We start from the raw sequence: 135,507 nt of genomic DNA, 5'->3' as shown, positions 1-135,507 counted from the left end.
TTGACTTTTCATAGTTTAATGAAATTATTAGAGAAAGAAGACGTTCCGTTGTACCGTTCCCAACTCTAATCCTTATTTTAATGCAGTTTTCCCCCTCCCGCGCGAAGCGCGTGGAAGCTTTAATTTTTCATTAAATTATAGAGAAAGAAGAGGGTTCGTTGTTCCATTCTCGACTCTTAACTTGTCTGAAGTCAGTTTCCTATCGCCCGCGCAAAGCGCGGAAAGTTTTGACCTTTCATAAATTAGAGAAAGAAGAAGAATCGTTGTACCATTCTCGACTCTTAATCTTTTTCTGAATTCAGTTTTGGCCCCCCCCCCCCCCAAGCAAAGCGCGGAAGCTTTGACATTTCATTTAATTATTAGAGAAAGAAGACGATTCGTTGTACCGTTCTCGACTTGTCAGAATTTTCAAAAATGTTTCTTGTCTGCTCCTTTTATGTCCTCTTACTGCCCCTACTACCCTTGGCTACGCGCCTGCTTTCATGGGTGTCGATCCGGGGGGGGGGGGTGGGGGGGATATATCCCCCCAATATTTCAGGTGTAAAATGTACAAATCATCCCCCCCCCCCCCAATAATTCACCATCAAAAAAAAAAAAAAAATGAAGATAAAAATTAAGGATGAGAGCCCGATGAGAGTAGTTAATGGTTATTACTCGCAAGATGACCATCAATATACACATTTTGCTATCTCATTTTCATAATACATACATGTATACGAAGTAAATAAGACAACCGTATATGAGACAAGAATAAATTGAATTCTCGCTCATACGGCTTCATCAGGAATTGATGAATTTATCCAATTTGTTCAATCAACAGCATCATAGAAATGCAGTGCGCCAAATGCAAAGACGCAGCGTCAAAAAGCAACGAGCTAAATGTTAAGCGCGAAGCGCAAAAATAGCAATCTGCAATGCACATCAGACAATCCTGGACAGTGTAAACATATATGAACTCTGTGACAATTTCGTGATGAGATCGGAGACAAGGAGAAAGATTTTCGGACATTAGTATGACTTATAAAATAGTTCTCTAGTTGTTATGTTGTTTCCGTTCATCCTTTTTAAAATTCACGTCATTGTATCTTTATTTTTGTTTTTTCACTCATTTTATTTCCTGATATTTCCTAAAAGATTTTTCATTTTGGAGAAAGATTATTATGTCACAACTTATTTGTAACACAAATTATTTTCAGTGGGGAAACTGAGTTCAGACAAGGATTAATATATAGAACAGTACAACGAATCGTCTCTTTGTCTAATAATTCAGTGAAAAGGGCAAATCTGTTAGGGGGCAACTGAATTCAGACGTGGATTAAGCGTAATAATCAAATGAAACGTCAAAGTACACGATACAACGAAGCGTCTTCTTTACGAATAATTTAATGAAACGTGAAAGCTTCCACACTAAGCGCGGAATGGCGAAAATGAATACAGACAAGAATTAAGAGTAATAATTTATTGTAACGTTAAAGCTGAGTTCATTAAGGACACGATACAACAAATCGTCTTCTTTCACTAATGTGAAAGCTTCCGCGCTTCGCGCAGGAATGGGCGAAAATGAATTCAGACAAGAATTAAGGGTCGAGAATGGTACATAGGATCGTCTTCTTTCTTTAATCATCTAATGAAACATCAGAGCTTCCGCGCTACGCGCGTGGAAGGGGGAATTTGATTCAAACATTAAGGATTAAGAGTCGAGAATGGTACATCGAATCGTCTTCTTTCTTTAATAATCTGATGAAACGTCAGAGCTTCCGCGCTACGCGCGAAGGAAGGGAACTTGATTCAAACAAGGATTAAGAGTCGAGAATGGTCCAGCGAATCGTCTTCTTTCTCTTATAATTTAGTGAAACGTCAAAGCTCCTGCGCTTCGCGCGGTAGGGGAGAAAACTATATTCATGAAGGACACGATACAACAAATCGTCTTCCTTCTCTAATGTGAAAGCTTCCGCGCTTCGCGCAGGAATGGGCGAAAATGAATTCAGACAAGGATTAAGAGACGAGAATGGTACATAGGATCGTCTTCTTTCTTTAATAATCTAATGAAACGTCAGAAGGGGAAAGGGAACTTGATTCAATCATTATGGATTAAGAGTCGAGAATGGTACATCGAATCGTCTTCTTTCTTTAATAATCTGATGTAACGTCAGAGCTTCCGCACTATGCGCGGAGGAAGGGGAACTGATTCAAGCAAGGATTAAGAGTCGAGAACGGTCCAACGAATCGTCTTCTTTCTCTAATAATTTAGTGAAACGTCAAAGCTTCCGCGCTTCGCGGGGGGGGGGGGACTCCCCTCCCTGCACGCAACCCCTAGGGACCGCGCTTCGCGTGCTCACTACCGCCCCCTAAAATGAAATCCTGGCTACGCGCTTGGGAGGGGTGCAACTGCCACACGCTTCTACCTTTTGATTGCTTTGATCCATTGCCGAAAATATTTTGGCACCTATCATCCCCCCAACCACGGATACAAATCGACACCCTTGCCTGCTTTAAAGGGAAAATGAAATAATCATGATTGTAATAGCACACAATTAGGTCAGTAGAAATGAACGGGAAAAAAGTAAAGATCTATTACACCAACCATGGATAAATCACACCCGGGAGCGTCAGATCATAGTTTTGTGTTATCGGGCGAGGGCGGGGAGTAGCGGCCAAGCGAGATTTGCAATGTTGAATGCTGAAATTATGCATTCTAGAAAATCCCTAAGCCCAATATGTACGTTCTTTCCGCTATATTTTTTTCGAGCTATATTTCTAAATTTCCTGGGGGACGTGTCCCCCTATCGGGCCAGGATTGCCGCCCCTTTCCATGATTACTACGAACATGAGTTCAAATACAAGAACAAGCGAGTCAGTATGAGCTGAATTTAAATGAAGGGCAAAATAAGAGTTGTAGAGCGGCCCTACCGTTAATGTCAAATTATATGAGTATATAGCTCTTATTCAAATTGCTCACTAAAGAGTGATGACCTTTGTAGCGCAGGGGCTGTTTTTAACGTTTAACTTTGAATCCGCGGCTCGAGATTTTATGCGGCCGGCCCGTACCTTCTGGAATGACCCCAAATCTCCCGATTACAGTTTTCCTTATTCGTCGTTACTGTCACTTAGCGCCATTTCCTTTTCTTTCCCCCTTCTCACCCGACTTTTCTCTTCCCCATTTTTGTGTATTACGGGCCGGACTTTGTTGGGAGATTTTGGGAACACAAATTCGGTCCCTCAGACCCCGGAGTGGGAGGGATGGGGGGGGGGGGGGGCGTTCTTCGTGTTATTTTCTACTTCCTTTTCTCTCTCTCTCTCTTGTTCTTTTCTCTTCTTTCTTTTCTTTTTCTCCTTTTTTTTCTTCTCTTCTTCTTTTTTCTTCTCTTCTCCTTTCTTTTTTTCCTCTTCTTTTCTTCCTCTTTTTCCCTTTTTTTTTTGCGCCGCCAATAGGGGGGGGGGGGGCGCGGCCGTTTCGGCCCCCTGGATCCGCCACTGAGTTTGAAGTGTTTTTTGTTTACCGGTAATATATAGTAATTTATAGGGCAGTTTTAATTATTTGTAATGTTATTATTAGAATTATGTATATTATTGCTATATGTTATTTTACGTTGTACCTAATTACTTGTATGTTAAGCGCTTAGAAACATGTATTAAATGTAATTTATTATTATTATTATTATTATTATTATTATTAATATGTGAATATGTTAAAATGTACCATCATTGTAAATATGAATTTAATTGAAAAAGGAAAAATAAATGAATTGAATTGCATTGAATTGAAAAGATCAGGAACCACCCCCACCCCAGGGGCGGATCTAGGGGGTTTCGGCGGTTTAACCCCCTCCCCCCCCCCCTCGGCAATATAGATCCGCCCCCCCCCCCCCCCGGACAGTCTTTCGGATGGTGACGTTTAGTCGGTCCGATTGATACACGTCTGTATAAACCCAATACACACACACACACACACCACACACACACACACACCACCTCGGTAAAAATTACCCCTCCCCACCTGTCCACTCTGATAGTAAGTTGGTTTTTAAAATAGAGAAATTGATCAAAATCCGATTAGATCGAAATAGCGAGGAAAGTTGAGAATTTTCGAAGTTGTCATCATTTCGGTTTTGTGACTCCAGAAAAGCGTTTTCAACCGGGGCACTTCAACATCTATAAAATTATATAGGGTGCCGCAATTAGATATTTTTGATAAATGTTTATTTCATTAAAAAAACAAATATCAAGTAGATGTAATTTCAAATGTAATTTCGAAATAACATGTTTTACCTCGCTCTTTATGGAAACAGGAGGATCTGGGCAGCGAGACACCCAAATATTATTCGTGTATCGAGGTCATGACCGAATATATGTTTTTGTATTCATGTACGTAGATTTGGCGGCGAGGTGCCTACATAGTGCATACACAGTGGCGGGTTCAGGGGCACAGGGGGCACATGCCTCCCCCCCCCCCCCCCCGTGTAAAAAAAAGTGGGAAAGGGGGAAGGGAAACAAGAAAAGGGAGAAAAGGAGAAAAAGGAGGGGAAAAGAAAGAAAAGGGAAGAGAGAAAGAAGAAGAAAAGAGGGAGGAGAGAAAAGGGGAGGGGAGAAAAAGGAAGGGCGGAAAGGAAGAAAGGGGTAGAGAGAGAAGAGAAAAGGGGGGAAAACGAGAATAATGAGAAAGGAAAAGAAAGGAAGGGGGAAGATATTATGAGAAGGTGTTTTTTTTACGGAAAAAGGGGCGGGGGGGGGGGCACGCAATTTTGCAGTGTGCATAATATGGGGTCCCTCTTGCCAGGCGTGTAGCCCCCCCCCCCAAAAAAAAAGCACAAGAAGAGCACGAAAAAAGAGATGGAAAAATGGGGGGAAGAGAGAATTTTCGTGATTTAAAGGAGAAAGGAAAAATATGAAAGAGAATTAAACAACGATAGAAGCGAAAGCATGAGGAATTGCATTTCTTTTAAAAGAATAATGGGATAACAACCAGGGGCGTCACTAAAGGAGGGTGTGGGGTGCGACACCCCCCCCCCCACCGTCAAGGTATTGTCGGTAAAATTGCGTTGCTATCGGGGAAAATGAGAAAAGGGGGTGGGGAAAATGAGAGGGAAAGGGAAAGAAAAGATAAATAGAAAACGTTAAAAAAAAAAGGAAGGAAAGGAAAGAAAAGAGAAAAAGGGAGAAAAGGAAAATAAAAAAGAGAAAAGGGAAACAAAAGAAACAGGGGAGCGAGAGGAGAGAGAGAGAGGGGTAAGAGCCTGAAAAAAGAGGGATGGGAGTAAAAGAGTGAGTGGGATGTTGGGTGGAGTCCTGCCCTCCCCCCCCTCCCTCTCCCCACTCCGAGAACGAACGGACTCCATGTGTGTTACCAAAATGGCCGGTAAAGGGGTATACTTTTTGTGCGACAAAATCCGGCCCGAGAATTGTAAAAAAAAGGGGGTGTATTAACTTTTCACCCGGAGATTTCTTTAAAAGGGGGTGTTTTTTCTTTTTTTTTCTCTCATCACTTTGGACTCCTGAGAAATTATTCCGAATTTAGGGGGGTACATTGAGCATTTTTCCGAATTTAGGGGGGTCTCCAAGGCAGGAAAAGCCCGCAAAAAGCCCGCGAAAGGGGGGTTCGAAAATGTTGGCAGTCCTCAGATATAGGGGGTGCTTTCAAAAAGAGGGAACGAGCATATGCGTACCCTAAATAACACTGAGTGGGGGGGGGGGGGGGCCGGGAGTTAGAGAAAAGGAGAAAAGTGATATGTCACGTCGCGAGACGTTGCATAATAATTATGCTTCTTTGCTGCACAACGCACAAAGACGGTGGTCTGGTACTTCACATCAAATCATCGTTAAACTGCCTTCTTTGGAGCACTTCAAGGTGGCTCTTGAAACAATTTAGTTCCCTTTTCAGGAACTGTACCGCATAGAGATGTACATGTATACAACTCTATGCTTTACCCTCATCTAGATGCTGAACAGGCGTTGACAGGGCGTTGATGAGTATTACCATAGACGTAGAAGTAGACCAGTATATAGACAGATATACCCCCCTAAATTCGGAATAATTTCTCAGGAGTCCAAAGAGATGAGAGAAAAAAAAAAGGAAAAAAAAGACCCCCTTTTTAAAGAAATTTCCGGGTGAAAAGTCAAATACACCCCTTTTTTTACAATTCTCGGGCCGGACTTTGTCGCACGAAAAGTACCCCTTTACCGGACATTTTGGCAACACGCATGCGGTCATTCCGACCCCGACCCCTGAGTAGGGGGGGGGGGGGCGGGCTCTAACTTCTAACCAATCAGAAGGCCTCATTTTTTTCCAGGAGTGTCGTTTTTCACAAAAGTTTCACCCCATGCGAATTTGTGCCCCCCCCCCCCCCGGTAAGAAATTCCTAGATCCGACACTGATACAGTAGTAATATATATCTTTTCTAGTGTGTTAATTAAGTTTTTAACCATTTTGGAAATGTCTTCTTTAATCTTATAGTTATAGACTATTTCAAAAAATGTGCCCATATAAGTAGACCTCTATGCGTGTGTACATATGCAACTTGACGAGTGCAGTGCTAGCATATACACCGATACGGGCGAATTTTCATGGATGTGAGCCCTCTACGTTTATCATTACACGCTGGGGGGCTTCTATCAGCTTGCGCTTTCATCTTGCATGCAACGATCATTGCTTTCTCACAGACAAACCACTTATTATTCCTTGCCGCTTTCGGACATTTCAACTTCATTTTGTCTAAATTTATTTCATTTACGATGGATGAATGGGTAGATGATGTCCGTCATTGGCGAGTTTTGCGTGCGTTTTCGGCAATCGAAGTTTGGGAGACGCCGTTGTAACGGTGCCCCACATATTCATTATCGTGTATGTTAACATGCAGATGATTTTATTGAATTGAAGAGAGTGAGAGACGGAATGATTTAGAGTTAGAATATAAATAATTCAAGGAATTTTAGCTAGCTGGAGCAGAGTTGTGAGTTCGATCTTACGGTACGGAGGCACTATCACCACACCGCCAGTAGATGCGGGCCTAAGTACGAACGAGCTCTCGCTCATTCAACTTTCCCATTCAGGTGCTATCCAGAAGCCCCCCAGCTGCCCCCAACTGTAGCGCCACTTACGGCGGCTTGCGTGGAAGGTCGCCCAAAGTGTATTTGTGGGTAGCATATATTGGCACCAAGATTAACGGCGATATGAATATTCATTATTCCCTACGTCACAGACGTGCGGCGTGCGTACTCTGTCTATGGATCTGTCTTATACACAGGTACATGTACTGTACTAGTACAAGAGTACGTTCGCAAGCATTACTACATACATTGCTCCGGAATGAAGGGAATCATTATAAAGGACGAATTACTCCGTGAAGCCAAGTACAAGCAGGGAATTGAAATAGCAAACGTTCCTCGGAGCGGCTATACAATCCCTAATCTAGCTAGTTTTGTAATGACAGTTTATAGGAAAATGGACATTTAGTAGGCCTACTGTTTAGTTGTTCAATAAAATCACTCAGTTTGATTTGATTCGAGATATATCTCATTAATAAAACAGTATAAAGGCTGTATGAGTCTCGGACGAACCATCGCCACTAATCTTGGTGCCAACACCGTTAATCTATGCTCCAAATTTAGTAATACATTTTGTGTGCCCTATTAAGACCCGGGGTTGGATTATTTAGGAGAATGGAAGATTGATATTGTTAAGATGTTTCATAACATCACTCAGTTTGATTTGATTCGAGATATATCTCATTAATAAAACAGTATAAAGGCTGTATGAGTCTCGGACGAACAATCGCCACTAATCTTGGTGCCAACACCGTTAATCTATGCTCCAAATTTAGTAATACATTTTGTGTTCCCTATAATGACCCGGGGTTGGATTATTTAGGAGAACAGAAGATTGATATTGTTAAGTTGTTTCATAACATCTCTCAGTTTGATTTGATTCGAGATATATTTCATTAATAAAACAGTATAAAGGCTCTATGAGTCTCCAAGAACGATCGCCACTAATCATGGTGCCAACACCGTTAAACTATGCTCCAAATTTAGTACTACCTTTTTTGTGCCTTATATGCTAAAGACCCATGCAGGGTTGGATTCTTTGGGAGAATGGAAGATTGATATTGTTGTTTCATAACATCATTCAGTTTGATTTGATTCGAGATATATCTCATTAATAAAACAGTATAAAGGCTCCATGAGTCTCACACGAACGATCGCCACCAATCTTGGTGCCAACACCGTTAATCTATGCTCCAAATTAGTACTACCTTTTTTGTGCCCTATATGCTAAAGATCCATGCAGGGTTGGATTCTTTAGGAGAATGGAAGATTGATATTGTTGTTTCATAACATCATTCAGTTTGATTTGATTCGAGATATATCTCATTAATAAAACAGTATAAAGGCTGTATGAGTTTTGAACGAACCATCGCCACTAATCTTGGTGCCAATACCGTTAAACCATGCTCCAAATTTAGTATAACATTTTGTGTGCCCTATAAAGACCCGGGGTTGGATTATTTAGGAGAACAGAAGATTGATATTGTTAAGTTGTTTCATAACATCTCTCAGTTTGATTTGATTCGAGATATATTTCATTAATAAAACAGTATAAAGGCTCTATGAGTCTCCAAGAACGATCGCCACTAATCTTGGTGCCAACACCGTTAAACTATGCTCCAATTTAGTAATACATGTTGTGTGCCCTATAAAAACCCGGGGTTGGATTATTTAGGAGAATGGAAGATTGATATTGTTAAGATGTTTCATAACATCACTCAGTTTGATTTGATTCGAGATATATCTCATTAATAAAACAGTATAAAGGCTGTATGAGTCTCGGACGAACAATCGCCACTAATCTTGGTGCCAACACCGTTAATCTATGCTCCAAATTTAGTAATACATTTTGTGTTCCCTATAATGACCCGGGGTGGATTATTTAGGAGAACAGAAGATTGATATTGTCAAGTTGTTTCATAACATCTCTCAGTTTGATTTGATTCGAGATATATTTCATTAATAAAACAGTATAAAGGCTCTATGAGTCTCCAAGAACGATCGCCACTAATCTTGGTGCCAACACCGTTAAACTATATGCTCCAAATTTAGTACTACCTTTTTTGTGCCTATATGCTAAAGACCCATGCAGGGTTGGATTCTTTAGGAGAATGGAAGATTGATATTGTTGTTTCATAACATCATTCAGTTTGATTTGATTCGAGATATATCTCATTAATAAAACAGTATAAAGGCTCTATGAGTCTCACACGAACGATCGCCACTAATCTTGGTGCCAACACCGTTAATCTATGCTCCAAATTAGTATAACATTTTGTGTGCCCTATAAAGACCCGGGGTTGGATTATTTAGGAGAACAGAAGATTGATATTGTTAAGTGTTTCATAACATCTCTCAGTTTGATTTGATTCGAGATATATTTCATTAATAATAAAACAGTATAAAGGCTCTATGAGTCTCCAAGAACGATCGCCACTAATCTTGGTGCCAACACCGTTAAACTATGCTCCAAATTTAGTAATACATGTTGTGTGCCCTATAAAAACCGGGGTTGGATTATTTAGGAGAATGGAAGATTGATATTGTTAAGATGTTTCATAACATCACTCAGTTTGATTTGATTCGAGATATATCTCATTAATAAAACAGTATAAAGGCTGTATGAGTCTCGGACGAACAATCGCCACTAATCTTGGTGCCAACACCGTTAATCTATGCTCCAAATTTAGTAATACATTTTGTGTTCCCTATAATGACCCGGGGTTGGATTATTTAGGAGAACAGAAGATTGATATTGTCAAGTTGTTTCATAACATCTCTCAGTTTGATTTGATTCGAGATATATTTCATTAATAAAACAGTATAAAGGCTCTATGAGTCTCCAAGAACGATCGCCACTAATCTTGGTGCCAACACCGTTAAACTATATGCTCCAAATTTAGTACTACCTTTTTTGTGCCTTATATGCTAAAGACCCATGCAGGGTTGGATTCTTTAGGAGAATGGAAGATTGATATTGTTGTTTCATAACATCATTCAGTTTGATTTGATTCGAGATATATCTCATTAATAAAACAGTATAAAGGCTCTATGAGTCTCACACGAACGATCGCCACTAATCTTGGTGCCAACACCGTTAATCTATGCTCCAAATTTAGTAATACATTTTGTGTGCCCTATAATGACCCGGGGTTGGATTATTTAGGAGAACAGAAGATTGATATTGTTAAGTTGTTTCATAACATCTCTCAGTTTGATTTGATTCGAGATATATCTCATTAATAAAACAGTATAAAGGCTCTATGAGTCTCACACGAACGATCGCCACTAATCTTGGTGCCAACACCGTTAATCTATGCTCCAAATTTAGTACTACCTTTTTTGTGCCTTATATGCTAAAGACCCATGCAGGGTTGGATTCTTTAGGAGAATGGAAGATTGATATTGTTGTTTCATAACATCATTCAGTTTGATTTGATTCGAGATATATCTCATTAATAAAACAGTATAAAGGCTGTATGAGTCTCGAACGAACCATCGCCACCAATCTTGGTGCCAACACCGTTAAACCATGCTCCAAATTTAGTAATACATTTTGTATGCCCTATAAAGACCGGGGCTGGATTGTGTAGGAGAACGGATGATTGATATTGTAAAGTTGTTCCATAACATCACTCAGTTTGATTTGATTCGAGATCTTTCTCATTAATAAAACAGTATAAACGCTGTACAAGTCTCAAACGAACCATCGCCACTAAACTTTGTGCCAACACCATTAAACTATGCTCCAAATTTGGTTATACATTTTGTGTGTCTATAAAGACCGAGGCTTCCCAGGATCATTTAAGAGAATGGAAGATTGATATTGAGAAGTACTGTTATTCGATAACATCACTCAGTTTGATTTGATTGCGCATTATGTCTGTTAATAATGGTGTAAAAGTCTCTAAAGAGAAGAAAATAAAGAGAGAAGAGAGAGAGAGAGAGAGAGAGAGAGAGAGAAGAAAAAGATGTGAAAGGGAAAGAGGAGAGAAAGGAAAAGAAAGAAGAGGAAAAAGAAAAGAAAAAGGGGGAGGGGAAGAAAGAGATCAGGGGGGGGGGGGGGGCCGAAATGGGCCTTGCCTCCCATGATGTTGCTTCCACTTCCCCCTCCCAGCAAAACAAAAAGAGTGAAGAAGGAAAGGGAAAGCAAAAAGGAAAAGAGGAGATAACGGAAAGGAAAAAAAAAAAGAGGAAGAAGATAAGAAAAGAAGGGGAATATCGGTTACTATTTTTTCCGCCAACAAGTTGTGGATCCGGGGGGGGGGGCAAAAGGCCCTTGCCTTCCCCCCCCCCTCCCCCACCGCCAAAAAAGAAGGGGGAAAAGGGGAAGGGAAAGAGGAGAGCTAAAAGGGAACAAAAAAGAGGAAGCGGGGGGGGGGGGGGTAAGAGGACACTTTTTTGGGGGTCTCGAAATTGAAAATTTGACATTTTGTTCCGTAGGGGGGGGGGGGGGGGTGTTGAGGTCACCTTTTTTAGGACAGCCATTGGCATAATTTAAAAAAAATAATTAAAAAGGGGGGGGGTTGCTCCAAGATACACACATAACAAAAAACCGAACAGGGGGAGGTTCAACCCCAAATCCCCCCCCCCCCCTCCGTACGCGCCTGCTCTTCTGATTACAGTTTTCGACTCTTAATCCTCGTTTGTTTTCAGTCCCCCCCCCCCCCCCTCTCCCGCGCGAAGCGCGGAAGCTTGTACATTTCATTGAATCATTAAAGAAAGAAGACGATTCGTTGTACCGTTTTCGACTCTTAATCCTCGTCTGAATTCAGTTCCCCCCCCCTCCTATCCGCGCGCGCGAAGCGCGGAAGCTTTTACGTTTCATTAAATCTTTAGAGAAAGAAGACGATTTGTTGTACTCTTAATCCACACCTCCTGCGCCAAGCGCGGAAGCTTTGACATTTAATTCAATTATTAGAGAAACAAGACGATTTTGATACCTTGTCCGCCCCCGGAAACTCATGGGTTGAAGGCAAATTACGGTCAGATAAGTATTCAGGGGCCCGCCTCAGGGCCCCTGGTGGGGTCGAGGGTGCGGAAACCCTGAATCTCAGGGGTTTCAGAGATTCAGATGAACATATTTTTATACTTTATTTGTGACACTGGCAGGACACTGATTGGCGTGAGGTCCAGCGGGCGGAGCCCCCAGAAGATCAAAGGTTTTAGGCACTAAATTTTGGTCAGATGAGTATCAAGGGGCCTGCCCAAGGGCCCTTGGTTGGGTCCCGGGGACAGAGCCCCCGGAAGCTCAGGGTTTTTGGCGTCTAATTACGGTCAGATGAGCAATTTTTTGATACCTTATTTTGTTGTGACACTGGTAGTTAACTATTTTTTCTTTCTTGCTCTCTTTCTTTCTATTCTCTTTAAAATGCTTTTCCAAAAAAAAAAATTGGGGGGGGGGGGGGGGAGCTGGAGGCTCCCGATCCCCGCCGTTCAGCGGGCCCTGACATGTAGGCATCTCAAGAAGCATATTTCTTGCCTGGCTGTTAATTTACAAACGCATACAAAAGTATAATTTACTAAAGAATGAGGACAAATCTCGGAAAATTATGTCATTTCAGCATTATTTGTAAACCACCGTTATGGAATTAGAAATAAACCACGTTTAAATTTTATTTCCCCCGAGCAAACCCCCGAGCCCCCTCCTCGATCAATACGCCAGTTCCCCCCCCCCCCCGATCTACTCTTTGTTGGCGGAAAAATCGCAACTGATCTCCCTTACCTTTCTTATTTCTCTTTTTTTCTTTCCCTTTCTCTCTTCTTTCCCTTTCCATTCCCTTCCTTCTCTTTCTGTAAGATTCGATGGGGGGGGGGGGGCGAGGGGGAGGTAAGGTCATTTCGGCCCCCACCCTCCTCCACATGTTGTTGGCGGGATTAACTGCAAATCTATTTCCCCTTCTTTTCAGCTTTTTCGGTCCCTTTTAGCTCTCCTTTTTTCCTTTTCCTTCTTTCTCTCTTTTTTTAGCGGGGCAGGGGAGGCAAGGGCATTTTGCCCCATCCCCGCCCCGATCCACAACTTATTGGCGGAAAAAATTGCAACTGATAACCCCTTCTTTCTATTTCCTTCCTTCTCTCTTATTTTTTGATTGGGGGGGGGGGGGAGAGGGGGAGGCGAGGCTCTTTCGCCCCCCCCCCCGATCACTTCTTCCCCCTTTCTTTCTTCTTCCTCTTCTTTCTTTCCCTTTCTCTCCTCTTTCCCTTCTTTACCTTTTCTCTTTCTCTTTCTTTTTTGTCCTCCTTTTTTTTTCCCCTTTTTTTCCTTCTTTTTTTCCCTTCTTTTTTTCTCCTTTTTTTTTCCTTCTTTTGTTTCCCTTCTTTTTTTTCCTTCTTTTTTCCCAGGGGAGGGCGCCCAGGCCCCCTGGATCCGCCAGGCTCAGGGGTTTAAGGCATTAAATTACGGTCAAATGAGCATATTTTTATACCTTATTTGTGACACTGGCAGGGTCACTAATTGCGTGGGGTCCAGGGGGCGGAGCCCCGGAAGCTCAGGGTTTTAGGCGTTTAATTACGGTCAGGCAAGCGCGTAGCTAGGATTTTATTTTAGGGGGGTCGGAGCACGCGATGCGTGCGAATCACTTACAGAGCGCGTTCCCTGGGGGGGGGGGGGATGCAGGGAGGGGCGAGTTTCCCCTCCCTCATACGCGAAGCGCGGAAGCTTTGACGTTTCATTAAATCATTAAAGAAAGAAGACGATTTGTGTACCGTTCTGGACTCTTAATCCTTGTCTGAATTTCAAAATTGTTCTTTGTCTGCTCCTTTTTCTTCCTATGACCTCTTCCCTTTTCTCTCTTTTTTCTTTGGGGGGGGGGGGGGGGACTTATTGTGACACTGGCAGATCACCAATTGTCGTGGAGTTCAGGGGGCGAGGCCCCCGGAAGATCAAGGGTTTTAGGCATTAAATTAAATGAGTATCAAGGGGCCCGCCTTAAGGCCCTTGGTTGGGTCTAGGGGCAGAGCCCTCGGAAGCTCAGGGGTTTTAGGTGTTTAATTACCGTCAGATAAGCATTCAGGGGCCCGCCTTAGGGCCCTTGGTTTGGTTCAGGGGCAGAGCCCCGGAGGCTCAGGGGTTTCAGGCGTTTTATTACGGTCAGGTTAGCAATGTTTGATACCTTATTATTTTGTGACATTTGCAGGACACTATTTGGCTTGGGGTAAAGGGGGCGAAGCCCCAAGAATTCCAGGGGTTTTAGGCATTAAATTACCGTCAGATGAGCATTTAAGGGCCGACCTTTGGGCCCTAGGTGGAATCCAGAGGGTAGAGACCCCGAAAGTTCGGGGGGTTTAGGCATTTAATCACGGTCAGATGAGCATATTTTGATACCTCATTTTTCTGTGACACTGGCAGTTCACTATTCTTTATTTCTTGCTCTCTTTAATATACTTTTTCAAAAAAGAGGGGGAGGGCGAGGGAGCTCGAGGCTCCCGATCCCGACCGTTCCGCGGGCCCCGACATGTAGGCATCTCAATAAGCATATTTTTCTTGCCTGACTGTAAATTTCGGAATATGTCATTTTCCAACAAACGCATAAAAAAGTATAATTTAATAAAAAGTGAGGAACAATCTCGGAAAATGATGTCATTTTAGCAACATTTGTAAGTCACCGTTATGGAATTAGAAATAACCCCCCCCCCCCCTCGAACCACAAGTTATTGGCAGGAAAACTGATATCCTCCTTCTTTTCTTTTCTTCTTCCTCTTTTATTTCCCTTCCCTTTATCTCCTCTTTCCTTTCTTCCCTTCCCTTTCCGTCCTTCGCTCATATTTTTTTTGATTGGGGAGGGGGGGGGGCGGGGAGGCAACAGCCTGGAAGGCAAGGCCATTTCGGTCCCCCCAATCTCCTTCTTCCCCCTTTTCTTGTCTTCTTCCTCTTCTTTCTTTCCCTTTCTCTCCTCTTTCCCTGTCCTTCTTTTCCTTTTCTCTCTCTCTCTCTCTCTCTTTATTTTTGCGGGGGGGGGGGGGGCGCTGCCCCCCTGGAACCGCGCCTGTGTTATAGAGCAACTTAACAATATAGGAATCTTCCGTTCTCCTAAATAATCCAACCCCGGGTCTTTGCAGACACACAAAACGTATTACTAAATTTGGAGCATGGTTTAATGGTGTTGGCACCAAGTTTAATGGTGTACAGGTAAGTTAGTTTGAGACTATAGCTTTTATATATATATATTTATTAATGAGGTATATCTCTAATTAAATCGAACTGAGTGATGTTATGGAACAACTTTACAATATCAATCATCCGTTCTCCTAAATAATCCAAACCCGGGTCTTTATAGGGCACACAAAATGTTATACTAAATTTGGAGCATGGTTTAACGGTGTTGGCACCAAGATTAGTGGCGATGGTTCGTTCGAGACTCATAGAGCCTTTATACTGTTTTATTAATGAAATATATCTCGAATCAAATCAAACTGAGAGATGTTATGAAACAACTTAACAATATCAATCTTCTGTTCTCCTAAATAATCCAACCCCGGGTCATTATAGGGCACACAAAATGTATTACTGAATTTGGAGCATAGATTAACGGTGTTGGCACCAAGATTAGTGGCGATGGTTCGTCCGAGACTCATACAGCCTTTATACTGTTTTATTAATGAGATATATCTCGAATCAAATCAAACTGAGTGGTGTTATGAAACAACTTAACAATATCAATCTTCTGTTCTCCTAAATAATCCAACCCGGGTCATTATAGGGCACACAAAATGTATTACTAAATTTGGAGCATGATTTAACGGTGTTGGCACGAAGATTAGTGGCGATGGTTCGTTCGAGACTCATACAGCCTTTATACTGTTTTATTAATGAAATATATCTCGTATCAAATCAAACTGAGCGATGTTATGAAACAACTTACAATATCAATCTTCTGTTCTCCTAAATAATCCAACCCCGGGTCATTATAGGGAACACAAAATGTATTACTGAATTTGGAGCATAGATTAACGGTGTTGGCACCAAGATTAGTGGCGATGGTTCGTCCGAGACTCATACAGCCTTTATACTGTTTTATTAATGAGATATATCTCGAATCAAATCAAACTGAGTGGTGTTATGAAACAACTTAACAATATCAATCTTCTGTTCTCCTAAATAATCCAACCCGGGTCATTATAGGGCACACAAAATGTATTACTAAATTTGGAGCATGATTTAACGGTGTTGGCACGAAGATTAGTGGCGATGGTTCGTTCGAGACTCATACAGCCTTTATACTGTTTTATTAATGAAATATATCTCGAATCAAATCAAACTGAGCGATGTTATGAAACAACTTACAATATCAATCTTCTGTTCTCCTAAATAATCCAACCCCAGTTCATTATAGGGCACACAAAATGTATTACTAAATTTGGAGCATAGATTAACGGTGTTGGCACCAAGATTAGTGGCGATTGTTCGTTCGAGACTCATAGAGCCTTTATACTGTTTTATTAATGAAATATATCTCGAATCAAATCAAACTGAGAGATGTTATGAAACAACTTAACAATATCAATCTTCTGTTCTCCTAAATAATCCAACCCCGGGTCATTATAGGGCACACAAAATGTATTACTAAATTTGGAGCATAGATATTAACGGTGTTGGCACCAAGATTAGTGGCGATGGTTCGTCCGAGACTCATACAGCCTTTATACTGTTTTATTAATGAGATATATCTCTAATCAAATCAAACTGAGTGATGTTATGAAACAACTTAACAATATCAATCTTCTGTTCTCCTAAATAATCCAACCCGGGTCATTATAGGGCACACAAAATGTATTACTAAATTTGGAGCATGGTTTAACGGTGTTGGCACGAAGATTAGTGGCGATGGTTCGTTCGAGACTCATACAGCCTTTATACTGTTTTATTAATGAGATATATCTCGAATCAAATCAAACTGAGCGATGTTATGAAACAACTTACAATATCAATCTTCTGTTCTCCTAAATAATCCAACCCCGGTTCATTATAGGGCACACAAAATGTATTACTAAATTTGGAGCATAGATTAACGGTGTTGCACCAAGATTAGTGGCGATCGTTCTTGGAGACTCATAGAGCCTTTATACTGTTTTATTAATGAAATATATCTCGAATCAAATCAAACTGAGCGATGTTATGAAACAACTTAACAATATCAATCTTCTGTTCTCCTAAATAATCCAACCCTGGGTCATTATAGGGCACACAAAATGTATTACTAAATTTGGAGCATAGATTAACGGTGTTGGCACCAAGATTAGTGGCGATGGTTCGTCCGAGACTCATACAGCCTTTATACTGTTTTATTAATGAGATATATCTCGAATCAAATCAAACTGAGTGATGTTATGGAACAACTTTACAATATCAATCATCCGTTCTCCTACACAATCCAACCCCGGGTCATTATAGGGCACACAAAATGTATTACTAAATTTGGAGCATAGTTTAACGGTGTTGGCACCAAGATTAGTGGCGATATGGTTCGTTCGAGACTCATACAGCCTTTATACTGTTTTATTAATGAGATATTTCTCGAATCAAATCACACTGAGTGATGTTATGAAACATCTTAACAATATCAATCTTCCATTCTCCTAAATAATCCAACCCCGGGTCATTATAGGGCACACAAAATGTATTACTAAATTTGGAGCATAGATTAACGGTGTTGGCACCAAGATTAGTGGCGATATGGTTCGTTCGAGACTCATACAGCCTTTATACTGTTTTATTAATGAGATATTTCTCGAATCAAATCACACTGAGTGATGTCATTTAACAACTAAACAATAGGCCTACTAAATGTCCATTATCCTAAATAAACTATCATTACAAAACTAGCTAGATTAGGGAGTGTATAGCCGCTCCGAGGAACGTTTGCTATTTCAATTCCCTGCTTGTACTGTACTTGGCTTCACTGAGTAATTCGTCCTTTATAATGATTCTCTTCATTCCGGAGCAATGTATGTAGTAATGCTTGCGAACGTACTCTTGTACTAGTACAGTACATGTACCTGTGTATAAGACAGATCCATAGACAGAGTACGCACGCCGCACGTCTGTGACGTAGGGAATAATGAATATTCATATCGCCGTTAATCTTGGTGCCAATATATGCTACCGTATTTGTGTATAGTTAGAGCCATTTTTTCTGTGATGATTTTTTGGGTGCAGGGTTACGCGCCGGTTACGCGAAACTTTTCATTTCCTAATAAACGGATGAAAAACGTTGCTCCAAAGAAATGTATCTACAGACATTTTCGAGTCGCTTTTACTGGACGGCGCTCGTGTAGTGACCCCGATACGAAGAAGAAGCTTCGAGTTTGACGGAAAAGATCAAAGATCAAGCTGAAGAGCCTCTATTATATCAAGTCCAAGATGGCAGCCTCCATGGTCGTCGATAAGTGTATGAAAGCTTACAACTATGTCTTCAATCCAAGTCTACTAAAGTACGTTTGTATCAACTACTAACGTCTGTACATTCATGTGGGTGATTTATAATTCAGTATAATTATATACGTTGTATAAAAGTACTTTATGATGCTTTACTAAAATGTAAACGAAGCTTATCGCATATCGGCAATGGCATGCGCAAGGCCGAAGACGGCATGCAGCCAGTGCAGTGCAGTATTTTCAAGTCGGCTGATCTCTGAGCATATACTAGCGCCGCCTCTTTCACGAGACCGTGACCGTTGTTGTAATATGTTATATGACTCGGTGAAATGATAGATCTGGCAGACGATGTAGTTACTGATTAGTAGCCAGATATTGTAAGACCATTTATTTATGTATCCTTCCGCATAGCTCGGCGTGGTATTTACATATCATATCTCATGTTAATGTAGTTCCAAGTTGATATACAACATACCAAGAAAAGTTATAACAGTTAATCATAAAAACTCTTGAAACTCCAAACACCTGCAATGATGCAATCAAACATTTTGCAAATATCAACACCTTAAAAATACTTTAACATATGCCCAACTAATTGCCAAGTAACAATTAGGAAATATGTTTATGATTCACGCAAGAACCCAAATTCGCAACCTTACTTTAGTTCCATATAGAGTAGTCCTTTTTTTGAAAAATTAATACGTGGAATACCTAAAACCAGATGATAGAAATAAAACTATGTGGTTATATATACATCAGCAAACACATGCCTATACAGTTTTTTTTTTTTTTTCTTTATTAACATTTCCAACTTCTTATTCGCTTATCCAAACTTGTCCATTTAGAAGTAAATTGTACTTACATATATTTACAACCAAAATACTGTAATACTAGTTTGTAAGCAAAAAACTTTGCTGGGCAGAGCTACTGAACAACTCTATGGAGACTTTAGAACATATATTCAACTTTGTTCTCATATTCTTAAAACATTTATAAAAACTCAACACAAAACACTGTATTCAAGAAAGTTATGTTGCTTGATTATCCAACATAAATATACCCTTGGGCACATTTCTTTACATTAGCATCATTGCATGCCATTCTATTTATTGTATGCTATTTCTCTCTTCTTCTTTTTTTGTTGTTGTTGTTGCTATGAATTAGTTTTTAAAAAAATTAAATCTCGGTTATTATCCAATATAGATGAAGTGTCTTTGTCTTTATGTGAGATTCCAACTATAAACTGGAACCTTTGTTCAATCTATATAGTCTGTCACTTTTTGTGTTTTAATTCTTCTTTCAAATTGTTTTTGGTAGTGTTTAACGATAACGGACAGGTTTATTACTAATGCGTCCAGAACGTGTTCTGTAAGGGTCTGTCTCGGATCCTGTCTGGTGGTCTAGTGCTGGTCATGGTCAAGTCCGTCTGCAATTCTTTTGTTCATTGGGGTAGGTGTGTTAGCTAGGCGCGCATCTTTAGTTGGCTCTGCCAGACGAGGCATCTGTGGGACATCTCTCAAGTGTACCCTATTCCTTCTGAGTCGCGTGCCATTTGGGGTTGTGACTATGTACGACCTGGCTTGCAGATCATTACATAAGTTTGTCACCTCAGCTGGAATCCAAGTGTGGGATTCTTTGTCCAGGAAGCGGACTTTCTGTCCTACTCTGAGTGGCTGGAGCTCTTGCTGGCTTCCAACCGCATCGTAGTCCATCTTCATGCATCCCCTGCGCTGCTCTAAACGTTCCTGGTTCTTTTGTCCTTGATATGTTGTATTCGAATCAAGGTTAGCAGGAAGTAGTGTTCGGACTTAGCGGCTGAACATCATTTCGGCTGGGGATGGAAGATGGGCATCCACTGGAGTACATCGTAGGTTTAGTAGAGCTGCTGCTGTACTTTCTCCAGTTGTCTGTGTTTTCCGTATGATCTCTTTCACTGTTCGGACCGTACGCTCTATTTGTCCGTTTGATTGGGGGTACCTTGGTGAGGAGGTCTGATGCGTAATTCCCCAGTCCTTGCACATTTGCTGAAAAGCGGCACCGATGAATTGTGGGCCATTGTCTGACATAATCTCTGTAGGAGATCCCGGAAGGCCAAATATGCCAGTTACAGCATTCGCCACACTTGCACTCGTTGTGGAAGTCAACCGATGTACGACTGGGAATTTCGAGTGATAATCAACTATAAGAAGATACTGAACCATATTCAACTCAAACAGGTCCATGCCTACTTTAGTCCAAGGTGTGATAGGGATTTCATGAGGAAGGCATCCTTTCCTGGCATTGGTTACACAGTTTGACACTTTCGTCAATCTGGCGATTTATGTTTGGCCAGTAAACCGACGGCGCGCTAGGAGTCTCATCTTCTCGATGCCTGGATGGCCTTTGTGCAGTTGATGAAGGATATCTTGTCTCATAGATTGGGGAATGATCACCTGCCTGCCTTTGAAGAGGACACCTCCAGACATGCCTAGTTCATCATGAAATGGCCAGAATGGGCGCAAATCGTTTGGAAGTTCCTGAATAGTTGCAGGCCATCCAGCATGAGTGAATTCTTTCACTTGCTGTAGAATAGGATCCCTGGTAGTCTCCTTCTGTAGTGCTTCTTGCTTGAGGCTCCCGAAATGGAGCAGATCGATACCCAATGGGTCCTCAACCTCGTCCAGTAGTATGCTTTCTACGTGGACATCCAGCGGAATGTCTTCTGCCTTCGTCGGATTTGGCAGTCTACTGAGCGTGTCAGGAATAATCATCTCTGTTCCTGGTCTGTGTTCAATTGTGAAGTTGTATCCTTGAATCTTCACTAAGAGCCTTTGTAGCCTGGGCGGGGCACTTGTGAGTGGCTTGCTGCATATCGTCACAAGCGGTTTGTGGTCAGTCAGTATCTTGAAATCTCTCCCAAAGAGGTAAGTGTGAAATCGGGTAATCCTGAAGACAAGTGCCAGTGTCTCCCTCTCAATATTTGAGTACTGGGCTTGGCAGGGAGAGAGACTTTTCGAAGCATATGCCACAGGCCTTCCATGCTGTGAGAGGCATGCTCCCAATCCTTTGGATGTCGCGTCTACTTCAAGGGTGACAGGTAGCCCTGGATCATAGTACTTCAGCAAGCTGTCTTGCTGGATAGCTTTCTTCAGCTGGCAGTATGCCTCCTGGTGATCCTCTTGCCACATGAATGGGACATCTTTCTTCATGAGATCACGCAAAATAGCGACTTGGTCTGCGTAGTTCGGGATGTAGGGTGACAGGAAGTTCATCATGCCTAGAAACCTCTGAAGGTCCTCCTTATCCTGTGGGGTAGGCATTGTGTGGATATCTTCCACCTTGCAAGGATCGGGACTGATTCCTTCATCTGAGTAAATCGTCCCGAAAAAGTTGATCGAGCTCGCTTTCACTACACATTTGCTGCTGTTGAAAACGAGTCCCTCCTTTGAGGCCACCTCAAGCAGCTTCGTGAGGTTTTGGTCGTGCTCTTCTTCCGTCCTGCCCATGATGACTATATCGTCTGCTATGCAAACACATCCTTGGGTCTGCCCTATTATGTCATCCATTCGCTGTTGGAATAGATCTTGGCTTGTGGAAAGCCCAAATGGAAGACGAAGAAAACAATACCTCCCGAACGGAGTACGGAATGTGGTCAGCTCTTGTGAATCTTCACTCAGATGCACTGACCAATAGCCAGATTTCGCATCTAACTTAGTGAAGCTAAATCCGTTCCGATTTGGGCCACTCAATTTGGTCCTACTCAGTCTGGGGTCAGATCTCAATTATTATTATCGTCTAACAATAAATACACAAATTGTCACAATATACCTGAATACTTGGACTATTTATTAACTTTTCTGAACCTGAAACCCAACTCATCAACTGATCTTTCTTTTGGTCCAGACTACGTCCTGTTTAGTTATTTTGGGATTTTCTTATAGCTAGGCTAAAATATAGTGGCCTACACTCTGCACTATATTCCTCTATAATCTACGTCTAGTACTGTAGATGTGTACTTAGTCTACCAATTTTTTTTTATTGGTTAATTAACCAGTACGACTTATAAAAGTAATTAATATTCTTTGTGTGTGTGTGTGTGTTTTTTGTTTTGCTTTTTGCTTCTTTTTTTGCTGTGATCTACATTTATTATAAATAATTTTTAAGTTAGTTTTTTTGTTATACCGGTATGCAACGTGATAATGAAGGGATTCCGTTATTGCTGCTCTTATTGTATTGAAATGTAGACTCAACCAAAATACCTTTTCATTTCAGAGGCCAAGTTGCTTTTATTACAGGTGGGGGATCAGGAATATGCTTTACAATTGCTGAAGTACTGATGAGGTAAAAGGACACAACTTTCAAGTTTATTTTCAATTCAATGAAACATGCAGTAAAATGCAACAATGAAATATGGATACATGCATATAAAAAATTAACTGCACATTAATTTATGAATGCATATAAGAAATGTAGAGAAAATGTGTGCGAGGAAGGCTACAGAGAAGGTATATATTTAATATATTTCAATCTATATATTTAAGAAGTAAATCTAATTTGAAAGGAAAAAAATCCTAACGATGAGGCGTAAATATATTCACTCCTGAATGATAAACCTAAACAACAACAGTCTTATCCCCTTCCAGTGGTAGATCTAGTATCCTCTGACAGGGGGTACAAGTCTGATGCCCCCCCCCCCCTTAGATCCACCACTGATTTTAGTTTATATTATTATTTTGTTCTACCTATAGGTCTTATTTACATAGATGAAACTGAATGCTTTCAATAAAACACAACACAGAAGGTTGTGTTACTGTTCATCAATTAACATTAGTAATTTTCTTTTGTTACAGACACCAGTGTTCAACTGTGATAGCCAGCCGTAACATAGAACGTGTGCAACAGGTTAGAACAAGAGATCTTATCTACATACATAAATATGACCCTCTTTACTTAATGATAAGCTTTTCAAATATTGTAGGTGTTAAGCAAAGGTCACAATTTAAAAATCAAAGGAGTTTTGTTACAAAAGGTACATGTGTTTCTGTTAACAAGAGGATTGTTTACAATATTCATCAAAATCAGCATAATTATGCATTCATGATTTTGTGATTTTAAGAAATATTGAACAGGAAATATAGAGCCAAGTGATGAAATTCATATGCTCATGGCACACTTGTAAAAGAAATGAAATCACATGAAAGCATTGGTCTGCAATATAAACAAAAGAAAAGCAGCAGTGAGATAGAACATCTGAAATTAGTGTAGAAAATCATCTTATAAATGATTATGTTGTGTTAAAATGCGTAGCCCTTTCAACACTGAAAGAATACATTCTGTCTATGGGGTACAAATAATTTTGCAATTGTTTTATAGGCAGCGGAAGAACTGAGCCGAGCAACCGGACAAAAATGTCTGCCCATTCAGATGGATGTGAGAAAGGTATGATTCTTAAAACAGACTTCTAATACTTTTCATAATAATAATAATGATGGTGATGGTGATGGTGATGACGATGATGATGACGATGATGATGACGACGATGATGATGTTGTTCATTCTATTACCACATATTATCATATTTACAAATTGTAGTATGTGCTCGGTTGTACAGCCCATGGATGATGATGATGGTGATGATACAGTGTAATGGTAATAATATTAGTAATCACAAGAATGGTGCAGTGTATGAGTAGATTGTTACTGCTTGTTACCATGGCAGTGGTGATGTTGATGCAGTGATGTTCGATTGAGGATAGGCAAATGAGGAGGAAATATGGAGAATGTGAATTGTTACTGAAGGTGTCAGTGATGATGTAGATACAGTGAGTGCACCTATGGAAATAAGATATAGTTACCGATCATTTGTGAGGACATCATAGATCTTCTTTTCACTAAATCTTACATCATATGATCATGAATACGAGGAGGCGCGATAGCTCGGTTGGTAGAGCAGTGGTCTCTTAATCCAGTGACCCCTGTTCGAAACCAAGGCGATGCGCTAGTGCCCTTTGGTAAGGCATTAATCCTCATTACCAGGTCCCTCAGAGAGGACCTATAAAGCCGTCAGCCGTCTGGTTGCTTACTTACAAGCATTTATGCTTTCTTAGCAGTCAGGTAAAATAACTACCACCATTTGATTTGATGATTTATATTTCTCAGCCCAATGAAGTGGTGGCAGGAGTACAGCAGGCTATGCGAGAGTTTGGCAAGATTAATGTCTTAATTAATGGTAAGTGAAGGCCCTTTTCAACCAATTTTAATCTATAAATGCTAGCCAGAGTAATCTCATACTTAGTGTTCACAGTTTGTCTTCAGGAAGTTGCTGATGTTCAATAGTCTTGTCATCCGAGGCAGGCATATGTGTCACTCTTTCAAGAATTTTGAATGAACTTTCAACTAATATGTCTCAGCGTGAATCAAATTCATTTACATTGCATTACAATTGTTTGATTATTCATGCACAGGAAAATATTACCCTGATATCATTTGAGTATTGTATCATGAGCCCACTATCTCTACAAAACAGGTCATTGTTATGCCTCCGCCACAGAAGGTGGTGCCGGAGGCATCATGTTTTCGGGTTGTCCGTCCGTACGTCCGTCCGTCCGTACGTCGTACCGTCCGTACGTCCGTCCCGTTTGACCGTTATCACAATATCTCAAGAACCATTTAAGATTTAAACTTAAGACTCGGGAATAGTATTTATCACCATAGGAAGACGATCTGATTAGATTTTGGAGTACGTAGGTCAAAGGTCACAGGTCACAGAGGTCAACTTATGAAATTCCTTGTATTGAGTTTGTTAGCGCGATATCTCAAGAACCATTTGAGATTAAAACTTCAAACTTAAGGATAGTATGTATCACCATAGGAAGACGATCTGATTAGATTTTGGAGCACGTATGTCAAAGGTCAAGGGTCACAGAGGTCAACTTATGAAATTCCATACATTGAGATTGTTATCATGATATCTCAAGAACCACTGGAGATTTAAACTTCAAACTTAGTGATAGTGTGTATCACTATAGGAAAACAATCTGATTAGATTTTGGAGCACGTATGTCAAAGGTCAAGGGTCACAGAGGTCAACTTATGAAATTCCATACATTGAGATTGTTATCATGATATCTCAAGAACCACTGGAGATTTAAACTTCAAACTTAGTGATAATGTGTATCACTATAGGAAAACAATCTGATTAGATTTTGGAGCACGTAGGTCAAAGGTCAAAGGTCACAGGGCTCATTATGTATGCAAAAACAGCTTGTGATCGCGTTATCTGAACAACCAATTGATGGATTCCTGCCAAACTTTGGTCATGTATGTATCTTGCAGAGCTGATGAACTGATTAGATTTTGGGGTCACGAGGTCAAAGGTCAAAGGTCACAGGGCTCATTATGTATGCAAAAACAGCTTGTGATCTAGTTATCTGAACAACCGATTGATGGATTCCTGCCAAACTTTGGTCATGTATGTATCTTGCAGAGCTGATGAACTGATTAGATTTTGGGGTCACGAGGTCAAAGGTCAAAGGTCAAAGGTCACAGGGCTCATTATGTATGCAAAAACAGCTTGTGATCTAGTTATCTGAAGAACCGATTGATGGATTCCTGCCAAACTTTGGTCATGTATGTATCTTGCAAAGCCAATGAACTGATTAGATTTCGGGGTCACGAGGTCAAAGGTCACAGCGCACATTGTGTATGCAAAAACAGCTCGTGATCGCCTTATCTCAAGAACCGATTGATGGATTCCTGCCAAACTTAGGTCATGTATGTTACTTGCAGAGCTGATGAATTGATTAGATTTTGGGGTCATGAGGTAAAGGTCAAGGTCATGCGGCTCATTATGTATGCAAAAATAGCTTGTGATCGTATTATCATTAGAACAGATTGATGGATTCCTGCCAAACTTAGATCATTTATGTATCTTGCAGAGCCAATGAATGGTTCATAAGATCAAAGGTCATGGGCTCATTATGTATGCAAAAATAGCTTGTGGACGCATTCTCATTAGAACTGACAGATGGATTACTATTTAACTCATGCAGGAAATCTTGCAGAGCCAATGAACTGAGTAGATTTTAGGGTCATGAGGTCAAAGATCAAAGGGTCATATATGTATATGAGAAATTGCTTGTAATCACGATATTCTGAGAACATGTTAATGGATTACAATTGAACTTGAATTTGAAAAATTTCTTCCGTTTCGGTTTGTAAAATTGCTCTATGACGGAGGCATCATTTTCGACTGCACGCAGTCGAATTCCATCTAGTTTATTTTGTATTGATGACTTTTGATCTTTGGTATGTCAGGTGCTGCTGGTAACTTTGTCTGCCCAGCTGCTTCTATGTCTTTCAACGCTTTCAAGACTGTCCTTGATATCGATACTATCGGAACATTCAACACCTCCAAGGCAGTCTTTGATGAATATATGAGGGTATGATCTACACTTACAGTGAAGTTCTAGGCTACGTCTTAAGTACAAGTTCAGCGACATCCCATCTAAACGCATGTTGAATTTATTGATTCATTCTTCATGGAATGTCGGTGAACTTGTACTTATGACGGTTTTGTGCAGCCTGCCCTGATGTACATGTATAACATGAGTTCATGATCATAGGAAGGTTGTTGCAACCTCTTTTTAACCCTATTTTAACTGGGCTATTTCAGACCAGGTTTTTACTGGGGGGGGGGGGGGGGGGGGGGAGGTCAATTTGACCCCCCTAAGATCTCGGCTGTTTCACTGCTGATCGCCGCGAAAATTTGCATACATGTCAAGTGAAGTGTGTAGAATGTTAATTTCAACTTTTTGAAAAATTCACTCATTTGCATATTCATGGTAATTTATGCAAATAAGGTCATAACATTCACATTTTTGCCCATAAATCATACGTTATTCATATTTAAGCATTCTTTTTCACTACATATACTTGTTAGACCATATGGAATAATAACACAACACAAACAATTGGAAGAGCCAGGTTATTCCTTATGTTTTCTCTTGTTTAATAATTTCTTATGTATTTCATTGTTTTTTTAACTTATGTATTTTATTGTTTTTGTTGTTTTATTTCATTTATAACTACAATTCCACTATTTTAACCCCAAGACAAACACCTAAACTTTAAACAAGACTAAATAACCAGTTTTATCTCTTTTTAGGAAAATTGATGTTTCCATTTGTTTTGTACACAAATCACGAAAATGAGCAATTTTCGGGCCGACATGCAAAGACAAAAGGTCATGTGACTTTGTAACTATACGTCCAATTTTCAAAAAAATTGTTTTAAAAGATGCATAAGACTCAAAAGAAAAAAGTCATGAAAGGAAAATTTTATATCTGCCGCGGTTTCGGAGTAGTCACAAAATTTCTACAGGGGGGGGGGGGGGTCAAATTGACACCCCCCCCCCCCCCAGTTAACATAGGGTTAAATGTCTTAGTGTTATGTTTTTAATGATTTTAATTAATGAACTTTGGAACTCTCATAGTTTGGTGTTGAGAAAAACTGAAATGTAAATCAGAGGGATGAAACAAAGATATAAAGCTAATTCTGTTTCTCTCATCCATGCTTTTTTGTTTGCTCCTCTTTCCATTTACATCATGATCACTCTCTACACTCTCTTCTTTTGTTTCTCTGTACTCCATTTCTACCACCTCTCTCTATTTTTTATCATCGCTATTACGCTGTAAATGTAAATGAAATATTCTCCAGACTCAACTCTCCTTTTTCTGTCTGTCTCTCCCTTTCTCTAGGATAATGGTGGTACCATCATCAATATAACAGCTACCTTGCCATATAGAGGCACTGTCTTCCAGTGCCATGCTTCCGCTGCCAAAGCAGCTATTGGTGAGCCCATTTCTCTTATACTCTGATGCCAAAATTGCTTTTTTTGAATAAATTTAATGAGCAGCAATTAAGTTTAAAAAATGTAACATGTAACCGAGGTTCCTAGAAGTAGTTTAGTAAATCTTAATTGCCATGTGAATATTTAAGCATAACAATTGATCATATTGTAAGTCTTAAAGTCACAGTCAAAATAAAATAGGCTTAAAATTAGGCAAAGTTAGACCAGTAAAGTTTTCCTGAAATTAGAGTAAAGGACATTAAGGCCCTTTTCAACTTTAACAATTAAGGCATAGTAATGTTGATTTTAGTTTTCAGAACTGTTTTTGGAGGTGACTTTTCAAACTGAATGCTTTTGCAATTCCTAAACACAAGAGTTATAAAAGATTGAGATACACATTTTCTTTTGAAAGTAAATTTATCAATCATCAAAATGACATGCATTAATGCAAAAGAAATAGGCACAAGTTGTGGAGAACTGTTGGTTCCTTCTTCCTATACTGTGTATTGTAAAGATTTTCAATCAAATGGTATTATACCAACCCTTCCCTAAATGCAGAATTTTGTTGTTGAGGGGTTGATTTGTTTGATACATTTACAAATTCATGTCATTACTGTTTACTTTAGATATATTGAAAACAACATACAATGCGACATTCTCATGTAAAGATGAATATATGTCTACTTCTAGATTCAATGACACGGTCTCTGGCTGTAGAATGGGGAGCACTTGGGATTAGAGTGGTTGGCATTGCACCCGGTCCAATTGATGAAACCGAAGGGATGCGGAAGTTAGGTAAGAAACATGAAAGACAGTCAGGTGTGTCAGGAGGGTAGACTGGACAGCAACATTGTACAGGTGTATAATGAAACTAGCTTTAAAGAGTTCATGATAGATGGCCAATCACAATACGTGCATGTTCTGTAATATTAAGATGACTTATTCACATAATTGCGACTTAATCAATATTTTCCTATTGACATTACTGTTGAACTAGGTTGTTGATATATGCTTATTTTGCAAACAAGTATTATTATTTTAACTGTTCTGTATAAACATTATAAACGATGTAAATATGTTCATGTTTATCCAGGGCCCCATGGAAGACTACTACTTGTTGGTGAATGGGCTACCCTGTCAAAAGATTAGAAATAAATAAATAAATAAATAAAATAAGCTATGCCAATTTATTTGATACAACATTCAGACTAGAGCAGAACCCTGATTCTTCCTGAGTTTTTGTTTGAAATGATGCTCAAATGTTCCTTATTTTACCATGTTTCGTTACATGATGTTCTTTATACAACTAAAAGTAACTATACAAATATTTGATAACCTATCATATAGCTATACGATGTTCATACTGCTATACAGTGCGTCCCAGAAAAAACGAAACCGAGATTGATCGATGTTTTATTATAACTTAATCACATTTATAATTAATAAATGACACATATTTGGAAAGCTTAGATCCTCCTCTTTCATTTGATGCAACTCATATGATGCATCTCATATGATGCATATTTCACGCATGAGTGATTAAAACGAATTTGAAGAGAGGTAACCAAAAAGTCATTTGGCGGACAATATCTGAATTTCAAAGAGAAAATCACATTTCTAGAAAGTTGAGTTTCTGCCCTTTCATATGACACCTCAACCAGGAAAAATGAGCAAGGAATGACAAAGTTCTGTTTGTTTAAAGTAGTGCTTGCATTTCCATAATTTTATCAAACGAATTCGTTTTCACTGACTGCCTGCCGTAGCAATAAGCAGAATTGACAAAAGACTTAACTCCGTTTCGTTGACAATCAGCCATGCATGGAGTCTTTCGTCTATGGCTGATTGTCAACGAAACGGAGTTAAGTCTTTTGTTAATTCCGTTGGTTGCTACAGCAGGCAGCCAGTGAAAACGAATTCGTTAAATGAAATTATGGAAATGCAAGCACTACTTCAAACAAACAGAACTTTGTTATTCCTAGCTCATTTGTGGTTGGACGAGCAAGTGTGTGCTTGTAAAATGGCGACTGGCTGGAATGCTTCCCAGGGAGTGGGAAATGTGCACACATTGTGTGCGGGTAAGCCTGAATCCGATGACCGGGGTAATAATATATTTGTAAAGCGCTTAGGCACATCGTTGGATCGCTATATAAAAAAACAGATTATTATTATTATTTTTCCTAACTAAGGTGTCATATGAAAGGGCAGAAACTCAACTTTCTAGAAATGTGATGTTCTCTTTGAAATTCAAATGAAAGAGGAAGATCTAAGCTTTCCAAATTGTGTCATATATCAATTATAATTGTGATTAAGTTATAATAAAACATCAATAAATCTTGTTTCGTTTTTTCTGGGACGCACTGTACAATTTTTGATAGAGAATTAGAATGGTGTGAATGTTTGAAGTGTTGGAGATCACTGATCAAAATTGCCACACAATGATTTTTCACTTGTGAGCAGCTACTCTCCATTTGTTTATACAGGAGATTATGAAACATATATCCTAATTCCTGAAGAAGGATAAATGCTTACATGTATTCTGTTCTAAGTAATATGATGTTTGCAATAACTCTTGATATTCAATAAAAGAAAAAAAGTTTTAAAAAGTTTTAAAAATCAGTATGAAGCTGTCGTATTTCACATTAAAAGAGAAACCAGTAATCTCTCTCATTTCTTTCTTGTCCCTTGCAGCTGGTCCTTTGATTACTGAGATTCCCAAACGTATTCCCCTGCGTCGCCTCGGAACCAAAGTGGACATCGCTGACTGTGCAGTCTTTGTTGCCTCTCCTGCTGCCTCCTATATCACCGGTCATACCATCGTGGTCGACGGTGGCGACTGGATGACCTCCCCAAACGACGCGGAAATGAGGCTGGAGTCACTGAAGAGCCTTCTTTAATACTTCACGTGGATCAACGAAGCTAAACAACATGTACCTCTACATCAGGTTGCATACAATCCAGAGAGTACTATTCTTATCGTTCATCTGACACAAAAATGCTTCACTTGATGAGAAATTATAGAGGACCAATCACGGACAATTGTGTGTTGCTAGAGAAAGTAGAATGAAAAGAAACCATAAGAGACTTCTAAATGGTTAGGGGATAGGGAGCTAATGGGGAAAATTTTATTTCTAATGAAAGAGTGTATGAACTCACTAAATTGACTTTAACTTTCATTAAGGTGCATTTGTACATGCAATATCTCATTACAAATGAAATACTTACATCATGCAGTAGTATTCCAACATCATGAAACTCCTGTCATATTGAGTAAAACAAATTGTGTGTGATTGGTCCACATCATGTCTGTTAAGCCTGTTGCTTCCATCTTGTGAAACTTCTAAAACGTCATCAGAAAGTCCAGAAGAACTAATCCTTTGGTCTTCTGTACCTTCAGGGAGTTTCAAATTGTATGGTTGTTTTGTTTAATTGATATATGACGACTACCTCAAATACTATAACACCAGAAACTTTCACTGCACGAAACTGTAATTGTAAATGACAGTGATCTTCATGGCAAGAAAGTTTCACAAATTTAGTTGTGATTCTAGTATTTTTGCAGAGTAAAACTTTCATGAGTCTTAACTAAACCCCTAAAAAGTCTGTGAGCATTTTAATTTGCCCAAAATTGCTGTTTTTTTCTTCAGTTATCTGCTAAACTCTATGATGATCACCGGAGCATACTGCCATATGCAGGCGCGTACGCAGGATTTTTTCAAGGGGGGGGTTTTAACATTTATAAATCGGTCCGAAAATTTCGCAACGACTCAGCCAGCCGCTGAATAAGCGGGGGGGGGGGTAAGAGGACACATTTTTTTTTTTTTTTGGTCCCAAAAAAATCGCAACGGCTCAGCCGACCGCTGAATAAGCGGGGGGGGGGGGGGGGGGGGGGGGGGGGGGGGGGGGGGGGGGGGGGGGGGGGGGGGTAAGAGGACACTTTTTTTTTTTTTTTTTTTGGTCTCAAAATTTGGAAATTTGACATTTTGCTCCGTTGGGGGGGGGGTAAGGTCACCTTTTTTAGGTCGGCCATGGGAATAATTTTTTTTTTTTTTTTTTTTTTTAATAATTAAAAAAAACAAAAAAAACAAAAAAAAAACAAAAAATCCAAAAGGGGGGGGTTTTAGGTTTTTTTTAGGGGGTTTACACACAAAAAATTTCCAAAGGGGGGGGTTTAACCCCCCAAACCCCCCCCCCCCTGCGTACGCGCCTGGCCATATGACAATCAATACAAATAATGACAATGAAAATTGTACATGTTACATTTCTCATTGTTCCTTGTGAAGGAGTATGTTTGTTTTTTTATGACAAATTCTATTCCAAAACAAGCCAGGACCTCTTGTGTTTTGTCATGTCACACAAATTATTGCTTGCAGAAATACACCAGTTTACGGTTGTGTGCGCCATTTTAATTGAGGAGTAAACAAATCCAATGACCTCTAGAGGTCAGTGGTTTGTGCATAATTAAGATTGCACCCATGCAAATTATGATAACATCACTGCCTGTGCGCTCACATCATAATTTGCATGGGCGCATTCTTAATTTACGCAAAAACCAAATGACCTCTAGGTCATTGGCTTTGTTTACTCGCCAATTAAAATGGCGCCCATGTCTGTGCATGCGCACTGATGTAACCGTAAACTGGTGTATTCACGTGCATTTTGTCTTGTGCCCCAAATATAATTTCGTTCTTAAGATGAGAGATATGAGAAAAAGTATACTACCCTGTAGTTAAAATTGGTTGAATAAACAATAGTTAGCCTAAAAAGGTAGATAGTGGTGAGTAAAGAGAAGAATTCTGAAATCAAAGCTTTAACATTTTATTTGAATATTGTAACACTTTTCTCTCAAATGGATAATTGTACTGTGGATGATAATTTTCTTGTGATATATCCTAGTGTTTAGTTCTCTAAGGTATTATAGATATTTTTTGTGAAGTAATCACCCTTTTCATACTAATAATTGATGATTTATCATATTTGCTGCAAAATGTTTGCTATTGATGTATATGTGACTATTGCCTCCATCCACCGATGGTGGTGCTGGAATCAGATTTTTAGACCAAATTGATTATTTGAAAAATTATATTATGATGTGCATGTACTATGAAGTATGCAGTATTATATTTTGTATTGAATGACATTATTTGTCTTTGTGATTGCTAAAATGTGATGTTTACATTTACGTGAGAAATTTGATTAAAATGCTATTTCATGAAAGCAAGTGATGAAGCTGTTCTGTGTTGAGTGTGTGTGTGTCAATCTGATCCAATTACATTTTTGAGCTATAAGTAGGTCAATATAGTCGTCAGTTTAAATTTGATTATAGGAATTTTGTTGTCATTGTGATATATGTCACAGTTTATTCCATCCATTTGAATTTAGGAAAGAAGCATATAGGAGACGAGGTCACATTTGTCTTATTAAAAATTATTTTTGTCCCTGACGGATCTATGAAGTGGTGGGGCCCGGCCCTGACAAAACCCAATGTGGTATAGTTGATAGAGAAGATGAAAAGAAATGTGCCCCCCATTGATAAACACAATTTGGCATATTTGTACATATCAAGTATGAAAAGGAAATGTGCCCCTCCCCATGCAACCATCCAATCTCTCCATTGTGACGGCCCTCACAGTGCCCCCCCCCATTTTCAAGTACCCCAAAATTGCCCCTTATTACATACGGAAAATGCCCCCTTTTACTTCGTACAAGTGCCCCTTTTCATTTCGTGTTAGTGCCTCTTCCCTTTCTAATAAGTGCCCTATTTCATGGCTGATGAGTGCCTCTTTTCACTATAAGTGCCCTTTTCATTTTAACACGTTCCCCCTTTTCCTTTCTAATAAAAGCCCCTCCCCTCTTCATAAGTGCCCCTTTTCAGGTCCATGAAGTACAACTTAAAAACCTCATGTAAATGCCTCTTCACCTCTAATAATATTGCCCCTAATCAAATGTTATAACTGCCCCTTTTAACGTCTGATGAATACCCCTTTTATTTTGACACATGCTCCCTTTTCCTGTGTAATAATTGGCACTTCCGTTCTCAGAAGTGCCCCTTTTCACCTGAGATAATTGCCCCTTTTCACTTTGACATAAGCTTCTTTTCTTGAAGTTTGAAGTTTTATTTATTCCACATTTTACATAGAAAAACTGTATATATTCCTTTTTTAATTTTTTAAATTTTTTTATACAGGCGTATATTATTATAAGAGTAGATTTCACACAAGAAAACAAAATTAAAGATTTCAAATCAAATATAATGTACGGAGAGTAAGTACGAAATTTCTAAATATGTATATATAACAGGCTGGGTAGAACAATGTCAAATGTGGGGAGCCTAAATAAAAAGCATAGCTTGTATGTGAATAGGCTCCCGTACTGAGTAACACAATATAGTAGGTCGGATTTTAAAGGTAATATAGGAGGCGTAAACGGAGTAGTATAGTATGAGATTCTAGAGACGTACAAGGAGAGTGAATTTGAGAAGAAAAGAAAAATACAAATAATTTAGAGTAAAGAGAATAATATAATAATGATAAGTAGGAGAAGGTGAAGAAGGGAAGAAAGAGGAAGAAGAGAAATACGAAAAAGAAGTGGAAGAAGAAGAGGCAGAAGAAGAATAAGAGAAAGCAAATTGATGAAATCAATGGCATTGTAAAATAACAAAAACAAAGTCTGTATAACCACTATCTTTTTCTTAAGAGCCCTTTTTTTTTGTCCCGAAATTTGAAAATTTGACCGATCGACATTTCGTTCCGTTGGGGGGGGGGGGGGGGGGGGGGGGGGTAAGGTCACCTTTTTTAGGTCACCCATTAGCATAGTTTTTTTCTTTCTTTCTTTTTCAATAAAAAAAGGAAAAAAAGGAGGGATTTACCTCAAGAACACACACACAAAAAAAATGAGAGGGGGGGGGGGGGGGTTTGACCCCACCCCACCCCCTGCGTACGTGCCTGCAATCATCCATTTTAATGTTAATCACTGTGTATTGGTATATGGAAATGTTCAAAATTATGTTTATTTTCCCTTTGAGGTATCCCTTTGTAGGGGTTAAAGTCCTTTCTACGTAAAGTTATTTACGCATATTATTAACAATTGTTTTCATTAGTTGAAATAGTAATTTGGAAAAAGAAAATATAGCAGATAGTGTATTGTTACGATCAGTGGCGCGGAGAGATGAAGTAAAAAGATGGAAAAACAGTGTGATAACCATGGGGGTCAATTAGGGGGCAGGGGCCACGTCCCCCCCAAAAAAAAAAGTCTTGAATGTTTTACATTTCGTATAATATACTTAATTGGGCCCAATTTCTTAAATTGCGCATTAATTAGATTTCAGACAAAAAAGCACAAAATATGCGCTCTAAATTAGGAATTTGATCAAGGGGCGTCGATCATTTTTTCCAGTTCTCTGTATCTGATTGGCAATGCAAACACACGAACATTTTTGAAATTTTGAAAAGAGGACCTAATATGTTTAGGGATATTTTTGTTAAAAATAAGACCCATGTTTAGGGATTTTTGTGTGAAATAGTGATTTATTAGAGCGACACACCTTATGTCTCAATATGAGAGTAACCCCCCCCCCCCCGGGAGATCATCAACCAATTTTTCGCGCGGATCTCGCTGGTAAGCTAAATGAGAGTTGATATCATCAACAAAACTGGAAAATAAAAATCCTGTTTTGTAAGTAAGGCTGATTTAAGACGAAAAAAAGTTGGATCACTTCCCGGGGACACAAACAACAGTGGTTTAGTGGTTGATTTAGTTGGCAACTACCAGCGGGACAATTTCTGCCCGGAAAATTACCCCCCCCCCCCGGACAAAAAACCACGGAAGACATTCCCCCCCCCCCCCCAAAAAAAAAAAAAAAAAAAAAAAAAAACTTCTTATATTAAAACCAACTTATTATCAGGGTGGTCTTCCCTTTTAATAAAAAACTAAAAACTTTTTAGGGGGCATAAATTATTGTCTTCGGTGTTGGTTGTCCTTAGAAGTCATGGGGTGGGTAATTGTCTTTAATTGGGGGTTATTTTCAGGGATGGGGGTAATTGTCCACGGGGAGGGGGGGGGGGGTATTGTTCACGATTGTAATTTTCCGGGGGTATAGTGTTCCGGGGGTAATTTTGCAGGGGGTTATTGTCCTGATACGCATCAGGGGTGCTGCAAAAATGATTGAACTTAAGATGATTTTAGTATCAAATATAAATTGCTTGAAAACATAATTTCCAAAAATGCTTTATGTCTTTTTATGAATAAGTAGTATCATTCTAAAAACGACCAAGTATAGCTTTTAGTTCGCTCACTTTGCCCGCTCGCGACATTAAGAAATACATGTAGTATTATTTAAGGCAGTCGGAAGTGCCAGAATACTCACATAATTAGGCAAAGAGGTGCCCGAATATGATTCATAATTATGTTGTTATATCGAAATTACTTTTTGTAAAGCTCTCTCGCTTCACTGTATACAGTGCGTATACAAAAAGTGTACTCAACTTTGGTAGCTTCTAATTGAATAGTTATAGCCTGTGTGACCTTGCGTCATATTCCATCGTAAAGAGGAACTGAAACCCTGTCTAATAAAACATTTTTCATAATTATTGTGCTACCAAGGATGACTGAACAGCAGGCTTTTAAAAAGGTATTGTAAAAACCCTTTTGTACCAAGTTTGGGCTGAAGTATGAATTTGGGCCAAAAAAAATGGGTCATTTATTGAAATCAAATATAAGGCAGTTGAAAAAAGGGTGTTAATATCAACTCAAACTCTAGGAAATGCGTAGTACAAACACAAATCTATACTGACTTTTGTCGCTTCCGTTCATTGAGTGATACAAAATGGATAACGTTTACTGATTTGGGATATTTTCTTTTTCCTAAATGAAAGTCTGCTCTCAAATGGCCATATTTCTCATCATAATAAATTATTATAAATCATTATAAATTATGCTCTTTTTGGCATTGAGGTTTAGTAAGCTCAGTGAACAGCTGTCTACGTGTGTCGATTGGATGACTGATAATAAGCTTTCTTTACACTTGGGAAAAACAGAAAGCATTTTATTTTGTTCTAAAAGTAGTTCTAAAAAGTCATTTGAATTCAAAGTGACACACAATAATCAAGCAATCAAGAGAAAAGAGTCTGTGAAGTATTTAGGCATTGAGTTGGCTAGCGCAATTTCATTTTCATCTTTAGTAGAATCAGTTGTAAAAAAAGCAAATTCTCGTCTGAAATTTTTGTACAGATATCAAAGTTGTATGGATTTAAAAGCAAGACGTACACTCTGTTTTGCTCTTATTCAATGTTTATTTGACTATGCTAACCCTGCATTGTATAGTAACATAAACAAGTCAGATCAAAAGAAGTTGAAGATTATACAGAACAAAATGGTGAGATTTATCAACTGTTCTGGTCCAAGAACTCATGTTGGCTACAGCGAACTTTCTAAAGCTGGTTTTCTTGAAGTCGACCAAAGATCAAAACAACTCGTATTGCATCATGACTTTGTGCATAAAATATATCATACTAGGTCGAATCATTATATTCGATCCAACTTCGATCTTGTTACTGACGTACATGATTATAATACAAGAAATAGACGATTCAACAGAATGAGTAGGTAGTATTGGAAATTCGTTTTATTACAATGCCATAAAACATTGGAATTCCCTTCCCAATGGTGTAAAAGAAATAGGAAACTATGATCATTTAAAGAGGAAATTAAAGGAATACCTAATACTTGACAGTCAGAGAAGAGAAGTGAATGACATGTTATATGATTGAAATTTTTATTCTTCTGTCGGTTCATACTTTTTCATGTTGTATATACTTATGTTTTCGTACGTTATAGAAATTCTACAAATTCATCATTATTTTCCTCTTCTTCCTTCTCCTCTTTTTCTTCTTCTCCTTCTTCTTTTTTCTTCTTGTACTTAATATCTTTTCTATCATCAGTTTAATGTTGTTATTATTATTATTATCTTTAATAAGTAGTTCTTTTAATTTTCTTATCTGTCTGTAAATATTACTATTTTAACTTATTAATTTTATACATGTCTGTAAGGGACCCCACTGGAAATAAGCTCTCGAGCTTTCGTGGGTTATCCTGTTCAAGCTGACTTATTTTTGATATGTTATTATTGTTTATTGTTGTATGTTGGAAGCAGTGGCGTACCTGGGGTACTCCGTCAGGGGGGGGGGGGGGAAGCGACCGAAACAAACAAAAAAGGCGATGCTAATTTTCACTTCTGGCGAGCGAGCGAGCGAGCAAAAAAAAATCTTTAAGTAACGTTTGGTATATAAACTGGTATTGTTGCAAGGTGGGGTGGGAACATTCACTTGTTAGCGACGTTAATTTCATTTTTTTGCAAACTAGTGTAGCGAGCAAGAAAAAAATCACTTCTTTTTTAATAATTGCCACTTAAACTTGGTTCAATAAATTGTCCCATGCAGGGCGCGGGAACAATATTGTGTTTAGGGTGATTTTATACCCATTTTAGCTAGCGAGCGAAAATACATCTAACTCTCAATGAATTGCTATATAAAATTTGTTTCATTGTTGCAGGTAGGGGGCGGGCACAATCGTGTTTAAGGCAATGTCAATCCCATTTTGGCGGGCAGGCAACCCCTACATTTCTCTTTTTAATGATATTGTAGCAGGTTAGTGGTGGGCACATAATTCCACGAGCTAGCGAGCGTAGCGAGCGAAAAAAAAAAATCACTTTTCTTTTATAGGGAAAATATGGTACATAAAACTTGGGTTCATTGTTCCATGTCAGGGACGTGATTATTAAAAGCGGTGTTAATTCTATTTTGGCGAGCGAGCGTAGCGAGCGAGCAAAAAAAAATCACTTCTCTTTATAGGGAAAATATAGTATATAAACTTGGTTTAATTGTTCAATGTCAGGGACGTGATTATTAAAAGCGGTGTTATTTCTATTTTGGCGAGCGAGCAAAATTTTTGTAATGATAATTGGTTCATAAATTTCAGATTTTTTTGTTGCAGGGCAGGGCTTACACAATCATGTCTAAGGTGATGTTAATTCCGTTTTGGCGAGCACGAGCACACCAAAACTTCTTTGAATAACGTTTGATACATAATTATTAACTGGTTGTTGCAGGTTGGGGCGGGCACGTTAGCGGTGTCAATTCCATTTTGGTGAGCGAGCATAGCGAGCAAGCAAAAAAAATAAATTCTGTTTTAATAGAAATTAATAAATAAACTTGTTTTTATTGGTGCAGGTCAGGATGGACGCAATCGCGTTTAACGCGATTCAATTCCTTTTTGGCGAGAGGGCGAAAAAACTCTTCCATTTTTAATGATATTGTTGCAGGTCAAGGTGAATTGTTTCCAAAGCAATGTCTATTCATTTTATTCGCGAGCGAGTGTAGCGAGCGAGAAAAATGAATTAGTCTCTTTTAGTAACATTTGGTACATAATTATTGTGTGTTATTGTTGCCATGGTTGCAGGTCGGGGCCCGTCGGGGCAGGCACAATTGTATTCTAGGCAATACTAATCCTTTTCTTTTTTCAGGGGGACGAGGAAGTGAAAATATTTAATACAAAATAGGCTAGCAAGCAGTTCGCGCCAGCGAAGAGTTTCAAATTTGTTATATCACTTATATTTTCCTATTTTCATTTGTTTTAATTTTTCAGGACCGTATGCGGAATATTTTTCTGATGGGGAAGGGGGAAAGATGCGTTAAAAGTTTTCGAAGAATCTCAAAAGCAAAAGGAGTGAAGGGAGTTCGAGCGACCGAACTGGTCATGAGGGTACTTTTGCATGTTCAAAAGTAGAATTGAAGGATTTGGTATAGGCCTACACTACATTTTCAGGAAAAAAACTGTACGATTTCAAAATATCTGAGGTCAACTGCCCCCCCCCCTGGTGCTTACGGCCATGTTCTTTATTTTTTTCCCCCATTTTTATTCCTTTCCTTTTCTTTTCCCTTTTTCTTCCTTTTCTCTTCTTCTTCCTTTTTTCTTTCCTTTTTTTCCTTTTTTCTCTTTCTTTCCTTTTTTCTTTCCTTTTCCTTTTTTCTTTTTCTTTCCTTTCCCTTTCTTTTCTTTTCTTTCCCCCTTTTCTTTTTTTCCCCTGGAGCCCGTCAGGGGGGGGGGGCACTCTGGCCCCCTGCCCCCCCTATAGGTACGCCAGTGGTTGGAAGCTTGTCGAATAAAAATCAATCAATCAATCAACCATTGAGGTTTCATATACGCTATTCGAGATAAACACCTTTAAATTAATATGCTCTTTACGCGTGTGAAATGGCGCAGTGGACAAGACGGCTAATATTGAGCAGAGAGAACTTAGATATCATGAGACAAAAAATTAGTATGCTGTTTAAAACAATTAAAGGTTATATTTTGTGGATTGAAACAAGATTCTGTGAAAGCCTAGATACATTGCATCATTTTAATCAATGAAGCGCTGAAGCACGGGGCATAATTTAACTTTTATTAAGAGGATTTAATACCAAAGAAGCACATGCATATGGATGGACCCACATCACACATTTTAAGCCCAAACTTGCATGGAACACGGCGATTTTGACAACAATTTTAAAAGACCCTGATGACGCTCAGTTTTTATTTTTTTTGCCCTCGAAAATTTGAAAACTTGCCCCCCCCCCCCCCCCCCCCCCCCCCTGGATCGATCCGCCACTGCCTTGTTTTGCGCGAATCGGCATCCTCTGCATGGCTAATGTAGTGCTAGTGAAAGCTTTGGAGCTGCAGTACCGTAAAACGTGTGTAGTAGCACCAGCACCATGTCGAGTACAGATGCACTTCCCCAATTTTCAGCTGTTGAGGATATTCTTACGCAGGCTACATTCCATCTGAAAATTGGGAAACATTCTTTTGATGTTGATGTCTCAATATGTCGCGAAAAGCTTACATATCGGAGCGTAAATGGAGCCAAATTGAAAGGAGAAAGCATAGCATTCACTGACATTGTGGGATGCCGAAGCATCGGGGGAGGTGTCGGCCAGCAGTCGTCGACGGATAGCGGGGACGGTGTGCCCAGAAAAAAGGAACTCAATCATAAATTGAAATTAAGCGAGAAGAGTGCATGCTTGCAGATTTTTGCATACAAGTATAACAAAAATCCCAATGCTGGTGGCGTGAGACGCAGAGTAGAGCTAAATTTTGTGACAGATGAGTTTGAAACACAAAAGGAGAATGCTTCATTGGTGGAGAAATGGCGTTTGATTATTCTGGCTCTTCTTCAGGGAGTTGAGTTTTCCAGTGTAGATGGTGAGTTTTTATCTTCACAGTGAAATTGATATGGTTATGATATGTATATTAAAAAGATGTGGACCTGACTTCTATATGTACCACCTCCTAGGGGTCGGGGGGGGGGGGGGTTCCATCCAACTAAAATTGATTAAAAATTAGGAGTATCACTATGAGTATGAGGAGTCTCTAATGTTTGTCCATGGACTGATGGAGTGCCATGCAGTAATTAAATTTCGTATGAACCCCATTTCATATCATTTCAAAGAGATAGCTAGGGAAAGGAAGTCCACCTTGATCTCTCAAGTTTCTGCTTTGACTTTGATTAAAAGCAAGATAGTATATTAGGTCTATCTTGGTTTTAATAAAAGCAGAAAAATGAGAGAAACAAATTAGCTAAAGTTAGAGCAATATCTGTATTCATTGCAAAAACATATATGTATGAAACAATCTATGTTTTTCATCAATTACCTACATACAGGTGCAATCGACTCAAAATGTTATATTTTGCATCCAAACAAAAAGGGGAAGTCCACACTGCTATTGCCTTGGTTTTAATAAAAGCAGACAAATAAGAGAAAACTTGGTGACAGTTTGAGCTATATACCCAATAAAAATAGGAAACTGATTCATGAATTTTTGAAGTTGTCATCTGTAAAATACAATTGGCAACATTGTGATGTACAGTACATGTATGTTGCCAGCTCTGTTAAATTTGCTCCGTACACTGTACAGAAAATTTCATATACTTTAATTTTCTCAGTTACTGATGACTGCATAGATTTGTTTCATACAGGGGATGTGTAAAAACATAATTGCAAATATTATATTTAGGGTGAATATGTATGATTGAACATTTTCTAAATTTTAGAAAGTTTTTTATAACAGGGTAAATGGTAGGGGAGCTTGCAAGATACTTCACAGAGTTGGCAATTTGTGTTTGATTTGTAATTGCTTTCTTGCTCAAACTACAGTTGTATCACTGACCTGCATGCTCTCATTTGTCTGCTTCTAAAAACCAACTTTATATCAGGGTGGACTTCCCCTTTAAAGGGTTTGTTTTCCCATGTTAATCTACATGTATTCAGTGTGTGTATACATGCCATTGGGGGTAAGATTTTAAATGACTAATTGCACAAAAAATTAAAAGGTTGGAACTGAGGAAGGGTGTCTTTGATCATTCCACATAAATTTCATATTGTTTACTTGTATTATCATAATTCTTACTCTATTGTGTATCTTTTTTATCATGTGAAAGTTTGTCAGTTGTTGTGCATTAAACAGTGTCTGTACAATGAGACCACAATAGGCTCTGTATGTTTGATACAACCGGAAACTTACAGATCTAGGCTCTGCTCAAGGCTTTAGGAATTGTGGTAAAGTGTCGAACTAGAGTCTGTGCATATATAGGTAGCCTGACAATGCTGACATAATTGCTACCACAGCAATCTAAGGCATCGGAGGACATAGACAGAAATAACCGTCTGATATGGGTCATTTCTTTAATAAAACTGACATTTGTTGACATTCCCCATAATCGGAGGTCTAGTGGAGCCAGACGTACATGTAGTCTCAGTGGAACAACCGACGATTAGAGAGACTGAAGCTTTCGGTCTACGGAGGACAATGCCCCTATTTTGCCCCTTTTCCAATTATAATCGTGTTATATATATATATTGTAGTCCCGTCCGTTAATATTTGGGACAAGTGTTTGCACTTGCCAACAAAAACAACCAAAGAAAGTTGATAGTATTATGCTTTTACTTGCTCTTACAAAATGTTTATTGTAATGATCCAATCTTAAAATTGCTTGAAAATTGTGATAAACAACTGTGATTACTGTCGGAAAATGAAGCACGCACACACTAAATCAATGCCATCAGCCAAGCGTAATATACCGGTAGCGACGTTGTCACCAAACAATCCTGAGAGTGCATGAAATGGGGCCTGATGATAACATACAGGTATACCCTGAAAGTACCCTTTCTGTTTGTGCCCCTTCACTTTGAAAGACGCTCCCCCGCCCGAGAATATCAATGAATACTTGTTATTAATTATATTCTCAATATATTGAATCATTTTTTTTTCAAAATCATACCAATTATTTTTCAGATTTTTTAAAGATAACCAACCTGTCCGGACAAATAAAAATTTAAAAATATCACTCATGTTTTCCCCTCTTTTCTTTATTTATTTTTACCTATCAAAATACATGTATGGTCCCTCTCCAAATAAGAGGCCCTACAATTACATTGTTACACATTAACCTCTTGCATATACATGTAAGTTTTAATAATTAACAGATTCCGCTATTAATAAGGTCATTACCACGGTCAATTAAGATATATTTTCAGGACAGTGTCAACATAGCTGTTACCGGTACCTATTTGTACCTTGCCTTGTACAGTGTTCTGTCACGTGCAGCATTGACATGTAGTCCACTGTCTGTTTCAAAAATACTGTGCTGACAGACCCATTGATGGGTGTGGTCCTCTATTTGAGCTCTTAATTGATTAGATAATACTGATGGTGCTTCTAATTAAGTCTATACTATCTGTTCAAAGGTCTGGGTATACAAATGTACATGTGTGCCTTCCAGGTATGTGTTCCGAGGGTCCCTAAAACAAGCTACAATTAAAGAACACTGCTACATATAATCAATATCATAATGAAACAAGTGTTAGTAATGTTACTGGTCCCATTAATTACTATTTTTGTTTTTTATTTTGAAAATAAACAAGGTTAAAACTGTATTTCCCTGGTCCCAAGGAGTTTTTTCAGTCAAATACCTGCAGCAGTGGCCACCGTTTTAGAAAGGCCACTCTTTTTATAGTGTCCATGCATTTTGTCTCCCTGGAGAGAGAAATGTACATGTATGTTGTAGAACCTGTCTAGAAAGGCCACCAGTTTATCCAGTGATCCCTTTATCTGTTCCCTTGGGCCTTGGATGGCCATTAGACAGACACTGTACCTATACTGTACCTACAAGATATTTGCATCAATGATATAGCAGAGTCATATGCTATATTTTGAATTGGTTTGCTCGTTAAGTGCAGGCTACTGAGTGAATTAAAAAGACTTTGTTAAAATCAGGACACAACCCAACCAATACGCCGGGAGGCAAGTCCGACAATATGACATTCATCCCATATTTAATCAATAAATAAAAATCTCTAATGAAAATCAATAAATGTAACTTTGACTACGGTACTGGTAGTTATACCAGAAAGCATCATAATCGAGAGATTCTTCATTTTTGGATTGAGATATATGTGGAAAATACATATAGTGTACATGTACATGCATGCTTGTCGTATGAAACATATTGCATGAAATTGATCCTACAGTGTATAGAGATTTGTCATAGACTTTAATGTTCACAATGTGAATATGATCTTATAAAAGTTTCCCTTTGTCTTCAACAATCGTAAGTGTATGCTCGCTCTGTAATTTTCAATTTTACAAGCTAGAACAGACCAGTAAATGCTGTACATGTTCAAGTTAACACTCAATTCAGTTCAATAAAGAGCTTTTTGAACATGACTGGCAATACATACTGGTAGGTTGAATAACAACTGTTTATTATACAGTTGATGCCAATCGTCAAAATGTGTCAAATTGAATGTAAATATTTATACAATGGAATCACTGATAAGTTTCGTTATGAACTACACAGAAAGGCTGTTATTAAAATGATGATGATAATAATAACAATTGTTAAACAATATTGCTTTGCATTAGTGTAACAGAAAGATTTTCTGTTCATGGGATTTCTTTTAGGATTTGACATTGTATGACTGATTTTCTCAAAGTGACATTGAGGTATTCTATTAGGTTTATTTTACCAGAGCTCTTTTTCTACATACCAGAGCTAAAGCACTCACTGCTCCTGTGTTTTGCATCATGGGACTAACCTTAGGGGTTATGACTCAGTCCAGAAACCATCTGCAACACATCAGGGTCATCAGGGTCATCATGGTCATGAATGAATGATCAGTCAAACAACTTTCAGCACTAGTCACTACAAAGTTTGTTGGCCTCTTATGAGCTTTTATTCATAATTCATGACTGCTTCTGTAAAGCTCAAAATCGAGAGTATAGATTATCACCTACAGTGTATTCTAAATGTTCATGATTTGGCATAGTAAGCTATCACTGTTTTGCAAAGTTGCTTGTTCCAAGAGGCAAGAGCAACTTGAATTATCGAACCACAAAATACTTCCCATTAACTACTAGTTTATTATGTGAGTTTTTTTTCTTTGTCAGAAATCTCCCAGGAGGGGCAAATTACCCCCCCCCCCCTTGCCCCTCCTTCAAGTATGCTAGTTTTCATGGTATAAACAAAATGTCAAGAAATATATGTACATGTAGTTCTAAATAAAAATTTCTAGTATTAGGCTTCATGTGAATTTTCTGTACAGAACAGCTTATTACTGTAGACCCTACTATGAAACTGAATGTTGTTTTGTAGTGGTGGTGGGGAGGGGGGGGGGGGGGGAGGGGGAGAGGGTGTAGGATTCCTGAAGCGTTTTTATACATACAGTATATTTGTTAATTATATTACAGAGCACTTATATTTTTTTTTATTCTCAAGGGGTCTATAAAATACAAGCCATGCTTTATTAATAGACTCCTCTACTCCACTATGTTTTACCACTGTGCCAATCTTAAATGATTTATTTGAATAATTGTATAATCACTTGTCGTATCTTTGGTTAATATGATGTTATTGAATTTGTATTTATTGCATATTCATTTGATTATGTTATATTAGACTATGTGGAGAAAAAAAAGAAACCTTGAACCTTGTTTTGAGAATGGGCATAGTGAGGTGAAAACTTGAGCCCAAAGTGTAAACAGGAGGAATAGAATAGATGAGCAGTTACCCATAAAAAAACAGTAATATCGTCGCTGTTTTCACGAAGTGACGGTAGTGAAAAAAAATTGCATCACTTTGAGTGACGATTTTCCTCACTACCGTCACTTTGTGAAAACAGGGACGATATGTAGAATGCACCAGATATCTGTGATATACAGAATCTCAGTGACTGCCACTACAATGTACATGTACCTAGACTTCCATTCTAAAATTACTAGTGATTCATTCTCTCAAGTACAGCACTTGATTGGAAAACCACAACAGTTTTAAGAACAGTCAGTTGGAACAATGGAAATTACAGAATCAAGATTGAATCATGATAATTGTATCGTTTCACTCACAATTTGCCTGTAAAGTTTGACAAACTTTCCTGAAGATCAGGAAAGTGATGTTTATTTTAGGACTGAAACATGTCAATTGTAAACTTGGGATCTGTTTTCTTTTCTTCTGAGAACATCTAGTATTGCAATCACATGTACACACAGGGAGAGAAATGTACATATATTTAGTGGTGCTTGAGCACTTTGTGTCCTTAAAATAGAATACTTTATGTCATTCTTTATGTCTCTGTTAGTGTTACATATATTGTATGTGTCCAAGTTGAACATTTACATTTTATTATATGGCAAGAATCAATATTTTAAAAGTGGAGAGGAAAGACATTAACTCTATTAATTTTTGTTTTGAAATCAACAGTTGCCAAGGGTTTATAATTTTAAAAAAATGAATGACAAAATTCATTATGCGCACATATCCACCCCAAGGCTCAAGGCGCCTAACAAGGTAAATACATTAAACATATGAAAGTACATGAGAAGTTTCACAGAACGAAAATGATTAAACATAATTAATCATAATTAAACAATGTTAAATAAAAATACATCATATTGTGAAATACATGACGTATTAATAAAAAATTCAGACACTACTAGATAGGTTTTCAAGTTTTTTTGGAACAAATTTTGAACGGCTGACATTTTGATTGAATGGCTAATTTAGACTTCTGTGTTAGTTTTAATTTGCTACAGTATATTGGTAAATATTGTCAAACTTATCTTTTATATCAGCACACAGGGCAGATAAAGTGATCTGATAATAGATAAGAGGTAAATATGGAGATTTTACACATTTGAGAGTATTTTCAAAATTATTTTTTTGTGGGAGGGGGTGGAGGTGGGCTTGATAACTTTTTACTCAGACTGAGACTCTCAGGGGCCAATTAATGTTTTACAGATGCATTCATATAGCAGTAAGAGGAAACATTTCTGTGCATATTGTGTCCATTTCTTTTACTCTGTAATAGGTGTTTGACACTATTAGAATAGTACATGTAAGTCCATTTATTTAATGCAGCTACTATATGACTACCGTATACTCTACTGTGCTTAATTACAAAGTACATGTATCATATTATTACCCCGGTATAGCTGGGCCGCCATAGTAAGGCGCTAAAGAATTCTCTCCTACCAGGTATTCATTTAATTCCTGTAAAGGTGAAGAGTGGCAAATGTAGATCAAAGGACATCGGTGCCGCGGCAGAGTTTCAAACGCAAACCACGTGATCCACAGTCAGGTGACGTATCCACTAGACCATGACATCTTTCTTTTAAAGGAAAATGAGCATGAAGATTATTCAGTTGGCAACATATTGAAAATTTGTAGTCAATGTTTAGATAAGAAAAGCTGATCAATTGGGTCCTTGAATATGTTTATCCTATGCAGACTTGACGGAGTCCCTTATACCACCACCACCGCACTACTTGGTATGCATCAATCCATTCAGTGGAAAAGAGAAAGCAGTTCAACTCTTTAAGGAACAAGCCAAGCCTATATTTGAGGAGGCCGGAATCACATTTAAAGAAATCATAACAGGTGAGTACAATAATCATTTATTCCTGACTCAATGACAAAGGAATACAATGTAGAGCACTATAGTTCTGGAAGTTTCAAAAGAGGTCTCGAATTAAAATTTTTAAATAAAACAAATAAATTAAACATAGGAATCACTGTGTGGAAATTAGCCTAGTGGAAATTCAATGTATTTATCAAAATCCAAAAGGAGCTCTTTGAAGCAAAATTTTTTTTTGTACACTGCTCTATCAAAAGTATAAAAAGTGTCAGATTATGATTTGAAGTTGGTTTTGATAAAAGCTGAAAAATCAGAGAAACATGTAGTGAAATTTTGAGCAATATGCGATTACAAATATGAAATTTATGGATTTTTGAATTTTTCACCAGTGAAACACAAATTGACAGCACTGAGTATGCGAGCTCCTCTACAATTTGCACTGTACAGAAAATTTCATAAACTTTCATATTCTTAGTTATTTTTGATGGAATAGATATGTTTCATACAGGGGTTTTATATAAACATATATATTTGCAATAATTATAATTAGAGCAAATGTATGATTGAAAATTTGCTTAAGGGAAAATATTTATGTTTTTGAAGTTTTCTAGAACAGGGCAAATGAGAGGGGACCTTGCAAGGTATGTCACAGAGTTGCAGATTCATGTTTGATTGATCGCACCTATAATTTTGTTTTTGTTATTGGTTTTTGATTCAAACTTTCACTGACCCGTTTCTCTCATCTTTTTGATCTATTAAAACCAAATTAATATTAGGGTGGACTTCCCCTGACTGTCTGTACATGTTTAAGTATTTCCCCACTTTTTGTAATACTAAACCTTGAGCATTTTCAGCGAAACTGATAAGGATGTTTTTCCTCTGAAATTCTAAAACAAATAGCTATTTTACTAATTTTGCACCGTGTCAAAAAATGTTTAATGGTGCCTGTAAACTGACCGTGTTTTTGTTTCTTCATGACAGAGAGAAGAGGACATGGTACTGAAATAGCTATGAACCTTGACCTGAAGGAGTACAATGGGGTCATCATTGTCTCAGGTGATGGCCTTTTTTATGAGGTGAGAAATAATATGTCAGATGGCTGGATTCCATATTAAAGGGATAGTCTGTTTACCGTAATGACCTGTAACTGAGTGTTGTATGTAGAGTTATCTGCATTTCTTTAAAGAATAGTGTATTCTATCTTCTATGGTTTTGTCAGTATATCCCCCTCCTTTCATTTTTCTTCTAGCATTCCATACATAATTCTTTATTTTTATTCTATCTTTTCTTTTTATCTTTCCTTATGTAACTCTTAGTTTCTATACTTATTTCATCCCTTCTTTTATTTCCTTTGTGTTTCTTTGTTATTTCTATTACTTTTTGTTATCTTTCCATATGTATATGTAATTCTTCATTTTAATCGTTCTACTACCTTCTCTTGGTAGTAGTGGTGGTTATTTTACCAGACTGCTAAGCAACCAGAGGACCGACGGCATTGTGTCGATGTCATGTTGTGTTTTTCCAATTAGCACCGATTTTGAATGTAATCATTTCTTATTTCAATGTCATGCTTTTGATGTCTTTTTATACATGATTTTAATGTAAAACGCAATATGCAAACTCCCTCAATGAATTTCCATGTCACTATTGGACGAAATTTAATTTAATTTTATTGAATAAGGCTTCCAAGCGGTACAATAAATTAGTGTATTCAATATCTTTAGCGCAATACCCGGATGACTGACCAATATTGTTTTCCTATTGCTCAGTCATCCGGGAACTTCAACTATCGATATCACACAAAAACAAAGCCATATTTACTGATGTAAGGCACATTTTGTTATTTTGCTTGTCAGTCTGATATAGATAATAATATCTCTCACTATGACAATATTGGACTTGTCTCGGACTTGTTCAATATTGTCATAGCTCGAGCAATATATTCTTGTATAACACTCAAAGCCATGCAATATTTTGTAACTACTTCTTTCATGTTTTTTGTCATTTCCTATGTACACAGTATTTCTTTGTTTTTTCTGTTCTTCCTCTTTCCTTATGTTTGTCTCTGTTTTCATCCTTCCATCATATTCTCTTTCTATCTTTCCATCCTTTACCGTCATGCTTCCACTGCAAAAAAACTATTTTGGTGTGAGTATGGCTTGAAATAATTCATACCTTGGTTATAATAATTCAGGAAGCTACTAATAGATACCAAGACTATTATAAATTGTGTTTTTATATTAGTAATAATTCAGGAAGCTACAAATGTACTAATAAATACCAAGACCATTATAAATTGTGTTTTTATATTATTTGTTATTAATACTACAAGTAAATATCACTTTCTGGCATTTCAATATCTTGATGAAGCATTGCCCTAGTAATCATGTTGGTGCTAGACTCATACACCGTCAGGTCGGTACCAAACACCCAGACTGTATTATTACAGTCAAACCTGTCGATTAAGGCCTTTCTGGGGAAACAGGAAAAGTGACCACTGTAGACTGAAGGGCTTTCTAGACAGGTTCTCCCTCACATGTTTCTTTTTAGAGGGAGACACTGTAGGTGACCACTGTAGACTGAAGGGCTTTCTAGACAGGTTCTCCCACACATGTTTCTTTCTAGAAGGAGACACTGTAGGTGACCACTGTAGACTGAAGGCCTTTCTAGACAGGTTCTCCCACACATGTTTCTTTCTCTAACTGTAGGTGACCACTGTAGACTGAAGGCCTTTCTAGACAGGTTCTCCCTCACATGTTTCTTTTTAGAGGGAGACACTGTAGATGACCTCTATAGACAGTTGGCCTTTATACAGAGGTGGCCGCAAAAACACAGTCCTTGTAACTAATAAGTACAAAAAATATAAAACGACTGTCTGCAAAACATTAGCTAATAAGAGTACTCAGTAGATGACAATCGTATGCGAAGCATGTATACTTTGATATGTTTGTTATGGGTTGTCATAGCAACTGTCCTTCCAGGCATGTCTGTTACCTAACTATTTTCTTGATCTTAATTGATACCAATTTGATGGTTAAAGATTCATGTACTTGGTTGCTTTATTAGGGTTTTGTATTGATATTACAGAAATAGTTGTCTTTTTCCACAAATATCAACATTTAAAAATACTGTTCTAATAGCAATTGCCTTTTTCATGACTCTGACCTCATATGACTCAGTTTTTGATTGCAATCAACAGGGTTGCTTGGAATTGAAATTAAATGATCACCATTTGCTTCCATGTTGTTGAATTACAAATATATAGCATTTTCCAAAATTCCAGTATTTCTTGGTGTGACCATGTTGACAGCCCAAGTGGTCACACCCACCCCAACTACCGGTAAATGTAAATGGCAAAAGCAGAATATGACAGCTGGAAATCCTAGCTTAAAAAATATAGTTTCATATTGTGTATTGATTACCGGTAGTAACAGGTTTTTCCTCACAGACATCAACAATTTGTCTTACCATTTCCAACTTTCCATAGCAACAGCCATTTTCTTACATGATTAAGACTGAGATTTGGGTTGCAATCAAGCAGGCAGCTTGAAATACATTTACATGACAATGTTTGTTTCTATATTGTACAAACATGGTATTTGAGTGAAATCCTAATTTTTCTCCATATATTTTAATGGTATTATGAAGAAATATTAGGAATATACACAAATGGGGTAACAGCCTAAAATGGTAACGGCCTAAAATGGTGACACCCACCACCAACTTTGTGGGAAACTTGCGTCTTTTGATAGCATAGGGTCCTTGTTAACCAAAGAAAATATTAGATGAAATCGCTGAATAGGAGATGGGAGTAACATGTTCATTTTCTTTGTCCATGCCCATGAATATTGAATTTCATAAGCCAAGCATCCATGCCAAACTGTCATTGCAAATGTATTACCAGGCAGGACTGTAACCATAAGAAAACTTCTGAATCTGGATTAAATTCAGTCAGACGATAAGAAATTATTGTATTCAGACACTTATGTAATGTTTTATATTGATTAGGTACAAAAGTATTACAGTTTATAAGATTTATAAGATGTCCATGAACATGATGGCACGTGCACTTGGTTATAATCTTGCCAAAAGATTAAAGACATTAAAATTAGTGTAGTTATCACTGTCCCGATAACCATATTTTCTTTATAACTGATATCAATTTTGAACCTTGGACATGGAGTGATTTCAAGTTGGGTGTTAGTGTTTGTGTTAGTGTTAGTGTTTAGAGCAGTCAAGAGCTCTTAAATCTAGCGGAAAATTTGCTGATGAAATTAAGAGCCCGATACCGATATCAAAATCGATAGCTTAACACCAGCCGTGACGTCTTGATTTCACGACGATGACTTAAAAATAGTACATAAAAACTAAAGATATCATGAAAAGTACAGAATAAATTTACACTTTTTTCTCTGGTCTTATAAAATAACTAATTTTACACAAAAGAATATGTGAATTACCTGTTTCACATATTTTTATTTGATCGTCAGACAATAAATTGGCGTCGTTCGTGAGTTGACTGTGTGCGGGTACAACACTAACACCGAACTGGAAATCAACATTTGCTTAATCCCTAGGGGCTAGTGTTAGTGAATAGGACATTTGTACGTAAAATATTAACACCAGCCACAAGGTCGGTTCAGCAGACAACAATTTTTCAAAATCGATAACACTAGCTACCGGAAGTTGACGATATTCAGAGGTCAAAGCCTTAACACCAGCTGATTTCCATTTCGGTGTTTAGGCTGGTGTTAGTGTTTATTAAACACTAACACCAGCCTTAAACACCCAACTTGAAATCGCTCAATGTATGTACAATCATAATTGCAAGTCAGCAAGATTTTGGGATTAAAGGAAACCAAAACCTTCATACTAAGTTACTTTTATTGTAAAGTTTAAAAGATTTGAATAAAATCAGTGAAAATTTGAACAAAATCGGGCAAGGAATAAGAAAGTTAGAGCATTTTGAAATGACTAGTCACTAGAAGGCGGTATTCAATTTGATGACATCATCTGTGAACAACTCTCCATGCCTTTTGTACATAAAATTTCACAGTTTTTTTTGTTTCTTCGTATTTATTTGTGTTCTTGATCCGACTTCATAACATGTGAAGTAGAATATCATTTTGCATTCTTTATCTTGCTTTCAGGGGAGTACATTATCTCAATCACAAGAAAGAAGGAAAAACATGAAATTTGATGTACAAAAGGCAAGGAGAGTAGTTGTCCACAGATGATGTCATCAAATTGAATACCGCCCACTAGTGACTAGTCATTTCAAAAAGCTCTTACTTCCTTATTCCTTGCCCGATTTTGTTCAAATTTTCACTGATATTTTCAAATATCTTAAACTTTACAATAAAAGTAACTTAGTATGAAGGTTTTGGTTTCCTTTAATTATACAGACTGATGTGCATTGCATTTTCCTCCCAAAATGCAAATAAGAAATATCCATATCACCAATAGTTTTCCAAAGAAGATAAATCTAACAAATTAATTAACTTTAAAGAGGACATTCACCATGGCACCAAATTTATTTGAATAGGGAGAGAAATCAGAAAAATGGGTCCATTAAAGAGAGCTATCATATTTTGAAAACAAATTAACAAGTTTTATGAGCTACTATTCATTTTCCTGTGCATGAAATTTAAGCATTTTAATTTTTTTTTTTTTATCTCTGGGAGTTTGTTCTGATCCCTATATGGAATGCACCATTGAGGCAATGTTGTTGTAGGTCCTCTGTAATATAAAACTTCATCAGCCCAGAGATGAGCAGATCCAATATATTTGATACTTTGCTGGCCATTCATTACCAAGAATAAAGAAAAACAAATCAACATTAACAGCACAAGTGTTATTTTTCTTGATATTTGGTCTGGCCCAAACTATTAGAGGGCTGTGAACTTGACGAGATAATTGGGTTTACTAAAAGAAAAAATCTTAAACATACATATGGGACAAAATTGTAGAAGAGTCATGGTCAAGTTGATATGTCACCAGACTGTGGATCACAAGGTCCGCAGTTATGAGTCCCGCAGCACTAATGACCTTTGGCAAGACATCAATCTACATTTGCCACACTCGACCCAGGTGAATATAGGGTACCTGGTAGGAATATTCCTTGAAGTGCACTGATAACGGCTGCCGGAGCTAAAGCTAGGGCAATCATTTCCAAAAGCTCTTTGGAAGCACATAATGTGATATGCGCTATACACGAACAGAATATCATTATTATTATTAAAATATCATTTACTTGGCTATTTAGTCAGATATGAATTCTGTATACTGTGTAAGAGTCAAAACGTACGTGCCGGGTGTCCAAATAATGTTAGTGTTGAATTATTTGTATATTTGCTTTCTTTCAGTTCATCAATGGGTTTGGACAAAGAAGGGACCGAGAAGAAGCGTTTAAGATGCCTCTGGGAATCCTCCCAGGGGGTTCTGGAAACGCACTTTGTTCAGCAGTGTTGGTAAACAGAGGGTAAGGCAATTTGATTTCATATTTTCATTTTGACAAGGGAATTGGTCCTACTGTTTATGTACATATAATGAATTACTCTGCATCTGACTCTGTTGTAGTTATCAAGACCCAGCATCTGGATCCTTTTGGGTCGATTATCAGAATCTAGCTGTATTGAACATAATTTGGTCCCATGCCTAATGTACATTCATTTTCATGTCAAGAACTCTGATTGCATGTCCCTCTAAATTTGAATCCTAATGTTAATATATATTTCTTCAAGGTGCCTTTTGAGGTATATAGGGGAAATATGTATTATCGACATGTATTTTGTATCAAAGAAAGGATAAATCTCTGTTTACATTTACCAATATTTCATTATTACATAATACAAAATGGCTGTATTTCTTTCAGGGAGCAAGTATTAAAGAACATGGCCTGCCATGCTGCCGTAGCCATTGTCAAGGGCAAAGTCAACCCCAAGGACATGGTACAGATCCAGACCCAAAATGAGACGGTACTTTCCTTTCTTTCTGTGGCCTGGGGCATCCTAGCTGACATCGACATAGAGAGTGAGAGGTTCCGTTTCCTAGGGGCAACAAGGTTTCAGGCCCAGGCAGTCCAGAGGATCATGTTCCTCCGCAAGAATCCAGGACGCCTGTCATTTCTACCCATCAAGGACGAGTCCAAGTATCATCACCTCTGGGGAGCAGAGGACAAGAAAAGGGATAGCTCAAGTGGCATCAGCATACAGGAAAGCCAGCAGATAGAAACCAACATCGGGGCAAAGATGGGGGACTCCAGGAGCAGCAGTGCCAACCAGAATGCAAACGCAAGTTCATCCGAGGAAGGTACCTCAAATGCAATGGGTGAGGTGCATGCAGATGATCTGGCGATGCCTTCGCTGAGCGATCCGGTTCCTCCAAACTGGACAGTCATTCAAGGAGATTTTGTTTGTGTCCTCATAACCATTGTGTCCCACATATCCAATGACTTCATGAGCCATCCTGGTCGGTCAATGGATGAGGGCATCATCATGGTCCAGTATATGGACGAGACAACAACACGCTGGAAACTGATAAACACCTTCGATAAATACATGACTGGGGAGTACCTTAAACAGGACTTTGTCAAGGCAAGAGTAGTGAAGGCTTTCAGGCTTGAGCCACTTAATACCAAGGAGGGTATCTTGACTGTAGATGGAGAGCAGGTCAAGTTTGGACCCATACAAGGCATGTTGACCCCATCAAAATGTCACTGTATAATCTAATACCTCAGCCATTCTGTTTAGACAGACATCAGACCTACAAAAAATCAAACATGAATTTACCTGTGGATGGCCAAAACTTGTTTGGTTTGGCAGTATGATGCAGTATGATGCCTTTGTTGTAATTACCGGTACTTAAATGCTATCAAAGATTTCCAATTTTGTTTGTTCTTTTGACTCCTGCCTAACTCAATCTCTTTGTATGATGTGTACAAATCATTCCCAATCTATCCACAATCCATTTTCTTTCCTGATGTGGTAGAAAAAGAAAAAAAAATTCTATGATCATTGTACAGTATTACATTTGAAAACTATGCAGTTGTGTCTTGCGATATCATTCAGAATTTAATTCCACATACAATCAGATACATGTACTTTATGTACATACAAAAATGATATTTGAAATGTACATTGACAACATGATGTTATGGTAGTGGGATTTGCAATGTACAGTGTATGCCTATGTAACACTGCTGTATATCATAAATACCAAGCCATCATCTTATTGAACCATTATTCTGAGAATCATTTTAGTGAGATTTTGTCTCATCAAGACACGCCCATTTGTTGTGATAGGATAACAATGAGAAATGTCATTAGATTTCACCACCCTCCTGTTCAGCCAATACAATCACTCTCTAGTCTCTACCAGTCCATTAGGCAAGAGAGTGCTTATATGTTATTTTTGGGAGCCTCAAGCGCAACACACTTGTACTGGGATTTTCTTTTAAAATGGCTGAATGAGGTTCACACATATAGGCTTTTGAACCCCATTGCATTACAAGCATCTTTGCAATTATAATATTAGTCCGCCAAAATGTTGAAACAAAACTCAATAAACCTACAAGAATTTTGCTTGAGAAATTTTGTCAATACTCAGTGCTGTTTTATATAAAATTGTCCTCAGAATACTGCCCCAGGTTATCAGTAGCACAAAACCATATCAGGAGGAGAATAAGTATTATTGGCAAAAATGCAGTATTAAAGGTCTGACCTTTCTTTGGTCTTGGTCTTCAAGAATACGGTCTATCACCTTTAGAGCTTCATGTAGCAGGCTCAAACTTTCAGGGTACCATTCATTCAACTTTTAATAAGTGAATTCATTGATACTTTGTTGTTGTTGTGTTGTTTGGTTTTTAGGCTGTCCAATCTGAAAAGATTATTTCTGCCTGGCTATACTGTTTTCGGGTTCTTTATCAATGATGATTAGATGGCGCTGTTTCTTTTTTTTTCTGGCTCAATTATTGATTCAGTGAGTTTCACAGCTTCCGTTCAATCGATAGTGTGGCAATAATTGAGGAGTATACAATATGTACATAAGCAGATAAAGGGTGTTTGTAACAAATTGTTTCACAAATCATGATAAGTACAATTTGGCGGAAATTGCACTTATGCTAGTAATACGTATGTAAGAACACTATTATTAATGTCTTTTGCAGAGTATGCGACTTCATTTCCTCCTTGATAAAGACAATCATTTATGTTTGTGAGCATGCAGAAATCAAGCATGAGAACACATGATTAACTCAAAGTTAGTATACGTATTGGCAGAATAATGTTGTGAATTCGTAATTAGTTCTTCAATGATATTAGAGAAATTCATCATTTTAACAGAACTTTGCATAGTAAAACAAATTCAAACTTCCATGAAATAGATAAAGCAGCAGCATTCATGACCAGAAGTGCCCCGATCAATGAATTTCCAACCTTTTCTTCAGGTTTTAGACATCCGCAGTCTTTCTCCATGTCTGAATCTGACCGTACACCCTCATACAATAATGTTCTGTATATAGCAGCATAATGTTTAATAGGGATAGCTTAAGGTATCAACGCAGATGCTGCTCTTTGCCACCTTTTCACAGATGTGCCTGTAATGCAGATCATTTGTGCCTTTAAACTTAATGCCATTATAGATAGAACAAGGGCTTTTTCTCCTTTTGCCCTTTAATTCTATGAAATCTTTCAGTGAAAGCTACCTCTGCTAAGGCATTCCTAAAGATAATATTATTGAAAGAATAAAATGTATATTTTGGTTTTAAATAATATTTTATCACTTGATCTACATGAACATGTACAGTGTGTAATTATTGCATAGAGTATATTTATAACAAAATGTCTATAATTCTAAAAATGTGCGCTGCATATTAATCATTATGTTCTGTAATTCACTGAAATTTGTATTTTTTCTACATTAATATGCCGTTTTGCAAATGATTAACTTGTTTTCTGAGTTTTTAATTTTGACATTATATATTATGTATCAACCATATAAAATGATTAAAAATTATTTTTTAATTGAAATAAAGAAAAAAAGTGATCTTTCATTTAAAAAATCTTTGGCTTTAAACATTTGTATAATTAGTACAACAGTCAAACCTGCTGTACTAATCACCTGTGTAGAAAGACTACTTGTCAAACAGATCACTCTTTCGTTTCCCTTAAAGGTGTTTTTTTTTTTACATGTACTATTAAACCAGTGGATATTATGGGGTAAAGCATGAATTTTCCACAGACTCAAGCCAGATTTTTCTTGACCTTTGTATGCTAATGGTCAAACGAACCTGTGGAAAGATACCACCTGCCTATGAAGACCATTATTCTTGTTTCACTGGAGTGGTCTTTACAGACAGGTTTCACAATTTTTTCAAATGTTTCAAGTGGCTTGAGATTTGTTTGTGTTATACAAATGTATGGTATATGCACAGAAGAATATGCATTAAGTGAAGAGATAATGATTTCTGTGTGATATGTACATGTATGTTTATTTCGGGAATTCTCATTTTGTATCAATTTTTTGTTGTTGTATTTCTATGTTTATCTTTTTTTTAATTGTATTACTGTTTTGAGCTACATGTAAATGTACAAGTATGCTCTGTGCGTATAAGTCAATTGGCCAATATCCATGTAATAGTATGTTGAGGATAGCTTGTATTACATACACCCACTGTTGACTGTAACATTATACCATTTCTTAAATTGTACTGACAAGTGCCTGGGTGAGTGGAAAGGTTTAAAGTGTGAAATAGTGACATAATCTATCTACAATGGATTTCGGTTTAGCATCATGATTTTTGACTACTTTTTGATACTTATATTGAAGCAGTTGAAATAACAAAGTAGTTTCCTAATGTGACTCATCATTCCAAAAATGATGCCTATTTAAAGAGGCCTTTTTTTCTTTATTTTTTCCGTTTGCTATACATGTACAACATATATTATATGTACCGGTGCCTTTTAAGAAAGACAAAACAAGTGAATGATAATGACAGGTGTATAATTATATATACATGGAGACTTTTATAAGCAATATTCTGTAAGATTATGGTGTAAATTTGAATTAAGTGTGTGTCTTTTTAGTTTTATGTTACATGTGTTAATGGTCCATTTGTAGACCAAAGCCATGAAAGGGTTAAAGGAAAATGACATTTGTATATTCTGCTTTTCAATCAATCAGTACTTCTAGCAATATGCCTATCAGAAGGTTAATGTACAATAATGTTTATGTATATATATATATTTAATCATTGCACAAAAAGAACATTCCTTTAATTGACCAATATTGTGATCATGTGTACTCAATCCAATGGTATGTAAACTATGTAGCTATACTTACTTGTGTTACAGGAGACATTTGATTGAAATTCCGATGTCAATAATATGCTGGTATTGAAACTTGAAAGATATGACGGTATTCTTATCACCATAATTGGTAGATTGATCTTGTCTGATTGCTGTGGATGACTTGCAGTTCTAGTGGTAGATCAAATTACAGGTGTAAACATTTATTTGTACATGTATCTCTCTGTCTTTCTGTCTGTCTCTTTCCCTAAATATCGACTCGTACCTTTTCCTATTCCTCTGTCCCTCCCAATCTCTGAAGCTACCTCTATATTTTATCTCTATATACGTGTACATGCGATCAAGAGTATTTGAACTGTGTATATATGAGATGATTGCTTGAAATTAAATGTAAACTAGATGGAATTTTGACTGCGCGCAGTCGAAAATGATGCCTCCGCCATAGAGCAATTTAAACTAGAGAGTTACTTGACCTATTGTGACCTAAGGTCAAGCCGAAAATTGAGAAATTTGTCATTTTGTGTACAAAATGAATGGCAAAGTGAAGTTTCTAGTTTGGTCTATAAATCAGCATAATTTTACTCTTTAGAGTTTAGTTATCATTTATTCAAGCAAAATATTGATACGTAACAACCTCAAGTATCAGAAGTCCTAAAACAATACAATACATAAGATTAAGAATAAATAACAATAGAATACAAAAGAAGTTCATAAAACAATGAAATACATAAGAATTGAAATAGACATGGACAATTTTTTTATGTGATAATGCCCGATAGGCTTTTTAGAAACTTTTTGCCACAAAATCAACTCTGTAAAAGCTTTATTTATGTAATTGTTAATAAAAATCATTATTCATGAATTTGATTTGCATAAATTAGCATAATTGATAAAATAAGTAATTTTCAGCAAAATTATAGTGAGGTCTCTTCCTTTATGCAATTGCATAAATTAGCATAATTGATAAAATAAGCAATTTTCAGCAAAATAATAGTGAGGTCTCTTCCTTTGCGCAATTTCTCAAGACGCGTGCCAAATTTCGAGGCAATCGGCCCCTCCCCCCCCCCCCCAGTCAGGGAGGTGCTCAAAATAGCCCAGTACGGGTTAAGTAACGGAACATATTTCAAGTGGTTCTTGACATATCATGACAAGTCCTATACATGTAGTCTGAATTTTTCAAGTTGACCTCTATGACCTTTGACATACATGTACTCCAAAATCTAATCTGATCGTTTTCCTATGGTGATATATATACTATCCTTAAGTTTGAAGTTTAAAATCTCAAATGGTTCTTGAGATATCGCGATAACGAGCTGAAGACATGGAATTTCACAAGTTGACCTCTGTGACCCTTGACCTACGTGCTCCAAAATCTAAACAGATCGTCTTCCTATGGTGATACATACTATCATTAAGTTTGAAGGAAAATTCTCCAGTGGTTCTTGAGATATCGCGATAACGATCTCAATGTATGGAATTTCATAAGTTGACCTCTGTGACCCTTGACCTGTGACCTACGTGCTCCAAAATCTAATCAGATTGTCTTCCTATGGTGATACATACATGTACTATCATCAAGTTTGGAGTTTAAATCTCCAGTGGTTCTTGAGATATCATGATAACAATCTCAATGTATGGAATTTCATAAGTTGACCTCTGTGACCCTTGACCTTTGACCTACGTGCTCCAAAATCTAATCAGATTGTCTTCCTATGGTGATACACACTATCATTAAGTTTGAAGTTTAAATCTCCAGTGGTTCTTGAGATATGATATGGTGATACATACTATCATTAAGTTTGAAGTGAAAATTCTCCAGTGGTTCTTGAGATATCGCGATAACGATCTCAATGTATGGAATTTCATAAGTTGACCTCTGTGACCCTTGACCTTTGACCTACGTGCTCCAAAATCTTATCAGTCTTCAGTCATTATTGTCTTCCTATGGTGATACACACTATCATTAAGTTTGAAGTTTAAATCTCCAGTGGTTCTTGAGATATTATGTGAAACAACAGTTAGTTCGTAAGAGCGCTATATAAATGACTTTATTGTATTGTATTGTATTGTATCGTCTTCCTATGGTGATACATACTATCCTTAAGTTTGAAGTTTTTACATCTCCAGTGGTTCTTGAGATATCATGATAACAATCTCAATGTATGGAATTTCATAAGTTGACCTCTATGACCCTTGACCTTTGACCTACGTGCTCCAAAATGTAATCAGATTGTTTTCCTATAGTGATACACACTATCACTAAGTTTGAAGTTTAAATCTCCAGTGGTTCTTGAGATATCATGATAACAATCTCAATGTATGGAATTTCATAAGTTGACCTCTGTGACCCTTGACCTTTGACATACGTGCTCCAAAATCTAATCAGATCGTCTTCCTATGGTGATACATACTATCCTTAAGTTTGAAGTTTAAATCTCAAATGGTTCTTGAGATATCGCGCTAACAAACTCAATACAAGGAATTTCATAAGTTGACCTCTGTGACCTGTGACCTTTGACCTACGTACTCCAAAATCTAATCAGATCGTCTTCCTATGGTGATAAATACTATTCCCGAGTCTTAAGTTTAAATCTTAAATGGTTCTTGAGATATTGTGATAACGGTCAAACGGGACGGACGTACGGACGGACAACCCGAAAACATGATGCCTCCGGCACCACCTTCGGTGGCGGAGGCATAAAAATGTGCTGGTATTAGAAATCACGAAAATCTATTACAATGACAGTACATGTACATGATATGATGTATTGTCATTTTTTGTGATATTATCAGAATTGATCGATTCATTCATGGGTTGACAGAGCTGTGGGTTTTGGGGAGGGGGGGGGGGGCGGCGATTGCTAGAGGTAAAGTTATGTGTAAGTTCAGTGTTTGGGATGACCAACGAAATTACCTTTGACCCCCATCCCTGGACTCTTATAATATTGTCAACATCTCATCATTATTATAGTGTGTTCAAGTTGAAAACATAATACATGCATGATAATATTTCTTCATTGTCAGGAATACAAAAAAAAGGGAAGTCAAAACCAAACAAATGTTGCATCTGTCAACTCACAAATGTGTCACATTTAAAGTTGGCGGTGTTGCGCAATCATTTCTTTGTCCAACTCTCAATACGACTTTTGTCACTCCCAGGCTGAGCAGATAAAAATATGATTGTCGCTGTGGTGTAATTCTTCCCCTCCCCTTTCTTCTCATTGCAGGCTTAAGTTAGAGGTATAGACCAGTAGTGGCAAAATTCACAAAAAAGTAAAAATATTATCCCAAATGTTCAATGTTGAAGTGCATTCTCAAATATTTATCCAGGCCGGATCGATATATGATAATTTACCAAATATATCAATTGGACAACCGGTAGGCGGTTTTTAGGCAGTTTCCCGGCAAAATTTATATCATCACGCATTAGTCAAAACAGATTCTTTCACATGATTGGTAATAAGAGCTTCCATTTCATTTTTGAGAGGGGGGCATTTCCAAAACTGGTCTATACAGTTAAGGGAAAAATGCTCCTTTCCTAGGACAGAACGTTATTAACAGGAGGTCTTGTGTGTAGGAGACTCACACCCTATAAACATTAATTTCCAACACTTCTCGCAAACTCTGTGTTGAGTGCAACTGCATACACAACTGGTAATCTATATATACAAGTCTTTGGGATAGGCTCCAGAGCCATTTGAAGATAACAAGTAAAAGAAAAGAAGAAATATGTACACTCCTGTTTCTGTTTCTTCATCATTTTATTCAATATCATAAACAATTACATGTACATGTAGCTGCATGTATAAATACATTTAATAAATAGAAATATATATTGCTTTTTGATTGGCAAAATTGTTTTCTTCCTTCAAGGTGAGCAAAGACGGAAAGGGGGAGGGGGAGGGGGCTGTACTGGAAAGGAATATCACATGGATCCTTGGAGTATGCAAGACAAATGGGACTGCATCTCCAATACACCTCTGCTTATTAATTTCAATGAAGTTCATGGCTTTAATTATTCTTGAAATATCATAATGAGAAAAAAAAGTCTGTACAGTTTGTACTTGCATGTTGATTGATCTTTATGGCCTTTGACCAACTTATCCCACAATCTAACTAGATGGTCTTCCTACAGTGATACACACTATATCCATGTTTAAAGCTCATACAGTATGTCTAGTGGTTCTTGAGACATAACAATAACAAGGCTTACACCTGTAATTTTTTATAAATTGACCCATATGACCTCTATGACCTTTGACAAACTTACCCCAAATCTAATCAAATCGTCTTCCTATGGTGAGACATTTTATCAACAAATTTGATCCTCCTACCTCCATAGTTTCTTGAGATATCGTGATAACGAGGCTAATACCTGTAATTTCATCAGTTGACCTCTATGATCTTTGACCTACTTAATCCAAAATCTGACCTGGCCATCTTCCTATGGTGATACATACTATCCCGGTATCCCCAAGTTTGAAGTTCATACCTCAAGCGATTCCTGAGATATCGCGATAACAAGAAAGCAGAACAGAGGATGGACAACCCGAAAATTTAATGCATCTGGCATAACTTTCAGTGGGCGGAGGCATAAAAATGAATAACAGCTTCTGGTTCAGGATGATTCATCAATTTGATTGCATAGTCAGTCAGGCTGATTCTACATGACTGCTGGCACTCTGTAGGAATTGTTCAATGACTCCAGGAAAGATGTCTCTTCTTCTAGAAACTCTTTGTCCTGTAACACAAAAATGAGAAGGGGAAGAAGAAGAAAAACAATTTATCACAAATGTATATTTCAAAAGAAATTTTTCTCCATTTGTAATTCATAGAATATAAAATTGACTGCTTTATATTAAACTTCTGCAAAATATTATATTTATTCTTATTTCCTGCCCAACTTGCTAAAAATTTAAACATGCACAATGTGATTTCTCTCAAATGCATAATGCAGTTGGAATCTATATTCAAAGGTATATTAATCTAGACTATGATCCCTTGAACTTTTACCAACAATGTGCATTATATTTAATTGGTTATCCTGTTTTAAGTGGATGCTGAATATTTACCCTTTCGGCTGCCAGTTTCCAGACGTTGACAGTCCTGTCATGTTCAGCCTGGGTGAGGAGACTATCCACCATGTCTGAAGGCATCAGGTCACCCCCTGGCAAGTATGAAGAGGTCATGAACCCACCAGCAGGACCAGATGACATCGTCATGGGAAGAGGGTTGGTGGGAGGGGCTTGTGTATGCCTGGGTACTGTGTATGAAAGAGCATAAGATGATGGTGGTGGTGGTGACAATAATGGATTTAAAGGTGAAGCCTGGCGATAGATTCATACAAATTATTCCACTTGTATTCATATTTTCCAGTACCCCTCAAAATCCAAGAATCGCTATTTACCATTTTTGCAAGGTTGAAATGAATATGCAGTTTTACATTACCCCCCCCCCCTCGACATTTTCGGAGATCACGCTGCAACCGCTCGGAATTTTGAATTGTCGTTTCATGACTTTTTCCCCTCAAGTCTTGCGCACATTTTGATACCATTTTCGTCGAAATCGGATATACCCGTAAGGTGTTACATAACAATTAGTATGCGCATGTACAAGCAGAAATGTGAAGATATGAATTGATATCAAATTGCTTTTATATGTATATCAAAGTAACTTGATGTATTTCAGAACAAAAGAATACATTAGAAATAAAACAATAGATATAATAAGAAATAAAAAACAATAAAATACATAAGAAAATAAAAGTTGAAAATCGCAACAAATTTGTATAAATTATCATTATTAATTACATCAAATACCTATTTTATGTCAGAAAAGAAGTTTCATATGAATAATGAGTTTCAACAATCAAAAAGTGGAGTCTAATTTTTGTAATGATTCTAGTTCCCTATAGTATATTTTCAGATTTGATATTCATGAATGTGTATTCATAATTTATGCAAATTAACATATGCATTTGCAAATATCATAAAAATAATGAAACCTCATGAATTTGAGATTTATACATGTACATACAATGCAGGTACACACTATTCAGAATATTGTCCATTAAGTTGAACTTAAGAGATAAAGTGGCGGAGCCTATGGAAAAGCAGAGCTTGTTGTGGATAGGCTCCTTAACCTGAAAATGACATAATTAACTAAAGTAAAGTTTAAAAAATACAAATACACGCTAAAAGAGGGAAAGGGGGATTACAGGGATACATGAACCGATACTCACAATTAACTACAAAAGACAAGGAAAAGGGAAGGGAATATATCTGCAGCTTATTGAAACAATATTAAAATATAGTTTGTTCTCGATATGAGTATATAATAAACATAGTTGGTATGGTCATACCGTTAGTTACTCATTGTAATGAACAAAAGTATACAGTTTGGAGACAAGAATAGTCAGGAATCAGGAATGACAATATGTATTCAAATAATAACTTTTCAATTTTCTTCTGAATACATGTACACTTACAGACCTTTTAATCACAGAATCGAGAGAATTCCAGAACTTAGGACCTGTATATATTAAGGTGTTTTGAGCAAAGCTTGTTCTCGTTCTAGGAAGGTGATAGGAAAACGCCTGTCGGGTAAAATATTCGTGGACTTGATTTCTTTTCTTAAACAAATAAGATAGTGCCTGGGGCAGTTCGTTGTTATTCAGCTGAAACATGAGGCAGCCTAATTGTAAATTAAAAATATCCCGAACTCTCAGTACTTTTGTATTAAAGAAAAGAGGGCTCGAGTGAGTACGAATAGGTACATTGCAAATTGTTCTTATTGCTCTTTTTTGAACAACCAGGATTTTGTCCAGTTGAAGTTTCAATGAACTACCCCAGGCAAGAATACCATAGTTCAAGTAGGGCAACATTAAAGTGGAGTACAACATTTGCAATACATATGATGGGAACATAGGTTTCAGTTTGTATATCACACCTGCATTTCTTGATAGTAATGAACACAAATAATTTGTATGTATTTTCCAGGACATTTTATCATCGATAAACAGGCGAAGAAACTTGGTCGATTGTACTTAATTTTAACATTGTTGAAATAGATATCTCCAGGTAAATCGGAGATTGAATTGCTAAATAATATGAAATTAGTTTTGTCCAAGTTCAGCGACAGTCTATTCGCAAAAATCCATTGTGCAATATTCTCAAGTTCCGAATTTACAGTTTCAACAAGAATTTGAGGATTCTGATGAGAATAAAATATGCTTGAGTCATCTGCGTATAGTATAAATAACAATAGTTGGGATGAAAATTTGAAATCATTTATATATGTAATGAATGGTAGAGGCCCTAAAAGAGATCCCTGAGGAACACCGCACGTGACAGGCTTGACACTCGATGCAATCCCATTTAATGAAACAAACTGTGTACGACTACTGAGGTAACTTTTGTACCACTCCAACGCCTTACCCCTGACACCATAATGCTGAAGTTTTTTAAACAAAATGTTATGATCAATCGTGTCAAATGCCTTGGAAAAATCCAAAAATAATCCTACAGTATGACAGTGGTCGTCAAGAGCAGACGCAATTTTATTAATAAAAAGTAGTATAGCATGAGAAGTAGAATGTTTCTTTCGAAATCCAAACTGAGAGTCCGCCAAAATTCCACAACGTGTGAAAAAATTAAATGTTTGAGTGTAGATCAATGCATTTTCAAGATTCTTCACAAGTCTACGGACAAATATGTAGAGTTTTCTGTAAAATGCATAAAATTAGCATTTTGCATAATCAATTAGGCTATAACGACAAAAATTTGCATATTAGGAAAAAACTAATTATACCATCTTGTTCCTTACGTAAATATCTACAAACATGCAAATTTTCGCGTTCATCGGACATAGACGGCCGAGATCAGGCCCTCCCAGGCCCCCCCCCCCCCCCCCCCAGTCAGAGAGTGCTCGAAATAGCCCAGTACAGTAAGGGTTAAAGGCTGCAATAGAAATGGTAACTCCGCTTTAATAGCTTTATAGTTAATCAGTTAGAAAAGCCATTATGTATATGTAAAGTAACATTTCTTTAAGAAGTGTGGTACGGTATGTGCAAAGTCAGTTTTACAATATTTGCATTTATGAATCCATACACATGTGCATGTGTTCATATCTTTATAAAATAATAAATATAAAAAGTTATGTTACAAATTTAAAAAAACAACTTACAATGCATGTTTTGCAAAGATAAGGAGGAAGCACACTGTTTGCATAACAATGACCCAGCTGACCTCTCCAGTGACCTTTGGTTTTCAGCAATCTGCACTCTGTCCTCTGCAATCTTCCTTTCCGTTGCTCTCAGCTCTTCAAGTTGATGCTCAAGAGCCTAAAACAAAGAGACAGTAGGCGATTTCAGAAAGAGGCCAAGTATCTAGATTGTAGTTATCCAGAAAATTGGCTGTCTGTCATCAAGGATGGTCCTGCGAAAAAACCCTCAAATAATCCCGCGAAAAAAGAAAATTCTCTCTTGAAAGGATTTTTTACATGATTTTTCGCTGGATTTTTCTGTCTGTCACCAATGTTGACAGAAGGACAGTGTAAGGTCAACTTTTCACTTAATGATTGGCTGGCATATGGCCATATCATAAAGTGCGCACAATTATATTAGCGCGCATTTAATGAGACACGTTAATTGCACATTACTTTTGATTGAACGTGTGTCTGACACCGCCTAATGTAATACCAAACCTGCCGTATGTATTGTATCGTTGAAATGATATGCATGTACATGGACTGTACTTTTACATGTTTATTAGAATCATAACATCACACTGCACTACACTACACATACAGATACTCCCTGACCTGTATTTAAAAATATATGGAAATGTATCCCACACTTGGTATATCTTATTTAATAAGAATACATGCACAACTTCAAGTCATATGCACTAACACTAGAACCACAGCAAATTCTGTTTAACCTGTGGACTAATGAATTCTCTCATTCCCATAAGTGGAATTTAGGAACCACATTGTCTCTGCGGGCAATGGTTTAAAATGACTCTTAAAGTAACATTGCCTCACTTTCTGAAACAAAATCCTGGATTCAGCTCATGCTGCAATCATAATTATAAACCTTTAGGTCAGTCAGGTATCCCATGACTTTTACAAGCCGATCACCTGTCTGATTATCAAGATATTTATGATTGGAAATCTAAATTTCATTTTTTTTTCTAACAGGTTTTTATAACACTACAGTCTACTCAGTGGGGAAAATGAGTATGGTAAAACCGGTCACTCAAAGATTTTTACTTTTGTGAGACACATCATGATCATTTTGAAGCGCATTTTTATAGGACTTCAATATTACACCATATCACACACACACTGATAGCACGTAGGGCCATGCATCTCAGATTTAACATTGTTAAACGATGCCTTTAATAGAATATCTTACCTGTTTCCTAGCTGTTTGCTGTCCTTCTATCTTGCGTGCCTTGACCAGCGCAGCCTCCCCCTCCTCCCTCACTCTGACTGCATCAGCCACCATCCCCTGGAGCTCCCTGGAGCGTGCCTGCAGGGAGTCACCTAGCCGCTGGAGCCGCGCTTTCTCCTGCTGGAGCTCATCTTGCTCCTTCTCCAGCTCCAGCCTCCGTTGCTCCAGGCTACCCTGGTCCTTGCGCAGGGACTCTCTACCCATGGATAGCTGGATGCGCTCTGCTGATAGACTCTCTAGTGTCCCTTCCCTTGTAGCTTGCTCCTGCATAGCAGTGGTAAGAGAGACAAAGACATAAAGAAATAGGAGAGAGAGACAAAGAAAGAGAGAAAACAAAAACAAAGAGAGAGTGTGAGGGTGAAATCCATATGTGAATGGTGATGGCAATGTTTGTTTCAGTGCACGTGAAAAACAAGAGGACAATCACATCCAAGAGAGGAGATTTGCTATTCCAAAAGATAAGGAATCATCCTAGAAACTTCAAAGATTTTGGCATGTACCATTCAGAAGACAGTCCAACCACAGAAAGGTTAGAAAGAAATAATAATAAAGATTCTGATGAAATCAACAAGTGATCCTTCAGCTACGCAGCGGATCACCTGATGAATGCCACAGGAGCACTCTGAGGCAACCCAAGTGGGTCAGTAGTCATTACCCTACTTGTGGCTCTGGGTACTTTGATCATACTGACCCATTATTTTTCAAATTGAGAACTCTGAAAGTTACTGATATTCATCTTATGCAAATTGCAGTGTTCATGTACCGACTTAATAAAAAAGAACTGCCTTTATCATTTTGTAACGACTTTACTCTAAATAGAGACATTCACAACTACCCAACCAGAATTCCATTTGTTTACACCATGGAGCGCCTTAGCCCAAAGATCAATTAGATATGTTGGTCCTGACATTTGGAACGTTTTGCCACCTGAAATACGAGCTTGTAAAACCATTATGTTATTTAAAAAGAAAATGAAGGAATTATTTCTCTTAAAATATAATTGCTAACTTTTGAGGTACATTTTGTATAGTGCTAGTTATGTCAAGAAGAGGTATATTTCATTGTTTTTGCTTGGTTTTCAAATACAATAAGGGGCATGATTTTTGTATTTTGTTCTATTTTTACCCAATAATTATCAACTATGTTACTTAAGGACGTTGCGCTTCAAATAATTTTTGTTTATGCATTGTTCCTACTATGTATTATATATCAATGTAACCCACTGCATTCTATTATCTGTAAACAGTTATTTCACATGGTAAATGAATAAAACAAACAAACAAACAAACATCTATAGATCGGCCTCACCTAAGGATGATCCCTCCCCAGTTTGGTTAAAATCCTGCCTTTTGGGGTAGGGGGTGCTACTCCCAAGCCACCTCCCCCTAGAAGTAGCCCTTCAGAACAATTTAATATCCCCCTGCCTGAGGAATAATTCCTATCAAGTTAAGTCTCTATCTATACATCAATTTTAAAGAAACAGAAACAAATGTCTAATTATTGCCATATGAGCACTTTAGGAGATGCTGCACCCAAATCCCCTTGGGGGCATTTACCTAATTTGAACAACTTTAGATAGAATCTAGCCATGGGCTTGCAAGAAGAAGAAGAAAATGTGCAATTACCATACCTGCCATCATTTGAAAATATGAATTAGGAATTTTTAGCACGGTATGCATTTGAAAATAAGAAATCGCACTTGCAGCGGCAGTGTAACTGGCAATATAAAATATGCGATAAATCTGTACCAAAAATTCGCTGCTCAATCATACAGCCATATAACGCACGTAATACATAAGCTATCATTTTGTGGCACATGATGAATGAAGCTTAATTGGCTTTAGCAAACAAATTGCAAAAAAAAATATTTACAATTTTTTTGAAAAATCCAGAAAATCAGAATATTCTGGATTATTTGTAAGGGTTGGCAGGTATGAATTACTGCCACTGAGGAACTTGGGGGGCACTGGCCCCCACCCCCCCCCCCTTGTGAGTAGGTAAACCATTTAAACAACTTTAGATCTCCCTTGCCTAAGGATGATTCTTATCAAGTTTGATAAATACCCAGCCAGACATTAAACAAGGGAAACGCTCTCGGCGGTCTCGCCTGCATAACGCAGTTCAATATGATAAACCAGAACGTCAATGACGTAGCGCTCATCCGCATCTCACAACAACAAATATCGTAAATTTTATGTGGTACACTTTTGAACTGGTCAAAAAATAGAAATTTGATGCCCTGGAAGGGACATAATTTCATTTCATTTGCATAAAGTACCATAAATAATCAATGGAGCAAAATCTCACAATTCTGCGTAGAAGTTTATTGTTCCAAATTTATCTCTCTCAGATAAGGCAAAATCGGTCAAGAAATGAGGGAAAAGAAGCAATTTTTGTTATTTTTGGAATAAATTTGCATAAATTACCATAATTAATTAATGGAGAACAATTTCAAAATTCTGTGTACAAGTTTAGTGTACCAAAGTTAGCTCTACGATATAAAGCAAACCAAATCAAAATCGGTCGAGAAATGAAGGAGAAGAAGCCTTTTTTGTGATTTCGAATAAATTTGCATAAATTAGCATAGATAATGAATTTCACGATTCTGTGTAGAAATTTTAAATCCCCTCCTAGCCCTATCATATGAAACAATCAGAATCAAAATCGGTTGAAAAATAACGAAGAAGAAGCATTTTGAAAATCTTAATGTTGATGCCACAACAAAGTCTAAGTTTGTTGACCTTGAATGGCCTTTGGCCTTAACTTAGTGACCTGAAATTCTACTCACATGATTGGGGAGACTTGGATAACCCTATAGTCCAAGTTTCATTGACTAAGAACTTATACTTTCAAAATTATATCAAAAATTAAAAAACTTAACCTTAGGTTAAGTTTTCGATGATGATGCTACAACATAGTCCAAGTCTGTTGACCTGAAATGACCTTTGACCTTGACTTTGTGATCTGAAATTCTACTCACATGACTGGGGATACTTGATTACCCTATAGTCAAAGTTTCATTGACTAAGAACTTATACTTTAAAAATTATACCAAAAATTCAAAAACTTAACCTTAGGTTAAGTTTTTGATGTTGACGCCGTCGCCGTCGCCGTCGCCGTCGCCGTCGCCGCCGCCGTCACCGGCGCCTATGTCTCGCTTTTTGCTACGCAGGCGAGACAAAAACTAGAGGAAAAGCTCTGCTTCCACATAAATCTTAAAAATCTTGTTTTAAACTTTGATTACAAATTTTGAAGCATTTCAACAAAACTCAGTTTCAAAGTTGACCTGAAATAAAAGGTACAATAGTAGAGCTTTTTATTTTGAACATGTGAAAGGCATATCAAATTTATGAAAAGAACGTGTGAAAAGAGCATGGGATATGGAAGTGGATGGCAGAGGGAACGGAAGACAGAAGAACTCATGGAAAGATATGTTGAAGAAAGAAAGCAGTAAGATTTATAGTCTAAATGAGGAAGATGCTTGAGAAAAAAAGAAGTGGAGGGAGTGTCATCGTAAGAGGAAAATACTGACTTTAATAAATGATGATGATTATAATCTTAAAAGAATGTTTATGTAAATGTAATGTAATTATATTATGTTTGTTAATTTATAAAGCTCTATATAAATATGAATTATTATTATCAAATAATTGTTATTATGTAATCGTTATTAATCGTTACTCTGTTTTTTTGTTAAGTGCTTTTAATCATTGTATAAAACGCTTAATATAAATGTAATATATTATTATTATTATAATACCTGAGATGTTTTGGTCATTTCTTCTTTCATCTTAGCTTCCCATTCTCTCCTTGACGAAGCAAATTGAGCGCGCTCAGTTGCAAGAGCTTTCCTCTCCTCCATGCACTGCCCCATGATACTTTGCTGTTCAGTCAAAACAGCATTCTAAAAAGATTGTTTAAACAAAAAAATAGATTGGAACATAATTTATGCTGTTACTGTTACTTCATTGCTGAATCCTGAGGGCTTCAAGCCTCTGCCAGGGTACAGGGAAAAATCATCGTGAGAATTCCTAGCCTTTGGCTCAGTTGAGCTAGAAAGGATACAAAACTCAATTGGCTCTGGATGTACTTGCATCACTGATAGTGATTGGTATGGGTTCAATCTAGTCTTTCAATTGAATTATGTGCACAGAATTGATGGGCCAACCAAAATAACTTTTATTTACAACAAAATATATGATAGTATAACACAAAACTGTGCAAATATAGGGAGAAAAAAGCAATAAGATATAACCCTTGCCCCCTCCCCCAAAAGAATTCTTTGGCACACGTCTATAAAAGTGAATTGAGTCACTGATTTTTAAAAGAAATGGGGGTGATAAAAATCACAGTTTTTATCACGCAAACCCTTCATCTTCCACTTCTATACCTTGGCTTGTTGCAGAGATGTTTGTTCTGCAGCTAGCTGATCTGATATTACTTTTTTTTCCTCCTCCACCATCTTCTGAAGGTTGGTCAGTTTATTCTGCTCCTGACGTAATCGCCATCTATCCTGCATGAACAACAGTACATTACAAACTGTTTAGTAAATTGTGTATATGTTTAATCATAAAGGGATCCAGTGACTTTGTCTTAGATCCTATACAAAAATCCTTGATTTAGCTCATGCTGCAATGATAATTATAAACCTTTAGGTCAGGCAGGAACCCCATGACTTTAATAAGCCTATTGCCTGTCTGATTATCAAAATATTTATGATTGAAAATCGAAACTAAATTTTGCGTTTGTCAAACGGTTTTCATAACACTACAGTCTATTGGGGTAAACGAGTATGCTAAAACCGGTTACTCAAAGGTTTTTACTTTTTGGGGGCACTTCTTGATCATTTTGAAGCGCAATTTTTTTAGGGCTTCAATATCACACCATATCACAGACACTGATAACACGTAGGGCCGTGCACCTCAGATTTAACATTATTACACTATGCCTTTAATACCTTCACAGAACAAAATCCATGACTGGTGCGTGACTCTCCTGTTTTATACAGGTATTTGCGCGTTTAAGAGCTTAAATCACAAGTTGTAGCATATAATCGTCTTCCCCTGTTTTCGTCAACATGGGTGGGGGCACGAGCCCGCCGCCATGCCCCCATATCAATGCTACTGGAAATGAGATACATGTAATAACTTTTAAAAAGTGGGGGAAATGTGCATAATACAACGTAATCCATTTCTAATCTTATAAAGATCAGGTTATACATGGAAGACTAATTCAACAACAGTCATGGGCTCATAATAAAAATGGAACAATAGTTTTCTAAGTTGTTAGATAAAAATGTTCTATGCAAGTCTACATTTGTCCCTTCAATGGCTCGACCCACAGACCTCATGTACCATGCATAAGCTTGCACAAGATGTTTCCTGCATATCATAGATTTTTAAATTTTGTTCATAAAACAAAAGGTAACCTGTGAGTGTATAAGAAACAAAGAAATGAAAGCATGGTCATTTGCTCACGACTTGAACATTCAAATAGGCCTATACAACAGCAAATATCATATATTTCATATTTGATCATAGTTATTGACGTGACTAATTGAAAAATTTTACAAAACCAAAATAAAGAATGATTTTTAGAAATGAAAAACATTAAACTTGTACCTTGTTTTTGCAATAATTTTTGTGACTCCAATCTTAGCTTTAAAATGAATTATATTACAACATTCTCATCATCAAATACGACATTACCCCCACACTATATACATCCTTTTAGCAAATACTGTGTATGGATTTAACAGATTTGTTTAACTTGTTGTCTAGCATGTTGTGCTGTTGTGTCGTTTAACAAGTTTGGTATGCAGATCGAGCCCTTAAATGCGACATGATAATAGACTGGTGTATTACCTCATCTTGCTGTATGTTCTGTTCCTTAATGTGGGCTTCCAGTCTGGATACTGTGGCTTGTAACCGCTCTCGTTCCAAGCTCATGGTTGTCTCCTGCTCCTCCAGTCTTTTCTTGACCCTCTTTGTTTCCTCCTCTCTCTCCTTCACCTCCTGGAGACGGTTGTCAAGCTGGAACTGATGCTGATCAGAAACCCGCCCCTGCATGAAGGATGAGTAGGATTCAGTTAAATATACTCATCAAAGATCAAATAAATATTTCACATGTACGAAGCATGGTATAAAAGAAAGTTCACAATTTTTTCCCATTTTGAATTATCTACCATCTGCAAACTAACATTACTTGTAGGTGATTGATTTTCTCTCTGAATAACACAGAGTCAAACCTGCTGACCACCTCAATAGAAAGATCACCTGCTATAAAAGGAGTTTTTGATTCCTTTGAACATTGATCTCATTGAAACCTTTTCTGATAGACACTATACAAAAAGCCCAACTCTCTATGAAGACCACCGCTTTTTCTCCATCGAGCAGTCTTTATATTCAGGGTCTACTGTATGAACTATGAAACGTTATATATATCATGTGTATAATTACAGAGGGTGACTAAATGTTTAGCTTTAAAAAAAGCTTCTAGAACAGACACCTTTTGGAGAATGATAACAATGCATGTCTACTTGGCAATCAATGTAAAGGCAAGTTAGAGATTGGCAAAGACCTGGGAATCTCCTTATCAGAATCATATGATTTAAAGCCCCTCTGCACTAGTTTGGCATGGAGGGATTAGACCTCCCAGCAAGGTCACTGGCAGGTGGTTATCTCATCAAATCAGCTCACAATTATCATAAGAACTAGATGGAATTCGACTGCGCGCAGTCGAAAATGATGCCTCTGTCATAGAGCAATTTTACAAACCAAAACAGAAGAAATTTTTCGGATTCAAGTTCAATTGTAATCCATTGACAGGTTCTCAGAATATCGTGATTACAAGCAATTTCTCATATACATATATGACCCTTTGATCTTTGACCTCATGACCCTAAAATCTACTCAGTTCATTGGCTCTGCAAGATGTCCTGAGTTAAATAGTAATCCATCTGTCAGTTCTAATGAGAATGCGTTCACAAGCTATTTTTGCATACATAATGAGCCCATGATCTTTGACCTTTGACCTTATGAACCAAGAATCTACTCAGTTCATTGGCTCTGCAAGTAACATACATGACCTAATTTTGGCAGGAATCCATCAATCGGTTCTTGAGATAACGCGATCACAAGCTGTTATTGCATACATAATGTGTGCTGTGGCCTTTGACCTTTGACCTCATGACCACTAAATCTAATCAGTTCATCGGCTCTGCAAGTAACATACATGACCTACGTTTGGCAGCAATCCATCAATCGGTTCTTGAGATAACGCGATCACAAGCTGTTTATGCATACATAATGAGCCCTGTGACCTTTGACCTTTAACCTCATGACCCAAAATCTAATCAGTTCATTGGCTCTGCAAGATACATACATGACCAAAGTTTGGCAGGAATCCATCAATCGGTTCTTCAGATAACGCGATCACGAGCTGTTTTTGCATACCTAATGAGCCCTGTGACCTTTGACCTTTGACCTCGTGACCCCAAAATCTAATCAGTTCATCGGCTCTGCAAGATACATACATGACCAAAGTTTGGCAGGAATCCATCGATCGGTTCTTCAGATAACGCGATCACAAGAACGGGACGTACGTACGTACAGACATACGTACAGACGTACGTACAGACGTACGTACGTACGTACGTACGGACGGACAACCCGAAAACATAATGCCACCAGCTACATCGTAACGGAGGCATAAAAAGGGCATCATGGGGGATCAACAGGTACCGCTTACCCATTGTTGACTGTATAGAGGGCGCAAGTAGCTATAAGTAGTGCAGTGGGGCTTTAATGAAGTGAAATAAAGATACAGTCACACCGGATTGATAGGTCTTTTCCAGGTACATACACAAGGTATATTTAATGTTTTAAGTGAAAAATTATCAACGATTACGAAAGACATTAAAGACGCATTCTTACCTGTAATGAATTGATTTGATTGCCTACCAGTCCTACCCTTTCCACCACATCCTTGAGTGACTGTGTATGACTAGTACTATCCTTCAGGGAGTCAACGTGATGCTGCATTGCTTTCCTAGCCTCTTCCAGCTCGCGTCTGCTCTGCAGTCGAAGGTCTTCCACCTCTTGCTTGTGTATCTAGGGGACCACAATGCACTTGTTATAAAGTATGTCTATAAATGGATCATATTCTGGACCTTTGAAATATTTGTTTTACCTTTGAGTGTGTGTTGTCACTCACCCCTTGAATTCACCATTCCCCACAAATTCACCTACCCGAGGCAAAAAAAGAAAAACCATCAAAATTCGGAAGGAAATCCATAAATCTGCCAAAGTTTACTGGACTGTTCTCAGGTTCTGTATTCATGCATAATTTTGTTGTACATATAGCTAGTGTGCGAACAGGCCTCGTACATTGCTAAAACGTATGGATTTAAATATATTCTGGGATTGAGAAATTTTAATATTTTCTGGTAAATTATTCTAGAATACAGGCCATTGTGAGATAGTGATTTTCTACATTCAATACCATAATCAGATTTCCCCCTGGTATTAAATATGATTGTAAATGTCAGAATTTCTACTAAACAAAGAGTAAAAGTTAAATGGTAATAATTGTTTAAAGATATTACATAAAAATACCAAGATTGTAATTATATAGTTCATATATTGGCAATCTAGAAATCTAGATTAATTTAGAAATATAGATTAAATTAAAAATCACATTAAAATCCTGGAATCAGGTTTAAAAAACTAAGTCCCACAAAATCACTCTTTATAACTTCAGAGATAATAACCTTCAAATCTGATTAAAATCTAGAAAATACATGTACATTTCAATCTGATTCCTACAAGTAAAACACAGAGATTAATAATACAAAGGACAGTGACCCCACCTGTTTGAGTTTCTCTATTTCCTTTCCGCGCTCCATGTACACCTGCTCCATCCTCTCTTGGTGCTCACTCACGACCTTTGGCCTCTCTGCGATGACCGACTGCAGCCTCTCCTCATAGCGCTTGGCAGACTCCTGGGCATCCTGGTGTATCCTGGTCTCTCTCTTCCTGGCTCCCTCCTCCAGGAGACTGATGAAGCTCTGGTGGTTAGCCTCCACTGTCTCCAGCTCTTGTTTGTGATGCTTCTCCATGTACTGGATGGAGGATCCAAGCTGGGATTTCTCTGCCTCCAGCTGCTGAACCTGGTAGAGGAGAATAATTGTTTGGACACAAATTAGCAAGAACCACTCAAGAAAGAGAGATTACTGAGAGTCGTTTTCAGGACTCCTTAATCCTCCCCCTCTCTCACATGGTGCAAACGCAAGCCTTCTGTATAAGAACCATTTATGTTAACAATTTCTAAAAACCATGATAAATGTCAAGATCCATTTGTACAAATACCTTTTTATGGCTGTGTTTAAAAATATTTTCAACAACTTCAGCCACTGAAAATAAAATAAAGAGGAACAACCCAACACTCTTGGAAAAGTCTGGCTAATGTGCGCACTGAATATAATTCTACATATACATGTATATGTCATGAGATGGAGTATGACCCTCGTTGTGCTTTCCTAGGGGTATAAGGACAAATCTTGGAAATATTTGAAAAACCCTACTTTTTGGACAAAATGGTAAGGTCCGGAGTGGTTAAGCATTTTTTGAGATAAAAAGTGAAAATAACTCAATAGCATAGTTTCCTCACAATTAATGTCCCTATATGTCATGAGATGGAGTATGACGCTCGTTGTGTTTTCGTAGGGGTATAAGGACAAATCTTGGAAATATTTGAAAAATCCGACTTTTTGGACAAAATGGTAAGGTCCGGTGTGGTTAAGCATTTTTTGAGATAAAAAGTGAAAATAATTCAATATCATAGTTTCCTCACAATTAAGTTTCCTCACAATTAATGTTCCTATATGTCATGAGATGGAGTATGACCCCCGTTGTGCTTTTTTAGGGGCATAGGGACAAATCATGTAAATATTTGAAAAAATCCACTTTTTGGACAAAAAAGTAAGGTCCGAAGTGGCTATGCATTTTTTGAGATAAAAAGTGAAAATAATTCAATAGCATAGTATCCTCACAATTAATGTTCCTATATGTCATGAGATGGAGTATGACCCTCGTTGTGCTTTTGTAGGGGCATAGGGACAAATCTTGTAAATATTTGAAAAACCCGACTTTTTGGACAAAATGGTAAGGTCCGGAGTGGTTAAGCATTTTTTGAGATAAAAAGTGAAAATAATTCAATAGCATAATTTCCTCACAATTAATGTCCCTATACATGTTGTACTTCACTATCATGCATTATTTGGTAAAGAAATTCAGTTTGCACTCAGTAAATAAAGATTGCGTGCTCGATCTTGTAATTAAAATAATAAGGTGCAAGCCAAAACTTCTTTACAAATTAAAATTACTCCATTCAAAGCTAGCCTATTTTCCTAATAGTGGACTGAAAGATATAAAAATGTCAGAATTAGGAAAGCTGAGGTATTTGTTTCCAGTTCATCGTGACTGTGCCATGGACCAGTGATAGCCTGGTGGTAGAGTTGCTGCCCAGCAAGCAGTAGATGGCAGGTTCAAAACTTGTTGGTTACAAGACTTTTTCTGACTTGTTTTTAATTACAAGATCGAGCACGCGATCTATATCTACTGGGTGCAAGTCACTATTTCTTTACAAATTGAAATTACTCCTAGGAAGCCTAACATTAAAATATCAGTCATTATGTTGTGTTTGCTTTGTGTTGACTAAATAAATGAGGACACACAAAGTTGCCTTAATTTGAGCCCCATGCCACTGTACATACTAAATACATGTACATGTATCACTACAACTTGAAACTGTTACTGTGTTTTGCATAATAAACCATGATAAACACAATTTCCAATTATTGGCTTTGTAAAGGTAAATCTCACAAATACCACTGTTCCTATCACAGCAGGAAAGGTGCAATATTCAAAGTATAAATAGGCTTTAGTTTAACCTTGTTCTCCAGCCATAGACTGCCTGAAGACATTCCTCCAAGGTTAGCACCACCAAAACCAGTACTGTTACCGGGCGTGGCACCAAGACCATAGCCCAGGCCCAGCCCGGGAATGGATGTAGGCGTTGACTGTAGTATCTGTTGTTGCATCATGGCCTGTTGCTGCTTCATTGCTTCTTGTTGCTGTTGCAGGGCTTGTTGCTGCTGTTGTAGCATTGCTTCCTGTTGTTGCTCTTGTATCAGCCGCATCTGCTTTTCACGCTCAGCTGCCATTTGGAGCTGAAAGGAAGCAATTCAGTAGAGGTGATAAAAGCTAAAAGGTACTGCTGAGAGATCTCTGTAAGAATCTCTTGGGCTATTCCACAAGTACTTTCCATTCAATGTACTGATGTCACCTTTTATTTTAACCAAACCGTGATCAAAATCATATGATATGACCAGTGCCTGTTGCTTCTTTCTGGTATCATTACATATATAATCACGAGGCAACACTTTTTCATCAATCTTGTGTATAGTCAGTAGGATTAGGCTTTACTTCATCGAAGATAGCCGGTTAGGGTTAGAGTTATGATTGGATCGTATTTAGGTTTGTGGTTAGGCGCTACAGATTTAATCAATGAGCGTTCGGAATGCAGCCAGAATGCCAATTGCAAGCATTCAAAAATGAGTAGGGGTTTCACCCATTCTCGTAGCATTCTGAAAACAGTGCATGATCAGCACTTTTTTTTCAGTCTAGCAAATTCCAGAATGCAACAATGAAATGGACTCGGCATGGGGTCATTCCAAAATGGTCTTAGAATGCAGGGGTTAACAAAAATGCACGGACGGACAGCCCAAAAACATAATCATAAGCATAATCATGAAAAGTAGTGGTCACCAGATAACTTTTTCATCGCCAAGCATAAAAAGTCACACGACTATAAACAGTGGTACATATAAGTCATCTTTTCCTTTTCTTTTTTGCATGTCGTTTACGATTTAAAAGATTTCTTTTTGGAGACAGCTTTATCAGAAAAATATTCATCAATGTTGAGTTTTTTTTGCAATGGCTTTGAATGCTTCACCTTCTGACCAGTGCGCATAGATATTCATGTATATGTGATTGCTTTGAGTTTGATATTGTGACGAGACTGGACCAGCTCTTGGCTGCAATGCAGTGCATTCTCTAAGCAGTCAGGGAAGTGGTGAGCATTCCGGCAGCATTCTGAACGCACACTGAATAAATCTGTTGCGCCTTAGGTTTACAGTGTACAATGTAGGTCAAATGTTAAATATGATTGGGATAAGAAACTGACTATAGATCAATTGTCCATACAGCATGAGTTGTATGATCACAATAATGATTATAGCTATTCACTGTACCTGTTGCTGTTTTAGAGTTGCCTCATATTCCAGCATACTCTCCCTCTGTCTTTCCATTTGACTCTGATTTTCATTCAACAGTGCCATCGCATCAAAACCACCCACGCCACCACTCCTTGATGGTGTGCTGGCAGAAACAGGTGTTGCAGGCACAACTGGCGGTGTTGAGATGGTGGAGGGACGTTGTGCAGACGGTGAGTGCTGTGTGGTGGGTGTTGAAATGATGTTGCTGGAAGTATCAAGACCTTGTTGCTGCTGTTGTTGCCTCATCTCTTGCCGCCATCTTGGCTCTCGTCTCCCTAATTGACACGACATCCATGTTTACCAGAATATAAAAATAATCCTAAAAGATTAGCATAAATCAAGTCTTCAATATAAATCAAGTCTTCAATGGATATGAGCATGATATATACATGAAGCTATTATTATTACTATATCTTTTCACAACCTTTAGATACAAAACTGCACTTTAGTATTTCAAATTTGATCAACTTGACAACTAGGGGTACTTCGATTTCATTTTATCAAAATACATCTACCGGTAGTGTGATTTTAGAAAAGATATGAACAACGCTATTGACCAATTTTAGCCTAACCCTTTTCTCAATGGTTCATGTCAGTGTGTGCGTGACTGTAGGAGATTGCAACTATTATATGCAACAGCATAAAACATTCATTGAAACACAACCACACAATCAAGTTTTAGAGGCATTCAAAAAAGGAAAGAGTGTTAACCTGAAGTTGCAGGTGCTTGGTCCCCAGAGAGAGAGGTAACAGAAGACTGGCGCTGCATAGGGGTAGGGAGGGACTTTCCACTACTCAGCTCAACCTGAAATAAGAGAAAACAGGTTTCAATCATAAACAATTCATTTATATAAATGCAACGGAAAACAATATAGTGGAAGTTGAGTGGATGTATTCTTTAACATATTTCTTCTACACAGCATACTTTCTATTTTACAGATGTAATCTGACGTCAAATTGCCCCAGAAAATGTGCAATATTTCCAGTTTACATAGAGAAATTCTGAATCACACAGAATTGAGCACTATTAAACTACTGTTGCTGTAATAAATTGAAATTGTATTTCATATTAAACAGGTTTATGGTGACCATGTTGCTAATGTTATACACATGAGCACGTCTGGTAATCCTTTCCATAATTGTAATAATGATCGCTTATATACCGATAGTGGTCATATATGTCACGCAGTGATGCTCATGGTGCATTTTCAAGTAATAAATACATTTTATTTAAAAAAATATAAGTACATGAAAAGCAATATTACAGGTATATTCAATGCAGACCCATATTAGTCATCTAAATAGAACATCTATTCTAACCAACATGTACATATTTAATCATTTAAAGATTGATAATAAGTCACTTATTAGGAAACTATCCCTGAAAAGGGGAAGCCCAAGCCAAGAGTTAATCACCCTAAAATTCCAAATTATTTTAAGTAAAGTATACACGATAGGAAAGCTAATTTTCTTGTTTTTTACATGACATCAAAGGCTTCAATAATAAGTCACACATGATCAATCTCAGACAGCCTGAATTGTCTAAAATAAGTGAATGGCTATTACATTTGATTTTGATAAGATATGAAATAATTTCAAATTAATAATTGTTAAAATTACACATCATTTAATACCTCATATTTTCTTTTGAGACCATAGGCACGTAGCATAATTTACAACTGATTAGGCACATTAAGATTTCGTTGCGGAAAGTGGATGAGGCAGCTGAATATATGTCAATATGTTTTTAAATACCAATTTGTGCCTGCTTAGTCATGCACAATCCCTTTGTCATGATTATGGTATCCTAACCAAGATTAGAATATGAGCTTTTAAATGATGTGTATTTCCGCAAATTAATCATCCCAAACCTTATCCGTTTCTTTACAAACCACAATGAACTAAATGAAACGGCCATTCCCTTATTTTAGACAATTTGATATCTGATACGGCCACTTCAGATGGTCTGAAATCAGTCCTGCAGGATTGATGAGTTGAATTATTTTGGGTGTCATATGAAAGTAGAGAAATTAGGCTTTTCAATGAAGTATACATCAACAGAAACTTAATTTGGGATAATTGAGTAATTTATCATTGAACTTTGATTTCCTGTTTTAAAGCCTGCTGTACTACTTGTAGCTACTTGATCCCTCTATATAGAAAACAATGCCTAAGAGGTGCCCATGATCCTCTTTTTCTTATGTTAATTGAGAGCTGAGTTGATGAGATAGTTAATTGAGAGCTGAGTTGATGAGATAGCCACCTGTCAGTGACCATGCTGGGTGGTCTAATCCCTCCTGGCCAAACTAGTACAGATGGGCTTTAAGGGCCACTTTGTATAACTAGCATACCTGGTTTGCTTGTGGAGTTGGAGTATGTGAGCTAGGGGGCTTGGAGGTGGTATTAGGGCGTGCTAGAGGGGGCCCCCGCTCTGCAGGCTTTGGAGCTGATTCATCTTTCTCCATGGCAGCAAGCTGTTTAATTTGCTGAGCAATCAGACTGGCTCGAAGAGGATCGCTTTCACCAAGTGGGTCGTTATCATCATCGCCATCACCTGTAACATCACACATGACATATATAATCACTTGCATTCACATCAAGTTTAAATTTAGGTACTATGCCCCATTTGCAGGCCAAAAAAATTGAAAGGTGAAATTCCAACGGCATTTGAAAGACAATACTAATTTAGAACTTCCCTCCAAATGACAGGGCTTGAAGATAGTTTTTAGTGAGAAAATAATGACCGTTAGATGTCGAATCGACTTAAGTAATTGCGATCACCTAAGTAATAGTCTGATTTTTAGACCCTTTTACGAATGGTCGTACAATTTGTGCTGCACAAAGATCAAATCAGTTTAATTTTGGCTATTACAAGTAGTGGGTTATTGATGTAGACAAATGCTCATGCACCTGTTACAGCTCAAGATGTCAGTCAGTCACTCAATATTGCATGACACTCTGTGAACAAATAGTAGCAATTATTTTATTCTATGGCTCATAAGCTTCAGTTTGATATATGATTTATCCATTTCATTTTTCAGTTTGGAGTTGCAAAACGTATATAATAAAAGCAATGTATTATAATCTTATATGTCAGACTTAAAACTAAATTGATTAAAGAAATTCTATGCATTTTGATAATCACAATAACCTTACACAAAATGCTACTTACTGTAGTTCATAGAATCAAAGGTGCTGCCAAGATCACCAGTGGAACTCATATCTGTGTGTCTCCTTCGTGATCTTCTTGGGCTTTCATTGTCCCATGGAAAAGGTGACCTTAACAAAACAAAAAACAGATATAAGTATGGTGTTAATGAACACAAAGAGAAAATCTATGCAGTTCGATTGCTCAGTTGTTCATCTTCTATTTCAACCTGCGCTATTTATACCACTCACTGCAGGGTTCTGAAGCCTAACAATTTTCATCCAACTAAAATGGATACTCATGGTCTGTCACATGAAAATGCAAGTTCAAACACAACTTGGGATAGTCTTTGTAAATGAATCACATGCCTATGTAAGACCAATCAATTGATTGGGTTTCAGGAGTGATTTGGATAAGAACTTTTATCATGCACATATTTATGACTTTCAACTGTTAGATAGGGCCCAAAATCCTGAAAATTTCACTTAATTTTTTTTTTACTAAAACTCAAGTTTAAAAAACATAGTAGACTAACACAAACTAATTAGTGAAAATGACAAACTTTAAATATAATTAGGATGTAGCTAGAAAATTATGACACACTATGAATGAAAGAAACCAATATGACTCACGTTTCATCCCTCTTGACTGGTTTGGTGAACAGATCGTCTCTGGAGTCACGTTTAGTAAGTCTCTCCACTCTTGGAGTTATCTCTTTGGGCCTGATTGATAAACAACATGAATATTGGTACAATCTCTTTTCCTTTTTATTATGAAAAACAAAATCTCAAAATGACACAAGGATATATCATATTGCTATCACTGATTTCTGCAATGACAAAATATTGTAGTAAAGAAAAAAAGAAACACCCTTGTTAAAGCATTCAAATTCAACCACAAAGCTTTTTCCAAAATCCCCAACCAACTCTCATAATCATACCCACTAACCTTCTAAAACACAAAAAAGTAAGGTTTGAGAAAACAAATTGAGAATAAAACCCATTTCATATACTTTTACAAAGAAGTATTGATTTAAAGGGAGAAAGCTATACTTCATAGCTTTAAGCCGAAGCCCGAAGGCCACAGTTAGGAACCAAATAAAGGAAGGAAGCCCAGTTATGCATAAAGCATCTTCCATGGATTTTCATTAAAAATGGGATGGTATTAGTAAGCTGCCTCACAAATCCTCCTCTATAACATAGATGGACTACACTGTATGTGTAATCAACAAACATATTTCGACTCTTATGCTTTTGAAAAATATGATTTATAAACAGATCTGAAGAGTGATATCCATTTTACTTGGGCATATGAAAATAAGCTGTAAGATGGCAACTCTAGCAGACTTACTGTGCAATGGAGTCAACGTCTATATCATCTCCTCCTAAGCCTAGATAATCCGCAGCTGCTGCTGGTCTCTTCATATCATCCTTAACAGCCCCTCCTCCTTCTCCTACACCAGTCTTCTTAACATCACTCCTGTCATCTTTCCTATGACTCCCTGATGATGTGGTGTCCTTGTCTGGTTGGAGGGTGGGTCTTCTAATCTCTGCACTCTACAAAAACAAAACAAAACAGTCATAACAGACCTGCCAACCTCTGGAATTCAAAAACTGTATTCTTTAATCCCAAAAGTTGTATTTTACTAACAAAATTTGCATTCTTAAAAATAAACATGGACTGTTACGCGGATCAATGCCTCTTACAGTTCCTACATACAGGAAGAATTTTGTGCATTAATGTAAATGAATGCAGACAAATATGATAAATACATGAAAAACTTGAAATTTAGTTTTGGTTTTTAAATAAATAATTCAGATCAAGAATGAAAGGGGAATTTGTAAGATTTATCTGACATCAGACTTGGTAAAAATACTATCAATGGGTGTACAAGTTTGCATACAGCAAGTCCATAGGCCTACTAAAAATACACCCTAGTCTCTTGCACAGACTTCAGGTGAGGGAAAAGTAAGATAATGACTTTACCATATGGGGGAATGGATGGAAAATGCAAAGCATTACACAGGGCCAGTTGGCCATAACACTGAAGGCTAATCCTGGTGATCGACGAAACCTATTATTGGGTAAACACCTTTACGGTCTTGAATTTCCCTGTGAGAGCCCACTCCTATGCATCTTTAACTGTGGAAAAAAAACCTGGACATGAAGAGAAAAAGAAGTTTTTGATGACTAGATCCCATAATTGATATCCAATGCACATGTTTACCTGTTTATTAGAATCTGATTTCGGCATCTCTTTCTTTGTTCCACTCAATCCTACAGCTTCGTTCAGCCAATCATTGCTATCTGCTCCCGGTGCAGCCTGCTTGTTTGGGCTAGCGGAGACCGATGACTGGTGAGATAGACCTGGTCTACGGGGTCGATCCATCGTCGAGTTACCAAAGATGTCATCGTCATCATCAGCTTCGTCAGCAAATCTGTGTTGGAATTGTTATGGGCAGAAGAATTATCATTACGATGTGATCCAGTATACTTTTGTTCAAGGGAGCTCTTTTTGGATAAGCTACAGACCTGTATTGTAAAAGTGAGATTCCCTTGCAAGATTTTATGCTTTTTCAATATCATTATTATTATGTTTTCTTTACGATATCTCTTCTGAAGATTCCAGAGCTAAATTGGTCTCAGTTCCTGCGCATATTTTCTTTACTGAAGTGATTTAACAGATACAATGTACCAGTATGTTAAATACGTAGGAAGGCTAGACATTCACGGTGTTGTTCAATGTTATGGATTTAGAGAATATGAGTTTTTCTTGGTGGAACTAACAGTAATAAAAAACAAAACAAGATGAATAAGACTGCATTTCTAATACCTTAGCCTATGTGTTTATTCATTTATCAGTGATCCTGTGTTCTTGAACATCTGATCTCATGAAACTAAATTCAATTCATTCAAAATTCAACCCCAAAACCACAAAGTACTAAAGTATTTTCTCTAATCTTTAACGCTTTTGTGACCTTTGACTTCTTACTTCTTCCACCCAAAATCTGATCAGTTCGTCCTTGCATGCTCATACATTCTTCATTTAAGTATTATTTTTTAGTAATATTTGCAAGCTATTATTCGGTGGGGCGAAATCAAGGACCACGAAAAACAAAGTAAGAATTTCAGTGGCCATCCCATGGTCTGCAGTGTCTACCCACAGTGTCTACCCATAGTGCCTCCCTCCAGGAAGAAATATATGTTGTAGAACCTGTCTAGAAAGGCCACCAGGCTACAGTAACCAGCTTTCCTGTTTCCTATGGGTGACCTTTATAGACAGGTTTGACTGTATATACCTTACACCTCTCCTACCAGGAGGGGCAGAGTCGGGCCGTTTGGACGTCACAGAGGATGGGGTGTAGCCACCAAAGGTAAAGTCTTCCTCTTTCGGTGCAGATGGAGCTGTAGAGAGGTCAAAGGTCAGGTATAAAATGTAATATTTATTCAAATGGAAACTTTAAAGATAAAGTTAAGTACTGGTCATCTGATTGCTTTGTGAAAGAAACATTGTGGAATCGATCAGAAAAGTTTGATCCTCTAGCATATATGTATTGGTGTGCACTGCAATGTTCTGAAATCATCAAAATGATAAGAAATGTGACCCAGTTTTGTTAAAGTTACAAGCACTATACACAGAAAGATGTATATGGGACTACACAAATGGTGTCGGGTTACCTTGATTTCCTTATCTTTCTATGCTCATTACTCAGCCGGTATACATTTTCTACCAAAATTGTTTGGCGAATGACATTTATTTGTGATCTTGAACACTCAGTGTAAGTTTCGTTTGATTCTGTGAGAATTCATTTTCTTTTTTTTACCAGAACTCAAGTTTATCTTTAACATGAGGTTATACCATGAGATGAGTAACCCTGCTCATGCAATTATTAGCAAATTATAAAAGATGCTTTTAATACTTACAAGTTACAGGCAAAGCAGTCAAAGCAATGAATGTTCATATACTATTACAAAAATCATATGCAGACATGTGTGTTTCCATATAATTACATTTTTTTTCTATGACAACCTCAGACTGGGCCTTTTCCAACCAAATGCCAAAGAGTTGAAACACATCCTGTCCACAAAACTATAGATATGGTATACTTTGTCTCCTAGAATTTCCATCATTTTCACTGAAAAATACTTGTTAAAAAAAGAGAAATTAATCAATCTCATCTTCTATGTACTGTATCAGCATTAAACATTAAACATATGATTAGGGTCTACACCTGTTTGTTGATTGCTCCATACCTGTTTGTGGCTTCTTGTACTTGCTATCTAAGGTGAACTCCTTTGATCGACCTTTACTAGCAGGTGGTTTGTCAAGGATACTGGTCTTTCCAAACAGGTCACTGACCTTAGCTTTCGCTGCCTCTTGCTCTTTATCCATCTTTGGTAGGTCTGAAAAAATGAAAATACACCATTAGTTAGAAGAAGACAAAATATACATTTTTGTCTAAAATGTAGATGTCAGCTACCTGAAATTGATGTTTTTCATTCTTTGTAATGGGTGTATCAACTTGTCACGCCACATAGGCTTTTACTGATACACCTTTTTCATTTTCCAACAATTTGTATTTAAAGGCCGGCTGTACTAGTTTAGCCAGAAGGGATTAGACCACCCAGCTAGCCAGCGAGGTCACTGTGACAGGTGGCTATCTCATTAACTCAGCTCTCAATTAACATAAGAAAAAGAGGATCATAGGGGACGAACAGGCACAGATTAGGGAAGTTTTCTATTATATAATATAGAGAGAGAGCAAGTAGCTACAAGTAGGACAGTGGAGCTCTAAATGTTATTAATTTGTTTCACATATTTAAGTTGATTTTTATATCTACATTGTAAATATTTATAACCCTGTTAAAGTTTTTACTGAATTTGAAATAAAATGGATCAATCAATCAATCAATTTGATACACACATCTGATGAACTTTCTATAGTGTGAATCTCTTTTTGGACAGCCTTAATTCTGGAAAGTACAAACACTTGATCCAAAATCAAGAATATTATTTATATGAAAGAGAGAATTTCATTCCCTTTGGAATTCTAATATCACAAGTATTACATAACAAGAAAATAATAAAATACATATTAAAAGTGCAACAGTTTAGTGTAGCATCTAGGAAGGGTAAATTTATATTGCATGTCCAATTCATGCAAGACTTAAATTATTTTCCACAATGGTTTTTCTCTGAAATAGTAAATTTTATCACAAGTGTCTAAATACATGTACATTGTACTCGCTATAATCAGTATTTCATAAAAATTGCATATAAATTTCTTGTTTCACAACCCCCTTCCGAGTACAAACAAGTATTGTATAAATGATCAAACACACATCTCCCTCTCATTGTAAATGTATGTGTATATACCTCTAGGTGTGTCATCGAAACCCAATCCATCCAAGATCCCATCATCATCATCACCAAAATCAATATCATCTGATCTCTTGGTACTCGGCTTTGCACGAGATTTGCTTGCAGGTGGACCTTTGCTTTTGTCTCTCTCTGCATTCAGGTAATGACATAGAATAACAAATGAACTGCAATTGAACGTATTGCTGTATAGCAGATTTATTGGCATTATTATGTTAGATGCTGCTTGTAAGTGTCGGCTTGCATGGTGATGTAGATATACAGCAGGCTTGCGGGTGCATTATGTTGTCTAAATTAAAGCCCCTGTAAAGTTTTGGGAGCTCCAAATTCGCCAAAAATTTGATTGCAAAATTTCACTTAAATTGTATCATAATGTGAAAGAGCACGTCATTTAAGACACATTTCTGAAAAGATTTCCCCAAATAAAATGTGTTTGAAGACAAATATTGATAAAAAAATACATAATTTGGGTTTTTCTGTTATACGCAGAAAAACCTAAATTTGAATTCTTTCATAAATATTCCCCTTCAAACACATTTGTTATGAAAATCCTTGCAGAAATGTGTCTTAAATTACATCCTCTTTCACATTATGATACAATATGTAAGTGAAATTTTGCTATCAAATTTTTGGGGCTCCTAACACTTTAGAGGGGCTCTAACACAGCAAACACACACAGTAAATCAATGTCGTAAAACTTTGCTTTTGTCTCTTCCTCTGATTAGAATTGCTTCCCACTGCACATATTTCTCTGAAGCAGAAATACACAGGAACAAGAATAGGAACAAAAATAACACAAATACGCATCAACATAACAAACAAAATAGATTGGGATAAAAATTACGTCATGGTTTCGAATATTAAGCACTCCAAATAAGGTATAAGCATGTCTCTGCTCTTCTTTCTTTCTGCTTCACTGTCAATTTTTTGATGATACACATTGTAGATGATAAAATCAATATACATGTATTAGGTGTTCAATATTTGGCACACAGGTTCCTGATTGGTAAATAAAAGATAAGTATTAGTTTCTTTTTGTTTCAAACTAATACATTTTTATTTATTTATTTTATTTATTTATTTATTTTGTTTTATTTTAACAGGGTAGCCCCATCAGTAATTAAAATACTGTTATACTTGGGGGCCCTGCTTCAATGAAATGAACTCCTAGAAACCTATGAATATCATCTCGTATGTACAGAAATAATTATATGATTGACATCAATCAACATTTGAGTTTTTAATTGTTTTTGAACAATTATATAATATTGACTGGCCTTGAGGGAGATACCACATACATGTATATTTCCTAAACTAGACTCATATTGCCCCGAGTCAAAGACGAGGGCAATATGGGTCTTGTGAGGGCAATATACCGGTATGTGGTATACCCCCGAAAGTTAAGCCAGTCAATATGTTTATTGTTATCCAAATCAGACATCTAGAGCAAATACATAAATCAACCATGACAATCTCAAAGAACTGAACAAACTTTGTAAAAACCAGCACTTTTCGATACACTGCAAACATTGTGCCTAATTTGGTGTGAGTATTACGTCACAATAGAGAGCGCGCAAAGTGCGCAGGTTCTCGTACGCATAATAGATGCGCAATGAAGATGACAAAATACGGCGCGGTCAATATGAGACTATATTTACTGCTTTTTTAACATGCAAAGTCCATAGGCTTTTTCATGAGAGGGTAATATGGTCTTATATTTACTGATTAGCTCTTTTAGGATTACAACAAGTGTAATATGATTTTGTAAAACCACGGCTCAGATGTCTGATACGGGTAACAATGGCAGTTATTTATAAGATGGGGCACAGATTTTCAATGAGACAAAGCCCACCTCTTGGTGTTGTATCGAGAAGACTGTCTTCACTTTGACTGGCACCTAGAGTCTCTTTCATAGAAGCAGGAGCTGGATCTATACAGAATAAAGTCAAGAAACAGGTCAATCTTTGAACGGTCTGCTTATACTTTATGAACTGCCTGTGAATATCATGTATGCATGGTGTGTGTGTGATAATAGTGGATCTGTAGACTTATTTCCTATTAATGTTAACTTCCTACCACGAAATAATAAAACTGAGAATGTAACAAATTGTTGACCCAAATTTAATTTGAGGTATGTAGGTATAGCAGCAACTCCCGTCTTTTAACGTGTTTTGGTATGACGCGGCCGGGGTTTGAACCCACGACCTCCCAGTTGTGAGGCGGACGCTCTACTGACTGAGCCAACACACCGGTAAAGTAGATGAAACAGCAATGCACCTTCTATGACACAATGCTCCGCTGCAATTGCTCTGTGTTCAATAATTTACTCTACCCACATTTCCATTTTTAACATTGGATCAGCCTCAACACCTAAGCATAAACCTAATCCTAAACATCCAATCTCAACCCTTGCCCTAAAATCTTTGAAAAAATAAATTCCAGAGTAATTATCACCAGAGAAATGTCAGGTTTACAGTTATCTGACTCAAAAACCCAAGCCCAATTTGTTGTCATTTGGGGTAATATACTTTTGAGTTTGGTCTATTGTCGGTCTCATCGTTATGGTTAGTGTATCACTGTTGAAATTTGTCTTACAGAAGCAATGGCATAAAACATTGATAAACAAAGTAATAATTATCTACTTTATAACATCATGGACATGCTTTTTTGTTTGTTTACTTGCTGGTGGGTCCTGTTTTACAGCTGGTCCTGAAGCAGCAGCTTTTGTAGCCTTAGTGACGGGCTTCTTGTTCTTAGGCTTCACAGCATCCTCATCATCAGAGAGAAGACCAGCAAGAGGGTCATCTTCATCAAACTCTGACAATAACAGAGAACCAGAACAGTGGTGGTTAGTGGTGGTTATTTTACCTGACTGCTAAGAAAGCATAAATGCTTGTTAGTTAGCAACCAGAGGACTGACGGCTTTAGGTCCACTCCGAGGGAGAACCAGGTTTACTACAGGCATTCTGCGCTCCACATTTTTGTATCTTTTATCATACAAATAACTGACTACACATAGGACCTTCATTGCGCATTGCTACTTTTTTCATCCCCACTTGCAATTCATTTGAATACATGTAGTACACTACAGACACACACACACAGACTGTGTCAGTTTACAGCGGTATTTAGGACAGAGAGGAACGGGAGAGTGAGTGAGAGATGGAGCGACAGAGAGAGAGAGAGAGAGAGAGAAAATGCATCTATGGTATAACTAATTGGAAATCAATATGATCATTATCAACTCACCTCCGAAGTCAAAAGAAGTTGATTCAGGTTTAGATCTACCAGGGTAGGTCTTGGAGAGGGCAGGAGACTTTTTACCTTCTGCTGCTTCAGGTTGAGAATCTGTGAACCACATATTAAAAATGATAGTTGATTTTTTTTTATTCCATTCATCAAACATTTTCACGGTACTAAAACCAGAAACTTTAACTAGAATCTTTCAACTGCACTGAACTTTTGTCCAGATTTGCTCAATTCTTTTTTTTTTTTAAATGGATTAATGACAATTTTTTTGTTTTGAGTACCATTTTGCAGTTATACAGCGTGTTTCCACAGAAAACATCGACATGGTATCAGTGGCGGATCCAGGGGCGGATCCGGGGGGGGGGGGGGGGGCACAGGGGGCACGTGCCCTCCTACCCCCCCCCCCCCCCCCCCCCCCCCGGCCAAAAAAAATATGTTAAAATCAGCCCTAAATTCACCCAAAATATACTGAAAAACATGGACGTGTCTGGCGGTCATCAGAGCGCGCGAAGCCCCAATCACCACTACAGCATGATTGGTTGAAAAATACTTTGAAATACGCGAATACAATAATATGTTTATATACGTGCTGTACGTAACAATGAAAAATATACGTCACAATAGAATAGCGTGGAATCCTGTGTAGATCTGGATCCACAATCGAGGTCAAAGGTTGAATCTTGACTTCCGATTGACACGGTATTTGTCTGACTTGAAACACGGAATCAGGGCTAATCGGAATGCTGCGCTCTGTGGAAACAGATTGGTTTAATACTGTGTCGCCGCGATTTCAATTCCGGAAAAAATAATCCATGTTCCACTCTTTTTCTGTGGAAACACGCTGATAGTGACACATGAAAGTTGGAGAGCCAGGCAAAGGCATCATCTGAGATAAGATGGAGCTATATATGTATTGTTATGCCTCTTCAAATCCTTGTCAGCACACACTCATTTCAGTTTTGCAAGTCACAAAAGTTTCTTCTGCTGAGCCACAATTCAATACAATACAATACAATATTGTCATTTATTAAGCACTCTAAAGGCTTGTTCAGATATGGTGTGCTAGACGGCTGCAAAAAACAACAACCCAAAACCGCAATTTTTTAAATGTGAAAATGAATGGTAACTGCACGCAACGAAGGACTAGCGCATATTCACTGAGCTCTGTGTTATAAGATACATGTATTACACTTAACATCATCATAACAAAAAGTTTGCTGTGTCATGTCTGAACGAGCCTTAAAGGTACTATGTCCTATTTGCAGGCCAAAAAATGAAAAGGTTAAATTCCAACGGCATTTGAAAAATAATACTAATTTAGAACTTCCCTAAAAAAGGTGGGGCTTGAAAATGTCTTCAAGTGGGAAAATAATGACTATTAGTTGTCAAATCGACTTAGGAGCTATAGAGCCAGCCAATAAGTAATAGTCTTGATTTTTAGACCAATGTACCGAATGGTCATACGCAAAGATTCAATCAGGTTAATTTTGGCCATCATAAGAAGTGGGTTATTGATGTAGACAAATGCTCATGTCCCCTTTACAGCTCATGTTATGTATGTTATTACCAAAGAAGAAGAAAAAGCCAGTCAGTCACTCAATACTGACAGTGTCTGACAGTGAAGTCTAGCAAGTAAACAGGTTTTCTTGCATAATTTGAATAGGACACTGCTAACGTTTAAATTTCACAGATAGGATATACATGACATATTCATAATTCCTGCAAAGTTCTACAGAATTTGAGGTTGGCTGCAAAAGGGACATAGTATCTTCAACAGTATAACAGCGCAAAAGTTTTGTGTTTCATAGTAATACATGTAGCTAAACCCTTGAACGACCATAGCTGTTTCATCTAATCTTTGAATAAACCTTTATGACTGCATCTTTGATGTCAAATTGCCACTTTTCTGAAGATATCCCACACTTAGCGTGCAGTGGGCTTTACCTTTATCTGCTTTCTTTCCTAAGTCATAAGTCTTGGACATGTCGCCGTCCAGATCATCGCTGATGTTATATGTTCCTTTCCTACTCAACCCAGGACTAGGCGTGGCAGGACTAGGCGTGGCAGCAGGACTCTGGGTGGCACCCTTCACTGACCCCTTCCTCTTGGGAGGAGGAGCTGCACTCTCCTTGCTGGGGGTCTTCTTTGGCTTGAGGGAGGAGCTGAAGAGAGCATCATCCATGTCATCCATACCCTGCACAAAGATGAAGGCATTTCAACATTTCACCTTCAGGATATAATCTGCATACCATAATTTTTTCTATCTTGTATATATAAACATGTACATGTGCAAATCAACTTAATGCTGCAAACATGTTTATAATCATCAATTCATCGCAGGATGTTGAATATGAGAAAATATTCTTTGATCAAGTCATGTACACATGTCGGCTATTTTATTGTGTATAGTAGGAACTGGAGGGTAACTAATTACTGGGGTTTTTCTCCATTAAATGCTGCTATGTTATGATTAACCGTTGGGTATCTACAATGTATGAGAGAAAGAGAGAAAGAGAGAGAGAATAAGTCACAGACACATAAATAGAGAGACAAAAACAGGAGAGCAAGTTTGTTCCAAACTAGCCTAGTCAAAACACATAAAATATTGGTACTTACTGCCAATGCCTTTGTGAGAGCATTTACATCAGCATCTGATACACTTGAATTCTGAAGAAAGAAAAAAGAAGAAATTTAGAATATGGTCACTTTGAAAACAATTGCTGTATTCTCATGTCAATTCATACTCAATAGGCAAGCTTAACTATTGACTTGTTATTTTTCGCTTGTTTGTGCTTTTCTCAAAATACCTTGATCTCCACAACCCTAAAGTTTGCCTGAGGTTTGTCAACAAAGCAACACATATTTAGGCATGTAAGGTGGTTTCCATCTACAGGGATAATATCAAATACTCAATTGCAACTACATTTGAAAAATCAATTCATGGGCAATTTCAACACCCTATTAATAGAAGGTACAGTAGAAGAAAAGAATGATGCAAAATGTGAAATAAAATTACAAAATGACATTGAGAGAGACAGACTATGGGACATTAACAAACAAAAACAGGTCTCTATCAAATCATCTGAATGCAGATATGAGACTTCATAAAGGCAAGTTCTGAAAGTTAAAAACAAATTTACTTATATCATCTTATCTTTTTGTAGCTTACCTCTTCACTCTCATCGAAATCCGCAGCCAGAGTACTGTAGAAGTCCTCATCTGGGAGTGGCCTATAAAGTATTTCAAGAAATGAATTTTCCACAAATTACGGAATGAATATCAACAAAGCCGTTAAAAATAATTCTAGCCACTTTTTCCGGCATTGGCCTAGACAGCAGCAAATAATTTCTCAGAAATTTCTGCATGTCAACGGTGCCTAACTGTCTAATAAAAATTGTAGATAATAAAATATATATTATAAAGAGACACAATAGAGCAGGTAGATTACTCCTATCACTTTACGTAACTGTTGAGAAAATTGAATTTGTAGTAGAAGATCTAAAAATCATCTACCGTACACATTATAATGGCTTCTGCTGTATAAAGGTTTAATACTGTAGACTATACAAAAATTATCAATAGCATAAGTTAGTAGCATATTATATTCACAAACAGTTTTATTACATACCAAACACTTACGAGCCTGAATCTTCTCTTATTTTACAGGATGAAAAATATCATTAAATCAAAATACTTGGCGAGTATAATCCCTGAAGCAGCTTTCCCAAGCTATAGTGGGATGAACATACATAATGAAGAAGAAAAAAAACTTACTGAGATCTTCTTCTTGCAGCCATGGCTTTTGTTCCATACGATTCGTTTTCTTTTTTCTCTCCCAATGAACAAGACCTGCATGTAAAAGAATAGAAGAGAAGGATCTACCCTTGTAATGTCTGATCACAATAGCTATGCTTCTTTTTCAAATAAAAAAACTATGAAAACAAAACATAGTACATTGTACATGTAGGTTCTACTCCTTTTTTTGCAGGTTAAAGCTCTTTGGTTCGTATAGACTTTAGTCTCAGCGGAACATCCGTCGATATATCAGAGACTGAAGCTTTTGGTAACCTGCAAAAATGATAAAAATGCAGACTAAAGAGTCAGCACAAAAGACTTGATGTGTTTCGTTGTGTTTATAGACATTGAGAACCTTAATCTTATTTAATGTAATGCTAATTAAGTCAAGTCCCTGCCCAAGTCCGATTGTTATGCATGCATGCTCTTATGTTTAGATGCCATTGCTATTGATTTTGCCCATAGCCACTAGCACATGATCACCTTCCTTGATACCCTGCCTGGCCCTGTTGATTTGGTTGAGTTCATCATGTATGTATACACTGCATGTGCATTAAATCAGTGAGTCTTGATTAAACCTTCACAGCAACCAAACCCTTATTTTTTGTGTCTCTATTTTGAGTTGTGTTTTATTTAGAACCTACGACATAAAATGTTTCAAGGATGCATGCAATATGGAGAACACAAAAAAATAAATGAAAATGAAATGAAGAAGGATGACATCAACAGAACACAGTAATTTCTTCTCTTTTTTTTAACCCAAAAGAGGAAAAGAAAAAAGAAAAAAGAAAGAAAAGAATGTCCATTGCATCACTACATGTACGTATGATAGCTGTGGGTTGCGTGACCGGACATGTTATAAACATAAATTTCTCTTTTGCCTTCAGATTGAACAAACAATATCAAATAGCACTAGGTGGGTGTCTTCTTCTTGCTTCTTGGTAAGTTTTAATTCAATCTGAAGAGTGATGAAGCCGTAGGCAAAAGAGAAGTCCTTAATTATATGTTTGTTACTTGTCCGGACACCCCCTCCCCATTATACATAGATCTAGTTGCGATTTACATCAATCGCCAATCGTCGGCTGGCTGGCTGGCAGAATGGCGTTAACGTGCGAGCTACTTTTCGAATTATTCACATTTAAAGATTTGTTTTATATTTAAACTGCTTTCTGTCCCGAAAGTTGGTTTAAAATTTAAAAGACTAGACCCTAGACTAAAAAGTAATAGAAATGTAATAATACACTGGTCACTGCCACAATTTTTTTTAGTGCTAAGTTGCTAACGCCCTCCTGCTTAACGCTTCATTTTTACCTGAAAATCGATAATGCCCTTCTGCCAGCCAGGAGACGAAATAAGTTGCGATAACCGATTATCTGTACCGCAGTAGTATCAACTCTCATCTCTATAAAGCTCCCGAGTCCAACTCGGTCGACGTCAAAGCAGCTTCTCGCGCCACCCCAGCTCCAATAGCCGGCTCGCCAGCCCGGCCGGGCGGCCCAGGCCGAGGCCATAAACTCGGTCATTGCCGCAACTCGAATAACTGGGCCTAATAAACTAAAAAGCCTAAGTCTAACCTAAGTAAGGCTATTAAAGCTAAGCCCGACCGTGCATTTTACCTAAAATACCAAGCCTAAAGTTGTGGAAGGGTGACGAAAAGATAGAATACAGACATGAATCCTTATTATCGCTATTATTTACTTACCAATTTCACGTTATCTCAGTGTGACTCGATGGCTCAATTATTATTTACACTTCCTATTTGAAAAAGGCGACTCGTACTCGACCGACCGTATACACTACTACACTAGCCGACTAATAACGGCGCCAGTTTCAAGGAGCGAGGATCGGAAGGACCATCAATCTAGCTTGTTTTCGAGGAAAATAAAGTCCAGAAGTCAAAGCGTAAGTTGTTATGTCATACATGTCTATGTATTTATGATTATGCTCTGAATGATGATTTCACGTCATATGATTGATATGAGTTATAAGGCTAAGCTTTCATTTTCAGGATTCTTCTGTAGATGATTGCATCGATCAGGACGATGTTGTAGTTGTACGCCAGCTGGTCGGGCGCGGGCCGGGTATTCACGGTGCAGTGGCAGGGCAGCTATACAGTGGAGGAACGGACCGCACTGGACTGTCACTGCTCCAGGCCAGGCCAGTGCTAGACCGAATATTTGTGTCTCTTTCGTTCGTTAGCCTCTGATTTGGGTAGGTCAGAGAGGAGTCGAGTCGGATCTGCTGTGGGTTTATAGCATTCAGGAGTGAATATTTATGCCATTTCTGTTAGGTTTTTTGGCACTAGTAAGTAGTAGATCTAGTCTAGACTAATTCAGAATAATTAATCCACACTTTGACCCGTAACTCTGCTAGAGCTGGCATGGAGAAAGACCGAAAATGTATGTGTCTTTCGTTCGTTAGCCTCAGTCTTAGTCTTATTTGGGTAGGGTCGGCTAGCTCCTCTCTTTACTTAGTTTAGGAGCCGAGGCTAACGAACGAAAGAGACAGAAATTTTTGGTGTAGCTTGGAGATCCCCCCCTAATCCTATAACAAATCTGGGCTAACTCGGACCAAAGACAACTCGGCCCAGCTACAAAAACAGTCAGTTTTTGTCATTTTACCCTAATCCTAACCCTAACCCTAACCTTAACCCTAAACCTAACCCTAACCCTAAATCTTACCCTAAACCTGCAAAAAATTACCATTTTTGCAGCTGGGCCGAGTTGTCTTTGGTCGGAGTTAGCCTGGCTCCCCTATAACATACCAAAATAAAATACAGCTTGATCAATTGTTCAGATTATAATGGTCATGATTTAAAAGGGGTGCGACTGCTGCTGGGGTGCGACTGCTGCTGGGGTGACAAAGAAGTCCCTGAGCTGAATTTATCCTTGAAAATTGTATTTAATTCTGACATGAATACAAAGTAGCACATTTTGGCCAATATTGTTGGTCTTCCTTGAGCCTCTGTTGAATGAATGAATTCAGGAGTCAACTGGTTAATTTTTAAATGTTCACTTGAAGGTTTCCCAGGTCTCAACCATGGCAGATGAGAGTGGAGAGCTGGATAATGAATTTGATGGTTTCCTGGCTGAAATGAAGCCGTATATGCTCAAGTTGCCTCATAAATCAGGTGAGTTAATGGATACCAATATTTATTTTGCTAAATTTAGTGTTTTGACTTGCTGTGAGCTCTTTAACATTTTACAATTCAGTAGGAATAGTGATTCATACTGAGCAGTCAGTCAGATGATTTTAACAATTGAGAGGATAAAACTAAAAGTGAGTATTATTTGTCATGGATTGTTAAATTGTCATGATCTGATGGTCAAGTTCCAACTAGAAGGTATTTAATTTATAAAAGTTCTTCTACAAGTACATGTTTATCTGTATATTGGATTTCAGAAAGACAACGCTGTGCTCTGTGGATTAAAAAGCTGTGTGAAGCGCCAGGTCATGGAGTGGTTGGAAGGTAAATACTCATTTTTACCATGCATCGTAGAATGTTAAAATAATGAACAGTATTATCAGGGAATAATTTTCCTCAAATATTTTGATTAGCAATTTCAGCTGATGGATAAATATTTCAAATGAAATTCTGTACATTTCTATGGAAGAAAACTGCTACACAAACAATATTTTGTATAGCAGTCATGCAAAAATGCATAGCAAATTGCGATGCGATACCAGGAAAATTATTCCCTGATTATTGACTTGCTTTGAGGGCAATATGGTAATGGCAGTGCAGTCTCTTTTATCACCCCAAAATCAGCCGATATTATTATGGTATTGTACATGTATGTATCCCTTTTCTATGATTTTAAGTATGCTGTATAAACTCATACAAGTTCCTGGGTGTGAGATGAAGGGTAATATGCTCTCAAGTTGCCCACTGATTCAGCATGCTTGTCTATGTTCCTTAGATGAATACAAATAACCTCACATACATTTGCTTACTTTAATTGAATAATATAGATATGTTTTAAAATATAGAATAGTTTCCCAAGAAATTGTATCTGATACACTGTAGTGTAGGACATTCAAAAGTGAGTATTTTTCAACTCCAGCCAAAATGATATATGTCGATTCAGGTTACAAAATTCTGTAAACAATATGCTGTTCAGTGATACTTCATGCTCATAAAAAAAGTTAAAACTCTTTGTTTTAAAGCTATGGGAGATCAATCTAGGTCCATCTTGCCACAATAAAAGGTGACAACTGATTTCTAAAACAGAGCCATACATGTTGTATATAATATGTCATTATTACTTATTATTATTCTCTCTGCAAATTGGTAGTTTAGATCAATATTTTGCACTAAAAACCAGGCTAAATGGAGTCACTGTAAAAGAAGAGTGAGCAGCAATAGTTTAATCACAGAAACATTTCATGATACTTATTGTAATTACAATTTCAATTTTTGTTTTGGTCTGCAGGAAAAATCGTAATATGTACAGTAAACTGCTTCTGCATATGCTGAAGAAATCCTTACTGGAAGGACCATTCAGCAGTCGACCTGACCCTGGTCCGCTACCAACTCTTCCCTCTTACACAGTAAGAATGATTTAAATACAAGAACATTTTATTATGGTGTTTCTGGTAGAAGGATGCAAATGAATTCCTTACCCAGTGTATGCATGTATATTGTAATGTGCATTTTAAAAGATTTGACCTTTCTTTGACCTTTCACATTCTAGTCAGTACATCATATGAATTCTTTCTCCTTTCCTAAACAAACTAAAGATGGGAAATATGGGCAAAATTTGTGTTTGTGTCTCTATACAGGGAACATGATGAATTGAATGTAGTGTTGATTGTTTGTGCTAACCGTGAAAATGTTAATGCCTGGAAGTGAGTAAAATACGGTGTGGGACGCAAGAATAACGGTGAAGCCAGCTGTTTTTATAATTTTGTTGTATAGTTTTGTCAAAAGCATGTTGCACAATGTAGCAGTACTTAGCTCCTTAAAGCCCCACTGTTCTACTTGTAGCTACTTGCTCCCTCTATATAGAAAACTTCCCCAATCGGTGCCTCTTGGTCCTCCATGATCCTCTTTTTCTTATGTTATTTGAGAGCTGAGTTGATGGGATAGCCACCTGTCAGTAACCACGCTGGGTGGTCTAATCCCTTCCGGCCCAACTAGTACAGATGGCCTTTAAGACACAGGCCTGCTTACAAGTTAAATTTCATGACCATTTTTATTTCCAATTCTCTTTTCTTGAATTAACTGATTGTATATTCAGAGCAACATGATCAATGATGTCAACAGGCCTGGCCATTTATATGACTGGCATAAACATTTTCTCTCCTTTTTTTTTTTTTGCCTCTCCTGAATTTTTCATCCACAATATCTCCCCCTTGCTATACCATCCACTCCAGTCAATCTATTTTGATGAGCCTACTCAGTCCAAAGCCCTGAGACAAGAGGAGGTCAGAGGTCATTCACTCCCAGACTGGGTCAGTGGTGAACTGTGGTCCGGTCAGGACTCCAAGGACCTCAGGTCATCCTCAGTCAGGTCAAAGGTCAGATCAACCAATGTGCTACAGGAGCGTCATCTCAATGTTGAGACAAGGTATGATCACTACTCATCTTTAGCCCTATGACCTAGCAGGTGAACCGAATACTGTTACCCCAATAATTTCAATGATTTCAACCACACCTATTTTCACAACGTTCCACAATTTGAAAGATTTTTACCCAAGCTTTTTGTTTAACAGTATTTATCAAGTTTTCCTTGTGCACCTCGGAATAGAAATTCTAGAGAGATGACGCAACACAAATGCCTATTATTAGTATTATTTACACTTTTTAATTGATAATACCATTTTTTCTCTCTTCTAAAGGCAACAAAAGCTACGCAATGAAGGTGAAGGTGATAGACTCCAGCAAGCTGTCCCTGCATCTGGTTACCAGTCACAACTTGAGGCAGCTAGGGTAAGGATCGCATTTTCTCTGTACTTTAATTTCCTTTAGCTTTTTCTTTAAAGTAGATATTCATTGATTTTAAAAACTAACTTTATTTTCATTATTGCAAAGTTGAAACTTTGATTCAACAAGGTTATCAAAATTCAATGCTTGGAAACATTCAAAGTAATGATTGTTATAAATTACAACACGCTTAAATACACCCCCGGCATAGCACCTGAAGAGCTCTTCGAATGCTGCTGAGATGTGTGAGGTCACAGTATGGACATGATTTGCACAAGCAGACGATGTCTCATGACATCTCACACAATTTCAGTGCCTGTTTTGTCATCTTTTCTTCAGTTATTTCTCTTACTTCAATACCCTCATGCGAAATGTTTAATATATTGCCTCACTCTAAACCCGCGCATGGTTTTATTTTGATGGTAAATGCAGCAATACAAAAATAAAGGAATCTGTCGCTTGTAAACAAAATAAGACGCCATTGTATATTTAGCTACACACACCGCGGCATGTTCGGCGTTTCAAGAGGGAACAAATACCGTCCTTAATATCATTCCGGGGGTTTTTCAATTTGAAAGTCTGGTTTCTTTGATTGTTAATTAACCCCTATCCTGTGTATTTACAAGCAAAAGATTTTAGTTATCAGAATCGAGTTATATCCCGTTTTGAATGGTTTGACATCCCATTACATTTATTTACACTAAACTCATTATAATTGGACAAATAATAGCTTTGCAATTATGTTCATTCTTTATGGGATGTCGTCTGCTTGGGCAGTATTGGTCCATATTGTGACGTCATTAAAACATCTTTATTTTTCTGGCGAATCTCTTGTATATCCCATCTGCTATGGAGGTGGTTGTATTTGTATTTTTATAAACCACCCGATATGTAGTTGACCTAAAACTTGTACGATGGCTATCTGTTAGCTTACCAGTTTCTGGTGATACTGGTTGACATATTTGTGATTTTCTTTGAATTTCACCTTTAACATCCCCTCATATTTTAAGATTTTTACCAATATGTGATGGGTGAAAATTATTCTTCATTTTCAGATTGAATAATAAGAAAGGAACCTTGAAATAATAAAACAATACTACATTCATAGATATATGTAAACTTGCTTCCAATTACCTTTTGTATTTATTATTCACCAAGAATGTTCATAAGTTGGATTGTAGATTTAAGGGCGTTCAGCAGTAATTAATGTTCATGCATGCCTTAGCTGGTAGGGCCAGCCGATCATGTATTTACTATGCACAACACAGGAACTCCAGGCATTGTGCATGGTTAATTCATAACCAGCTGTATGTCACCTGGTCAATCAAACATTGCTTTCTTTCAAGCAACCCAGGTAAACTCCAAGCCTAACTATTTTTTCATCAAAATTTCTTTCAGGTAGAAATCCGGAACAGGCACAAAGTATCTTTCACTTATTCCTCAGATGAAGATGAGGATCCCAATCCAAGGAGGAAGGAGGCAAGATCATCCTCAAATAATAGGGTAAGATAGAGCCTGCATCGCGGTACTTTTAAAGCCCGACTGCACTACTTATGGCTACTTGCGCCCTCTATACAGCCAGCAATGCCTAAGCTGTTAATCCCCCATAATGCCCTTTTTCTTATGTTAATTGAGAGCTGATTTGATGAGATAACCACCTGTCAGTGACATTGCAGGGAGGTGTAATCTCCCTGGCCAAACTAGTGCAGACGGGCTTTAATGCATGTGCATGTAAAGTCATTGTCGTGTTTAGCAAAAGGTTCAAAGAAAACTTTTGTTCTCACCTGAGTAGCAGAAGTGAGACAAAGGTAACACTTTTCTGACGGCAGAGGTGCGGGTAATGGTGACATCAACATTTTAAGAAATTCTTTCTTCTTGAAAATATGTGTTCAGTATTCATGAATCTTGTACACAAGAGTCATATAGTATCATATAAAATGTAAAAAATATTTCAAGGCTTGGGAGTAGCACTCAGGGACTATACAGCTGCCATAGGTAATGGAGCTCTCACACTCTGCCGTGTAAGCCTACCGTCCACCTGCCGGGCTATTAAAAAAAAAACAGAGTCCAGAACGTTGGGTTTTGAGCGAAATTGTCCCCGGCCGCAAAAAAAAATTCATAAAATTAATCTTTTCACCGTTCGTTGCCATCTTCTGACCGTTCTCACCGGGCGCATACCGGGTGTTGAACATGCTTCTACCGTCTTCACCGCCCAGATTGACTTTTGTTGAAAATTTTGGCCGTTTCCATACCGGGCCCATACCGGGTCTCGAACGTGTGCACCGGGTTTGTAGCAGCCACCTACCAGTCACTTAGTGTCCCCTCACCGCTCGGAGCATCCTGTGAGCGAGTCCCCGGACTGCTGACGTCATGACACGACTGCCATAAATACCCCGATTTGAACGGCAACGGTCAGTCCGCTCTCCATTTTTCATCACCGTTCTGTAACGGGTTATGAGCGTGTTGTGAACGTGTTCATACAGTGTGACCGTTTTCATAACGTATTCATACCGTCCTCATACTGTTCAACACCGTCCTCTTGCCGCTTACTTGCGGCTGGTGCCAGCCGGCCAAAATTTTGAACATGCCCAAAACTTTCGCCGGGTCCCACCGGGTGTAAATAGGCGCCAACGCCCTATTAACGTGTTGCCCGCTTTGATAACGAACCACCGTTTGCCCTCGCCGTTCTCCACCGTCCGCAGACATTTTCGCGCACGGTGGCACACGGTAGGCCTACACAGCAGAGTGTGAGAGTCACTTTAACATGTGAAGCAACTACTTTGAACAATATTTTCTCCTTCTCCAGGTTTCTACCACCAAGCAAGCTTCCACCCGGTTTGACTGGCCAAGATTTGAACTCAGTCCTGTTGCTGCAAGAACCCATCAGGTCACAACCACTGGGACTGGAATCCCGAGCGGCCCGACCGTTGCATCGTCGATGATGTTTGATGATGTTTCCATGGAGACGAGACAGGAGAAGCAGCATCTTGAGATGAGGACAAAGCTACTGGAGGCCAAGTTTCACGAGGAGAAACTCCTTATCCAGCAGAGGCATGATGAAGCAATTCAGAAGGTAAGGTTTCATGTCATCTCAAGAGTTTGATTTTAAAATGTTAAAATATGCATTCCATGGAAGCTCCTTTGTGTGTACCATGGCATGCAATGATCAGACATTTCCCCTCATTTTATTTGTATTCCCTGATTAGATTTTGGATATTAGAGGGCAAAGGTCATGGGTCAGAAGGTCATACAAGTGTAAAAAGATACCAGAAAATATCTTGTTACCTCATTAACTTGTGAAGCAGTTCAAACCAAACTTGTTTAATGAATGTATGTGTGTGCAAGGATAAATTGATTGCATTGTGGGTGTACACGTGCATGTATATGTGCAGGTACATGTGAAAAATCACAGAGTCAGGAAAGTGTTAACAATCCCCCAAAATATTTTATTGCTGTGATAACTCACCAAAAGTGATCATGTCAACCAAACTTAGCTCAAATACATGCATGTGTGAGCATGAAAAGTTTGAATGGAAAAGGTTTTTGGTTTGTGAGATCAGATGCAAAAAGGTCACATGAACTTTGACCTACGAACATATATAGGCTGAGGCATTGAGAGATGCAATTGCATTCATCTTGTCCTTTTTCAGATCCTGGACAGAAAGAATACCGAGATGGACGAGATGAAGATACATTACAGAAAGAAGGTGGCAGACTTGGAGGAAACTAACTCCAAGTTAGATAAGAAATGTAAGTGATTGAGGGCTTGAAATGCATGAGCAGTTACCCTGGTGCCATTAACCAAATAAAATCTTTCTTTACAGCTTAAAAACATTGCTAAAAAAACCTTTTAAATTGTCAGTGTTACTTTTATGTTGTGTGAATGTTATGCTGTTCACTGATTGTGAACGATTACCGGAAGTTGGCAACTTGAACAATGATCCAGGTTGAACGGCTAGCAAACCCCCAAAAATGTAAGTGAGAGCTTTGTATATCATCAGATGTGCACTCAATAGTCAGCATGAATGTTGCAGAATTTAGACCTTATCTCCCATCATGAGTTCGATTATTGTGTAGTCGGTACAGGCTTTTAGATTTACTTAACATAAATCAATTTGTACCTATCAGAAGTATTCAAACATTCCTTTTTTTTTTCTTTTTTTTTCTTTTTTTTTTTTGGCGGGGGGGGGAGGTCTTGTTTGGAAAATCTTTTGTTTTACATAAACATCTCTCCTAACAATTTGGACAGTGTACCTTGATATTGCTGGCGGATGAAAATCCCCACATTTTTTGTTGCCAATTGTAGTACAAGCACTCAGCAAGGAGTTTAGCCATGCCAAGGAGAGTAGAGATAAACAGATCTCTGAGCTGAGAAAGATGGTGGAACATAGCAGTCAGACAACTCTTAATGGTTATGAAAAGAAGGTGGGTACAGATTATTTGAAATGAAGGCTTATTGTACCCTGTGTACAGATCCTGTTGCTATGTAGATAAAGCTTTGAAATTATGAATTGTACTGAATATCTGACATGAATACATTTATAATAGCATCAGAGCCTGAAATAATGGATAATTTATATTTCTTTTGAGGCCCCCATTTGGGTCTTTTCTTCTTCTGTTTTCCCTCTTTTTTTTGGGGGGGGGGGTGGTCGGAGTTGGGGTCATTAAGTTCATAAAATCAATCCAAATTATGTAAACGTGAAGACTTGAGTTGCACAAGCACCTGCATGTACATGTTTTCATAATACGACTGATTTAATAGTCTTCACATTTGGTTTTAATTTTGGAGGTTAGTTTCTGACATAAAATGTCTATGCAATTCATGAGGCCAAAGAGGTTCAGAACCACTGACTTAAAATACCAATATCCCAGTTACTGACGTTTCCATGAGATGTGTCTTTTACAACATGGACATATGTCTTTTATCCACATCCTTATATGAAAATCCCTTGATATGACTATTGACTAAAGGTTCTTTCTGGTATCTCTAATGGATACAGGATATGCTGTACCAGACACATTGCAGGGAGTCACCATTATGATCTATTTATAGTTAAAACAAAATCTAATCATCCTTGCATCCTCATAAATACTTCATCAAATGCTTTGAATTTCTTTATTAATGTTCAAGTCATTGTCATATCAAGATATTTTCTGTTATTTTTGACATTTTTGTAATCCTGTGACCTTTGACCTCTAATATACCCAACATCTACTCAGTTCATCTTTGTATGCTCATACATACTGTACTGGACAGATAACGTTAAAAATAACAGTAACAAAAATAGTACCTCCAGCACCACCTAGAGGAGGTGTGATAGCTCAGTCGGTAGAGCAGTGGTCTCGTAATCCGGTGACCTGGGTTCGAAACCAAGTCGATGCGCTAGTGCCCTTTGGTAAGGCATTAATCCTCATTACCAGGTCCCTCAGAGAGGACCTAAAGCCATCGGCCGTCTGGTTGCTTACTTACAAGCATTTATGCTTTCTTAGCAGTCAGGTAAAATAACAACCTTCTCCATCACCTACTGTGGCGGAGGCTTGTAATTCAACAAAATGACATTTCCATTATAATGCAATGATCTTGTTTGTCACTACTAATGCTCAGCTCCATGATGCTGTAGCAGACTATGAACAGGAGAAGTTTGAGATGCAGAAGAAACAGACTAGTGCTATCCAAGACATCTTAGAAGATACCAATGACAAGCTACAGAAGATGGAGATGGAATATAATGCTCAGGTCGAGAGTCATGTAAGCTATTTCTTAATCTTGAAGTAGGAATAAAGTCAGTAAATTTTACACATCTTGTATATTTTGTATATTATATTCTTGTTTCTATATTCTTTTATATTTCTTACACCATTTAGGTGCATCTCATAAACACGTTTTATCACATAGAGGTGTTGTGGTCTAATGGATAAATGGCAGTACCATAACATACCTGCCAACCCTTCCGAATAATCCGGAATATTCCATTTTTCTGGATTTTTAGGACCCCAAAATCTGGAATATTCCGTTTTGTGTGTTGTTGTTGCTTAAGCCAAATTAAGCTTGTTTTATCATATGCCGCGATGTGAGAGTTCACGTATTGCGTGCGTTGAAGGGCTGCATGATTGAGCAGCGATTTTGTATTCGCTTTTTTGCACAGATTTACCGCGTATTGCCAGTTACACTGCCGCTGCATGTGCGAACGCCTGTTAAGGGTACAGATTTCTAATTTTCGAAGACATACCGTGCTAAAAATTCTTAATTCTCATTTTCAAATGTTGGCAGGTATGCCATAGATCAAATGGGTAGCTTTTAGAATTCCAGCCTTGGCACTTAAATCCTGTGATAAGCCATTAATCAACATCTGTCACTGTCAACCCAGATGTAGTAGATGGGCACTTTGTTGGAAGAATCGTCTTATATACTTTCAGTGGTTTAAAGCAGCTCAGCAATATGCATTTCATTGGATCAATACAAGTACTTGTAGTTCATATTTTGTCTGTTTGGAACCAGAAGAGCATTTACTCATATACTTACAACATAGCTAACACCCTTCTGGCTCTGAACAAATGATTTACACCTAGTACCAGACCAGTACATAGACAAATCAACAGTTGTATTTGGATTCTTACTTCCTTTATATGCGGTGGCTTACATATGTAATATTTTCCCCAGCTTTGTGTGATACATAGGAATTTATGCACTGATGTTGTATAATGTTGTGAATTAAGTAACAATATGAATATTCAAGAACATTTTTTTCGTAAGATAACTGAAATTATGATACAAAATTATTTAATGAGATAAGATATCAATACATGACCAAACATATATACAATGTATTTGTACAAGGAAATTGAAATCTGATTTGATCTACATGTATATGTCTTTGTATAGGCTGAAGTGATCAGAGAGCTTGAAGCTAAGCTTCATCAACTAGGTCAAGAACTGACCAATCAACAAGCAGGACAGATACGCCTCTCAGAAGAGAAGTCCAAGATAGAGAGACAGGCAGAACTTCTCAATGTAGAGCTAGAGAACATTACTAAAAGGTAATCATTTCAAAGTCATTGCTTTACATAAAAAATTACTAGTTTTTTAGTGTTCTCTAAATTCAATTGAATATAATTGTTAAAGAAAATATTTCATTATTTTCTACAGTTTTAAACTATCCAAATAGTTGAAAATGTTGAAAAATAAAAAAATAAAGGCTAATTATCAACAGAGCCCATTATACACATAGTCAGGCCAACTCAGGTTCAGCTGTGTGCTCGCCTATTAGAGTGCCTTGCGCTGTGGTCCAACTTACACAACATACATCGACGGCTCTAAGCAATATGTTACGAGGACATCCATCTGATTACATTAGAATTTGATGGTCAACACAGTCAAATACTTTCGATAAATCTGAGAAAGGACCAATGATACCCTTCTTATTTTCAAAGGCTTGAGCAATGTTATTATTCTAATACTTTGTTTCCATGAAGATGACATTTTTCCAAAATATATTTTTGATATAACTAAGGTCCTCTCGTAGAACTCCAGTTCAAGAAAAAAATACGCTGTACTAGATGGTCAAAATTTGAGGGGGCAGATTGACTACCGGTAGACTGGAAAGGGGATATACCTCTTGCTACTCTAGAGTGGGAAAATTTTACATTTCAAAGTGAAAAGGACACACATACATACTCTCTTTTGTCTTTTTGCCTGTATTTCTTCTATCTTTCACTCCTATCTCCATTTGTTTCTTCTGTGCTATACGATACACCAAGGATGCAGATCAGATCACCTCAAAGCATTTCTTGATAACCGTTTAATGCTCCTCGTACAACAGATTTCATTTAGGACTTCTCATGTTGTTCCCACATTACTGATTCACACAATATTGTAATCTTTGAAGAATGTTTTCCAGATATCCATCTCCTTATATTATCTCACATTCTTTTTGCTTTTCCTTCATCTCTCCCCTTGCTCTCAACTTATTTTCTTCTTTTTTTTCATTTGATTGGGGGCCCTGTTGCTACGCCACTGGAATGGAGGATGTATGGTATGAAACAAACCCTTGGTAGTGAACAGGATATTCCTGTCAATGAAAGTCTTAAATATCTTGTTTTTTTTGTCATCCAATGCAGATACATTGCCTTGGAGAAAGATTATGACCTGAAAAAGATAGATTATGAGAGAGAGCTGAAAAACTTGAGAGGAAAGTCTGAAGCCAGGGTGGAATTCTTGAAGGACGAACATGCAACTTCTCTTGCAAAGGTACAATATTAAACAACAATATGAAAAACACAATTCATGCCTCTCCAGTGTAGAAGCCCTTTCCTCATGATGAAATAGTACTATGGATAAAATCAGTTGAGGTTATTTTGAGAAATTATGATTTGATGTATTTTAGTAAACAGCATACCTACCTACCTGGCCACGTAGCTGCCTCCATAATTAACTGGCGATTGGCATCCATATCTGCACACCTTCTGATCATTTCTCTCTACTTCTGTCTTTTCTGTGCTAATCTCTTGGTTTCTATGTATGTGAGGCCAGTCCATGCCTTGATGCTTTCTCTGTCTGCCTCTTCTTCTCTTTCCTTCCATTTGACTTTCAATTATCTGTGCTGCTAGGGTGCTCCCACTACCCCCTAGTTTTACACTGACTACTTTTCCGAGGAGCCCTCTCTTTATGTTAAGTTCCTAATAGTCTTCTTTTCCTGGTTAATTAATTTTTAAGTGCGAAACTGCCTTGGATCTTCCTCAACAAGGGATTGGGATCCAGTAATGCTAGTTTAGATTGTTTTCAGACATGTGAAAAACGGGAATTCTGCCCAAGAATATTGTCATAAAGTGCTGTATTTCTTAATATTGAACTCTCCCCTTGCAGCTTAGTGAAAGCAATAACGAATTTGAAGACAGGGTACATGAGCTGAGACAGGCACTGCAAGATAGTGAACTCAACAGACAGAGACAAGTTAGAGTGAGTATAATAGGATATGACCTCAATATTGTGAATGTGGGGAAGGAATTTGATAGTTCAGTTTAAATCACATGTACTGTTTTTGTAATCACAAATTTTTTTTTTTTTTTACATATTTAAGATTAATGTTTATACATTTAGTTAGACACAAGTAATTGCATCGCAGGGAAGTAGGAGGACAGGAGGTAGGAGGGGCGTGTGGGAAGGAGTTATGATGTGGTAGTGAGTAGTGGACAGACCAAAGGGGGATGGGGGGGGGGCACAGGAGAAAGGACCTGAATAAACAACTGTACTGACATGTTTATTCATGTCCTCTCCCCTATGCTTTCCTTCTCTGTTTTCCTTTGGTTTCTTTATCACATATTGGTGGTGGTTATTTTACCTGACCGCTAAGAAAGCATAAATGCTTGTAAGTAAGCAACCAGGCGGCCGACGGCTGTAGGTCCACTCTGAGGGACCTGGTAATGAGGGTTAATGCCTTACCAATGGGCACTAGCGCATCGCTTTGGTTTCGAACCCAGGTCACCGGATTATGAGACCACTGCTCTACCGACTGAGCTATCGTGCCTCCTATTAATACATCATACCTCTTTCCTGCTGTCTTATTTCTTGGTGACATAGTTATTTGTGTCTTCTCTCTAATCTGTGTCTTGCCACATTTTATAGGGATTAGGATGTGCATAATTTATAGCATAACAATTTTCAAATTCAGATAAAATCAGTTCACAATGCCCTAATGTATTTCTTGAGTATTTTCTTGAACTCTGAGCAGAACACAATACTTTCTTCTATAGTTGAAAATAGAAAGATTGGAGAGAGAGAAAGGGAGACCAGGAGTGGTAGACTGATACAGGAAAAGGGAAATACCGGTAGACAGAGTTACAAGAAGCAGACTGACAGAGATATGGAGAGAAGCCAAGAAAAAGACACAAGAGAGAGAGAGAGAGAGAGAGAGAGAGAGAGAGAGAGAGAGAGAGAAAGCCTAATTCAGAAAGTTAATAAGCTGTGATTGAAGTTGGACAAGTATAATTCTGATGAGTTCAGTATATTCCAGAGTTTGAACTAGATAATGTGATTTCTCCTTCTTGCTATCAGGAAGCTCAATCAGGAGCAGCTGAGGAAGACAAAGCTCCGAGGACTCCATTCATACATGGGTGTAGAGAAAGAGAGACAGAGACAGAAAGAGAGAGACAGAGGGAGACAGACAGAAACAGAGAGAGAGAGAGAGAGAGAGAGAGAGAGAGAGAAAGGGAAGATAAAAAAATGATAGAGAGAGTGAGGTTCTGATTTACAAAGAGATAGATCAGGGATGCCAGTTTTCAGGCCCTGGCAAGTTATTTTTCAGACCATAGTTTAGGCTTTTTTGTTTACAAAATAGCTCATTCTAGGTGATTTTCAGGCCCTCTGATCATTTCTAACAGCCAACCCTGATAGCTAGATAGGGAGACAATCCTTATATAAAAAAAGGTGTGATTCACATATTGAAATTGGAATTGACGCTGCTTGCACATCCCTGCATGTATATATGTGGTTTGTCCTTGCTTTCTACCAGGAGCTAGAGAGTGAGTACAAGCAAGACAAGCTCCACCAGGAGCAGCTGAGTGAGAGGAAGCTCCAGGGGCTCCGTTCACAGATGGGTGTAGAGAAGGAGGATCTAGAAAGACAGCTCAGGCAAGCTCACAATGCCAACCAGTAAGTACCTCCAGTGGGGCGTTGCAAGTAAGTTGCGTTTGATTGCAAATCCCTAAAATCAAGTGCAAGTCTTGCGTTTAATTGCAAATTAGCAATTGTACGCAAGTTACGTTCAATCCTGTTGCAAGAAAGAGTTGCGCTTGATATCAAGCCCAAATATCTAGCGTAAGTCTTGCAATCAATCGTAGATCAAGGACAACTTTGCAATAAAAATTTGGGGATATGCGCAAAATTTGCAACTGATTTCTGCAACTGATTTCTGCAATTGATTGCAACTTTCTTGCAACGCCCAATTAGAATGGTACCACAACCTCATCTAAAACTCTATTTATTATCCACATTGACATGAATTTAACACAGTGACTGAAGTACATGTAAAGCACAGTAGACCTGTGGCGTATAGGACAAATCACTGAACTGTAGATCACAAAGTATGAGGTTCAATTCCCAGCCATGGCACTTAGAAATTTTTTGGCAAGACATTAGCAGAGATGCCAACCCTCCCGATTTCATCGGGAGGCTCCCGATAATTCACCCCAACTCCTGACCTTACGATCACCATCCTAATCCTCCCATTTAAAAAAAAACTAAAAAAACTTTAGCATGTAGTAATTCCACTATGTTAAAAGACAAATTAAGAGAAGCGAAAGATTGTTTCAGCATATAGATCACCGTAACCAATGCGTGGATATTGACACCGAATCCAAATGGCGGAAAATCAGCAAAAGAAGACCAAGAAATGGTCTCAGAAGTATAAGACCGAATACAGTATCAAGTACCTGTGTATTCGGAAGTCTGAAAGGAATTCATCATGCATTTTGTACAATTTGTATGTTATTTTAAAAAAAAGTGGGAATTATTTAACTAAATACACATGTAAAATGCTGCAAAATAAGGCTCAGATTTCACCAGAGAGCGTCTAGAAACCCCAGAGCTTCCAGGGTCCTAAGGCGGGCCCTGGACCCCGGCCGCATGTGTCGGGCGCTACGTGCACATTATTTGGTGTCGGTTACAAATCCTCCCTATTTCTGTTTTCCAAAAGTTGGCATCTCTGCATTAGTCTACTTTGACAGCACTCAACCCAGGTGTAGAGGTTGGTACACTGTCACTGGTGGGATTCACTCACTGAATGCACTGAGCTGCAGGGTGAACTGCAGGTTGCCAGAGTTAGAGCAGCCTGGGTAATAATGTCCAAAGTTGTTTGGAGGTGGATAGAGAGGTTATGTCATAACGTAATATGCACTACCGGTATACAAGAATGGGGTAGTAGTAGGAGTAGGAGTGGTAGTAGTGGTAGCGCTTATTTTACCTGACTGCTAAGAAAGCATAAATGCTTGTCAGTAAGCAACCAGAGGACTGACGGCTTTAGGTCCTCTCCGAGAGAACTGATAATATACAAATAATACACATCAGTGAGGGCATTAGTAAGAATTACCCACACGAGGCACCTTTGGAACAGTCTAACACTCCTGAAGCAATAGCCGAGGGCGTTAGGACTGTTTTGAAGGTACCAAGTGTGGGTAATTTTACTAATGCCCGAACAAAATGATGTGTATTATTTGTTTTATAAGATTAGGTTTTATTTGTTTTATAAAATGATGTTTTCTAACATGATTTTGATAATGACCGGTCATTACCCAAATTACGCGTTAGGCAAAATAAATGCCTGGTCACGTGTACACTTTCAACCAATCATTTGATTAGGATCCACATAATCATCTTATAATGAGGATTAATGCCTTACCAAAGGGCACTAGCGCATCGCCTTGGTTTCGAACCCGGTCGCCGGATTACAAGATTAGTAGTAGTAGTAGTAGTAGAAGTAGTACCGGTAGGAGTAGGAATAGGAGTAGTAGTAGGTGTAGGAGTAGTAGGAGGAGTAGAATTAGTAGAAGTAGAAGTAGTAGTAGTAGTAGTAGTAGTAGTAATGGTAGGAGTAGTGGTAGTAGCAGTATGATATGATAGCATGCATACTTGTCCACCTGTGTTGAATGTTCACAGTGATAAAGATGAGCAGATCAAGCGACTGAAGGAGTTACAGAGACTGCAAGCCCAGCAGGCAGAGAGAGCACTAGAGGACTTTAAGAATCAGGTGGAAACCAACTCAGGAAGAATGTTTGACGACATGAAGACACAGGTTAGCAACAACATCAAAAACTTCTAGGGTGGTATTGTGGAAAATATGTCTGTTTTTTTTTTGCTGGGGAGAAGTCTGTTTATTTTCTTGTATAACACTGACTTCTGCAAAGATTTTCAAAACAAATGTGTTTGAAGACGAGCATTGATGAAAGAATACAAAATTTAGGTTTTCTGCGTACAGCACAAAACCCAAGTGTTGTATTCTTTGATCAAAATTCATCTTCAAACACATTTGTTTTGAAAATACGTGCAGAGTTGAGTGTTAAATAACATCCTCTTTCACATCATTACATAACTTAAGTGAAATTTTGCCATCCCATTTTTTAGCAAATTTGGGGCTCACAACACTTTAAAGGGGCTTTAAACCTGTATTTAATTTCCTTCATTAGATTCTACTGTAGACCAAGCTTCAAACCAGGGGGGGGGGGGGGGGGGCGGGGGGCGGGCGAAATCTTAGTAGTATTGAGAGCTGCTATATATATGTCTTGTTCTTATTTCTTCAGATGGCAAGGGTAGAAGTTGATCTGACCAAGTCTAAGGAGCTGAGAGAGAAGCAATCAAAGGAATACAAGAGACAGAGTGAAGAGGCAAGGAAAACACACCAACAACAGGTTAGATATCTACCTTATGGCTTAGTCCCACCTCCTGTAAAGCCACAAATTAGCTTTCATGAAACTTTCGCACATTTCTTGAGTAATCCAGATTTGTGGAAGTTAAGGCTTCAAAATATTAAAATCAGATTTTATCGCAACATGGAAGATTTTACAATCTGCAAAAGTTTAGTGCCATAATTTATTGCAATTCTTTATTGCAACATTTTGAGAAGTTTCATGTAGGGGATGTTTCTTGTTTATGATTATCTGATGTATAAATATATAATCACAGTAGGGGAGAGAGAAAGAGAAGGTGAAAGCGGGAGAGGAGAGGAGAGGGAGCGGGCTGACAAGGGTAGGAGGGTGTCAATCTTTTACAAATATAGGAGTAAAAAGAAACATATTTTATCCTATCATGACAATGAGAGCAATATAGGGCAAAAAAAGAGACAGAGAGAAAGTATGGGCTTCTGATGACACCATAAAGGAGTGAAAATGATTCATAGTTCACATTCTTAAAAAAGGTATTTCACAAAACCTGCTCTCGTTCATAAACCTCTGAGGTTGAGCAAGAGCTCACCCACCATGCAGAGCCTGAGAGGGAGAGAGAGCTAGGCTCTCGGTACAGCTTCAGGAGGAGAAGGTTAGGTTACAGGAAGAACAAGATCAGAGAGAGAGGTAGAGAGAAAGAAAGAAAGATGGAATGCAAGGGGGGTGCTTCACAAAGATTCAAAGTCAAACTTAACTCTAAGCTGGACTTGAATATTGTGGAGAGCCTTTTGTAGCCATATTTTGAAATATATATTCAAAAGCAAAAATTGAAGTATTTTAGACTTTTCATAAATTCCAAATCAAGAACATGAAATCTCCCATGATAATATAAAATATGAATGATTTGAATAACATTTTCTGCCATTTAAAATAACTTTTACAAAATATTTTCAAGGATGCTAACGGCTTTCCATAATTGTTAAGTTCAACTTAGGATCTTTGTGAAACACCCCCCTGCTTTGCAAATTCAGAAAGCACGCAGTAAAAATGAACAAATTTCACATTGTACAAAATGTTTCCTTTAAACATTACCACCTGTAGCTGTCTGAGCTTGAGCTTAGCCACCAGAGAGAGAGATCCAGGCTCCTGGAGCAATGTCAGGAGGGGAAGGATCAGCTCCAGGAGGAACAGGAGCAGCTCCTAGAGTCCACCAGGGAGCACCTGGAGCAGAAGATTAGGGTACTGGAATCACGCTCACAGGAGCAGCAGACTAAAGACGCAAAGGTCTGCATGACGATATCTTATGTATAATTATGGTGATGTGTACAGGCTCATAAGGCCATGTGCAGAGTGCAAATCCTGTTCGTATCTATAACTCTGTTTAACACGTCCAAACAAAAGCTGCAGCAAAATAAAAAATAATGTCTATTCTTGTACATAATGGCATGTGGGGTTAAGAAAATATCACTTGCATCAAATGCTAGTACCGGTACATGTAATGTACATGCACATGTTAAAATATGGGTAAATCCAAGGTATTTGATCATTTTGTGTCCTATGCATTATGTAGTATGAGGTTCATTTATTTTCAACATAAATTGACATCAAAAGTATTATTTTTACTATATATTTATCCTGTTCAAAATTTGAAAGCATCAAACATTTTAAAGGTGATATCGTGGCAGTTATTGTTGACCTTTACTCGTCAGAGTTGGTTTTGCTGAGAATATCAAAGGAAGAGACAAAACAGTATCCACTTCCCAGGATTGTAATCTTTGAGAAAAGGGCTTATTGACAGTTTAGAGTCTATTGAAGCACCCTGACACCAGTGGTATTTAGTAAATGGACTAAAGAAGGATTAGAACTCAATTGAAAAGTTGTGAATTGAGGATCATATTGTCCTAACACTGGGCTCAAATAAAAGCTCATCCTGTTCAATGTTATGTCCAAGCATCAATATACAGTTAATCCTGTCTACAGCGACCGCCCAAGGGAAACACAAAAAATGGTCTGTGTAGACAGGTGGTCTTTGTAGACAGGTTCCTTTAGTACATGTTTCAATGAGAAACCATATTCAAGGGAAACAAAAAATGTGCTTGTCGTAGACAGGTGCATGGTCGTTGTAGACAAGTGGTCACTAAAGCAGGTTTGACTGTATCAACTTTGTCTTTTTACAAGTTATTGGAAAGTAAGGAATACCTATGTCTATGGCCATAAAAAGATGAACACTAACACAATCAATTTCAGCTAAATTCAATTCAATTCAACATTTGTTACAGACATCAACATTTTAAAAAGTACAATTTACATCAAACATGAAATCATGTTAGAAAGTAATTCAAACCAGACAAGTCAAAGTCTCCAAAAACTGCTAAAATACCACCTTTACAATGATTTATGCTTGAATATTTTGGAATAATGCAGAATGAAATATATTTCAGATAATATTACTAAAATCTTCGTATTGCAAACAAATATATATATTCCCTCACTGAGCTTTAACTGAAAATTAATCTGTACAATTTTGTGTGCTTTTGTGGTACATGGTCACAATATGCTCATATTTTTTAATTACTCTTGTACTTAATTCATGACACTCCTTGTGGTTACTCGCCTCACCTATCATCCCAGTATAGCTTCCTGAGTGAGCTGACAAAGGGATGAATAATAAGACTGAACCAAGTACATGTTTTCTCTGACAAAGTCACTTCATTATAAAATGTGCATTTTCAATTATTTTGCAGGTTATCTTTGATCTGGAGCAGCAGCTGCGTGATGTTAAAGAAGAGATGTTACAGAGCGATTCATTGAGGAAACAACAACTGGTTGAATTAGGTCTACTCAGAGAAGAAGAGAGAAATAAAGTACAGAGAGAACATGAAACAGAGGTGAGAATTAGGTTTTCATCATAATAAACAAAATATTCAGATGCAAAAGCCACCCAAGTGTTTAGATTAATGAACAAAATGGTTTGTGAAAGATGAGGAGAGAAGAGTTGTTAATACACAGTAATTAATTGAGGAGACAACAGCTGGGCCCTTAACAAAAGTTCTGACCAAAGGAACAATGAACATGCAGTACTTAAAAAGAGATGATGAATATCAGTGTTCATCGTGGGATGCTGGTCTTACTTTCTGCTCAAGCAAAATTCTCTAAAAAAATAAAAATGGAAGGGTAGGTTTATTTATTGAATATATACTCATATTTTGTATGATACTAGTGAACTTCTTCTCATTTACATCCATGGTCACTTTTATTTGTCTTACTTGCACATGACTAGCAGAATTGCTGAGCATTACTATGTGTATTGATTATTAGCTGCTCTTTCACTGAAATTATAAGAGTGCACAAACTTGCAAATCTTTTTTATGCCTCCGTTACGAAGTAGCCGGAGGCATTATGTTTTCGGGTTGTCCGTCCGTCCGTCTGTACGTACGTCTGTACGTACGTCTGTACGTACGTACGTACGTCCCGTTCTCGTGATCGCGTTATCTGAAGAACCGATTGATGGATTCCTGCCAAACTTTGGTCATGTATGTATCTTGCAGAGCCGATGAACTGATTAGTTTTTGGGGTTACGAGGTCAAAGGTCAAAGGTCACAGGGCTCATTATGTATGCAAAAACAGCTCGTGATCGCGTTATCTGAAGAACCGATTGATGGATTCCTGCCAAACTTTGGTCATGTATGTATCTTGCAAAGTCAAAGAACTGATTAGATTTGGGGGTCATGAGGTTAAAGGTCAAAGGTCACAGGACTCATTATGTATGCAAAAACAGCTCGTGATCGCATTATCTCAAGAACCGATTGATGGATTGCTGCCAAACTTAGGTCATGTATGTTACTTGCAGAACCGATGAAGTGATTAGATTTTGGGGTCACGAGGTCAAAGGTCAAAGGCCACAACGCACATTATGTATGCAAAAACAGCTCGTGATCGCGTTCTCAAGAACCGATTGATGGATTCCTGCCAAAATTAGGTCGTGTATGTTACTTGCATAGCCAATGAACTGATTAGATTTTGGGGTCATGAGGTTAAGGTCAAAGGTCATGCGGCTCATGTATGCAAAAATAGCTTGTGATCGCATTATCATTAGAACAGATTGATGGATTCCTGCCAAACATAGATCATGTATGTATCTTGCAGAGCCAATGAACTGAGTAGATTCTTGGGTCATGAGGTCAAAGGTCATGGGCTCATTATGTATGCAAAAATAGCTTGTGAACACATTCTCATTAGAACTGACAGATGGATTACTATTTAACTCAGGACATCTTGCAGAGCCAATGAACTGAGTAGATTTTAGGGTCATGAGGTCAAAGATCAAAGGGTCATATATGTATATGAGAAATTGCTTGTAATCACGATATTCTGAGAACCTGTTAATGGATTACAATTGAACTTGAATTCGAAAAATGTCTTCTGTTTTGGTTTGTAAAATTGCTCTATGACGGAGGCATCATTTTCGACTGCGCGCAGTCGAATTCCATCTAGTTTCAGCTCATTTTCATGGCTGTCCTGATTATGAAGACGTAATGAGACCTTCTTTTTTTGGAGGACTTTCACATTCATTTATTCCTATGACATATGTAAATTAAATCTTTAGATACATGTATGAATGTATAATATTACTTTCGAATAATCAAAAACCAGTGTCTTATATCATTCTGACCATGATTATTCTAGTCACTTGGGTGAGGTTCGTTAAGTATGTTATCGCAAGTCCCATATGTGTGTTTTTACATCGGCCATGTTGAATCGAATTGACCACTGAAGCAGTCATTTCTTTAGATTATGACTGTAAACGTTGGTAGGTGTTGGATTAGGTCCCTTAATGCTTATATCACGAGAGTCAAGCTAGTTGTCTCACTGTAGCCCTCTACGTGAGCAAATATGCCAATGCAAGTTTTTGTGAAATACCACAGTATCACATAGGGCAGATTTCTTTGTGCGAGTGGCACTCTAACTGAGTGTTTAAGGTTAAAGACATGATACTGATTTTTGAAAGTCATGTTTACCGATATATGTTATTCTGAGAAAACACATATTTACTGATTTTCATAAAACTGTCTTTGTGAATGTTTACAACTCTATAACAGATAATGAGATCAAGATCAAATTTAATTGTGCATGATCCATGTTTTGCCAGGTGAGACAACTGAGATCTGAGATGGACCAATACAGGACAACATTGCACAAAGAAAACAGTACCCAAATGGAACAAGCCATGACGCAGGTCAGATACTAGTTTTTTACACTGAACTTGGTATACACAAATGAAGGATTTTGATAAACATGTACTGTCTAGTAACATGTGTGAAAAGGCTTTGATTTATTTTTAAAATGAAAACATCTGCAGGCTCTTGTGTTTAAATTGGAATAGAATTATCACTCCAATCATGAATATACGAAGCGTATTAAAAATTACGTAGTTCAACTACTATTTTGAAAGCGTGCCATAGAAAAAATTCTTTCCGAGTTATTACCTACTTGTACAATAAATCAAACAAATTTATCATGATTTACCCAATACCATTTGTATTGAATTTTTGTAATTTTTAGTAAAAAGAGCTTGTTCAAACATAGTATACAGCAAGGGATCCAGGATTTACCAAAGGGGGGGGGGGGGGGGGGGGGCGAAGCCACAGTGTGCAATATTGAGTTTTAGCAATTTTGTGCCCTGTTTCATTTAATTTGTTTTCAATAACTGTTATAAGCTAACGGTACTCTAATTGTGGCATTTGATTAGTTGAGAGCAATTTTGTCATAGAAATTTAGATTGCTATAAAGCTCTTGAGTTTTAGCAATTCTTGCTGTAGCCGATTTGCCCAAAATGCCTGGATGTAGCTACTTGGACGTGATTTCGAGCCACTTCCAGGACTTACATACCCCTGGTGTATGGCAGTGCGTGTGCAGTGCACGTATTATGCATGCCCAAATATACATGTGTCCGCGGGGAGGGAGGAGGCCATGGGAGATTCGCTACTAGTTTATGTGAATTTGTGAGAAAGAAAGGCTATTGGAGTGTACATGCTGCCTTGGGATCCCTAATTAGCAGTCTGTATACAAAAATAATGACAAATAAATACCCTTACCAGTGACACAAAATAAATAGGAGCCCTAGCTATCACATGTACCAATACTGTGCTGCATGTCTTTTTACTAAACTCATTTTGATGATTGTTTCTCTTCAGACTAATGAAAGGCTGAAGGATATTGAGAGAGACTACTCTAACAGACTGGACCAAGCAAATAAGGTACGTACATCTTCATTTACATGTGCTTTGTGTGTTTTATGTGATTATGCTATGTTATTTATCTGTTTGTTTGATTGTTTTTTTAATGTTTTTTTAATGTATTTCTATTGAAGGGTGGTAATATAGGGGATCAGCCTTGACAGGCCAATGGCCTTTGTTGATCCCTCGCATCCACCACCCTTCATCCTTCTTTCATAGAATCATGTACATAATTGTTGTTATATTTATATTGTTTAATTAATACTTATTTGTTTGTATATCTTCTGATGTGTTTTTAAAGAGATGTGAAATGAAAATTAAATTTAATTATCAATCATCTCCAATTATACTCCAAAGTTGGAATGGGGTGTATTGGCAATAAATGTGTATATTTATTTCGATTATTTAATTTTTGTTTTGTATTGCTGCTTTGTTTACAGACTATCAAAGAGCACCAGGAAACAGTCCATCAGCTGAGAGAAGAAAATCAAATGTAAGTATCTACTGTTAGGCATTGATTCGTCCACTATACATGCATTTGTTCGAACCCTTCTGTGCCATTATGTTCACCTATACATTATAGATTGAATTTTGTATATTAAAAAGATATATTACAGTCAAACCTGTCTATAGCGGCCACCCAAGGGAAACACAAAAAAAGGTCTTCGTAGACAGGTTCCTTTAGTACATGTTTCAATGAGAAACCATTTTCAAGGGAAACAAAAAAATTGGTCTTTATAGACAGGTGGGTCACTAAAGCAGGTTTGACTGTACTACTACTGGTAATAGTTTTCTCCATCTTTAATAAATTGCTTTTCTCATATTTCTCAATGTATCAGAGCTAAATCGAACATGGAGCTACAGCTGACTGAGACAGTGTCTAAACTTGAAGATGAGAAAGAGCTTTTAAGAAAACAACATGGAGCCTACAACAAGGTATGCTCAGTCGGACTCAGCTCAGTTAATAGAAAGCATTTCTACAATTCACTCAACTTTTCTGTCTTTCCATTCAGCAATGTGCCTTTGCAAACCTGTAAATCTAACAGCATTGAATGTACATAGTGTGAGTAGAAGAGTACAAGTACAGAGTTATTATGAGCCACAGGCTGTATTCTGAAAACAATGTTGTCTTTTATGTTAGGGAAACTAGGAGAAATGGCACTTGCCATTAGAGGTTGTGCAGAAGTCAATATATTGTGTAGTCGTGTTGCAGAGATTTTTGGCTGTACTGTAATTAGGCACTTCGCTGCCTGAAATCATCCTGTTTCTATATTATAATAATATTTGCATTTTTATAGCGCTTTATACTTTTTTCAAAGCGATTTACATTGTAATTGTTGAGAGCAAGGGAAGGGAGAAGTACACTTTATTTTATTAAGGATGCTTTTTTTTTTACATAAGATTAATATAGCGGTTTATAATATTTGTTTTTTATGAAATTGACGTTGTTCCAAGGAATATTTTTGATATAGCTAAATTTCTCTGGCTGCCTCCCTGCAGATGTCATGCAGTACTCTGATTGAAAAAAAGCTGATATAGAATATGTGATTAACAGTTCATATCATGCACTCTCAATTTCGCCATTTTCGTAATATAACCAAATTTATACTTACCTGGTAAGTGCCTTGATGCAAATTATTTGATTCACCTGTTAGTCAGAATGCAGAGTGCATGACATGTGATATTAGGTAGGGAAAGCCATAATGTTTGTCCTACCTAGCAACAAAGAATGTATGCAATTTGAATTCTGACTATTAGTGAGATATATTTATTTTGTAACAGGTGAATGATATAGTTTTTATCGAGGCCCTTTAATCTGTAAATGATCTGATGATGATTTGTCTAGGCTGTTCAAAGAGAACTGGATGATCAGAGACAAAGGATTAAACAGCTGGACAGAAGACTACAAGAAGAAGAACTAAATCATCAAGAAAAGGTACAGCTCGCTAATAAACACACTCACACTTTGGACATTTTCTCCACTTTTCCTTTTCTCTTTTCAGTTAATCCGCAGCAAGTGATAATTCAATAATATGAGGTGTTTGGAATGGATATTTAGATTTGTTTGAGCCAGCTTAGCATTATAAAGGTGTTTAAAACGGGTTAAACCTTAATATTTTGTGTTTTTAGGCTAAATCCATATCTAAAAAATTACCCGGTACAAGAATACGACTTTGCATCAAGTTCAATTTGACATATTTTATTTACTAGATTAATTCTTTTGTAAACCATTCAAATTATACGATTCGCTTTCGTAGTTGGGTCTGGAACCTCAAACACAAATCACCACGCAAAATCAATGTTGAAATTATTTCATAATATTTTCATATTATGAAAATGATACTTTAAAATTTATGGCTTATGTTAAATTGGGTATAGAAATGAAGAACAAATTCTGAAGAATTGGAAAGTACAGCATTCTGCCATGACAAGTGAAGATAATGCTCTCTATCATGAAAGAGCGATGCTGCAAAATGACCCTTAATATCACGCTCAATTCAGCCCACGCAAGTCAGTCAAGTTTGTAACGAGATGCTGAATAAATCTTCACTGTATTAAAGTCTCATTGGTATATGCGCTGCAATCTGACTGTTTTTCTTTTCTAAATCTATGTAGAGGTTGCTCCGTCTCTGTGTCCTGGCTTGTACACCCTGCATCTTTGGTCTTTCTTTTTTTCTTCTTTTCCTCTCTATTTGTTCTTTGTGTTCATCTCCTTGTCAATTTCACTCTTTCTCTGCATATGTCTCCTGCGTCTATTCTGTTCCACATTGTGCATGTCCCTTATCCATCTGTATCTCTGTGCTTTGCTCCCCTAGGCCCAAGCTAATCCTAGCCTCCCTTAAGTCTACTGGTTATATGGAAGAACAAGTGTCATCCTCTCCATTCCCTAAGAAAAATGCTCTAATATTTTTAATTAAATGGATACGTGTCAAACAAAATTAACTTAGTTACTAATGAGAGAGTAATTTTATACTTCATTTTTTGTTTGTATTTCTGTAGTTTCAGAGTTGATGTGATTGGAAGAGGTGGACTCTATGCACTTAGGCAGGGTTTTAAAAGGGTGCCTTTCGAGGAATATGGGCTTGTTTCTCTATATCTGTGTTACCATCATGCACTTTTCCCTGCATCGTCCTCACTAATCATAAGTATACATGCATATTCTCTTCCTAATGCTCTTCCTAAAAGTCAGTGGAGGAAATTTGCTCAAGTGTTTTCCGAAATATGTCAAACTCAAGTCTTCAAAATCTTTAATATATTGTCAAAGTAACTAAATAAAGTAGATACCAAAAAGCAGACATGTTTAAATTAATGATGGAACTGTACCAAGGAGACCATCTGGTGGTCTCCAGGACTGCTTCCTTTTTCTATTGAATTTAAAGGTATAGACCAGTTTTGGAAATGCCCCCATCTTAAAAAATGAAATGGAAGCTCTTTTATTACCAATCATTTGACTCGATACATGATGATACAAATTTTGCTGGGAAACCGCCTACTAATTGATATATTTGGTAAATTATCATATCGATCCAGCATGGATAGATATCGCGAATGCACTTCAACATTGAACATTTGGGCATATATTTCTGCTGTTATGCAAATTTAGGTTGAAGTATTGGCTTCTAAACCTCTGAAGGCAATAAAACAACATTGAATGGATATTTTGCACCCAAAACCCTTGAAACACAATTTTACCACTACCGGTCTTTACCTTTAGTAGAATTGAATGTTAGAAATGTTTTTCTATTGAATATTCATCTTAGGCCTTACAGTTACAGCATGATTTTGAGCAGAGGAATCGCGGTCTACTGCCTGCATCCATCAAAGATGTGAGTACAGCTCCTCCCCTTAGGCTGCATCAACATGTTGCTAGTTGATAGGGGCACTTCTCATAGCTGTAAAGGGGCACTTACTAGAGATGAAAAAGGGCACTTATGAGAATGGAAAATGGACACTTCTTGCAAAGGAAATGAGGAACTTGTTGAAGGAAAACGGGCACGTGTCAAATTATAAGGGGCATTTATGAGTAGGGGATAGGTCTCTTTTTGAAAATAAAATGGGGGCACTTATCACAAGGAAAAGGGACACTATATAGTAAGGAAAAGGGGCTCTTATCAGAGGTGAAAAGAACATCAAATTTCATAAAATTCAGATGATGGGCTACCGCGCAGCATCCAAAAATGGCGTGCTACTTCTCTCTTATCAAACTATACATGTTTAAAGTTACTACTCCAATGGCTGTTTTGCAACTTAACAGTGTTTTATACTTTGAAGATAGCTCCACAGACTTGCCCCTACCCTGATCTTATATATGAATGATTAGTAGATAAATATTCAAAAATGCTTCAAGTTATGTTAACAAAATTTCATATTTTTATGTGTATTGAGTCTATTTACACACCAAATTTCAAGACCTAAATATAGCTGCTCCATGATTGAGATCAGAGGGAGGGGGGAAGTTGAATTTGCCCCCTGCTGTAAAATGGCCTGGTATTTTCTTTCCCCTATAACATTGTCTCTTGCCAATCATATTTTGAATTGACCTTAGATTTTTGTATGCAGTTTACCCAGTAATGTTTTCATTGCAATGTGTTATATTTCTTTGTGTTTGCAGGAGTTAGATGGCACCATCTTGTCTCTGAAGTCTCAGGTTAACACACTGCAACAGAGACTGTTGGTTGTTCAGGAGGAAATCGATTTGAGGAACAAACACATTGCAAGATTCTCACCAACCAGGAATTGATACAATTAATGATCTCGTCTGTCTGTCTGTCTGTGTGTGTGTTTAGAAGTATAAGAAGCTTCAGTTCTGTCCTTGAGGTCCAATCCAATTTACCTTGTTGACAGAACAAAATTGTCTTGAGCAACGAGTACATTGCTAGAGTCTGTGAGCTAGGAACTAATATACAGTATACAACAAAATTAAGCACACCCCTTACAAAAAGTTAAAAATTCTAAAGTAACCTGTCCCAAAAATGTACTTAAATAAAGGGATTGGCTAACTTTGTCTCAGATTCTGAAACAATATCCTGGATTTAGCTCATGCTGCAATGATAATTATTACCCTTTAGGTCAGCCAGGAACCCCATGCAATTTTTGTAAGGGCTTAATATTACACCATATCACAGACACTGATAACATGTAGGGCCATGCATCTCAGATTTGACATTATTAAACGGTGCCTTACAGCAATGATAGAGTAGACATTATGTGATATGTGTATCGGAACACAACATATCGGTACACCCCAGGTTTTGTATGTGGATTGTCATTGGATTTTACAGTGTTATATTATTTTGTTTAATTACCTAGATTCCACTCATTTTCTGAAATATTCTGTGTGAAAAAATACAAATTATGTTGTATTCCTAATTTTGAGTTGAGAGATTCCTAATTTTTGCTGTGAAAGGCTGGCAGGTATCATCTTGAAGTGAAAAAAGGGTATTTTCATATTTGAGAACTGGGGGTGTTTCACAAAGATTCTAAGTCGAACTTAACTCTAAATTGGACTTAAATATTATGGAGAGCCATTTGTAGCCTTATAATGAATTATTCAAAAGCAAAAATTCAATTATTTTAGGCTTTTCATAAATTCCACATCAAGAACATGAAATCTGCTATGATAATAGAAAATATGAATGATTTGAATCAACATTTTATGCCTTTTGAAATAACTTTTACAAAATATTTTCAAGGATGCTAATGGCTTTCCATAGAGATAAGTTCAACTAGGATCTTTGTGAAACACCACCCTGGTCAATAATCTGTACTTCTGAATGACAGTGATCCCTAGTTTTATTTTAGCAGAAATTCCTTTCAGAAGAAGTAACAGGTGGATAAGTTTGAGTTACATAACATGTCAAATAACCTCAACCCACTGAGGCTCCTCTGGGCTCCTCTGGGCCTCATTCTATAACACACAAATTGGAGGAAGACAAAATGTCAAACTTTTGACCCCCTTTAAAAGTCAATACTGAGGAGTGGAACAGGAAAAAAATCAAAGTCATTTACTAGTATATGTTATCTTTACACTGATTACAATTAGGCCTTTAAAAAAAAGATGTTGTATTGCCCTTTGTGACCGACCAAAAAATCTTGAAATCTATGGTCTGCTTTTTTTACCGTTTTTTAGAAAAAAAATGTATTCAAGCATTCAAAACTGAGAAATATCAACCCAAAGAGGGAGTACAAAAAAAAAGTTTTAAAAAAAGTATTAAGAAAAAGATTTCCGACCGACCGACCCATGTTTTGGCACCTAAAGGGCAATAGCATGTTTTTTATAGGCCTTATATAGTGATAGGAAGCAATGATGACCATATAAACTTTTGACATCTATTAAAATTGACATTTATTCCAATATGTTTATTAGTACAGGAGTGTACTCATCTTTGTTGCTACTCTTTCTCACAATTATTCTTTAAACGTGATACTTTTGAAATGGAATTAATATTTTGTACATTGTTTACCTACAAAAGTATCGCAGAATGTCAATGTTATCAAGGCTTTCAGATTTGCATTTATAATACCACTTTACAAAAATGTATATTTTGAATATTCCATTTTTTGTTAAGGGTATACTTACTATTGTTGGATACTGTGCAGTATGATCATCTATTCCAGACTAATCATTTGGCTTCATGGTAGTTTTTTGCAATACAGTTCACCAGTTAGGAATTGATAAAAATGAGTGTATTCACAGCAACCTACGGTGCCTCAAATATAAAAACAAACTCTCCAAATCATTAAAAAAGTATGAACAGCCTTGATTGGATATGTGTCCTTAATAAAGCCTTTGATACTTGTCCTCAACTTGTGCCTTAGACTAGAATTTCCTCCTGAAAATACTGATTTCTGTTAAAGCCATTAATGTAGAAATTTAACTGAAGTGTTATAGTGATAGTTGGCAGCTCTGTGTGATTTTATTTTGAAAAGTGCAGTTTGTATTGGAATCGGAATGTAAGCAGGCGTTGTTTATACTATACATGCTAAGACTGTCTTCAATGCTCTTCCATAGCTTATAAATGCAGTCAACAAGCTGACTTACAAGTCATAATATTGAGTTTATTTAATGCAATTAACTGTCATATGTTACACAATCAGGGGCTTCTAGTATTTTTCTAAGAATGGCTGTGCTGTTTCTATTTGTAAAAAGAATCAAAGTTAGTGCAGTTTAGTACATGTATGTCTACCTAGCTATGGATTTAAAGTAAATGATTCTATTGTGAATGTGTTTTTGTTGTTGCAATTTCCCTCTTGTCCATGTAAATATGTAGTGCATTCCATTTTTAAATGAAAGGTATAGTGTTTATAGTGTATATTGTAAAGCTTTTATACATATAAATTCCTCTGTTTTGCAATTTCTCAATAATTTGTGAATATGTAAATATATTTATTGTCATTTAAAACAGACACGTATTTCTTTGGTTCTCTTTTGTTCTTTACTTTTGTAAAAGAATATTTTGCAGCCTTTTCTTCGTGATCACATTGTATGCCTTGTTGGTATTTTTTGCATTTCAAGATCATCTCTTTCCTTCTTGAACTATAAGGGTATATTCTTGGGCTTCTACTCTGGGTCACTTTTCGTCTTCCATATGGTTCCATCGGGTCCCTAGAATCCATTAAATAAAGTTACTCATCCATTTCCACATGCAATTCAATTCAATTCATTTATTTTTCCTCTTTCAATTTTACAATAATGGTACATTTTAACTTATTCATAAACATATACATGTAGATCAATTTGCACAATACAATACATTACAAAAATAAACATGAAATTGAAAGGGAAGGAGGGCCGACTAAAAAGCAGAGCTTGTAAGGTGTAGGCCCCCCTGTATAGAAGCATTTGATCTTTAGTTTACTGAAACTTGGCTGTTGTTAATTGTCCATGTCTGTCAAAGTGAGGGGCTTCAGGAATGATGAAGGACACTGTATTCATGCCTTGCATAAGCTATGGATATGGTTCTGTCTGATTACATACAATGCAATCTATCAAAAACTTTTTTCTTTTTCTAAGCCTCTAATTACTACTGAAATAAATAAGTGTTTTTAAAAAAGGATTTTTTTAAAAAAATTACATATATATATATATATATATATATATATATATATATATATATATTGAGAGAGAGAGAGAGAGAGAAGAAATAAAAGGAGTGTTCCCCCCCCCCCCCCCCACCCACTTATTCGCCGGCTGGCTGATTCGCCGCTAAAATCAATTCTCACGAATTGGGCAACAACAAAAAATTAGTGCTCCTTTATATAGTAAATAAACACTGTTCACCGAGTTTGCCCTAAACCATGTATGATTCTTGAAAGTCTTCAAATCATCGTCTTCACTCTACCTCAAAAATCTGCCAAGGGCATCTGAGTTGAATTAATATGATCTGTATAAAAAAATGAATTACAAATAATGAAAAACTGAAATTTTATCTCCATTGAAGATTTTACTTCTGCACATCATAATCTTTCTATCGATCAGCCTCTTGTCATTCGTCTTTACACTAGCTCACATGCATAATTCATCATCAAGAATAAAAATCATATTTTAGAATATATTTCTATCTATGCATGTCATCTTTCTTTTAACCAAAATATACTTTTAAGACGTTGATGGACATCACATACTTATAATGTACGGAGAGAGAAATGAGTGGCAATAGATAATTATGGGGTTGGAAAAGCCAAACGGCTTCTGTTGTGTCCCGATTTTTGTTTATGAGTGTGCCCTCATGAACAGTATGGATACCGTCAGGTCTTATACAGGCATTTTTAGTTTACACTGTTTTCTGGTTCCATTGCTAACTCATTTATTTCCCTTATTCGTTCTTCATAAGTTCATCATTCATGTTTCTTGCCAAGAGAGGGCAGCATGCAACAACCAAAGTGAAACGGGGAAGACAATAATCTGTTATTCTTCACGAACTATCACATGATCATCAACAACCGTCGATCTGTATTATGCATTTTAGGCTTACTTCTGAAATTTGGAATGCGTTGGTCTGTGGTCATAATCCGTAACTTATTACAATTAACGAAGCAAAAATGAACGCCCTTGCATTTATGGGCATATAATATTATGTTCCATCTGAAGTCTATTTATGTCTTCAGATCACATACGTTCTACTATTGCAATATGGCAAAGATTTTAGGGTGTTTGAATTTTACACTTTTCACTCTCCAATTTTCAATTATCTTTCGTTGTAATTCTCCTTGATAACGAAATTTATACAAGCATGACAAGATTAGTGTATTGATAGGCATACATGTACAGGTTTGCATCTTAATAAAGACTTCAACTTAGCGAATAGACCAAAACAAGTGGGGACGCGTACACTATAGCCCCAAGTGTTTTGTAATTATTCACATATACGGGTATTTATATCAATCATTCGTTAATTTTACTACATATTTACGACAATAAATGTTTACTCTATGGCTTGTACACATATGCCACGGTTGGCCCGCCCCCTGCGAAAATGTGCCCACTTACTTTATCCCTAAAATGTAATCTATTTTCAACATATCAACTTAAAAGGTCGATTTCAATACTCTATTGTATGTTCCATATAAATCTTGTTCGGATTACGTAATACCTCATTTTCATGTTCGTACATTTCATTATAATCCGTTGATAATTTGTTTTAAAAACGGCTATTTTTACCTTTTTTGGACTACGTATACCGAGTATACTGAGTATTCCACCGTATAGTAATTTTTGTCGTTAAGAATGATCAACTTGTAACTGTGTTGAATTCTTGATTTTCAGTATTTTTAAAATTCTATCTGTCTATGGATCCTAATTCGGTTATCATGCAGCCGAAGAAGTAGATGTTCAAGTTAATTATTTGACCTAGCTTCGACTTTCAAACAAAATGTAAAAATTAGCGAGTATCTCGAAATAGTTGTTTCGTTTTATACTCTTCTTGATAATGAGCCCTATCAGTGCAATCAGCTGGTGCAATTAACGCCCTGTCCGTCACAAACCTTAATAATAATTATGGACCCGTTACGTAATGAGGGCCGGATTTCATGAGATAAAACTAGGCGCCAACTAATACATGAAGTTCTGTTTCGTCATGTCATATGCATGAGTTGGGATATTAAATTGCAGTTGTGCGTCGGTCAATGGAGGTGCGCACCATATTTGTCTTTTTTTAGTTGATTGCCACTGTTTTTCTTACCTTATCTATGTTACTTTTGTATTTTTGCTTTTTCTTCTAATTTAATTCTACGGGTTATAGTCTTCTCTTAATCAGAACACTGTGCGCTTAGAAACATCAGTATTAAGCGCCTAATAAATGTTATGTATTATTATTATTATTACATAGGATGTGTGGAGATATGCGAGAGAAAGAAAGAGAAGAGAGAAAGAGGGAGAAAGAGGGAGGGAGAGAGGGGTGGGAAGAGAAGGGGGATTGTAATAGAGAGATGGAGAGAGAGAGACAGGGAGAGAGAGAAAGAGAGTGAGAGAGAGAGAGAGAGAGAGAGAGAGCAAGAGAGAAAGAGAAACGGGGAAAATTACTAGAAATAAAATGTTTAAAAAGTGAAAGAAATGTATTCCTTAGTAACATTAGTTCTAGGTTTTCTGGAGTATTTTCAACAATAAATGTCTTGTATTTGTCCTAGTTGAAAATTGTCTGTCAAACCCTTAACTAAACAAAATAGTTCTTAAATTAAATGCACAGTATGCCAATGGCGGATTGAATAGATCCAATGAATGAATCAGTTTGAAAGTTAGAGGCATCCGTAGATGAATTAATAAAAGTTTCCGTCGCTGTTGCAATTCCGTTGACACCAGACGCTATAATCGGGACAACATAACAAGCGACGCCGCTGTTTTAATTCTTTAATGATTCCGTATTTGCGCTCGAATCCCCATTCTTGTGCTTGTCTGTCTCCAGTTTTTATACAACGGATGCATAATAGCAACCGCAATTGGTGGGTATCGAGGAAATGTGGATGAATAATTCCATATACTTGCGGTCATTAAACGCCAGCGTCCGCGGGGGTAAAGATTAAGACAAAAAGGGTCTGTAAAGATTATAATGTCCTTTGAATATATAATTGGCCACAAAGTCAGATTTCAAGGTTGACTGCTGTAAGGGAGGTATATGATTAGGCCATGAGAACGACTAAATATAGAAGTTTTCGTTTCATAATTTGAGATAATCACAGGCAGGATTCATGGATCTTGATGCTGCTTCCGCCTGTTTAATAGCTTTGTTTCACCTGCCCGTATCTTGGAAGAAAATTTTTAAGTAGGCATACCAGGAGTTTGGGGTTTTCTTTCTTTTTTTCATAGGTTGAGTTGCAATATCTTTTGATTACAGACCTGCGGGGTCATTTGAAACAATAATATAAATATAGAAATAATAAAATTGAACAAATTAATTCACCCTCGGGTGCGAAAATACGTTTATTAAAAGAGACGCAAGATGTGCGTATTGCTCATGGTGAGATGTACATAACTAACTCATCCACAATAAAACAAACAATTAATCACATCATCAAGGCCTCTATCACCTTCAAAGTCGAACAACATCCATCCCTACCAAACTATAGTAAAAAGAAACCGGAATTTGAGGTAAAATGACTGACACTGACAAATGAAATTAAATGTACTCCACCTCGGAGTCGAAGTTTAATGAACAAAACAAATTATTAAAAATGAGAGGTAGCATACCTAAGAAAAATTAAAACATGATAAAAGATGAGAAAAAAACCCCACAACTCCTTGCTCAATAATAAGCATCAACATAATACAAAATCATGCACCCAATTTGCTGGGATATACCATGTTAAATCAAAACTGAATACCCGTAGAGTTACAATTTTTAACAAAGGGATAGTTGAGTTATGTTGCAGAGGGCGCTACACGAAATAATTTGTTGTGAGATAATGAAAAACTGAGTGCCAAATTTGAAAGAACATAATATTTAAATGACAAAATCATCTTTGTTTGGTCAAAATCCGTTCATAGACAGCTGAAATATAACGATTTCTAATACTAGTACTAGTGTACCTCCACAAATATTAGATATTTTGAAAAAATTGAAAAAAAACCGTTGAAAATCGTTGAAAAAAATGAAATAACGCCTTTTACGTCGTATTTCAGCCAATGCCGATGCTGGTTCTTTGGTTGGCATGTTGTTGTTGCTGATATTATCCACAATCAGCCGGCTCATGTATTGTTATTTTTAATTAAATAATTAATTAACGGTCACCGTGTATTTTTGAAAGTGGAGCTGAATCGGTATGATCGTATTGGCTAAATTTCACACATTTTGGGGTCCAAAATTACCTTCATAGCAATTGTAGGTTCTAAAAGGGCACTATAAATGTCATAGATAAGAATAAGAGCAATAACCATGCACTTTGAAGGCAGGGGTGTCGATTTGTATCCGTGGTTGGGGGGATGAAAGGGGCCAAAATATTTTCGGCAATGGATCAAAGCAACCAAGAGGTAGAAGCGTGTGGCAGGTTGCACCCCTCCCTTCCAAGTTATAACTTTTTCAAGTCACCCTCAATAAAGATAACATTTCAGAGAATATGGGACCCATGTGGGGCCCACATGAGCTTGCTACCTGGGTTATTATCCTCTCAAGTGCGTAATTACCAGGATTTTATTTTAGGGGGTGGTAGTGAGCTCTGACAATTCATTAAATTATTAAAGAAAGAAGACGATTCGTTGTACCATCCTCGACTATCAATCCTTGTTTGAATCAAGTTCCCCTTTCTCCGCGCGTAGCGCGGAAGCTCTGACGTTTCATTAAATTATTAAAGAAAGAAGACGATTCGTTGTACCATTCTCGACTCTTAATCCTTGTCTGAATTCAGTTTCCCCCCCCCTCCCGCGCAAAGCGCGGAAGCTCTGACGTTTCATTAAATTATAAGAGAAAGAAGACGATTCGTTGTACCGTTCTCGACTATTAACCCTTGTTTGAATCAAGTTCCCCTTCCTTCGCGCGAAGCGCGGAAGCTTTGATGTTTCATTGAATTATTAGAGAAAGAAGACAAAAGACGAGTATAATAACCATTACATGTACTCTCATTTTATTTTTTTTGTGATGGTGAATTATTGGGGGGATGATTGTACAGGCCATCCCCCCCACCTGAAATAT

General features: G+C 37.5%; 4 protein-coding genes across 8 annotated transcripts; 3 read left to right on the top strand and 1 right to left on the bottom strand.

Moving 5' to 3' along the window:
* The first annotated feature begins 18,194 nt into the window (after nucleotides 1-18,194).
* On the top strand, nucleotides 18,195-31,414 carry LOC590477 (peroxisomal 2,4-dienoyl-CoA reductase). 2 transcript variants are annotated; one of them, XM_030984491.1, is made up of 9 exons: nucleotides 18,195-18,471; nucleotides 22,667-22,735; nucleotides 23,245-23,296; nucleotides 23,768-23,833; nucleotides 24,554-24,623; nucleotides 26,711-26,835; nucleotides 28,153-28,246; nucleotides 28,935-29,039; nucleotides 30,933-31,414. In XM_030984491.1, exons 1-9 carry the CDS (start codon nucleotides 18,401-18,403, stop codon nucleotides 31,136-31,138), a joined length of 858 nt encoding a protein of 285 aa, XP_030840351.1. In that variant the 5' UTR covers nucleotides 18,195-18,400; the 3' UTR covers nucleotides 31,139-31,414. The 2 variants fall into 2 exon arrangements, with proteins under 2 accessions (XP_030840351.1, XP_030840352.1); XM_030984492.1 differs by lacking the exon at nucleotides 18,195-18,471 and adding an exon at nucleotides 18,490-18,508.
* Nucleotides 31,415-40,946: 9,532 nt separating this feature from the next.
* On the top strand, nucleotides 40,947-59,617 carry LOC580005 (sphingosine kinase 2). The gene is made up of 5 exons (XM_003729029.3): nucleotides 40,947-41,477; nucleotides 48,058-48,207; nucleotides 49,166-49,260; nucleotides 54,550-54,665; nucleotides 55,059-59,617. The coding sequence occupies exons 1-5, from the start codon at nucleotides 40,991-40,993 to the stop codon at nucleotides 55,912-55,914; spliced, it is 1,704 nt and encodes a 567-aa protein (XP_003729077.2). The 5' UTR covers nucleotides 40,947-40,990; the 3' UTR covers nucleotides 55,915-59,617.
* Nucleotides 59,618-63,418: 3,801 nt separating this feature from the next.
* Nucleotides 63,419-98,629, bottom strand: LOC576451 (fas-binding factor 1 homolog). The gene is made up of 28 exons (XM_030984490.1): nucleotides 98,556-98,629; nucleotides 96,833-96,907; nucleotides 96,228-96,288; nucleotides 95,675-95,725; nucleotides 95,003-95,252; nucleotides 93,059-93,157; nucleotides 92,489-92,626; nucleotides 91,662-91,739; nucleotides 89,807-89,941; nucleotides 88,684-88,833; nucleotides 87,729-87,834; nucleotides 86,657-86,867; nucleotides 85,780-85,985; nucleotides 85,062-85,151; nucleotides 84,454-84,560; nucleotides 83,633-83,835; nucleotides 81,993-82,086; nucleotides 81,258-81,556; nucleotides 79,896-80,174; nucleotides 77,814-78,113; nucleotides 76,879-77,055; nucleotides 74,809-75,006; nucleotides 73,335-73,457; nucleotides 72,705-72,848; nucleotides 68,906-69,208; nucleotides 67,675-67,831; nucleotides 64,563-64,753; nucleotides 63,419-64,231 (listed from the first exon to the last, which is right to left on the bottom strand). Exons 2-28 carry the CDS (start codon nucleotides 96,853-96,855, stop codon nucleotides 64,154-64,156), a joined length of 4,251 nt encoding a protein of 1,416 aa, XP_030840350.1. The 5' UTR covers nucleotides 96,856-96,907; nucleotides 98,556-98,629; the 3' UTR covers nucleotides 63,419-64,153.
* A 30-nt stretch (nucleotides 98,630-98,659) lies between these two features.
* Nucleotides 98,660-127,942, top strand: LOC576526 (centrosomal protein of 112 kDa). 4 transcript variants are annotated; one of them, XM_030984487.1, is made up of 26 exons: nucleotides 98,660-98,755; nucleotides 99,884-99,983; nucleotides 100,256-100,322; nucleotides 101,287-101,404; nucleotides 102,230-102,423; nucleotides 102,695-102,785; nucleotides 104,178-104,282; nucleotides 105,586-105,852; nucleotides 106,430-106,529; nucleotides 107,086-107,204; nucleotides 108,385-108,528; nucleotides 109,663-109,817; nucleotides 110,898-111,027; nucleotides 111,643-111,735; nucleotides 113,288-113,427; nucleotides 115,429-115,564; nucleotides 116,070-116,177; nucleotides 117,252-117,434; nucleotides 118,895-119,038; nucleotides 121,300-121,386; nucleotides 122,345-122,407; nucleotides 122,827-122,879; nucleotides 123,226-123,322; nucleotides 124,233-124,322; nucleotides 126,148-126,213; nucleotides 126,999-127,942. In XM_030984487.1, the coding sequence occupies exons 2-26, from the start codon at nucleotides 99,893-99,895 to the stop codon at nucleotides 127,125-127,127; spliced, it is 2,970 nt and encodes a 989-aa protein (XP_030840347.1). In that variant the 5' UTR covers nucleotides 98,660-98,755; nucleotides 99,884-99,892; the 3' UTR covers nucleotides 127,128-127,942. The 4 variants fall into 4 exon arrangements, with proteins under 4 accessions (XP_030840347.1, XP_030840346.1, XP_030840349.1 ...); XM_030984486.1 differs by having other exon boundaries at nucleotides 99,875-99,983; XM_030984489.1 differs by lacking the exon at nucleotides 121,300-121,386 and having other exon boundaries at nucleotides 99,875-99,983.
* Nucleotides 127,943-135,507: the final 7,565 nt, after the last annotated feature.

Source organism: Strongylocentrotus purpuratus, unplaced genomic scaffold, assembly GCF_000002235.5.
Source record: "Strongylocentrotus purpuratus isolate Spur 01 unplaced genomic scaffold, Spur_5.0 spur5_scaffold_14, whole genome shotgun sequence".
Lineage (NCBI taxonomy): Eukaryota > Metazoa > Echinodermata > Echinoidea > Camarodonta > Strongylocentrotidae > Strongylocentrotus > Strongylocentrotus purpuratus.
Note: the sequence above shows the minus strand (reverse complement) of the source record. Positions and strands in the feature narration are given on the sequence as shown.

Bases quoted from the DNA above. Each gene is read 5' to 3' on its own strand.
- LOC590477 (XM_030984491.1), top strand. From the start codon at position 18,401: ATGGCAGCCTCCATGGTCGTCGATAAGTGTATGAAAGCTTACAACTAT. The intron at 18,472-22,666 runs GTACGTTTGTAT...TTTTCATTTCAG, and splicing joins TTCAATCCAAGTCTACTAAA to AGGCCAAGTTGCTTTTATTA. The intron at 23,297-23,767 runs GTTAGAACAAGA...ATTGTTTTATAG, and splicing joins ACATAGAACGTGTGCAACAG to GCAGCGGAAGAACTGAGCCG.
- LOC580005 (XM_003729029.3), top strand. From the start codon at position 40,991: ATGTCGAGTACAGATGCACTTCCCCAATTTTCAGCTGTTGAGGATATT. The intron at 41,478-48,057 runs GTGAGTTTTTAT...TATCCTATGCAG, and splicing joins TGAGTTTTCCAGTGTAGATG to ACTTGACGGAGTCCCTTATA. The intron at 49,261-54,549 runs GTGAGAAATAAT...GCTTTCTTTCAG, and splicing joins GTGATGGCCTTTTTTATGAG to TTCATCAATGGGTTTGGACA.
- LOC576451 (XM_030984490.1), bottom strand. From the start codon at position 96,855: ATGGCTGCAAGAAGAAGATCTCA. The intron at 95,726-96,227 runs GTAAGCTACAAA...TTCTTTCTTCAG, and splicing joins ATTTCGATGAGAGTGAAGAG to AATTCAAGTGTATCAGATGC. The intron at 67,832-68,905 runs GTAAGATATTCT...TCTTTGTTTTAG, and splicing joins AGCAAACAGCTAGGAAACAG to GCTCTTGAGCATCAACTTGA.
- LOC576526 (XM_030984487.1), top strand. From the start codon at position 99,893: ATGGCAGATGAGAGTGGAGAGCTGGATAATGAATTTGATGGTTTCCTG. The intron at 102,786-104,177 runs GTAAGGATCGCA...AATTTCTTTCAG, and splicing joins CACAACTTGAGGCAGCTAGG to GTAGAAATCCGGAACAGGCA. The intron at 106,530-107,085 runs GTAAGTGATTGA...TGCCAATTGTAG, and splicing joins CTCCAAGTTAGATAAGAAAT to TACAAGCACTCAGCAAGGAG.